The sequence below is a fragment of the Prinia subflava genome, assembly GCF_021018805.1.
Source record: "Prinia subflava isolate CZ2003 ecotype Zambia chromosome W unlocalized genomic scaffold, Cam_Psub_1.2 scaffold_37_NEW, whole genome shotgun sequence".
Taxonomy (NCBI): domain Eukaryota; kingdom Metazoa; phylum Chordata; class Aves; order Passeriformes; family Cisticolidae; genus Prinia; species Prinia subflava.
In genome coordinates this window covers 1,618,103-1,762,281 of record NW_026960612.1, presented here as the reverse complement: position 1 = coordinate 1,762,281, position 144,179 = coordinate 1,618,103, and the positions used below count along the sequence as shown (strand labels likewise).

The 144,179-nt window shown below is 44.9% G+C and overlaps 4 protein-coding genes across 8 annotated transcripts; all 4 read right to left on the bottom strand.

Annotated features, from left to right (window-relative positions):
* Positions 1-46,884: 46,884 nt before the first annotated feature.
* Positions 46,885-68,667, bottom strand: LOC134565189 (basic proline-rich protein-like). 5 transcript variants are annotated; one of them, XM_063424663.1, is made up of 3 exons: positions 67,632-68,667; positions 66,738-66,920; positions 46,885-50,226 (listed from the first exon to the last, which is right to left on the bottom strand). In XM_063424663.1, exon 3 carries the CDS (start codon positions 48,247-48,249, stop codon positions 46,885-46,887), a length of 1,365 nt encoding a protein of 454 aa, XP_063280733.1. In that variant the 5' UTR covers positions 48,250-50,226; positions 66,738-66,920; positions 67,632-68,667. The 5 variants fall into 5 exon arrangements, with proteins under 5 accessions (XP_063280733.1, XP_063280730.1, XP_063280732.1 ...); XM_063424660.1 differs by having other exon boundaries at positions 66,738-68,667; XM_063424662.1 differs by having other exon boundaries at positions 46,885-48,339; positions 66,738-68,667.
* Positions 68,668-68,820: 153 nt separating this feature from the next.
* LOC134565190 (oligosaccharyltransferase complex subunit OSTC) lies at positions 68,821-72,890 on the bottom strand. Its single transcript, XM_063424666.1, has 4 exons — positions 72,626-72,890; positions 72,316-72,409; positions 70,586-70,783; positions 68,821-69,479 (listed from the first exon to the last, which is right to left on the bottom strand). Exons 1-4 carry the CDS (start codon positions 72,762-72,764, stop codon positions 69,461-69,463), a joined length of 450 nt encoding a protein of 149 aa, XP_063280736.1. The 5' UTR covers positions 72,765-72,890; the 3' UTR covers positions 68,821-69,460.
* A 6,990-nt stretch (positions 72,891-79,880) lies between these two features.
* Positions 79,881-83,351, bottom strand: LOC134565160 (large ribosomal subunit protein eL34). The gene is made up of 5 exons (XM_063424620.1): positions 83,274-83,351; positions 82,623-82,696; positions 82,427-82,526; positions 81,608-81,711; positions 79,881-80,007 (listed from the first exon to the last, which is right to left on the bottom strand). Exons 2-5 carry the CDS (start codon positions 82,685-82,687, stop codon positions 79,923-79,925), a joined length of 354 nt encoding a protein of 117 aa, XP_063280690.1. The 5' UTR covers positions 82,688-82,696; positions 83,274-83,351; the 3' UTR covers positions 79,881-79,922.
* Positions 83,352-89,385: 6,034 nt separating this feature from the next.
* Positions 89,386-94,826, bottom strand: LOC134565180 (uncharacterized). The gene is made up of 2 exons (XM_063424642.1): positions 94,391-94,826; positions 89,386-91,047 (listed from the first exon to the last, which is right to left on the bottom strand). The coding sequence occupies exons 1-2, from the start codon at positions 94,455-94,457 to the stop codon at positions 89,678-89,680; spliced, it is 1,437 nt and encodes a 478-aa protein (XP_063280712.1). The 5' UTR covers positions 94,458-94,826; the 3' UTR covers positions 89,386-89,677.
* Between the last annotated feature and the right edge of the window lie 49,353 nt (positions 94,827-144,179).

The window sequence follows — 144,179 nt, the reverse complement described above, 5'->3', positions numbered from 1 at the left end:
AATCCATGGTCACCTTGACACAGATATATAATGGAAAAATAAACTAAGGGCAGGGTCTTCTGCCCTGCTGCTGTTGTTGCACCCAGATCTCTGTCCCCAGTCTGTGTTCCTGGTTGGGCCTCCACGGTGATATATGCCTTTATTAATATTCAGCTCTTTATTAAAGTGATCAGCTCATTATTAAAGTCATCAGCAGGATTGCAGAGTCCGATCGGAGTTTTCCACGCTGCTGCAGCCATCCGAAGGAGCAGGTGCTGTCCCAGTTCATCATTCCACTGCAAACAGTAGATGCCGAGTCCTTGTTCCCATAGGAACAGCTGGGAGTTCTCTCTGGTCAACCATCAGAAGGCAGAGCGGCAGCACTCTGTCACTAGTGTGCAGAGTCAGCTCTTTGCCCTCAGGGAAAAACCTTGAGAGTTTCCCCTTGTCTGAGTCACTTCAGCTGGCCAGTTCCCATTCTATCTAAACTCCTCATAGGTCATGGTGAATCTTCAAACCAGGCCAGGGGGTGCATCCACTTCGTGCTCGCCCAGGGCACTATCTAATTCTCCTCTGATGCCTCTAGCTTCTTGTTTTGGGGTCAGTTTTCCTAAAAAAACCCTCCCAGGATCCACCGGGGCGGTTTTATTTGCATAATCACATGTATATGCATTTGTCCTGGTCGCAGCAGAGGTATTCCTGCTGCAGGAGGTAGTTACAAAGGACAATAGGGCTATCTAGGCATGGGCAGCTTCTTTTCACATTTCAATTAGGTAGGGAAAAGTTGCCAGGTGGCTTTCCTTCAGGGCAGCTTCCCTCAGTCTTCAAACTTGCTAGGGTGTGGGGGTTTCCTCTAGCCGGGAGGGGGTCAGCTTCTTTCGAGGCGCAGCAGCCTCCCCCAGTTATGGGGATTCTCTGCAAGACAGAAAAACCCCATTTTTCTAAAAGGCTGGGTGACGGCACAAATTGGGAGGAGGGGGGTTGCATTCTCAGAGCTCTTTTAATATGCTAATGCGTGCTCTGTGTTTTCCTCTGGGGGGATGGTGTGACTGTTTTGCTATGGGGCTAGGACAGGGGTAGCCAAGCTTTTTCTGACTGGGAAATTTGTTCATAACAAATCCCTCCTCTATTTCTTTGATCGGGCTGAAGCCCGCATCCATTTACAGTGTCTTACTGGGCATTCTCTTAGTAGATACTGCTTTGGCTTTTCCTTGACAGTTAATTTTGGGTCTCTTGGTCCCTCAATTGCTGTCTACATAGAAGAGGTGGCAGGTGGTCCTGTTGGGTCTAGTCCGGCATCAGGGGGCGGTACTGGTCCTGTAACTCCGGTAACGTGGGTCCGACTTCTCTCTGGAGTTCACACTGCGGTATGTGTGGTGAGCAACACCTGGAAGGGACTTTCATAATTTTTTCTTTAAAGTTTCAGAATTACAGAATTACAGAATCACTAGGCTGGAAGAGACCTCTAGGATCAAGTCTAACTAAATGATGTCACTAAGTGCTACATCCAGTCCCTTCTTACACACATCTAGGGATGGTGACTTTACTACTTCTCAAAGCAGAAATATTTTTTTTTTTTTTTTTTTTTTTTTTTGGCACCGCTTAAGACTGTCTTCTCGTTCTATCAGTTGCTGCTTGAAGAACAAGACTAACTCTCACCTCACCATAACTACCTTTCAGGGAGCTGTAGAGTGATAAGGTTACTTCTGAATCTCTTTTTCTCTAGGCCAAACAACTTCAGCTCTTCCAGCTAGTATTTACAGGACTAGTGTTCTAAGCTTCTCACTAGCTTTGTTGCTTTCTTTTGACATGCTCAAGCATCTTAATGTCTTTCTTAAACTGAGGGGCTCAGAATTGGACACAATACTCAAGGCGCGGCCTCACCAATGCTATGCGCAAGGAAAGGATGACCTTTCTGCTTCTGCTGGCCACACTATTCCCGATAGAGCCCACGATACTGTTGGCTTTGGCCATCAGGGCATACCGCTGGCTCATATTTAGTTGGTTATCAACTAGCACTTTCAGGTCTCTTTCTGCTTGGGTACTGTCCAGCCACACTACCTTCAGCTTGTAATGTTGCAGGGGGTTATTGTGGCTAAAATGCAACACCTGGGATTTAGACTTATTAAACATTATCTTATTGGATTTTGCTTATCTATCTAATAATTTTAGGTTTCTCTACAGAGTCCTCTTGCTCTCTAACAGATGGACACGTGCTCTCAGCTTAGTGTCATCTGTAAATTTACTAATGAAGGACTCAATACTTTCATCTATGTTATTAATAAATATATTAAATAGAACTGGCTTCAGCACAGACTTTTCAGGGACACCACTGGTGGCTGGTTGCCTGCTGGATGCAGCACCATTCATTACTACTCTCTGGGCTCGGGTATCTAGCCAGTTCTTAACTTAGCAAAGAGTGTTCTTGTATAAGCTGTGGGAAACAGTGTCAAAGACTTTGCTGAAGTCTAAATGGACAACAAATACAACTTTTCTTGTATCTACCAGGCGAGTCACCTGTTCATAAAAGGAGGCTAGTGGGGGTCGAACACAACTTACTTCTCTTAAGCTCATGCTGGCTGGGTCTGATACTCTGTCTATCTTGTCAGTGCTGCACAATAGCTCTCAGTATAAACTGCTTTATTATCTTACTCGGTACTTTGGTCAGGCTAACTAGCATATAATTACTAGGCTCTTCTCTACTTTTTATGAATGGGAATTACACTGGCTAGCTCTCAGTCATCTAGAACTTCACTAGTGAGTTGAGACTGTTGGTAGATGATGGAGAGTGGTTTTGCAAACTTATCTGTCAGCTCTCTTATCTCTTTGGGATGGATTTCATGTGAGTGGGCATTCAAGCAAATTACTACTTCTCTGACTATTTTGTTTTTGATTACAGGAGGACTATTCTGTTCTTTAACACGATCTGACTCAGTATGACAACTGTCTTGAAGACAAGCTGTCTTCTCACTAGACAGCAGCAAAACAAATCATGAAGCACTTCTGCTTTCTCTCCATCTGCAGTTACTAAATTTCTTACTTTGAATCGTGTTCTAGATTGGCTAAGGGTTCTCTAGTGAGAAACTGCATAGGGTGATGAATTCTAAGTCACTTGTGTTCATTATTTTAGCGTCAGTCAACTACTGTTAAGTCTTCTGGCTTAGCAATTTTTCTTTTGCAGGATCAACCTTTAGACTTCTTTTATTAGGGTAGCTGTTACTGCAACTGTTTGCAGGCAAGTTGGCCATCTCAACTACTGGGTCTAGTAGGTTTGAGAGGTAGACCATAGACCTTGATTCTCACTATCAGGGATCTATAGTCTCATGCTTTGCTTTCTTTCTTCTTGGTTTGGATTTTAGTTGGTGTCTACTAAGGGCATCTTATGGTCTTTTGGGGGCCACAGTCTATTTTTTAAATTTATTTATTTATTTTCCTTATATCTTTATCTTCGCCATCTGGACCATCTGGACTTCTTCTGGAGTGAACAGAATTATTAGAATAGAGTTCAGCTCTCTCTAGGAATAACTATTTGGCCTCAGAAGCTGGTCTAGCTGGTTAGATATTCCAACAGGGTCTTCTACTAAATCCTCTATCTCTTTCTTAGAGTCCTGGACTTCAGGGGCTGTCAAAGGTGCATTTATAAACTTAATCTTTTTAATTAATTTCTAGGAACTTTTCTAAGGGGAAAGACCTTCTCTGTTCTTAGTGCTTTGGATCGGGTGTTGTAATCTGGCTCTTCTAAAACACCAGGTAGAGGGAGCAGTAGTGGAGACAGAAGCTAAGAGAAACACTGGGCAGGGGTGTTTTCCACTCCCAAGTGGGGGAAGTGAGGGTCTCAGGGTTGTAGTTTTCCTGAGATTCTCCTTGGGGTTGGTGTTCCCCAAGGTAATAAGGGTCTCCCAAGGTTGCTGTTCCCTAGGAGTTTCCCCTGGGTTGCTGTTCCCAGAGGTAATAAGGTTTTCAGTCTTCTCTTTGCCCTAAGTGTTACACATCAGAGGTAGAGACGACAAACTGAGTCCACCGGTGCACATTTCCAAGGTTGTTTATTCTTCATTATCTCAGTCCTTTTTCAACTCTGCCAGGCCTCCCTGGCAGGGTACCTTATCTTAGTTCTTTCTCAGCTCTGCAAGGTGTCTCCGCAGAGCAGGACACGCGGCAGACTGGGCGGATCAGAGAGCCCCGTACCTTATGTACGGTCCCCTTGACCCAACCACTGTCCGAGACGTATTTTTTATTTACAAAATTTTACCAATACCTATTACCTATACTAACATGTCAGTTCTACTCTAAGCCAATCTCTAAAACCCAACTCAGCACAAGATGGGGGACAAGAACAAGAACAAGGAAGACAGGGGCCACTCCCCAATTCCTCCATCTTGTCTCTTCAGCCCCATATGCTAAGAATCCTAATTTCTATATTTATATTCTATAATAAACCATCCACTACTTATTTCAAATTCTTAGGATTTGTGATTCTTCCTGCATGTGAGTGTTCACTCCCATGGACAGGAATCAGAGTCAGTGTCCTCCTGGGACCCGTGTGGGTCTGACTGACCCCCCTGTACAGATCCCAGACCCCCCTGTCCGGTCTCCAAACCCTCCAGGGTGGCCAGGGGGATGTTCTAGACTCCGACATGAGGGTACCACAATTGGTGAAGGGGAACTGTTGGAGAGGTTAAGGAAGAGACTGGAGGTACAGCTGGAGTAGGAGGGAGAGTTTGCATATTTTCACATTTTCATTACTTATAGTTTTCTAGCTAGCAGGCTGCATAAGATAGTTGTCTTACATTAGGGTCTTCTTGGGCTTAGAGATGTTGGTTTAACTGGTTACACATTTACTGAATTCGGGTCTTACACTATGGCTACTCTCTTTGTAATTTTAATCTCGGCTATATTCTTTCTATAATCTATCATCTTAACTTTATCTGGGCTCTTTGTGGTCTTTTAAGGATCTTATTAGTCTGACAATTGTTCCAGGGGGATGTTAGGGAGAATCTACTGTCCTTTTGGAAGGGTCTGCTTGTTTACTATAACATCATCTCAATGTTTAGGCCTTAAAATAAAAGGAAAAACCAAGTACCTTAACAGTGCCTCAATCTGAACTGGAATATTCTGATGGGCAATCTAAACTTTAAGATAACTAAAGCTTGTCTGATCTCTCACAACTAAACATTCTGAATTTCTTCGCTGAACTTTAAAGGGTCAGAATTTAATTTCTTGCCACCCCACTCGACACTTTTTCTTCTGTCTCTTGTAAAACTCTCTCTCGGCTATGACACTGCTATGACTCACACCCGTTGTTTCCTGCTTAGGGTATCTCTCTCTTACTTTTCGACTTAAGTCTCAACTTCTTGCTAGGCTTTCTAGGCTTGGACCCCTGCTGAGTCTTGTTTGAACTCTCTAACTTCACTAGGCTTAGGAGACTCGAACTCCCTGCCGGGGTAAAGTCGAATGTCCTGCCGACCTCTCCCCTGCCCTGCTGGGGATCTCTTCTCATCTGCTTTCTGAGGCAGCCCTGCCAGGGACCTCTCACCTGCTCTGCTGAGGATCTCCTCTCATCTGCCTTCTGGGGCAGCCTGTTGCAGCGTGCGTTTCCCAGGACGCACAAGGCAGCATTGGGGTGCGACACATTTTCCCCCGGGGAGACTTTTCCTCCCTGCTCTGGACTTCGGTGGTCTCGGCAGTTGCTTTTGGGGCGCAGAGATGTATCAGAGGCGAGACGGGTCATGGGGTAAACTAAGGAGATTTATTACAGGTATAACTGAAGCATAACAACTAAAAGCTGGACCCCAAAGACAGGGAGCACATGTCTCGCCGTGGGTTTTATAGACAGGGCGATACAAAGCAAACAACCAATGAGAATGCACTCAGGGAGGAGTCTAGGGCAGGGAATACAGAACTAAATCCAATGAGAATAGCAGAAGCAGTGGAATGATATAAAACAGCAAATGATATATCGAGTGAGGGAAGATTGGCAAGGAAGGTTCTAGAAACAGAGGCAGGGATACAGAGAATTGACACATAATGGCATGTATAATTTAAATCATAACACACAAATGAAATAGAAAGCTAGCCTGAAGACTCAAAGCAAAAATCCACACCACAACAGCAGCCCTGCCAGGGACCTCTCACCTGCCCTGCTGGGGATCTTCTCTCACCTGCCTACTGGAGCATCTTGTCTTGCTATGTCAGGGACATTACCTTGCACCTGCTCTGCCGGGGATCTTCCCTCGCCTGCCTGATGGGGCATCCTGCTGTGCCAGGGATCTTCTTTCACTTGCCTTCTGGAGCAGCCCTGCCAGGGACCTCTCACTTGCCCTGCTGGAGATTTCCTCTCACCTGCCCAGCTAGGGATCTCTTCTCACCTGCTTTTTGGGGCGTTACCCTGCCGAGGATCTTACCTCACATCTCAAGAGCCTTTGCTCGCTCGATGGGGCCCTCCCCCAAGGAGGCACCTCAGTCACTCTTCTATGCCATTTGCTTTCCTCCATTCTTGGCCGAGACCCTCTCGGGAGACTGAAAATGAGATACTAGGGGGTCCACTTTTGCTCTGGGGGTCCGAGCTGCAGGCCCCCATCTCACTCAAGCACTCATTCACTCACCTCCCATTTCTGCCACGGATTTATCTCACCCATCCGGCGTTCTGCGTTGCTTGGTCTCACGCAGATCCCAGGGCCGATCCAGCGTTCTTCTGCGTTGTTTCGTCCCACGCTGATCCCAGAGTCCAGGGGTAGCCAGCAATTTTCAAGGATCCCTCGAAGCAGATGATTGTCTTCTTCGGGGGTGGTCCTTTGTGGGCGTGGCCATCCCGGATGAGTCCCCAATTGAAAAGAACAGGGCATATGCCTTTATTAATATTCAGCTCTTTATTAAAGTGATCAGCTCATTATTAAAGTCATCAGCAGGATTGCAGAGTCCGATCGGAGTTTTCCACGCTGCTGCAGCCATCCGAAGGAGCAGGTGCTGTCCCAGTTCATCATTCCACTGCAAACAGTAGATGCCGAGTCCTTGTTCCCATAGGAACAGCTGGGAGTTCTCTCTGGTCAACCATCAGAAGGCAGAGCGGCAGCACTCTGTCACTAGTGTGCAGAGTCAGCTCTTTGCCCTCAGGGAAAAACCTTGAGAGTTTCCCCTTGTCTGACTCAGTCACTTCAGCTGGCCAGTTCCCATTCTATCTAAACTCCTCATAGGTCATGGTGAATCTTCAAACCAGGCCAGGGGGTGCATCCACTATCTAATTCTCCTCTGACACATCTAGCTTCTTGTTTTGGGGTCAGTTTCCCTAAAAAAACCCTCCCAGGATCCACCGGGGCGGTTTTATTTGCAGATACACATGCATATGCATTTGTCCTGGTCGGAGCCTGTCACAGTGGACACGGAAAGAACCACACGAGGACACGCTGGTGAGCGAAGCAGGAAAAAAGGGCGAGTTTATTTACAAAACTCAGTTTTATACATTTCCCATGGTGCCTGTGGATTGGAGGATGGAATTCCACCTCTCAATCCACGTTGGTCAAGCTGTCAATCACATTTCTCCTCCCACCTAGAAATATGTAAACAATAAAAGACAGTTAGCAAAACATGGCCAGTGTTTATAGTAGAAAATGTGATAAGGTGAAATTTCTGACTCCAATATGAAGAACATTACAGAAGGCTTAGAAAAGTCTTCAAAACCAGGGTGACAGGAGCCACTCCTTTTCACATTTTAATGAGGTAGGAGAATGCCACCTTTCCCTTCAGGGCAGCTTCCCTCAGTCTTCAAACTTGCTAGGGTGTGGGGGTTACCTCTAGCCGGGAGGGGGTCAGCCGCTTTCGAGGGACAGCAGCCTCACCCCAGCTATGGGGTTCTCTGCAAACAGGAAAAACCCCCATTTTTCTAAAAGGCTGGGTGACGGCACAAATTGGGAGGAGGGGGGTTGCATTCTCAGAGCTCTTTTAATATGCTAATGTGTGCTCTGTGTTTTCCTCTGGGGGGATGGTGTAACTGTTTTGCTATGGAGCTAGGACAGGGGTAGCCTAGCTTTTTTTGACTGGGAAATTTGTTCATAACCAGAAGACCTAGGATCTTCAAAATTGCCTAGATGAAAATCACCTTTCTGCTTGCTTTTCCTGTGACTTTCCCACCACCTCCCAAAAAAACTGTGTCTGGAAAGAAACAAGCACAGCTAACATTCCTCATCTCCTTTCTCTAAGGCCATTCATAGACTGCCCTCCCTCCTGCCTTCTTTCAAGGCAGGCTTCTAGGCCAATGGCTAGGGAGCTGAAAGTCAAAGATGGCAGCTTTGGCATGTCCAGTAACAATTCCCTGTGCTTGCTGAATGATGAATTGCCTCCAGATAGTCCGTTCTTTCTTTCCTGTTTTTCCAGACTGATTTCTATTTAATTAACTGCTTTATACTTACACAATAAACAGCTCCACGGCTTGCCGAAATACAATGTTCACTTCTGCAATAACATTTGTCAGTTGCACCTGCATTTTCTACCACTGTGTTTTTTGCCTTCTCTACATGAAAAGTACTTCATTTGCAACCTTTCCTTGCAGAGCAGACATGGCTTTTGGCTCGTTTTGGCTGATCATGATTTGCAGCAGGCTGCTCAAGGGAGAAGGTTTGTGGCAACTGAACCATAGGCATAAAGAGCAGATCACAGAAAGTGGTGACACATTCCAGCCCATGGGTAACAGGTTGTCTTAAACAAGAGGCAAACAAGAAATAACAACAAGGAAGCAGAAGAGTCATATGACTAAGCACCTTCTAAGTGCACAACAGAAGGACAGATGGGAGAAATCTCTGCCAGCCCACGGAGCCTGTAGCAGTGCCAGTGTATTTCCATACCATGCAAATGTCTGTGTGGCAATTGATACAATGCAGCTCCTAGTATGGACTTGCTGAGGGCCTTAGAGCAGCAATATTGCCTCATCTCACACCCAAGAATCTCTCCCAATGAGGATGCAATGATGGCTTTTTTGAACTGGTTTAAGTTTTTTGATAGTACACAAGTGTTGCCTCCATAAAGCCTATGCAGCTCTTAATGGTGCATCATGTCTGCCTCACCCCTACTGTTACTGAACAAAAAACATGCAGCAACCCTTCAGCACTTGAGTTTTCCAAAAGATGAGCAGTAGACCATGGGAAGAAGTGCACTAGTTACTTAACAAGACCTAATTCTACTGGTCTGGAAAAAACTCTTGTTTCTCACAGCAGCAGGAAATTTAATTTTGCTCTGCCTGTCTTCCAAAATTGTTTAAGGCTCATAATTTGTACAATAGCAGTGGAAAAAATAGTCTTGTGACTCTGTTATCAGACCATTTTATGTAACATATTTGCAGTGAATGTTTAAACAAAAAGATTATTGCTTAGTAAGTTTTGAGTAGTTGCCCAGAAATCATGCATGCAGAGCCAAATACTACCATTGATGTTGCAGCACTTCTAAAAGGATTAACTCAAGCAGACAGTGCCAAAATTCATCCTTTGAATAGGGAGGTGAGCTTGCCATTGAAATGTCAACTGCAAAGTCAACACTGATTTGAAACTTGACACAAAATGCACCAGGAACATCATTCTCCTGTTGCTTTAGAGATCAGTGCTAGTGTACCCTGAAGGACAAATATGTGGTAATGAAGTTGGTGATGGCCACGGTTTGGGCAAATGGGGATGTGCAAGTTCATTCCTTTGACAGTTCTCTTTGTGTTCCCTTTATGAAAATTGTAAACATTCATGTGACCCACTAGGCTGTTCTGGAATGTTATAAATGCCAGGACAATTTATTACCAAATTCAATAATTTGGTTTATTAAAAATTCAAATCACAAAATTTGGAATAAAATTACAGAATTTTAAGTAATAAAAAAAACAAAACCCCACAAACAGCGACACTTACTTGACAGAATTTCTCCCGGGAAAAAATGAGTCAAGGGTGACCCAGAGACATGGACCCTGGCAGTCTGAGTCTCTAGCTGGGTTCACGCCTTGCCCACCTAGAGGCTTAACTTAAATACCCTTAATTTCACCCTCGGCAGCCCTTCTCCCATTGTTTCCACTAAGCACCGGCCATTAAGTTTGTTTATACTAAATCCTGAAAGGGTCCCCCGGCCCATTCAAATGCTAATGTCCAGAGTTAGTCCTTGCTTTGAGTAATTTAACCATCGTAAAAGTGTGTGATGATTCCTCTGCACGTAGCACCCGATCAGTCTAAGTCCCTGCTTTGAGCCGTAGAAGCGTGTGATGACCCTTCTGCACGTAGCATCCGACTGGTGTAAGTCCTGGCTGTTGAGGTAATTTTCGCTGCACGTATGCTTGATCGGTACTCATTGTCTCATCAGTGCCTCGTGTTCTCACCTTCTATTTTTGGACCAGGGAGATCAGGAGAGGTGCTTTACAGAAGTCCGTGAAACATGTGGGTTGAGCAGACACATACTTTTATACAATATATTACAGTTTCCAGTCTATAATTATTTATAGAACATGAATTAAATAACCCTATTTTCCACATGGAATAATTTACATCTGTAATGCTATGAGTGCAGTTAACAGAGATTTCATTATTTAAGTTTCAAATGGTCCCTGAGCTGCGGATTCCTTAACAATTTTCAGATCAAAAGTTTTGTTATAAATACTTGGGCATACACTATCACAGAAAAACTCACAAGGTTCTCCATTATTTAAAAAATATAGGGGAGTTAGCGCCAGCCCACAAAATGTTGTGAAAAGCAAAACCAAAATGAACTATAAATGGTACTGCAGATTTTACAACTAATTATCTTTATTAAATATTTTTGCAATTCACTCAAGTCTAATGGAATTACTTGTTTCTCCTTGTAAGTTAATTCTGACCAGGACAGAGTAAACGTACATTGCAATAACTGTTGCAGAATAACTCATGTGTGAAAACCTGTTCTGGAATCAGTCTGCCTCATTCCATTTTAGATTAATTCACTCACTCTGAAAGGAAGAGTTTGGGATCTGACATATATCAGAATTGAGATTTCTTTTTTCAGATGCACTTGAGTCTGATATTTTCTCTCATTGTTCTTCCCTTTTCAGTAGGCTTTTTTGGCCTACATTTAATTTAGCTCTGCAGTGAGGATAAAGGGAATAATAAAAAATAATGGAGTTCTGGAGAACCTCTTATTGATTAATTCCCACTGACATTCTTGAATTCTACAGCAGATATGGTAACTAATGTTCTTAGGGTATCTGTACCTTCAGGTTCAGAACTTCAGGACCACAGTACCCAAGACCCTTCTGTGTTTTGCATTGCAGACTCTGTCTCAGTAACTCTGAAAGGAGTAGGGAGAAGACCAGATTGGACACTACAGCTGCACAATGAATGACCACAGCATCCAAAAACAATATTTTTAGAGATATCCATAGTTTTGCTCAAGATTTTAGTTGCCATAGTCTTCTAGAGACTCTGAACACAGCAATGATGACACAAGGAATCAGAACCAGTGGCTTTTTAGACAGTGTTTTACTCCTTTTGCCTGCAACAGAGATTAGAAATAGCTCATTTCCAGCATCTAGCAGGCCAGAACTGCTTACACAATAACTTTTAACTCTTGTAGAATGGGATGATCAACCTCCTCCAACGGGGCTCATAAAGTCAAAAAGGAAATATTCCTATGTGTATGCAGCCACTCTTTCTATTGGGAATGTTTGAACAAAAAACATATATAAAAAGGAAACAATAAAAATTCAAAGTGGTGTCAACAGATGTCTCCAGATCATTCAAGGTGTTATGAACAAGCTTCCTGGATGGGAGGGGCTGGGCTGCCCCTGTCCTGGCCCCGTGGTGGGACGATTGCCCAGTCCACCCCGGGGAAAGCGCAGAGCACGCATTGGCATGTTAAAAGAGCTCTGGGAGTGCAGCCCCCCTCCTCCCAATTTGTGCTTTCACCCAGCCTTTTGGAGGAATGGGTGTTTTTCCTGGTTGTAACCCCCACACCCTAGCAAGTTTGAAGACAGAGGGAAGCTGCCCCGAAGGGAAAGGCAGCATTCTTCTACCTCATTAAAATGTGAAAAGGAGCGGCTCCGGCCTTGATGGCCCAGCCATTGTTTGCTGTAACTATCTCTTCAGCCAGGATACCTCTGCTTCGACCAGGACCAATGCATATGCATTTTTATATGCAAATAAAACTGCCCCTGTGAATCCTGGGAGAGTTTTTTTTGAGAAACTGCACCCCAAGACAAGAAGCTAGATGTGTCAGAGGAGAATTAGATAGTGCCCTAGCCAAGCAAGAAGTAGATGCACCCCCTAGCCTGGTTTGAAGGTTCACCATAACCTATGAGGAGCTTAGATACAATGGGAACTGGCTAGCTGAATTGACTTAGGCAGAGAATGGGAAACTTGAAACTTTTCCCTGAGGGCAAAGAGCTGACTGCCACTGCTCTGCCTTCTGAGGGTTGACCAGAGAGAACTGCCAGCTGTTTCTATGGGAACAAGGACTCAGCATCCACTGGGACATCACCTGCTCCTTTGGATGGCTGCAGCAGCGTGGAAAACTCCGATCGGACTCTGCAATCTTGCTGATGACTTTAATTATGAGCTGATCACTTTAATAAAGAGCTGAATATTAATAAAGGCATATGCCCTGTTCTTTTCAAAGGCAAAGTGTATTTCTTTTCTGTATTTCTATTCCTTGGCTCTAGTTCTGACAATCCTAAAAGCTGGTGCTCTGAACAAAATGGGTGTTTGTATCCTAGCCCTGGGTTAGCCAGGCAGGAAGCCCATTTTTCAGTACTGTGCTCTTGACCACAAAGCATACACATGGGGCCAGGGTTTGATGTGACAAATTTAGGCTGGCTACTACCAGATCAAAACCACCATGGTCACAAGCTATACTGAGCTTATTCAGTTCCCACACAGCTCATTAAATTTGGGGAACAGAGAGAGTAGAAATTTATTTTGACAAATGTGAAAAATATGGGATGTTAATTCGTGTTTTTATGAGTTATGGTATGTTAAAAATCATAAAAACCACTGTATATATGTTATCTGAGAATGTAACCTTAGTTTTAGCCCGCCTTGGAATTCCCTGATACTGTGGCAGGCACCACCCTGGAATTTCCATTTAGAAAGAGACAAAGAATTTACAGGAAACCCTGGCCTTCTCATTGGCATCAGAAAGGACACATTAGGATAAGCAATCAGTCCTTCCCCCCATGGGCCATCAGAGCGCCATCATCGTCAAAATCTCCAGAGAAGAACTCTCTTCCATTCATAAACTTCAGTGTCCATTCACCCATGGGAAGCCAGAAATTGACACCTTGCAACATAGGGGGAAACTCTTTTCAGCTGGCTGGAGACGACTATGAATTCGAATAACCAACCCTGGAAACAAAGACTGTGGGGAAATCTTGTGCCAGGGGCGAAATAAAGTGTATAAAATCTGAGCCCCGAACAAGGCAAATTTGTGAACTTTGGGGGAACGGCAGTGTGCCAGATACTGCGTTCCAGTTCACCCTTGACGATTCCCTGGGTCAATCATCAATGTAACTTTGCTGGGGGGGATTGCCAAAATTCTGTAATTCGATTATTTTTAATAAACCAAAATTATATTTCTAATTGGAATACTGGATTGGCATTTATAACAACAAATATTATGCTGGATGAGGCTTATACTGTTCTGGTGTAGATAGCATAGAATCTATAAACTCTATATGATGTGCTTTGGTGAATCTCAGAGATTCAGTCATCAAGTGTTTTCATCTCATCTGTGTGGAATCATGGCTCCAGAATGCTTCAGAAGTGAACAGAGCCAGTATCTGCTCCTGAATGATGTGCCCTGAGGCCAGGAAGTTAGATACCAGTCTGTTACAGATGCCCAAAAAAGGCATCCAGTACTCTGGAAAAACTGCAAGTATAAATCACCACACCAGAATTTACGTGATCCTCAGATTGTGCTGATGAAGAATGCTGCTGCAGATGATACCCAAAGCATGTTCACTACTTTGAACATGGCAAGGTTGATGATTTTCAGTGAAGACAATAAAATGAGAAAAAGAAGAAGTACAGCATCTCTGGGAGTGTCTCTACACTTCAGCAGCAGTACTGGATGTAAAATGGCCAGCAGCAAACAGTGCATTTTAAGACACAAAATCTCAGTGTGTGACAAGAGTTACGTTACTTACCTAGGTGTGTTAGCACTTGAAACCCTGCATGGCTTGGGAACCACTGTAAGGAATTTCAAATAACCTGTATGTGTTATCCTTTATTTCACATGGAAATATCCAGCCAGAGCATGATACTGACTGAATTCAGGGACATGGAATAGCAGCAGGTCATCTTCACTGGTGTTTCACTAATTTGTAATAGTCACTAATTTGTAATATATAGTAGGATCAATCTAAAAGAGACAAGGTGTTTCAGATTATGAGAAACTATCTACATTGCTTATGACTTCTGCAGAGAAATCTCTTGATACCTGTCCTGTCTCAGGGTTGTAGTTTTCCTGAGATTCTCCTTGGGGTTGGTGTTCCCCAAGGTAATAAGGGTCTCCCAAGGTTGCTGTTCCCTAGGAGTTTCCCCTGGGTTGCTGTTCCCAGAGGTAATAAGGTTTTCAGTCTTCTCTTTGCCCTAAGTGTTACACACCAGAGGTAGAGACGACAAACTGAGTCCGCCGGTGCACATTTCCAAGGTTGTTTATTCTTCATTATCTCAGTCCTTTTTCAACTCTGCCAGGCCTCCCTGGCAGGGTACCTTATCTTAGTTCTTTCTCAGCTCTGCAAGGTGTCTCCGCAGAGCAGGACACGCGGCAGACTGGGCGGATCAGAGAGCCCCGTACCTTATGTACGGTCCCCTTGACCCAACCACTGTCCGAGACGTATTTTTTATTTATAAAATTTTACCAATACCTATTACCTATACTAACATGTCAGTTCTACTCTAAACCAATCTCTAAAACCCAACTCAGCACAAGATGGGGGACAAGAACAAGAACAAGGAAGACAGGGGCCACTCCCCAATTCCTCCATCTTGTCTCTTCAGCCCCATATGCTAAGAATCCTAATTTCTATATTTATATTCTATAATAAACCATCCACTACTTATTTCAAATTCTTAGGATTTGTGATTCTTCCTGCATGTGAGTGTTCACTCCCATGGACAGGAATCAGAGTCAGTGTCCTCCTGGGACCCGTGTGGGTCTGACTGACCCCCCTGTACAGATCCCAGACCCCCCTGTCCGGTCTCCAAACCCTCCAGGGTGGCCAGGGGGATGTTCTAGACTCCGACATCTCCCCCTCCTCTTTGCAGTAAAAATGTTTCTCTGACAACTCTGTTCCTGGTCCGCCGTATGCATTGAAGCAAACACGGCACATACATCAGAAGAATCACAAACTTCAACAGGAAATACACACATACTCTCAAAAGTTCCCTCTACCATGATAAAAGGTTAAACACATTGAACACTCCATCCATTCAAGGCTCAGTTCTTATAAGTTGGTTCACAGCCTTTTTCCAGTTGTCTTATGTTCTCATGATATTCCTTCAAACTTATTTACTTGTGTCTCAGCATCAGCAATGAATAATCAATTGCTGTTCTGTTTTCGTCTTACACTGTCAATATCAGTTAACAAATCATTCAGTGTAAGAGAAGTGGCATGGGCATACTTGTTCTGACAACAGCCCTTTTGATCCAATAGTATTAAAATCATCCCTGATACTGTCTGCATTACCATCACAACTTGGATCATATTGTTCAACAGATCTTTCCTCTCTTGCTCTTTTATCAATGTCACTCTGGGTGTTAACATGTGTTAACAAAGAACATTTCTTGTTGCTGCATGGACCATCCTTGACATCTGCAAGGAACACAAACTGAATCCTGTCTTCACAAATGAAAAGGATTTCTTTCGGGAATAACATTGAAACCTGACTTGCTAGTTTATCTGACATCTCAGTGTAGTTACACCAAGCTGATGCACTTTTACAAATCATATGATTTGGAGTGACGTCTACGATATCTTTTTTTGTGTCACTCCAGGAAAGACCAAATTTTCTGCAAAAATTCTCTTTTGCTGAACCAAAGGTTTTCATTTTCGAGGTTCACAAAGAACCATAGAAAAGAATTTCATTTGAACATCCCATTTGCCCACCAGGTTGAAAATGAACTGTGAAATTGCTGGAGAGATGTTCTCTGGGATCGACTACTTGTTCAATCACCTGCCTACTAACAAACTCATAAAACATGATGAAAAGAATTTCCCTGATCTTGAGTATGTCAAATGAAAGATGCTCAGCTCTGATACATTGGCCAGAGTTTCCCAACCATTCTTCCTTGACTGAATCATGGGCGAAACCACCCCACTGCCCAAGACAATCGGTGAGAACACAATGCACAAGTATAACACTTGATTAAACTGCTTGTTCAAAGGCCTCACTCTCTGTGGGAATCTCTGAAATGCAACACCACTCAAGTCCCAGAGAAATCCCAAGTCCCAAAATCTTTTGCATTCCGAACGAAGAAATGTCCGCAGTCTTGACAGCCACGTCTGTGTGCCTGCTTTTCCATTTCTGGACCAACGCCTGATGTTGTTGACTTTGGCAGAGGTTCTCATGCGTTGCTGATGCTCATTTTCGGCTCCTGTGAAAACACAAGCACAATCCCTGCCCCAAACCTTAAATTTAAATGATTTTCCAATCCATCCTGTCTCTGGGTTTCTGCTCAAGACTAAAGGATTCTCTTCACGTTTCTCTTCCCGTTCCACTTGCTGCTCGGTGAAGTGGACTCTACAAAAAAACTTATCAAAAGTTTAAAACATACTATTTTTTCCTCAACATTCTGCTTAAATTTACACTCAGCATTCCTCCCCTCTCCTTTTGCATCATGGAGGTTATTTCAATTTTTTTGAGATATAAAACATAACATGAGTACTATAAAGCATGACAAAAGAATTCTATAAAGAAATGCTCAACACAAAGGAAAAATTCGGCATACCAATGAAAATGAAATGTGATTATCAAATCATTTGTGCCATCACCTCAGAGACTGCAAACTGCTGAAACACTTTCCTTCAGTGGAGATCCCAATGTTCTTTCCTGGGCAAGACATCAGGTCTCACGACAAAGTTGATTCAGCTGTTATATTAATAAGATCAAATTGCCAAGTCAAAATAACTTGCATATTATTTTTTGGAGCAGAAATCTCTGGGCTTTGTTGGCAAACAGCATCCGTCCAAGTTAAAATCGGAGTTTGGCCAGAACTCAAACTTCAAGTTGGAGTGATGCTCTTTAGCACATTCTCCAAATAAATCCTCTAACAACAATGAGCATCAAATGTCCCAAATACAACAAACTGTCATAACGTTTTTACATAAAAGAAACATTTAAAATTTAAGATGAAAAATTGATCAGATCACTCAGGAGCTCGTCTTTTCTGGAACTTTTCTTGAAAACAGTTGAATACCAATTGGAACAATCACAGGATCAACAGCTGATGGAAAAATCATCAATGATGCTTCAGGTATCTCTCTCCAAGATCTTCTGAAAAACACTTAAAGATTTAACAAACTGAAATGCAATGTCTCTACTCACACAAGAGGTACCAAAGCAAGCCCAAAATCTCATTTCAAGTGAAATGGATAACACAGTTAAAAATTCAAATGAAACTTCAAAAGGACATGCTAAAACATTGCATAAAACATACAAGATTGATTATAAAAGAGAGAAATTATATACTTAAAATGAAACTTAGGAAAAAACTCTGACTTGCACTTAATAATACAACTACATTTTTCAACAACAGCATTTACGAAATACTTAAATGGTTAAAAAACAAATAGAAAAGATTCAAAATTACAAATGCCTTTTGAAAAATCCTATAAATAAATGACAAAGCATAAAAGCTTAACGGTAATATTAACTTACAAGTACTATCAATTTTTATATATGTTTCCATACTATGTAATCAATGTATCAATACTTAACATGTTAAATTGCATTTCAAAACTCTCATACACTTATTAATTTAAAATGAAACACAAAAGACTGAAACAATTCATAACCAACAATAAAATCAGGGATCTAACAAATTGTATCTTCTCCTCAAACCTTATTTATCAATGTTCCATCATCATCATTTCAGTTGAAGCTGTTTCTTTGTTGAAGAAAAATAACTAAACTTTGCAAATTAAACAAACATACCTTCTATAAATTGTAAATCACCTTTTAAATCAACAAAGACTTGAATTCAACATAAATAAAGCTTGATAAAAAATCTACAACTTGCAGTAACCTTATAAAATCCACATATAATAAATCAATAAAATATAAATTAATTACTAATTAAACTTCATGAAACTCAAATACAAACTTAATTTAAACTCTTCAGGGCCCAAACTTGAAATAAATTTTAGAATTATATATTTAACAATATGTAACTTAAACTCGAACCAAACCACACAAAAATTTCAACAACAGTAAAATGTGGAAACATAACTCAGATTAACAAATAATGATTAACTCTGGCTAAAAGCTCATCTTCATTTCATTTTCTATTTTTCTTCTTTATGATAGGATGTCCCTTTCTCACATTTTGTGTTTCTCACACAATGATGGATTGCTCCACAACAAAGGGACAAATGATTGTATTTTCTTCTTCTGATCTTTTCTTACAATGTTCACATGCTGTTCTGTTGAATCACTTGTTGAAGTGCTGTGGGAATTCCTTCATCCCGGGCTTGGAGGATCCTTTCAAGCTGGTTTCTTCAGATGCCTGCCTGCACTGATGTGCCGTGCTGAGGTGTGTCCACTGTTGCCTTCGATATGAGGCAATGGCGACCTGGTTTCAAAGAGTCAGCACGGCAACTCGACTCCTCGAGTCACTCGGTCCATTGGCACGCTTACACCAATTTGGTGGACGGCAAATGGCGGTTTATTGTATTACACATGGGGTTAAATAGTCTAAAGGGTCTTCTACTATGTCAGTGGGAGGGCAAAGGATCTAAAGGTCAGTGGTTGGTGGGAAGCTAATGGGGCTAGGAGGGGCCACCACCGAAGGGACGGGGGGAGGGTCCTTATCTTCCCGTGACATCACGTGATCTTCCGAGCGCCTGTCCCTAGCTATCACCCACACATCTCCCCCCACCTTTTCACAAAAAAAATGAGGTAGTTAGAGGCATTGGAGAAAAGGGGTACAAGGTAGTAACTTGATAAAAAAAAAAGAAGGGGTTTGGAAAACTTGAGTAAATTCTGCGAAGCTGACTAGGCAGAACTTTGCAACTGGCAGTGTTCACAGTTTGGTTTACAACAATTGTTGCTGTCCTACAAATAGAATGTTGGCCCGTTCTAGGCGTGTTTGAATAAATGTGACCAGCTTGTTTAACAGGCATGGTCCAATGGCGAGAGCTAAGAGTAACATTGCCAGTGGACCTATCAATGTGGAAATTAGGGTGGTGAGCCATGGCGATTGATTGAACCAGGACTCGAACCAGCCCTGTTGGGCTTCCCTGTCTTTCTTTCTCTGAGCCAGTCTATCTCGGAGTTCTGCCATGGAGTCTCTAACGACTCCTGTATGATCAGCATAAAAGCAACATTCTTCTTTCAAGGCGGCACACAGGCCTCCTTGTTGCATGAACAGGAGGTCCAGTCCCCGCCTGTTCTGCAGGACGACTTCTGAAAGTGAGGAAACCGATTTCTCCAGGAAGGAGATGGATTTCTCGATCCTCTGCAAGTCCTCGTCGATAGTCACTTGTAATTGAGAAAGTCCTTGGTGTTGGGTCACGAGGGCTGAGACACCTGTGGCTGTACCGGCTGCTCCCAGGCCGAGCAGCATCGCGATGGTTACCCCTGTTATTATCTCTCGCTTGTGGAGCTGGCCCGGTTCCTCGGAAAGTTGACACACCTCCTCGTCTGAGCAGTACAAGACCCTAGGAACAATCAGAACTTGGATACAAAAATCATCAGAGTCATTGAATTTGGCCAGGGACACACAAGGACTCACCCCAGACCGTTGACAAACCCACATTCCGGATGCAGCTGGGATCACCCACTTATTGATCTTCTTGTCAGGTTTGACAACTTCGGTGCAAACATTTCCCTTCTGCTTGGCTAAAGTTGCACTGCCAAAGCATTTTCCCTGACCCGTGACTTGAGGAAGTATAGAACAGTCCGACCCTATGTCTCCCCAAAACTGAAGCCCTATGACGTGGGGGTCCCGACAGCCATAGAGGTGGCATGTCCCCCAAATCATTAGAGGCTCCTTCCCTATTTTCATGGCCAGGGCCACCCAGGGGTTCCGCTCTGGGGCGTCCCCTGCTGGCCCTGTTGCACAGGCGTGGCTTGCTGTGGTGGTGGGCACGAGGGCACCGCTGGCGGTGTTGTGAAGCTTTGCCATTGTGTTGCTGTGGGGGGTGCAAAACCGGCTGTCCCCTGTGGGGGCATGGGGTATGAGGGTTCTCCACCCCACTGGGGGTTGGCATAGATGGGCCGCCTTGCATTCACAGCGGGAGGAGGCTGGGTGCGGCCCGCACGCCCCCTCCCTCTCCCGTTTCCCTGAGGCCGGGACCTGCAGTCTTTGGCAAGGTGCCCTCTCTTCCCACAGCCCCAGCAGGGCCCTCTCGCACGGGCTTGGTGCGGGGGCATCGCCGGGGATGGCTGTGCTGGCTGGGGACAGCTCATTGCAATGTGGCCTGCTTGGCCACACTTGAAACATGCCATGGCACTGGTTAGGGTGCGGACGGCTGCTTGGATAGGTGTCAATTGCTCCTCCTTTACTACATGTTTAATCATGTCGGCCAGGCTGGCTCCGGCCGGCAAGGAGCGCAGAATGTCTTTAGTAACAGAGTTACATTGTTGCCGCAGGCAATCGGCTACTACCGGACCCTTCGCCTCTGAGGGCAGGGCAGATTCGTCTATGGCTGCTTGGAGGCGGTCTACAAACTGTGTGAAGCTCTCACTCTCGCCCTGTTTTATGGTGGCCCATGGGGGGGGCTTGGACACTACTCGAGAGGCAGCACGAATGGCCTCTCTGGCTGCCTGAGTGGTGGCTCTGACCTCCTCAGCCCGCATGCCTGTGGCTTGCTGCTGAGGGGTTATCAGGTCATCATGTTTACCTAATAACCTCGATAAACTGGAATTGTGCAGTGGCTGCCCTTCTCCAGAGGACTGAGCTAGGAAGTTTGCACAATTGTCCTTCCATTCTTGTTTGAAAACTATCAATCCCGCCCCATCAAATATCATGCGTCCTATCTGCTTGATATCGAAAGGCAGTAAATCATAATTACCAAAAAGGCCATCCAGCAGAGTGGAGACCATGGCAGAGTGCATCCCTTTCTCTGAAATCGCTTTTACAATTGTTTGTATGTCTTTGGGATTTACTGGCGTGTGTATTTTTTGTTGGTTGTCTCCTATTCCAGTAACCCTCACTGGGAAGGCTTTCACTGTGGAAGCCGGTGTCCACTCAGCACAGGCTATTTTTATTTTTCCCCAGTCAGTGACCTGGGCTGGCTCATGTTGTAAACTCTTTTTGGAGTGGCTGAAAGCTTTATTAGGTTTCATTTTAAATCGTGTTGGTTCTGCTCTCTTTGTTTCTGAATCCCAATCACTGTCTGTCTGCTCTCCGGAGCTGCTGCCGCCGGTACTGTCTGACAAGGAGTCAGAGGCACACTGCCAGCTCACTTCTGGGTTTGAGTGTCGTTCAGTGCGGCTCCGGCCCCGCCCCTCCTCTCGGGGGTGGCTCCACTCCCGCCCCCCCTCTCGGGGGTGGCTCCGCTCCCGCCCCCTGGGCTTGCCCTGCCTCCTGCGGGGCGAGGTCTCTCCCCTAAATGCTGGCAGTGCTGAACGCAGCTCCCGACGGGACACGTGCTCCTCGCGCCCCTCCCGCACGTGCGTGCCTGCGGGAAACCGCAGCCCCGAGGCGCGCACGCGCTCCTCGCCGCTGTCCCGTGCATGCGGGTCCGCGGAAAACCACGGCTCCGAACCACGCGGGCGCTCTCCGCTGCTTTCCCGCGTGTGCACGTCCGCGGGGAACGGCGGCGCCTCCCCGAACGCGCCCTCCCCACCGCCTCCCGGCGCGCACGCGCCCGCGGAAGCCCACGGCGCCGGGCGGGGCGCGCTTTCCCCGCCGCTCTCCCGTGTGCACGCGCCCGCGGGGACTCGCGGCGCCGCTCTGAACATGCACCCCCTCCCCTCCTGCTGCGCGCACGCGCCAGCAGAAGCCCGCGGCTCCTGTCCGAGCACGCATTCCACTCCCTCTTCCCCGGCTTTCCCCTGCGCATGCGCACTGGCGCACACCCATGGCTCCGGGCTCTCCCCACCACAAACGTTCAGACCCCGCCCCTCCCCGCTGCCGCCGGCGCCATTTTCAAACCCGTACGGTGGCGGTGCCGGCCGCGTGCTCTCCTGAGCCACGTGCTCGGCGTCTCTGGCCTCCTCGGCCAGTCCTTGCCAGAAAAATCGTACGCGCTGCCGCGCCTTGGGTACCGAACCACCGATCGACGGCAAGGGGACTGAGGAGGGACCTCCGGATGCCCGGGAAGGCTCCGCGGGCGGGGGGGAAGCCGACGGGCTCGGGGTGGGGGTCGGGGGGTTCCCTGAGGGCACCGGGGGCTTTGGGCTCGGGCCCTGGGAGGGGGGAAGCGTGCTTGGCTCCCGCGGCTTCTCGCACTCGGATAAATCATTTTCAAATGCCGTTTGCGTGGTGGCCCCCACTCCCAGCTTAGGAGTGGCCAGCAAACACACACGGGCGGCACTCCAGGTCTCTTGTTCTTCCAGCGCTTTCCGTAAACTTTGCTTGACCCTCCCCCATGCTTTAAGGTGTTTCCCGCTCCCTGTGGATTCCGTATCTTCGGCCAGCGCGAGTGTACACCTCCCCCATACCTCCGAATGGAGGATTTCTACTGGGCGCTCTATCACCCCAAGCTCCAGTAATCTTGCCAAAGCAAGTTGTAAATCTCTGGGCTTGCACTCAATCTCCCACTGTCTGTGAATTACACTTACGACCTTCGCGATTGCCTCCATGAGTCTCGCTGGTCCGGGGACGTCTCCCCCGCCGAGGGTCAGTTCCTTTGGCCTGCCCCGGCCGCTGCTCCTGTCCAGGCGAAAAATCCCGACTCCCGAGCGTTTTTCTTGTTTCCGGGCTTTCGGCACCAGAATGTTGCCTTCGATATGAGGCAATGGCGACCTGGTTTCAAAGAGTCAGCACGGCAACTCGACTCCTCGAGTCACTCGGTCCATTGGCACGCTTACACCAATTTGGTGGACGGCAAATGGCGGTTTATTGTATTACACATGGGGTTAAATAGTCTAAAGGGTCTTCTACTATGTCAGTGGGAGGGCAAAGGATCTAAAGGTCAGTGGTTGGTGGGAAGCTAATGGGGCTAGGAGGGGCCACCACCGAAGGGACGGGGGGAGGGTCCTTATCTTCCCGTGACATCACGTGATCTTCCGAGCGCCTGTCCCTAGCTATCACCCACACAGTCCACTTCACTGCATGCCTCTACCGTCTCTGCCTTCACCGTCTCTGCCTTCACCATCTCTGCCTGAGACGGTCGACCAGGCATTGCATTGACGATGCATCTGCATTCTGCGTTGGCATTTCCCAAACGCAAGGAATTGAAGCAGGTGTAGCTTTGCTATTTCATTGTTTACTTGCCTGTTCATTGTCTTGGTGAGGCAACCAGGGAATGACATGAAAGACTTTGAAGGTCCTTGCTGGATTATTATATATGTATATGTATATATTATATATGTACAAATGTTTTCAGGTGTTTCAATCGATGGAACTTACAAAATTGTTTTTTGTGGTGTATTTCTGATGTCTGCCTGCACCTGTTGTGGCAAATCCCTGGCTTGAATTTTGGCTCTGTCATGTGGTATGTCCCCTGCCACCTGCAACATGGTGAGGGTTGCATTCACTCTCTGCTATTTGTTCCTTAGTTCATCAAGGGCTTTCCTCCATTTAGCATTCCTTCAAAAACTGTTTGAAGTACAGAAATTTCAAACCCTTTTCTCGCATGACTTTCTTTCAGTCTCTGAGCACATCGTGATACAATTGCCCCTATCTTGAGTTTGAATCCTGTAGATCATAAGTCATTGGTAACACAATACTTTCCATGCTTCACTATATCACAGTTTTTCTCTTTCAATGTTTTCTTTTTGATTTCTTTGCAGTCTGTTATAACTCTTTCATCCTGTGGATTTGCAGGAATGTGATTCAATTGCTATTACCATGATGCTCTTTCTTCTATTTTGGAGCTTGCTAACATTTCTAACTTTTCTCCCTCTCCTGGATGAGGAGTGGATATTGTAAATCATTTTCCCCCTCCTCTATGAGGACTGGGGTATTACTTTTTCTCTGTGCTGCACATAATACCTATGTGGCACGGTGAAGGGAAATCACGGCTGAACTTGCCGTTGACCCAGCAGGTAGCCTTGATATAAATGTGTAGGAATTATTTGCAGAGGATTCAGAAAGGGTGTGACTACCTTATGCTGGAAGGGGTGATTGAGGGAAATGCATTGCTAAATTCGGATAAAATTCCAGAGCACAGTCTTTCAACTGAAGAAATAATTGCTTTTTTTTTATAAAAAGAAATCTTTTGAAAATAAAGATGATTGTGATTGAGTGGCAAAAGAAGCTTGGGCTACAGTCCAAAAATCATGTGGAGTTTGAACTGACTTACTGTCACCAACGGTGAATATTTGCTGCTGCTCTTGAGCTAGCATATCTTGAACTTTGTTGTCTTCAGGAGTTAATGAAAGCTTCCTTTGTTACTATTTTTGTTGTTGAAGCTGTGCAATCTGCTTAGAAATTGTTGCAATGCTGCTGTTCCACCATGCATGGTGGTGATGCTGAACCGGCTGGGTTCAGTTTCAGCTTGTCCGGCTAGCCAGGCTGTTCTGACTGAGCTGAGGGATTTGGGCTTGATAAAAAACATCGAGGGGTCCCTGGCACGGCCAATCCGTGCCAATGTTGTGATACACCGGGCATATTTGTGAAAAATTCTTTGCCCTGATGTGGGTGATAGCTAGGGACAGGCGCTCGGAAGATCACGTGATGTCACGGGAAGATAAGGACCCTCCCCCCGTCCCTTCGGTGATGGCCCTTCCTAGCCTCATTAGCTTCCCACCAACTACTGACTTTTAGATCCTTTGCCCTCCCACTGACATAGTAAAAAACCCTTTAGACTATTTAACCCCATGTGTAATACAATAAACCGCCATTTGCCGTCCACCACATTGGTGTAAGCGTGCCAATGGACCGAGTGACTCGAGGAGTCGAGTTGCCGTGCTGACTCTTTGAAACCAGGTCGCCATTGCCTCATATCGAAGGCAACATTCTGGTGCCGAAAGCCCGGGAACAAGAAAAACGCTCGGGAGTCGGGATTTTTCACCTGGACAGGAGCAGCGGCCGGGGCAGGCCAAAGGAACTGACCCTCGGCGGGGGAGACGTCCCCGGACCAGCGAGACTCATGGAAGCAATCGCGAAGGTCGTAAGTGTAATTCACAGACAGTGGGAGATTGAGTGCAAGCCCAGAGATTTACAACTTGCTTTGGCAAGATTACTGGAGCTTGGGGTGATAGAGCGCCCAGTAGAAATCCTCCATTCGGAGGTATGGGGGAGGTGTACACTCGCGCTGGCCGAAGATACGGAATCCACAGGGAGCGGGAAACACCTTAAAGCATGGGGGAGGGTCAAGCAAAGTTTACGGAAAGCGCTGGAAGAACAAGAGACCTGGAGTGCCGCCCGTGTGTGTTTGCTGGCCACTCCTAAGCTGGGAGTGGGGGCCACCACGCAAACGGCGTTTGAAAATGATTTATCCGAGTGCGAGAAGCCGCGGGAGCCAAGCACGCTTCCCCCCTCCCGGAGCCCGAGCCCAAAGCCCCCGGTGCCCTCAGGGAACCCCCCGACCCCCACCCCGAGCCCGTCGGCTTCCCCCCCGCCCGCGGAGCCTTCCCGGGCATCCAGAGGTCCCTCCTCAGTCCCCTTGCCGTCGATCTGTGGTTCGGTACCCGAGGCGCGGCAGCGCGTGCGATTTTTCTGGCAAGGACTGGCCGAGGAGGCCAGAGACGCCGAGCACGTGGCTCAGGAGAGCACGCGGCCGGCACCGCCACCGTACGGGTTTGAAAATGGCGCCAGCGGCAGCGGGGAGGGGCGGGGTCTGAACGTTTGTGGTGGGGAGAGCCCGGAGCCGTGGGTGTGCGCCAGTGCGCATGCGCAGGGGAAAGCCAGGGAAGAGAGCGAGGAATGCGTGCTCAGACAAGAGCCGCGGGCTTCTGCTGGCGCGTGCGCGCAGCAGGAGGGGAGGGGGTGCATGTTCGGAGCGGCGCCGCGAGTCCCCGCGGGCGCGTGCACAAGGGAGAGCGGCGGGGAAAGCGCGCCCGGCCCGGCGCCGTGGGCTTCCGCGGGCGCGTGCGCGCTGGGAGGCGGTGGGGAGGGCGCGTTCGGGGAGGCGCCGCCGTTCCCCGCGGACGTGCACACGCGGGAAAGCCGCGGAGAGCGCCCGCGTGGTTCGGAGCCGTGGTTTTCCGCGGACCCGCATGCACGGGACAGCGGCAAGGAGCACGTGCGCGCCTCGGGGCCGCGGTTTCCCGCAAGCACGCACGTGCGGGAGGGGCGCGAGGAGCACGTGTCCCGTCGGGAGCTGCGTTCAGCACTGCCAGCATTTAGGGGAGAGACCTCGCCCCGCAGGAGGCAGGGCAAGCTCGGGGGGCGGGAGCGGAGCCACCCCCGAGAGGGGGGGCGGGAGTGGAGCCACCCCCGAGAGGAGGGGCGGGGCCGGAGCCTCACTGAACGACACTCAAACCCAGAAGTGAGCTGGCAGTGTGCCTCTGACTCCTTGTCAGACAGTACCGGCGGCAGCAGCTCCGGAGAGCAGACAGACAGTGATTGGGATTCAGAAACAAAGAGAGCAGAACCAACACGATTTAAAATGAAACCTAATAAAGCTTTCAGCCACTCCAAAAAGAGTTTACAACATGAGCCAGCCCAGGTCACTGACTGGGGAAAAATAAAAATAGCCTGTGCTGAGTGGACACCGGCTTCCACAGTGAAAGCCTTCCCAGTGAGGGTTACTGGAATAGGAGACAACCAACAAAAAATACACACGCCAGTAAATCCCAAAGACATACAAACAATTGTAAAAGCGATTTCAGAGAAAGGGATGCACTCTGCCATGGTCTCCACTCTGCTGGATGGCCTTTTTGGTAATTATGATTTACTGCCTTTCGATATCAAGCAGATAGGACGCATGATATTTGATAGGGCGGGATTGATAGTTTTCAAACAAGACTGGAAGGGCCACCATAAAACAGGGCGAGAGTGAGAGCTTCACACAGTTTGTGGACCGCCTTCAAGCAGCCATAGAGCAATCTGCCCTGCCCTCAGAGGCGAAGGGTCCGGTAGTAGCCGATTGCCTGCGGCAACAATGTAACTCTGTTACTAAAGACATTCTGCGCTCCTTGCCGGCCGGAGCCAGCCTGGCCGACATGATTAAACATGTAGTAAAGGAGGAGCAATTGACACCTATCCAAGCAGCCGTCCGCACCCTAACCAGTGCCATGGCATGTTTCAAGTGTGGCCAAGCAGGCCACATTGCAATGAGCTGTCCCCAGCCAGCACAGCCATCCCCGGCGATGCCCCCGCACCAAGCCCGTGCGAGAGGGCCCTGCTGGGGCTGTGGGAAGAGAGGGCACCTTGCCAAAGACTGCAGGTCCCGGCCTCAGGGAAACGGGAGAGGGAGGGGGCGTGCGGGCCGCACCCAGCCTCCTCCCGCTGTGAATGCAAGGCGGCCCATCTATGCCAACCCCCAGTGGGGTGGAGAACCCTCATACCCCATGCCCCCACAGGGGACAGCCGGTTTTGCACCCCCCACAGCAACACAATGGCAAAGCTTCACAACACCGCCAGCGGCGCCCTCGTGCCCACCACCACAGCAAGCCACGCCTGTGCAACAGGGCCAGCAGGGGACGCCCCAGAGCGGAACCCCTGGGTGGCCCTGGCCATGAAAATAGGGAAGGAGCCTCTAATGATTTGGGGGACATTCCGCCTCTATGGCAGTCGGGACCCCCACGTCATAGGGCTTCAGTTTTGGGGAGACACAGGGTCAGACTGTTCTATACTTCCTCAAGCATATTGGCCCTGACATTGGCAATTTAAAGAAGTACCCCCCGTGAACGGAGTGGGAGGGCAGACCCGGGCATGGAGAAGCACTCAGTTGGTAGCTATAACACTCCACACAGAACAAGGACCAGAACAGACAGTGGCAATCTACCCCTACATCCTGCAAAATTCACCACCCTTGATAGGAAAGGACATCCTCTCTATGCTAAGAGTCAGGATCACAAATTTATCCTAAGGGCCACTGCCGTGCACCCACCGCTGCCAATCAAACTGACCTAGAAATCGTCAGAACCTGTATAGATTGAGCAGTGGCCCTTGTCAAAGCCTCGAATAGCAGCCTTGCTAGAACTAGTTGACCGTGAGCTGCAAAAAGGTCACATAGAACCCTCGACCAGTCCATAGAATACCCCCGTGTTCGTAATCCCCAAAAGGTCTAGAGAAGGCTATCGCCTCGTCCACGACCTTAGAAAAGTAAACAAGACAACAAAACCTATGGGTCCTGTTCAGACACTGCTGCCCATGAACTCAGCCATTCCCCAAGGGCAGCCATGTGCAGTGCTGGACATCAAAGACTGTTTCTTTTCAATACCTCTGCACCCTGGGGACAAAGAACGGTTTGCCTTTTCTGTTGTGTTCCCGAATAGCGAGCGACCCAGCCTCCGTTTCCAATGGCGCATGCTACCACAGGGTTTTGTGGACAGCCCCACGGTATGCCAGATCACCGTGGACAGAGCACTGATGCCAGTCCGACATTCCCACCCTGCTGCAACCATCATTCCGCACATGGACGACGTCCTCATCGCCGCACCATCAGCCAGCCAGGTAGATCAGTTAGTGTCCACAATCACAGAGACTCTCCAGGCAAACGGCTTTGAGATTGCGAGCGCAAAGATCAAGAGAAGACCCTGCGTGACCTTCCTAGAAGTAGAGATTACAAACTCCTATGTGACCCCTCCCAAAGTGAAGGTCTGCCAAGACATCAAGACGCTCCATGACATGCAGCGACTCGTAGGATCTCTTCAGTGGCTTCGCAACATCATCCTAATCCCTCCCGAGGTCATAGACCCCCTGTATGACCTCCTGAAAAGAAAGCACCCCTAGGAACCAAAAGAGCTGACGCCACAAGCAGCGAGCTCCCTCGACTTCATCGAACATCAGATGTCTACTGGCACACTCGCCAAGTGGAACCCAGGCGTGCCCCTTGATCTATACGTCCACTTTACACAGAAGGGAAGAGTGAGAGCACTGGCCCAAGGACCCTCTGAGAAGGCCCAGCCGATCCAGTGGGTAGTCCTCGGAAGACCAGCTCGCGCATTTTCCCCGGGAGTCGAATGTGTTGCCAACATCATCATGAAAGGCAAGAAACTCGCCCTGAAGCACCTAGGAACCGAACCGACAAAAATCCACCTTCCCTTCCGCAAGCAACTGACCACAGAATCAACCACCACGTCGGAGCACCTGGCCCTTGCCCTCACTGGCTTCAGAAGAGAAATCTGCTACGCCTCCAGACCACCTTAGACTCAGCTACTGACCATTGTCAACATAGACCTGCCACCAAAGGTCATGGACCGACCGCTGCCAAGACCGACGGTCTTCACAGACGCCTCTTCCACGACTTCCACGGCAGCGGCAGTGTGGCAGACAGGAGAACAATGGCATTGTGTCAAAGCATGCGACCCCACACTGTCAGTGCAACAACTGGAAGCAGCAGCTGTGGTCTTGGCGTGCGGACTCTTCCAAGACGAACACCTTAACATCGTGACAGACTCTATATTTGTGGCAAGGCTCTGCCTGGCCATGTCAGGACCAGGTGTGTCAACATCTGCAGCAGCCTCAATGCTTGAAGAAGCGCTCTCCTCACGACAGGGCACCGTGTCTGTCATTCATGTCAACAGCCACAACCCAGTCAAGGGCCTCTTCCAGACCGGCAACGACAAAGCAGACGCCGCAGCAAAGGGAGTGTGGACACTGCAGGAAGCTCGTCATCTGCATGAGTCGCTCCACATCGGAGCCAAAGCGTTGGCAAAGAGATGCAGGATCTCGACAGCGGACGCAAAACATGTAGTGGCCACCTGCCCTCATTGTCAGAAGTCACCCCTGTGGACCAGTGGGGTCAACCCAAGAGGTCTCAAGGCCTCTGAAATCTGGCAGTCGGACTTCACCTTATGTCAACTGCTGAAGCCTCGAGCATGGCTGGCAGTGACAGTGGACACTTACAGCGGAATGATTGTAGCCACACAACACCCCAAAACGAACTCTAAGGCCACAATTCAGCACCGGCTGACCGCCATGGCATGGCTTGGTATCCCCAAGCAAATTAAAACCGACAATGGTTCAAATTTTACCTCCAAACCTGCGCAAGAATTCGCCTCAAAGTGGGGCATCACTCTAGTGCAGGGCATCCCATACAATTCTACAGGTCAGGCCATAGTGGAGCGAGCAAACCAAACCCTCAAAACCAGAATAGAGGTGCTGGCGAAGTCAGAGGGTTTCACCAATGCCATTCCCCCAGGGGACCAGGCACGGCTGCTAGCAACTGCCCTGCTAGCGCTGAATCAATTCCCCAGGGGAGATGAAGCAAACAGTCCTGCTCAAAAACACTGGGCCACCCAAGCATTAGAAGAGGGCCCGCAAGTTGTGATCAGAAATGAGCTAGGTGAATGGGAACGGGGCTGGAAGTTGGTACTCACGGGGAGAGGGTATGCGGCTGTCAAAAGAGAGGGAAGAATCAGGTGGTGTCCACTTAAGTCAATCAAGCCTGATCTTCAGGATGAGACTAATGAAAACTGTGAGTTTCTGTTTACAGGACATGCTTGCGAGGCACCCCCGTAAAGTGTGCATTCCAGCTCCAGAGAAAAGGAACGAACCGAGAGCACCCAAGTGTCCCACGCCGGTGAGACCCAGGCAACAACGATGCTTTTGTATGATTTTGCTATTGGGGCTGGTTGCCAGAATGCAAGCCAGCCCAGACTATTATCCTCATCAACCATTCAGGTGGGTCATGAAACACCTTTCGAATGACAAGGTGCTCAAAGAAATCACCACACCAGGCACCCCATCCTTTGTGTTCCACATCACCGATCTGTTCCCGGGGCGACCAAAGATAGACCGCCACGCCCCATATCTCATGCACATGTACATGGCCTACTGGTGCCCAGCCTCCAACCCAGGGAAAAGGTACTGCAACTACCCGGGGTGGGGCCACTGTGGCTACTGGGGATGTGAAACCATTGTTACAGATAGCAGACCATCAGGATATGGGTAGGACCCACAGGAACCCGATAAATTCTTACAGTTCTCCTGGGCACCCACCGGCTGTAACAAACCCTTCTTCAGGTCAGGGTTCTATCGAAACTATTATCAAGACCCTACACGCCGGACATGCACTGATTATAACATGACTGTTTTACAACCAGATCACCCTAGCTAGGCCACAGGCAGGACGTGGACAGTAGTCCTCCAGTTACCAAAAGAATGGGTAAATGTACAAATTATCAGGCTCCAGCCGCCAGTGCCCCGAGCGGTCGGACCCAAGGAAGTTATTAGAGACTCACAAAAAAGGAAAAGCACAATCCACCCCAAATCTTTGCCCACAAAAGTCACCAATACCCCGACCAGCTATGCAGACACCTTTCAGATAGACCGCTTAGCCGTGTCTGACCCGAATCCCATTTTCCGCATGCTAGAAGCTACCTTTTCATCTCTGAATGAATCCAACCCAAACCTAACCAATCCATGCTGGCTCTGTTACGATGTTAAACCTCCTTTCTATGAAGGAGTTGCTCTAAACATCCCATTCAGTTATTCCACAGCTGATGTCCCCCACCAGTGCAGGTGGGACACTCCCCGCAGAGGAATCACCTTGAGTCAAGTCACGGGTCAGGGAAAATGCTTTGGCAGTGCAACTTTAGCCAAGCAAAAGGGAAATGTTTGCACCGAAGTTGTCAAACCTGACAAGAAGATCAATAAGTGGGTGATCCCAGCTGCATCCGGAATGTGGGTTTGTCAACGGTCTGGGGTGAGTCCTTGTGTGTCCCTGGCCAAATTCAATGACTCTGATGATTTTTGTATCCAAGTTCTGATTGTTCCTAGGGTCTTGTACCGCTCAGACGAGGAGGTGTGTCAACTTTCCGAAGAACCGGGCCAGCTCCACAAGCGAGAGATAATAACAGGGGTAACCATCGCGATGCTGCTCGGCCTGGGAGCAGCCGGTACAGCCACAGGTGTCTCAGCCCTCGTGACCCAACACCAAGGACTTTCTCAATTACAAGTGACTATCGACGAAGACTTGCAGAAGATCGAGAAATCCATCTCCTTCCTGGAGAAATCGGTTTCTTCACTTTCAGAAGTCGTCCTGCAGAATAGGCGGGGACTGGACCTCCTGTTCATGCAACAAGGAGGCCTGTGTGCCGCCTTGAAAGAAGAATGTTGCTTTTATGCTGATCATACAGGAGTCGTTAGAGACTCCATGGCAGAACTCCGAGATAGACTGGCTCAGAGAAAGAAAGACAGGGAAGCCCAACAGGGCTGGTTCGAGTCCTGGTTCAATCAATCGCCATGGCTCACCACCCTAATTTCCACATTGATAGGCCCACTGGCAATGTTACTCTTAGCTCTCGCCATTGGACCATGCCTGTTAAACAAGCTAGTCACATTTATTCAAACACGCCTAGAACGGGCCAATATTCTATTTGTAAGACAGCAACAATTGTTGTAAACCAAACTGTGAACACTGCCAGTTGCAAAGTTCTGCCTAGTCAGCTTCGCAGAATTTACTCAAGTTTTCCAAACCCCTTCTTTTTTTTTATCAAGTTACTACCTTGTACCCCTTTTCTCCAATGCCTCTAACTACCTCATTTTTTTGGTGAAAAGGTGGGGGGAGATGTGTGGGTGATAGCTAGGGACAGGCGCTCGGAAGATCACGTGATGTCACGGGAAGATAAGGACCCTCCCCCCGTCCCTTCGGTGATGGCCCCTCCTAGCCCCATTAGCTTCCCACCAACCACTGACCTTTAGATCCTTTGCCCTCCCACTGACATAGTAAAAAACCCTTTAGACTATTTAACCCCATGTGTAATACAATAAACCGCCATTTGCCGTCCACCACATTGGTGTAAGCGTGCCGATAGACTGAGTGACTCGAGGAGTCGAGTTGCTGTGCTGACTCTTTGAAACCAGGTCGCCATTGCCTCATATCGAAAGCAACACCCTGATCACTGCAGCTTTTGGGTGTTGCTGCGTGTTTCTTATAAATCTTAAATGTCATGTGTTGCCATCATGCAATCATCATCTTCCCCTCTCCTTTCTGAGGATGGGGACTTATAATCTTTGTGATGCTTGCTTTAAAAAGCTGCACTTTCACAATTTTGTCACTCGCGTAGCTCCGGCTGGGTGCTGCGAGCATATTTGCTGCTTAGTTTTCATTATTTCTATGCCTTGGCATTGCTGCATAATTGCTCTTAATTTTGGTTGTGCATCGGTGAAAAGAACAGGGCCTATGCCTTTATTAATATTCAGCTCTTTATTAAAGTGATCAGCTCATTATTAAAATCATCAGCAGGATTGCAAAGTCCGATCGGAGTTTTCCACACTACTGTAGCCATCTGAAGGAGCAGGTGCTGTCCCAGTGGATGCTGAGTTCTTGTTCCCATAGAAACAGCTGGCAGTTCTCTCTGGTCAATCATCAGAAGGCAGAGCACTGGCAGTCAGCTCTTTGCCCTCAGGGAAAAGTTTCAAGAGTTTCCCATTCTCTACAACAGCCAGCTCAGCTGGCCAGTTCCCATTCTATTCAGGCTCCTCACAGGTCATGGCCAATCTTCAAACTAGGCCAGGAGGTGCATCCACTCCCCGCTCAGCCAGGGCACTATCCCATTCTCTTCTGACGAATCCAGCTTCCTGTCCCGGGGTGCAGTATCCCCAAAAAAACCTCCCAGGATCCACGGGGGCGGCCCTGCCCTATCTGCATATCCAAATGCATATGCATTTGTCTTGGTCATAGCCGAAGTTACTCTTGCTAAATGAGGTAGTTACAAAGGACAATAGGGCTATCTAGGTGTGGGCAGCTTCTTTTCACATTTCAATTAGGTAGGGAAAAGTTGCCAGGCAACTTTCCTTCAGGGCAGCTCTCCCTGCTCAGATTGTCTGGGGTGTGGGGGGTGTTACTCTAGCCAGGAGAGGGTCAGTTGTGGGGTGGGTTTTTTTTTTTTGTTGTTTTTTTTTTTGTTGTTGTTGTTGTTCATAACATCGGGGTTACTGGGGGACCTCCCGCCGCCTGAGCACTGCTGCTATGAGGGAATAGATAGAACGGCCGTTGCGAGGGGGTGGGACAGGGGACGCTGCCCAGAGGGAAATCCCACTCTGGCCCCACCTTGCCCCTGTCTGCGCCGGCATGGGGGCGTGGAACGAAACGCCGCCGGTGTGGCCATGCCCCTCCTCTGCCTGACTTGGCGTGGCAAAGCCCGAAAAGACGCACTCTGTCTGCTCTCTCCCGGGGTCCGCCCCGCCCTAATCTGCGCTGGCGGTCCTTACAAATGCCGCCGGCGCCCGTGCTTCCTGCATCCCCGCAGCTTGTGCTAGAGTGGTGCGCCCAGTCCCTGCCTCGGTTTTCACCGTCCGCGACATCAGCGTGTGCCCTGCCCACGCTTCCGCGTTCCCGCGCTTCTGCATTCCAGCGCTTGGTGACCGCTGCCTGTGATCCTTGTATTCTTTTCCCCTTCGTCTCTCCCTGTCCCGCTGGGGGGGCGGGGGGGGGGGGCAGTGCTTTGTCCTTCCGTGTTCGATGTTTGGAGGGGGGGAGCTTTGGGCACATGGAGGCGGGGTCTGTGTTGGACTCCCCGCGCCTCCTTTCCGGGGAACGCGTATCATGGCGGAGGGGGAAGGGGGGGGGGGAACGGGGCGGGGGGGGGGAGGAGGGAACAAGCTTCCTTTTGCTCGCGCTGTGCCGCGGCACTGCCCCGTCTCCGCCTCCCTGCTGGGGGGGCAGCAGCCTCTGCCACCGGGCGCACGTCGAGTGCAGCGGGGTCCGCAAAAGCTCGCGTGGTGGACCCAATCCCGGCTTCCCCGCCTCGCGATGCACGGCGACACCGCCAGCCGCTTTCGCTCCAGCTCCAGCTCCAGCTCTGAGCTGTCCGAGCACGCACAGCCACTAAACCTGCTCTGTATTCTTGGTGCAAACGGCATTTCATAAAAATCACTCAGAAACAATTCATTCTCCTCACTTTCTTGCTCTGACCGATTCAAAAGCGACTGTGAAAGCTTGCCTTCTCCTTAATGTATTTCTTCACCCTGTTTCCAAACTCTCTTCCTGGCTGTTTCCTTCCCAGTGCAGGGCGTCTGCGGGCCGCCCTCCCCCGCGCCGTGTGTCCTCCCCCCACCCTGGCGGCACGGCTGGTGCTCCGTCTGCCCTTTCCCCTCTTTCCCTTGCTGTTTTGCTGTGGGGGATGGGGGGAGCTGCGCCGCACGGCCGCGGGCCGCCCGCTTCAGTGTTCTTTTCGGGATGCGGGGTAAGGTGCAGAGTGGGGGATGTCCGAGGAACTGTTAGAGACTGCTTTTGAGCATCCCCTCCCTTTTCTGGCGTTGCGGTCGACATGTGGGCTCGCTTCTCAGAGGGCTGGGAATCTAATTCCTCTTTGCCTCTCTGCTGTCGTGGGAGTTTTAATTCTTCCCTGGAATTCTGTAATGTTATTTGCAGCAGTGCACTTGCCAATGCCATTAATTTGCGAGCTTTTTTTATCTCTCCTTATTGCATTTTGATATAGTGTTTTTTTGTTCACCTCTTTCCAAAATTCTATCTGGAACTTTAGTTCCGATTTTTATTGTAGGATTTCGAGGCAAACCCATTATTAGAGAGCTGCTGGCTCTTTCAATTGAAGCCGCAAATTATGCAGCAGTAATGCTTTGCCAAGTTAATAAGATACGTAGCTATTTCTGGAATGCATTCCCCCCGTGTTCTGGGTTTTTGACCGGTCTCACCTAGGTGCAGTCTTTCCTGGCTGTGGAACTGGAACCGGTGTTGTCCCTGCTGTCCGGCAGCTGTGGGATGACGCAGCCCTGGGCCCTGGGTCCACGTCGGTTCGGCTGAAGTTCCAAGGTCGGCGACTTGCTGAATCTGTTCTTATCTTGTAATGATGGAGTTTTTATCTTCTTCTGAGGGTCCGTGGCTGTTGGATAAGTTCGGGCGCCATTTCTCAGGGTTGTAGTTTTCCTGAGATTCTCCTTGGGGTTGCTGTTCCCCAAGGTAATAAGGGTTCCCCCAAGGTTGCTGTTCCCTGAGGGTTTCCTCTGGGTTGCTGTTCCCAGAGGTAATAAGGTTTTCAGTCTTCTCTTTGCCCTAAGTGTTACACACCAGAGGTAGAGACGACAAACTGAGTCCGCCGGTGCACATTTCCAAGGTTGTTTATTCTTCATTATCTCAGTCCTTTTTCAACCCTGCCAGGCCTCCCTGGCAGGGTACCTTATCTTAGTTCTTTCTCAGCTCTGCGAGGCATCCCCAGCAGAGCAGGACACGCGGCAGACTGGGCGGATCAGAGAGCCCCGTACCTTATGTACGGTCCCCTTGACCCAACCACTGTCCGAGATGTATTTTTTATTTATAAAATTTTACCAATACCTATTACCTATACTAACATGTCAGTTCTACTCTAAACCAATCTCTAAAACCCAACTCAGCACAAGATGGGGGATGCGAACAAGAACAAGGAAGACAGGGGCCACTCCCCAGTTCCTCCATCTTGTCTCTTCAGCCCCATATGCTAAGAATCCTAATTTCTATATTTATATTCTATAATAAACTATCCACTACTTATTTCAAATTCTTAGGATTTGTGATTCTTCCTGCATGTGAGTGTTCACTCCCATGGACAGGAATCAGAGTCAGTGTCCTCCTGGGACCTGTGTGGGTCTGACTGACCCCCCTGTACAGATCCCAGACCCCCCTGTCCGGTCTCCAAACCCTCCAGGGTGGCCAGGGGGATGTTCTAGACTCCGACAGTCCTGCATTAATTCCCTGCCTCTGTGGACTGTTCATTTTTAAAATACTGGGAAGCACTTTTCCTCAGGAATCTAAGCATTTCAAAGGTCTGGAGAAATCTTGCAGAATAAGAGAGACAGAGAAGAGTGTGCATGTCCATCCTGAAACATGCATGTAAATATTTGAACCACACAGAGCTTTCCATCTGAAAGGATGTATCAAGCTTCTGCTTGCTCATCAGCTCAATTGAGCAAGTCTCAAATTTGTTAGGATGCATCATATTCCCAGATGGTATAAATTACTGTGGCATTTCTGGCCTCAGTGAAGTCATGAAAGTCACAACAGCCTTGGATAAGTATCTTCATTCACAGTCCTGCATCCCCTGTCCCATGCATTCAAACAACTGTATGAAATGTGTAGTGTTTTGCACCCAAAGTACACAGATAGCCTGAAGTACAAACCCTCAGTCCACCTGTTTGTAGCAGCTCACACACTCTGAGGTTATGCTATCTTGCACTAACCTAATATGAAAATGAAGTATCAACACAATTTTAAAAAATGGTTGAAGGAGTTATCGGTTTGGCTTGCAAACAGGCACCATGCTGAATCCACTTCATTCCTAGCATTCATTTCCTTTGGTGCTCAAAACCTTTAAAGAATTCATTTTTCCCCTCCAGTTTCCACACTGTCAATGTAATACAAGAGAACTATTCTGTAAAATCTACTTGATTCATTCTTTGCTAGACACAAATTATCAAAAATTATGAGTTGAGATCTCCAATAATCACCATATTTAAAAAAAAATTGTAATGCACTAGAATATTTGTCTTTTACTTTCAGGGTGTGTTCAAAAGCTTTATGTGAAGTCACTTCAGAAATCTTTTTTCAGAAAAAATCATCTGGTTCCATGGACATGATCAAAGCAACACTTTCTGGTGAAGCACACTTTCAAAGAACACATCTAAACCTGTACATTTTAAAATCTGGGTAAAGAACTTCTCCAATATGCACTGCTTCATCTATTAAACTTAGAACTGCTATTGCACATACCTATGATCAACTTGGAAAGCAAAAAAACACCCTTGAGATCCATAGCATTAGGCTAAGCCTCACTTCCTAAATCCCCCACACCCCTTGTCAAGCCCACACAGAATCTGCTGTAGTTAGGTGTCTGCTGCACTCTGTGACTTTACTCCCTCCCAGTGCTGTTCAACGTGATCAAATATTTCTCTGCCCTCGCAGGCATCCAGCCCTCCTTGCATCACCCTACTGACAAATTATCACAATGCCTCACATGCTCTGGAGCACGTGGTTTTTCAGGGAAATTCATACCTGCTCAGGGCTGAAAGCTCTTCGGTCACACTCACAGAAACCAAGGAGCCACCAGGAGAAACTCCTAAGCACCTATGAAGCCCCCAGGCCAGAGAGGCTGTCAGGATGACAAGGTATCGAGTTTTCTCTCAATACCTCCGAGGGTCCAGCCAGCGGAGAATAGGCTTAATAAAATAGCGAGACGGCTTCCCAGGATATGCTTTGTAAAATAAAGGTTTTAATAACAGCAAAAATAACAAACATTACAAAATGAAAAGAGATAAGCCGAGCACAGTGTACCAAACACAGTTACACTGGCTAAGGCATTCCCAAAAAGCCCACGTGTGTCGGAGTCTAGAACATCCCTCTGGCCACCCTGGAGGGTTTGGAGACTGGACAGGGGGGTCTGGGATCTGTACAGGGGGGTCAGTTAGACCCACACAGGTCCCAGGAGGACACTGACTCTGATTCCTGTCCATGGGAGTGAACACTCACATGCAGGAAGAATCACAAATCCTAAGAATTTGAAATAAGTAGTGGATGGTTTATTATAGAATATAAATATAGAAATTAGGATTCTTAGCATATGGGGCTGAAGAGACAAGATGGAGGAATTGGGGAGTGGCCCCTGTCTTCCTTGTTCTTGTTCTCATCCCCCATCTTGTGCTGAGTTGGGTTTTAGAGATTGGCTTAGAGTAGAACTGACATGTTAGTATAGGTAATAGGTATTGGTAAAATTTTGTAAATAAAAAATACGTCTCAGACAGTGGTTGGGTCAAGGGGACCGTACATAAGGTACGGGGCTCTCTGATCCGCCCAGTCTGCCGCGTGTCCTGCTCTGCGGAGATGCCTTGCAGAGCTGAGAAAGAACTAAGATAAGGTACCCTGCCAGGGAAGTGCCTGGCAGAGTTGAAAAAGGACTGAGATAATGAAGAATAAACAACCTTGGAAATGTGCACCGGCGGACTCAGTTTCTCGTCTCTACCTCTGGTGTGTAACACTTAGGGCAAAGAGAAGACTGAAAACCTTATTACCCCTGGGAACAGCAACCCAGGGGAAACTCCCAGGGAACAGCAACCTTGGGGAAACCTTATTACCTTGGGGAACAGCAACCCCAAGGAGAATCTCAGGGAAACAATAACCTTGAGACACGTGCACCTCTTGTGCTGGCTCTTTAATACTCGATGGTCTAGGTGGGCTTATTTGGCTCTTTGCCCAATGAGATGGACACTAGGCAACGAGCAGGCTATAGAAAATTCTAGTTTAACTTCCTTATATAGAAACACCTGCTCGGGTACAGAAATGCACAACTACAACAAGGGTTACCTGGAAAAACACAACTGGCTCTGCTCTACATAAAGCAGAAAATGGTTCACTGAAGCAACTGCTTCCTCCAAAACACCACAGCCTTGCAGGTAGCCATGGGGCCACCAGGCCTGGAGGAGGCCAGGGCACAGATTCTTCCCAACCATAGCCCCAGGACGCAGGATATTGTTTCAGGAGTTCTGCTTTTTGCTCTGGTGTACCCCAAGTTCCCACCTGGAAGGTTGTTTCTGTTTTGATTAGGCTGGTAAGGAGAAGAAACTTCTTCAATGTGAACAACTACATTCACTATCAACAGTGCAGGAACAACCTGGTTCTTTTCAGCTGGAAATAAAAGTCAGATAACTTTTGGCTCTGTCTATTGTTAGCAGTGCCTGCAAACATTTCTGGATAAAACAACTCAGCTGTCTGTCCTATTAAGCTCTCATGGTGTGTTGCATGCATGATGATGCCCCACAGCTTTTTTCCCAAACTTTCCTGGATAAAATTAGGGAGTTGCTGCAAGTAGAGAATCCCAAGTAACAGATTTGATGCACTCATCCTGCTCTTGGAGGCTAACAATAATGTGAGCCATTCTGGGTCACAGGAAAAGGTGACAAATGATTAGGACTTTTTATATTTTAGTACAAAACTACTAGGTCATTTGCACCCTTACATCTTTTACTAGTCTTAGGTCTGCTGCTTTTAAAATTGAAAACATAAGCCTTAAGTCCTCCTGTTGGTCTAATTTTACATGGAAATTTACAAGCTAGAACAGAAACAATTTTTTTTTTTAATTACTTAAGTTTTCCTGAGTCTCAGAAAAATGTGGATCTCAGAGCAACCTTGGCTGGTTGAGACTATGTCTAATTTTACTATAAAGCAAATTATGCAACAGGATAACCTGTTTACTGTGTTGGTTGAGTCACCTTCACCACAGGCTTTCACAGGAAGTGGTATAACATCCTTGTAGGCTTACAGAATTAGTGACTGTGCTTTGATTGTGTGACAGGAACAATGTTAGACTGGAACACAGAGAGGATGTCACCTAAGCTCTGGGTATGTGATTTCTGTTTTCATACTGCAAAGCCCCCAGGCATAGGGAAAACAAACATAAAATGATGTGCAAGAAACCTACACATCATTTGTATTCCCCAAAATTTTGCAGTAATCGGGTTTTTTGGAGCACATATTAGACAGCTAGTAACACCTGAAACAACCAATCTAAAATGACTGACATTGCTTATTATCCTCTCCCCAGTTCATGTTTTTGAGCCATCTTGGTACTACAAAAATTCAGTGATGCCTGTGCTCTTCAGAAGCAGCAAGTTTTGACCTTATTCATGCAAGAATTTAATGGAATCACAAAAGCTGGCTCTTTTCCTGGGCTGTGTGTGATTCAGACTAACCAGAGGGCAGAGGGAGCAGTGGCCAGCAGATACACCCTGCAGAGGTGGTGAGAGCATGACTCAAACACTATACCCATAAGCTATCATTCAGCTGTTTTGCTGCATTTAGCTGTTGCAAGTTCTTTTGCTTGATGTTTAATTTCTTACTGAACCTTGAGCAACCCAGTAGAACAAATTACATCAACCATGAGTAATCATTTGTTTGTAGCTAGTTACTATTAACACTGTGAGGTAGCTTAGTCAATAATAACAAAAAGGGCAAAAAAATCAGTAAATACTCTTTACCTGAATTTAAAGACTATCCTTTTTTGTGTCTTTGATGATTTAGGAAATTAATAAGAAGTGTGGAAAACGTGGACATTATTGTGGAGCAGAGCTATAAATATAAAAATTACCATATATGTGGATTTCTATCAATTATGGTTTGTACCAGTTGCTGGTCTTGCTGCTTGACCCTGTTTTGTCAGTCTTACTCCCGAGCTGTCCTGCTGCAAGTTTTGTCTCTGATCACTCTCTCTTCCTCCTTTCTTGTTTTAAAACAAGTATCTGAATGCAGCACTTTTTTATTGTGGGTCCTGAGGTACAGAATTACCTTCTGCTGACATACAGCTCATTTTTCCAATCCCAGTTTCCAAACAATACCAACATCATCTATCTATCCATCTATATGTCTGTCTACTCAAAGCTGTATTACTGTGACCCATGGTAACTCCAATTCCTTTCTCTATTGTTTCTTCAACTTAATTTTATTTATTTTCTATCCCTTTCAAATAAATGCTCCAGTTTAGCTGGAGGTTTCAGGCATGAGGTAGAATTAAATGTATTAATAAATCAAATAAGGTAACCCTAACTGTGTTTTCTGGTCTTTTACTCCTATGAATTTCCTTAGGGTTTATCAGGATAATATTAAGTGGCTGCATCCCACTTGAATTGCTTCACTAAGTTTCCTTGAAAATTTCTGGGGAACTGCCATTTTTGTGTTTAGTTGTGTAGTACCTGGAACATCAAAATCCTAATCCAGACTTACAACTGCTACTAAAATAAACAGAGCAATCACTGGTAAGTATCAGTCTCTGCAGTACACTGGCAAAACCCAATTTGGTTTTGGATACCAAAAAAAAAGTAGAAATTGTGGGTTTAGACAAATACCATGATTTTCTGGATTATATGATAGCATTTCTGCATGTCACTGGGAAGCCCAATTCAGTACTGTTTGTAGTACATTCAATTAGATGTAAATTATAAAGAGATAATCAAACTTCAAAGCATTTATAGGAGAATTACTCTAATTTGGTTCATGTTATCTAAAACGGTTTGCCTGATTTTAAGACAGGGTAGCTACATTCAGTCTTTATTCAGAATCATAGCAAGTCTCCCACAAAAATACCCAGGAATTTTCCCAGATACATGGAAACATTGGCAGCACCAGGACACCAGGAACGTAATTACCAGGAGAGTAAAACCCATGTCTTGTCTGAAAAGAGTTAAAGAATAGTTCCATAAAGTGCAGACCAGAGGTACATCAACAGCCCTTATGGAGGAATGACCTGCCAATACAAAACAGTTTCAAAATCATGCAACCAGTTACAGGCCCACAGAGGCATGTCGGACTGAGATGTGATGAGAAGGAGTCACTACAAACAATTCCTGTTCTGTGCAGGAGTCTTTAAATGAGAGTCATCCCTCTTAGCTGCCTTATTATTATGTTGGAACTATGACAGGTCTGTTTAAAGAATAGATTTTTCTTCAGAAACTGCTTTGTCAAACCAAACACATTTGTTTAAATTATCAGTTTCAACGTTTTTTGCTAGATTTTGCAAGTCCAGTGTACATAAAAGAGAAAGACTGAAATAGAGAGACTGCCCTTTTCACTCTGCAAGCAGAGATTTCAACAGTCATACCTGATTACAAGTTTCAGAAGATTTCAAAAGTTTTGAAAGACTCAGAGGTATTTGTGAAACAGAACTTACATTTTTATGGCTTGTTCCAATGTTGACATGTACCGAGAGGCAAAGCAGGATCTGGTGCTCCGGCTAATTCAGCAAGCTGACTCAAGCATAGCTGGAGACTAATAGGGCTCTGGCTTACACAGACTAACAGCTGATAGAGTCTTTTGGTCAATTTCCTTATTCTGGTGTCTTCTATTTTCTTTTCAAATGTAAAGTGAGGCTTTCTAACTAACATTATTACTGCTGCATTAAGTATCTATGCCTGCATCATTTATTTCCAGTACAATCTGCAATAGCAGTGTAAATATCCCAGTTACAGTCTCTCCTCTATGCTTGTATCAGACAACATTAAATAAGTTGTTGCCTTACACAGAATTTTGCAGATGATGTTGAAGAGGAGATACCCATGACTCAAAGATGGCACCAAAGATATTTCACTTTCAATGAACCATGTTCCACTTCGAGGTTTCCTAAAATAAAAAGAAACAAGATGAAAGACCCTCAAAGACCCACTCTCTGGCATGCAGCAAATGAAAAGGAAATGTGCAGCAATTTAACCAAACAGCTGTTCAAATGAATTAAGACTGTAGCAGAACAAGAGCTTGGTCATTTCTATACACAGTTTTACCAGAATGTAAACTGCTGGAACAATATTGATTCAACATGAGAAACCATGAAATAGTGCTGTCTAAAGTGAAGCATTTCCAAAATGATCGTGAAAGTTCCAGAGTCTCTCCTGCTGCCAAGGTAAATTAAATTTACTGCATTAACTTTATTTAAAAATATCTCTTCAGTTGGGGGAGAAATTTGGAGCCAGCTGCCCTACCTCTCAGCACATGTAAGTGATAATGACAGGTGAACATGCACTGTACAGTAGCTTCATATTTCTACTCCTAGAATCCAAGTCACTTTCTATTTTTAAGAGCTGACTGTTTACTACGCTACACTTCATCCCCCTCCGTCCTCTGTACCATAACCTTGTAACCCAAGATGCTGGTGGCAGTGTTGAGTTTGCAGTGCTCTGACTTTGTGTTCCTCTGCTTGGAATTGCCTGGGTTTATCCCACAAGGATGCTGGTTTGGTTACCCCGATAACCTTTCATGACATGCCTGCTGAACTTCCCAACAGAAACAGGAAAGGACCATGGCTTACCTCGATTCACAGACCAGCAAAGTTGGGTCCCTGTTAGGCTAGGATGGTGTTAAATGTTTCTGAAATTACCCTGGATACACATGGAGCTGTGAAGGGAATTACCATTAGCCTTTGGGTGACTGATCCACAGGTGGTGTGGGGACTGAATTCACTGTCTGGGCACCTTTCTCCAGTCTTTATTCAGGCAGAATACTTAGTGAACTTTTTACCTAGTAAAGACAGATCAAGCCACTTATGGAACCATCACATGTATTTAACAAGAAAAAGGCTGCCGCAGCTGATCCTGACGATAAGAGAGGGACTCAGGAGACATTTTCTGGGTTGCGAGCAGATCCGAGCAGGAGGCAGGAACTCCTCAAGTTTATTTACAAAGTAACTTATATACATCTCCTATAATGTCCATCCATTGGAGGATTAAATTCCCACCTTTCAATCCCACTGGTCAAACTAACTGTCCATCACCTTTTCTCCTCCCAACTAGAAATATGTAAACAAAGAAAGACAGTTAGCAAAACATGGCCAGTGTTTACATTAACAGGCGTGAGAGAAGCTGCACATTCTCTTTCAGTATGAGCACTTGACATACAGGAAAAAACCTCATGGCAACATCTCACCCTTTTAAGTATATTAAAAAAGAAAACAGAAAAAGAAAAATGAACAATTATGTTACAGGAAAAAAGAGAAAGAAAAAAAAACCTGTATAAAGTTCACCGACCTTCATTTAGGTAACGGTGTGAGGGCTACACATTGGTCTGATTCTGCCTTTGCTATGCAGGGTTTCACCCTGAACCCCTTGCAATAACCTGCTCAAAATATCTTGAGCATAGTCTAACATAATTTAACCAACAACCCTCAATTTTCAAATTTTTATAAGATACAAGGGAATATACGGTGCAAAAGGCAGGAGCATTCCAAGAAAAATTAACCACTCAATTCAAAATTCTGAACCCCAAAAGTTCTGTCCCAAAAACCACAACCCCAAACAACATGCACTTTCCCCACAGAGGTCACCATGGCTACAGTACATAAAACTGAACCATAGCAAAAAATTCCTCTGAGTCCATGATTAACAGTCCGCTGGCTCAAACAGCATCACACTGCTCCAATCAGTCCTTGTCCAGCAGCTCCACAGGATCCAAAGTCTCTATGGAGGCCATATAGGAAAAGAGAGGATTGCCAGTCCGTGTCCATGTTAATCAGATCTCGAAGAGGCTTCTGTGATGGGTGGCACTAGGGTGGCACAGGGTGCACAAGGTTTCAGGATCAAACAGGATCAGTCCAATGCACCTGAGGCAGCTCAGCAGACTTTCAGCGGCCTTCATGGCAAAGATCCCAGAACCTGAGGATAGAGAACTTAGAAAACACAAATTGAGCAATTGAATTTCTCTCAAAGAATGCATGCAACATAGGATGTGGACGTAGAAACCACTGCAGAGGTCCAAGGAAAATTTGACCATACTATGTGGCAACATCAACACTTCCTACACTTGAGATGATGGCTGTACACCAGCCAGAGAATTTTGCTCTTGTTCTAGAGCTTGGGAAACTGTTTTGTTCCCCTGATGTCTTCGGGTTTTTCTTCTTCTCCGAGTTTTCAGGCTTGGCATGGGCTCAGCATGACCCACTGCCTTGCATGTTTCTGTAGTATGGTCTGGGCATCCACACCGTGCGCAGAAAAACAAGGGAGTCACTTTCTGTGCCTCCTTTTCCTGTTCTCCACTAGCCTGAATATTTGCCTGTGTCTTACGTTCCTTATTCAGCCCCTTATCAGCTGGCTGTGGAGCAGCCATTGGGGTAATCACCATAGAATCACAGGTGTTTAGAACTGCACAGGTCTGGATCATTTCCAGGACATTAGAAGTCTCTGGAATGGTTTCCAGGAGCCTCTGGCAAGCAGAATTAGCATGGCTTCTTGCTAATTGCTCTACCAGTATCATTTTTAAAGTGTTATCTTTGACTCTCGTCTTTAAAAAATTCATCAGACGCGATATAAATTTATGAAAAGCTTCACCTGGCTCCTGTGCTATGTCTGAGAAGTCCTGCTTTGGGGAGAAGGATAACTTGGTTTTTATCAATGCAGATATCCCTATGTATCTGCACGAATCTAAGACAGTGCGAGAAAGGCCAGTTTGCACATCAGGGCAAGCATATTGACTCCTCCTCGTAAGTAGATCAGCCCCGACCCCAAACAAGGGATCGTCTCGAGGCAAGTGGCTATTTTTGACAGCCATTTCTCCAGCTAGGAATTTCCAACTTTTCTCAAAGGTAAAAACCTGTTGAGGTTCAAACATCACTGCTGCCAAGCCTCTTATTTCATAAGGAAATATGAGATTCTCAAATTCTGCAGTTATCCATTGAATTGCCTCAGTGAAGCTTGTATTATTTTTTGCCACGTCCCTTGATAAGGGAAACGGAACTGCCCACGACGGAGCATCGTGGCTATGATGCTGCGGAACCATGCCCACAGCTCCCTGAACTGGCTCGGGCAAAGCTGCATCTTCAGGCAGCAGCTCCGCTAGCTCAGCGGCCTGATTCGGCAGGGATACCGGACTAGAAACCGCATCCGATTTCATGACAGGAAAAGCGCGCATATCAGACAACACTTTCGCCCCGTTATCATCCCCCACAGCCGACTCGACCCCACTGGGAGGGTGGGCGGGGGTTACTAACACACTCACCCTCCACTCTGAGCGGGGGGGGGGGTGTTGGGCATGGGGGCGTGGCCGATCCGCCACAGCTCTCGGCTCCTGCTCGGTCAGCTGATGGGTCGGTGGGCGGGGCCACGCGAGCCGGCAGCAGCTCTGCGGCGGCTCCAGTGCTCTGCGCCCCCCCTCTGAACGGGGGGGGGGCGCGCGGTGGGGCCGCGCGGCGGGGCTGCCCGGCGCGGGGGGAGCCGCCGCAGCACATGCGGCTCCGTGCAGGGCGGCCCGGGCCGGGGTGGCGGGAGGAGAGGACCCGCGCGCAACAACCGGTGGGGGGCAGGGAAAGGCGGGGCAGACCCGCCCCCGCTGGGCTGCTCTGACTGAGCCCACGCGGCGCCGGGCGAGGGCGGCCCGCCCTCCGCCGGCCGCACGGGAGGCAGGGAGGGCGGAGGCACGGCGGGGACCGCGGCCGCGGCGGCCGGCAGGGGTTGAGCGCCAGGGGCGGTGCGGGCGGCGCGCACAGCGCGGGGGCTTCGGCCGGCGGCCCCCCCCCGCGGGGAGCGGGGGGGGCCGTAGCTGCGCGGCTCCGCGTGGCAGCACAGCAGGCCCCGCGGCCGCGGCGGGCGGGGGCCAGGGCGGCGCAGGAGCCGCCTCTGCCGGGCTCCTCCGCTGGAGCGCGCGGGGGGCGGCGGGGCGGGGCCGGGCGGCGCGGCGGCACGGCGGCCCGGGGCAGCGGTCCCCCGCGCTTGGTGCGGGGCCCGATGCCGAGCGCTCCGCCCCCTCGGCTCCCCGGCTCCCGAGCGCGCGGGGAGCGGACTGAAAAAAGCTTCCCAGCCCTTCCAAAAGCCACGCTGGCCACGCCCAACCCCCGATATAGGGGTGGGGGCCTCCTGCTCGTCCCCTGCCTCAAAGCATTCATCGTCGAAAGCGACAGAGCTTGCAGGGGAAGTCCTGCTCTCTGTCGAAAACCCAGAATCAACTTCAAAATCTTCTCCAGCCTCTTTTAGAAGCAAGAAAACTTTCGCCCATGCTCCCAAAAGAGCGCTTGCTCTCATATCTCTGTCCAGGATGGATGAAAAAAGGCTTTTCCCCAGGGTTTTCCATGGCCCAATATAGAGTGCATTTCCAGCACTACAAAAAACTCCATGGGTTTCTCCCCAGGCATATAGTTCTCTTACGTGAGTCCTCGTCAGGTCAGCGTCACGGGACATCAGAAGGGACTGGAACAGTTCCAACAGGAGTTTCTTCTCTGAGAACATCGTGGGTTTCTTCTTTTTGCAGCTGTGGAAGACAGATTTTTTTTTTTCTTCTTTTTTCCTTGTCTCACTAGCTTGCCACCTAACCACGGTGAGGCGCCAGATGCCGCAGCTGATCCTGATGATAAGAGAGGGACTCAGGAGACATTTTCTGGGTTGCGAGCAGATCCGAGCAGGAGGCAGGAACTCCTCAAGTTTATTTACAAAGTAACTTATATACATCTCCTATAATGTCCATCCATTGGAGGATTAAATTCCCACCTTTCAATCCCACTGGTCAAACTAACTGTCCATCACCTTTTCTCCTCCCAACTAGAAATATGTAAACAAAGAAAGACAGTTAGCAAAACATGGCCAGTGTTTACATTAACAGGCGTGAGAGAAGCTGCACATTCTCTTTCAATATGAGCACTTGACATACAGGAAAAAATCTCATAGCAACAAAAGGCAATTTCTTAATTACTGTGCCACTGTACATCACTCCACACACACCTGACCCCAAAAAGATATCCAAAGAAGGAATGATATGATAAATGGGAGGATGTCTGAGTTATTTTGTCATTCCCATCTGGAGGGTCACCACCAAAACTCCCTGGGAGTTTTAGCTGTGTGCCAACTAAAAGATAAATCTGGAACTAAAGCACTGACCACCAGTATTTGGTGGTCTGGTTCAAAGAATAAAAAAAATGTTGGCAGAAACTGAACAACTGGCTGCTACTTTTCAGTAAAACTCTGGCTTTTTTATTGATTTAAAATCTTTCAGTCTATCTAAAAGTAAAACAATAGATTTGCACTCTTTCTCCTGATTTCTGATGTGCATCTGAATTAATGTTTCCATATCCCCCTCATTTCACTTCAAAAATGTTTTATTTTCTATTTCAATTATCCATGACTATCCTAATGTGAAATATAAAATACTGTGTTCTTTTCTATATGCTACAACTCACAGAGGTGAGCACAATTCTCAGAAAAAGATCAGGAATGTTCCTATCAACTAGATTGTTATAAACGTTCAGCTAATTCCAAATTAATATTTTTATTAATTAAAGAATTAACAAAACAAAAGTTTTGGACAAGCCAGCAATCGGAAGTTCAGTGTCAAGTCCCGGGATCCGCAATGGGTGAACCTTAACTACGGCCTCTAGCGCGCTGTATTTTCCCTTGTTCACAAATTCAGTTCTTTTAGGGGTCTCCTTATATACAGTTTATTTTGCCGGTGGCAGAGTATTTATCTATAGTTCTTTGTCTTCTTTCTTTTCCTTCAAATTCATATGAGTCTCTTTCTGCCATCCAGTCTTGCTGAATGGTGCTTCCGAGGAAAAATGTAATTTAGTTTCTCGGAAAGCATGAATGGGGAGATGAAATTGTGAATGGAGAGGCATTTTCCTGATACTGCTGCTAGATCTCTATCACTCTTGTTTTCGGGACATTTCACAGCTCCATTGCCCAGGAGGGTCGATCTGTTCTTGGCCCACCTTCTTTTCTGTTGTTAATGTTGTGCTTCATGAGTTCCAGGCAAGGGTATTGTCCCTCTTGGATTCCTGGCAGTGGGTGGTGTTCATCCTAAATTCACTGGTTTCACTCCCAGCCTGCTTGTGCATTTTATTTTACAGAACATATCACATTTTATATACACTGTAACACGAATTATTCTATGCTATTTATTACATAGATAAACCTCATTATTTTGAACCTCGTCTTTGCACAGTGTTTGAGTTAATTTTGGCTTTGCCATACTGTAAAACTGCCTTACTGAATGATTAGTTGCTGCTCAAAACAATGATTCCTCCTCCTCAGACCCCTGGCTGTGTCTTCCCACCTTGCTGCCCTTGGCCAGCAGGGGCACCCATCTGATGCAATGGAGAACCAAGTCAGGAAGCTTAGCTGGCAGAAAATTAATCACTCCTTTCTCATGGTTTAGTTTTCTGCTCTTATGGTTTGAACAACTCACCGAGGATTCAGAAAACTGCAGAATCACACTAAAAAAGCAGCACACTTTTAGACTGGTTCAATCATTTACTGAAACTTTACTTATATTATTTGCCAAGAGTAGGACTTTTTCTGGTATGACTAGAAATACTTCTATGTTGCCACTTTTTCAGGTCTCGTACATCATCCCCAGATTTTGACAGTTCTGGAAAGCTCAGTGGACAAGACTCAGATTCCTTCTAGCACATATCTCCATAATTTGCTTTCCCTCTGTGAAAAATGTGAAATGATTAATTCATGTTCTTATAGTTAATGAAATATTATTGAAAACTATAAAACTGTATATATGTGTGTGTTGTATGAAAACGTAAGTTTCGGGACACCTTGTAACATTTTGTTAAACCAAAATGTTGAAAAGGCAGGCAACACCCCAGAAACTCACATTCAGAAATAGACAAAAGGTTTACGGGAAACCGGCAGTCTCCTCGAGCACCGGGAGGAGACCCATCAAGATAAGGCGGCAGAAACATCAACGGTTCCCGACTACTCCTTCTCCGATCATCAAGCATCATCATCCATATCTCGACCATTCATCAGCCATAAGGATCTATAGAAACTGGACATTAACATATGAACTGAGAGAAAGAACTCTTTCCAGCCTAGTCAGAGACACCCTTGGATTTGAATAGCTAGCCGGGAAACAAAGGGAAATATGGGGAAATATTGCCTAGGGCAGAATAAAGTGTATAAAAACTAAGCCCCAAACCGAGCAAATTTGTGAACCGAAGGGGAGGTAGCAGACAGCCAAGTTCTGTGTCTCACGGTTCACCCTTGACATTTTCCCAGGAAAAAGAGTGTCAAGTATCTCTGCTGTTAGTGGGTTTACCGAAATTCTGTAATTCGATCTTTGTTAATAAACCAAATTATTATTTTAATTGGAATATCATATTGGCATTTATAACACCTCCACCTCCAAAACACATTTAATTATACTCAAGGCAATGCTAAATTTGAAAACTCTTACACATAACTTACTAAAAAGCAAAGGTATTTCAGGTATTTTAATGAATTGCCAATAGTTTTCCCAAGCAAAATTCTTTATATTTAATCATTACCCTCTTTTTAAATTCATCCCTTCTCCAAGGATTCAAAGTTCTTTTTCATAAAGCCATGACCTGTCAGTGGTCATTTGAAATACAACTGACTGCTATTTTCTATACATTTCATATTCATATTTTATAGCAAATGGGGTTCCTTTTATATGGATACACATCAAAGAGTTTATTCATAGAGAAGACTTATTGGCTATTGTGGTAAATATAGCATGTTAATTCATGTTTTTATGGATTATAGTATGTTAAAATCATGTTTTGGTAAATGCAAACTATAAATATGTTCTGTAGAATGTAACCTTAGTTTCAGTCAGCCACGGAATTGACAAATTCCGAGGCAGGCAACACCCAGAAACCACCATTCAGAGGAAGACAATGAACTGCCAGGAATTGGAGACGCTGCCATCGGCATCAGAAAGGAGGACACATTAAGATAAGCAATCAGTTCTCCTCCTGAAAGCAGCAGAGCCATCAGAGCTCCACCATCACGCTGATCATCGGAGGAGAACGTCTGTCCCTCTGTCCATTCAAAATTTCGCCTTCCATTCACCCACGGAGAAAAGAAATTGACATTTCTCCCTCCCAGAGGAAATCCCATTCAGTAGACCAACAATGGTGATGCATTCAAATAACTACCCCAAGAAAACAAAGAACTGTGGGGAAATCTTATGCCAGGGGCAAAATAAACTGTATAAAACCTGAACCCCAAACGGGGCCAATTCATGAACTTTGGAGGATTGCAGTGCGATAGAGGCTGCTTTCCATTCACCCTCTGACGATCCCGGGTTATCACCGTAACTCCACTTGCTGGTTTTACCAAAATTCTGTAATTTTATTTTTTTTAATAAAACCAAATTATATTTAATTGGCAAAGTGGATTGGCATTTTTAACAGCTATGATTAGGTATTCCTGAGAGTAACTGCTGATCATTCTAGTATTTCCAGTGACCAAATGTTGGTCTTTTCCAAATCACTACAAAGTAGATGGCAGCAGGGGAAGCACAGTGGCAAGGTCTTGTTGAATTGTGCCAGCTTCCCAGCTGAGCTGTCATTCCTAGGGTTTCTGTAAGAGGTAACAGACCTTTACATTTGGTTTGTCTGCCTGACCTGCCAGTTAACTGGTGGTTAACAGTTAATGCATTTCCCAACAGTGTTCTGTGATAAAAGAACATGCTCATGGTTTCATAATGCATATTTCATTGCCATTGCTGTCTTCCTCAGTTAAAAGTCTGTCTTTTACTATTTACAATATGGTTATAAAGCTTCACTGATTTTCATGCTCTGAAAAACAGTAGCTAATAAATAGTACAAATTACAAGTCTTTTACCTACGTATGTGGCTGCTTTAGAGCTCAAAGTATCATCCTTGATATAGATGAGAAATGCTGGCCTGGCTCTTACATGTCTGCTAAGTGTGCACAAAACAGCTGAGTGAATTAACAAACCAGGGCCAAAAGGCAAAGATCATGCATAGGATTAAGGTAGACAATGATCCTCCCTGAAACATGGTATTTGATAATTTCATTTTGAAAAGGCAATATGATTTTGAAGCTCTAACAGTATTTTCCATAGGGCTGAAAAGTAAAGATGACAGATGTCCTGCTTGCTCACTGTCTACTGTCACAGCAAATACATTTTTCTTGTCGCCACCTACAAATCCCAGGATACAGCTGCCTTTCCTCCCTCCCTCCCATTTATCCCTCCCTAACTCATTTCCTCACCACACATGTTCTGCCAGAGCTCTCATCAGCTTCCCTCACAATCACTGCCCCCAGTGACTGATAAGCAGCATGAGTTTCCTGGGTTCATCTCCAAAGTCCCGATCTTTCTTTTAATGGCTTATTACTGTCATGCTGCTAACTGCAAGCAACTGAACACACATTTTTATACAATAAAAGAAGGAAAGAATGAATTTCTTGGATAAATCTGGAAATGAATGGTGTTGCAGGGAAAACTTGTATTTGGTCAGGATTTCACTAACGTGCTGTTGATTTTTATTGGTATCAATGGGAATCTGCATAAGGATCTAAGTTCTCTTGTAAAGCTTAAAATAGGGCAAGGAGATAACAACAACTAAATGATGCTCATAAAAAAACTACAAGAAAATTACTACATCACGGGCAGAGATCATTCTGTGAATAGTTGACATATTTTGATATTAGACCTCAATTTTGTTTCCTACTGCTCTGGCTGGGAAGACTTTTCATTCAGGGATGCTACATCTGGTCTTAAACTATTCTCCAGACTCCAGTAATGATGCTCTTTCTTTCCCTCTCAACTTTCCCCCTCTTTCCTTAAGGCACAACTTTCCAGGACTCCACCACAGTCCATAGATGTTCTTGCTAAACTCTACCTTCCTACTCCCTTACAGTTGATTTGTCAGAAGGAAATTCTCAACCTCAGCTGCTTTACTCACAGATTAAATGAAACAGACAGGCTATGCTACACAGGACAACTAAGATCTAGGTATCACCAAGTGACTCATTTTCAGGTCTTGAAGCAGCACAGTACAGTGAACATTAGCATCTAAATACTAAACAAGCTTTTATATCTCTATGGCATGAAGCTGATGCAGCTGTGCTGCTTCCAGCACTCCTGCAAGCATCCCTGCATGGCCCTGTCTTGTGGAATGTGGATAATTCATGTCAGCATCCACCTTGTAGCTCTGCACCACCTGAGACATACCTACCCTTGCTGCTCTGTGCATCTGAAACACGAGCACAGGATTCCAGCTCAGCTGCCTAAAAACTCCTCAGCGTCTCTTGCATCTTCCCCAGCAATGCAAGGTGCACTTCTCTTCAAGCATCACCTCCAGTCATGGAGTTCCCTTGCTGCAAAGGACTTCCTTTTTAAGGAGTAGGAGGTAAATATCTGTGTCTCCTCCTGCCCTTCCCCTGAGGTTTTATCATTTTCCCCTCTTCTCACTTAGTTACAGCAGATAGGACTGATTCAGCCAGTCAGCAGACTCTGCTGCTCAGGAAGCTGTATAGTTCTGCTTTTGCCCTGTGCTGGACGTCCTCTTTTCAACTCAGGAAAAAAATATGTTTTAGTGTCAGAACTGGCTGACTAAACATTTCAGTAATAAGGTTAAGTGTAGTTTGCCTTCTTGCACATCTCTAATCCTATTGGGGCTACATTAACCCTTTATACTTACAATATCAGCAGTCACTTAAACATATGACATACAGCAGCTATTCAAAACAGCCCACATCCTCCGCTATCCTGGTGGTCACTCTATGGTGAATTGAAATCATATGACAGATCTTTGACCAAGATAGTACATTTCCCATGTTTTTCTTTTCATCATGAAAAAATTTACTGCATTAATAAGAAAAGCCAAAAGTCATCAAATAATATAATGCAATTATATTTCTCAGACTGTTTGGCTTTAAAAGAAGTCTGTGTTCACAGGCTGCAAAACATCCAGCTTTCACAGACATAAATACCCACAGTCCACCCAGAAGCAATTCCCACCAGGGAATTTTTCCACATGCCCCTAGAGGACAATGTATCCAAGTAAAATGTGGAGCGATGAGGTTCCATCTGAAAATCAGCAAATGAGAAGTCCTCCCAAAATGCAAAGCCAGGTAAGAGTTAAATCTTAGCAGATATTTTTCAAGGATATAAGAAAACATGTCAAATGTATGGTGAAAGTACTTCTTGGAATGTGTCAGAAACAATCTTCTGGCAGGTACTAAAAAGATTCAGTTCCATGGTGTATGCAAGTCCTTCAGGTTGGAGGGATGGAGTAGGTAGTACCTCTAGAGGAACAGTTCTCTAATCACCAGACTCCTCTTGCCTCTCTACCCATAGAGATATAAAAACTTGCCTCCTGTGAACTCAGCAGTGCCATCCCTGGGTTTGCATAACGAAAGCAGTGAAATCCAACGGGAGCTTGCTCCTCTAAGCATTGCCACAGAACAAGCAATGACCATGTATTTTTAATAATGGTAACCTCAAAAAGAATACTCGGTAATCAATAAGAAAGTACACATGTGAAATGGGAATCGTCAAAGGCCACTGCTGTCAGAGGTTGTGTGGAGGGCAATTAGCATGGGGCTTAAAGCTCGTGTGGGAACCCAGTGTGCTCCATAGGACCCAAGGATGTTTCCTGCAGTGCAGACATATCACAAAGCTGCCTAGAATAAGTCCCATCAAAGTCCCCAGTACAAAACAGGTAAATATGTACATGGCAAGGGAGTGTCAGTTACAAAAAGTCTTTAATAAAATCTTTTAAAGTCATGTTATGGCAAAGTACATACAGCAACCTCCTTTTGTCCACTGGTACTTCATTTATGTGGAAGTCCATTTCATAAATGAACACAAGAGAATACAGGAGACATTTCAGGCAGATATAGTTTGTTCTGAATTTATTAGGGCTACACAGCAACTCAAAGATCACCACCTAAAATTCAGAGCACAAATGTGGTTCCACTGTGTGCTCTGGGGAAGTCTATTGACAATTGTCCATGCAAGAGAAAAGCCCTAAATGACATCTCCAAACATGATGCCCCTGTGATATATTTCTGGATGCCAGTCACAGCTGGGCCATGAATGTCCAAACCAAACCCCTGAAACTGTGTGCATCCACACCATAAAGAAGTTTCTGTCTCAGTCAGGAACAAAGCTTTGGACTGTATTCCAAGTTTATCCTCAATGGATGACTGGTCTTTCTAACCCTGTGGGACATTCTTTATTTAAGAATATTTTCCTCAGCCTAGGAAGTAAAAAAATCAACAATAACTGAATATCCTGCCTCCCTTGCAGTTAAGTACTAAATCATTAAATTATTACAATTTTTCCTTTTCCTCACCATTTCTGATGGGACAGTCACTCAGAATACGCATGTGGCCAGCTGCACTGGAGCTGCTGTAGCTTCACTACCATGTGGCTGTTTGTCCTACTCTGTGCAGTGTGGCAGTGTGTTAATTTAATCAGTTATGCTTTGTATAATTTTGTACTCGTTGGGTTCTCTGTACCCCACCCCCGATTGTTCCTTTGTTTAACTCACGTGACTCCTGCACCTGTTATGCAGCACACGGTTAGCTGCCTGTTATTTCTCCCGCCTTTGTAAAATCCCGCCCACTCTCTCCTGATTAGCCCAAAATATGTTCCATTGCCCCCAGATCCCCTGGCAACCTGCTCTGGTTGGCTAGCAGCGGCTGACCACCCCCTTTTCCCCCCCCTCCAACTCCCTCGGACAAAAACCCCCTGCACCCCCCTCCACCCGAACAGTTCTGGGCTGGAGAGGTGTTTGTAATAAACCCTCTGTTCGTCTGGAATTTGTTTCCTCCTTTCCTTCCACTGCCTGTCGAATCTCCATCGCTCACACGGCCTCTGCTAGGCAAAGAACTCACAGGAGTCAGTACTGCCTGCGTTGCTCGCAGACTGACGCCCCCTACGGCGCCTGTCGCTGCTCTGGGCTAGCCGTGACAGAGCCCGTCGGCTCTCAGTGAGCACATCGACAGTGCAGAACTTGCCTCTGCCCTTGGTGTCAGCTTGAAGTACAATAAAAACTAACATGCCTTGTCTTCCAGATGATCTACCCACGGTCTGCACGTTATTGCAGTAAGATCTGTCCAGCTGAGGAGAGAACTCTCTTCCTCAGGGAGAGGATGTGACTATGTGGGGATAGTGGATAAGGTTATCTCAGGACAGGCAGCAGACCAAAAAAACAAATTGTGTCAGCATGGAAAAGGCTTGGGCAGGAGTGGAGGGTGTGTCAGGGCACGCTCCCAGGCACAGAAAAGCTCAGAATAAACAGGGAGAAAGTTGCTGGCCCGAGGTTTGAATAAATACCTTGGAAATGCAAAGAAACGGGCCATACTAATGAGGGCACCAGCATTTCGCTGCAAGCAGAAAGCTGGGGAGGAGAGTGGAGGAAAAGGAAAGTAAGCCTGATGTTGAAAACTGTGGAAAAGTGTCAGACAGCTTTAGAAAGAAAGTAATCTGAAACCTCAGTCAGACAGAAATAAACAGTTCAGTTGGTCAGGAATTTGATGATAAGGTTTTGCATGATAAAATTTATTTAATGCAAAATCTACTACGAGTATAACCAAAATGCTGAGGAGTTCCTAACTTGGACAAGTTAAGAACAAGGTATGGCAGAAACAGAGGCTGTCCTTTGTGGAATTGCATTTTATTGAAATGGTATGCTCTGGCTCACCCCTGGAAAGTGTATGGTTTATTCTAAGTCTGTAACCTCCCCTGCAGTATTGTTTATCTGTAACCTCATAGGCCTGAAGATCTATCCACGCCCACTTTGAATCTGCCTGCTAATGGTGCAGAAGAAGCGGGCTCACTCTTTTTGCCCTGGAGGCCTCTGGAGGTTCTGCTCCTCTCCCCTTCCCTCTCCCCTCTCTCCCCCTCCTTCCCCCTCTCCCTCAGTGACCATGCTGCCTTCCTGGGGTCGAACTCCAAATAAATCCTCATCTCATCAGCACCTCACCAGCTATCTAGAGTCTCCTTGCCTGCCTGCATGCAAATACCAGCGAACCTAAAGCCCAGGGGGCTCCCGGGGAACCCTCCCCGGGGACCCCCCCAAATCCAAATTGCAACAGTCCTTGTCCCAAGGAACTTACAAATCGCCCTTGGGCGATTTGCATACAGATGGGCAACAGGGGGTGATGGAGGGGCACCATCGAGCTGGTCTCAGCACCGGAGCTGGACTCCAGTCCTCTAATTTTGAAGGTACCACAGGATAAGAGGCAGTTTTAAAGGAAGGTGTGCGTGGAAAAGAATAACATGATATTGCAGCAGAAGTATATGGGGCATGAGCAAAAAGGCTAACAGAAGTGAACATCTGACAGAACTCCTTTGAAAGTTTATGAAGGGAGAAAGTTTAGCACAATGAACTAATCAGAGAGAGCTGGGAGTAACCATTTCAATAATATATGAGTTGTGAAGGAGGGCGAAGGAATGATCTTGCAGTCTACGTTTCGGGAAACAGAAGAGATGGAGCTTGCCAACAAACCAGTAATCTGGACATGCTGTGCTTAAACTCAATAAAACATTGTTGCAAATTTTTTTTCTACAGAAAGTGCCCTTTGACAAAAACATTTAAAAAGCCATTGTTACCCTAAAATTATCTAGAATTAAAAAAAAAAAAAAGTAAAAATTTTGGTGAATGCTTGCTGCTGACAGTCCCCAGCACTGTTAGTTCGATGCAGAACTGACAATTAGATCTTAATTTTATTCCTAGCATGGTGATTAAGCTGCTACACAACTTTAGGCTAGTCACTTTACCACCTCAACATGACATCTCTAAAAGGTGCACAAAACCAGCCGCCTATGTGACAGCAGTGCTTTGAAATGCTCAGACATAGGCATCTGTAAAGGGTGCTAAAAGAGGTCTTTTCTACTGGCACTGATAAGCAAACATTCTTCTTATTATTTTCACTTATCTCCCTTTCACTTTTGAACAGACCTCTAGAGGACTTATTTGCAATAAGCTGTTATATAAATTTCTATCTAAGTTAAACAGTAGACTCTTATTGCCTTAAAACATACTAGGGTGAAACCCTTTCCACCTTAGAGAAATGCATGATAGAGATTAAAGTATTTTATGGAGGCTGTACCAACACCTTTTCACCTTTTGCTTCCAGGCAGATGCCAGCACATAGAGTCCCAGGTTTTGGCAGGAATTTTTCTAAAACCATATACACAAATCCTGGCAAAGTCCACATGGTTTTCTCTACCTCTGCAGTCTATGCTTTGACTTCCAATTTAAAAACATCAGTCATAATTTCAGTACTATGTGGTTCTGATCTGTGTACCTACTGTATTTTAAATTATCTGTTCCTTTTACCTATTGAATTCCATCCCCACCATCAGATGTACAGTGGATGTGGATGTTCAATTAAAACACTGAAGCCTTATTTTTTTATCTTTTTAGGTAAGCACTTGTAGTTCTGTATAATTCATATGACTTTGTAAAACTCCAGATTTTTTTCCCTTTTATGAGCTATGTATAAAGGTCCACATGTACACACACACAGACATTGACTTTTTAATTGACCTAGTCTGTGTAAAATGCTTTGAAATTTTTGGTTGGATTGATCCACAATGTTACCCTCTTGCATGGTTTTAAGCCCTGAAGTTTCAATTGGAAAATTAATTTGAGTGAAAAACACATACAGAAAAATCCTTTGCACACTTATACTGTAACAAGAAAAAAGAATGTAAATATACTCACAGCTGTAACATTTTGTCTACATATTCATCTACAAAGCAGCTTGAGATTTCAGTTTGCTACTTTAAAGCTGGACTTTCCTTCCCAGAACAAATAACATTGCAGGGACTGCCATCCAGTGGGGAACCAACAGCTTAACAGGGGGTTGGAACTGCAGAAAGGTAAAATTTAAAGATGTCAAGATTGAAAAAGATTGAGTAGTAGCTAATGACAATGTTGGAAGTACTAATAGTGGAAGGAATTTCCTTAGTCACCTTCAGATATTATTGACAGTGTTTAAATAAAAGGCATTTATTTTCCAAATGTAGGTGCACAAAGGCAGTACCTTGTACTGCCCATGCAAAGCAGGTAAAATTAGGCTTGTTCAGTCAGTCTAGTAAACAAGCTGTGGTTAAACACAACCCTTAGACACATCCAAAATACTACAAGCATTATTTCCCATTTTGCATGGGTCTGTCTCCATTGATTTCAGTGAAGTGTAGCCTGGGTTTACCTAGGTGTTAGATGAGACCAAAAAATACTTAAGGTAACTGTGTGTCTGCTGCCTTTTAAAACACTAGAGGAAAAAAACTTCCTCATACATCTGAAATTATTCCTCCTTACTCTATGAAACCAAACTATGATTTAAATATTGATTGTTAATAGTTAGTTATTTAGCAGTGGTTTTAAGCATTATGTGCCTTGTGTACCTTTAAAGAAAGCCTGATGGAATGTTCCATTTCCCTGGTTTTATGACCTTTCATATTTATTGCCTTGTCTACTATGTATATGAATCTTGATATTTGTGACAGATTTTTCTTAGTTTGTTCTATTGTGTACAGACCATATGTTGTCTATGCTCATAAAACACTCATTAACTGTATGCAGAAAAAATTTTTTCATGTTACTTGCTAAGAAACTTAAGAACCCACAGGTCATCCCTGCAGAGGTGTTTTTAAATCCAGCCCTAGGAAACAATTGCCTCCTTTCCTTAAAACTGTGATGAAGCCTTGGCAGGATTCTCAGATATATTTGGCAGCTAACAAATATTGATTTAAACAAAAATTATGTACCTTAATTCCATGAGGACCCTGGCTTGACTGCTGTTGATGTAGATTTTGGCATGCCTTCATCGGCTCCCTAGTGTAATGATTGGGAATGCAGTAGGATTTTTATTGTTTTCAGGATGAGTCATGCAGGCAGCAGCACAACAGATGGTGTAGTGTGTAGAACAATAAAGACAAAGATACAAGACAGCTGAGAGAAAACTGGAACAGACAAAGAAACAACCAGAGGATGAGAGAGGCTGAAAGCAGGAGAGAAGCCAGGAGGTTAAGTTTTGCCACAGATAGCAGGAGGTAATGAAGTGTGGAGTCTGCAGCTCAAGCAATGGCCAGCAGGGAAAATTGAAGGACCTGTAGTTAGAGTAGAAGGAACAGAGGTAGGAATACCAAGAGGAGCAAGGCTCCTAGACAGCCAAGTGACTGGTGGGGCTAAGTGATGGATTTCAGTGTGATAAAAGAGCAAGTACCAGTGAGGAGGAATAAGGAAGTGGAAGAGCTGAGGAGACTGATAAATAATACCCTTTGAAGGCAGAAATACTGCAGCAGTTAGAAAGACAGCAATCAAAAACAACAGTGGTATCCTGAAACTCATAAGTCTGGAATGACAGCAAAGAAACAAGGGATGGCAGCTGCTGAAAGACAATAGGATAAAGACCTTGAATAAGCTCAGATCAGCATCAGACAAGCAAAAGGAGATGAAACACAGCATTCAGAGCTGGTTTGACAACCAGCTGTAGCAGGGAGAGGTAGACACACTTGGGAAAAACACAAAAGAAGTTAAATTCCACAGGTCAGTGAAGCACAGTTGCTGAAAGGAGCTGTCTGGAGAAGTCTGTGTAATTGAGAAACATATCAATGTCTTACTGCTGCTCCAGCTCAAACGGGAAAAACAGAGAAAAAGCTCCATCAACAAAATACTTCCTAGAAATATCACAGGCTCCTTTCTCCCACTCATCACCCTGTTCTAATACAACAGCTATACTGACAGCTGTCTAATTATAGCACATTTTAGGGGGAGGACTAAGATGAAAATTTGAAAAGAAAAAGGCCTTAAACTTTCCTCCATACACTTCTATTTTCCTTACCCCACTGGCTAATTCCTTTTTCTGTTCTGGCAGTAGGCAGCTGAAGGAGCTACTTTCTGCTGTCATGTCTAGCTCATATAACCACTTGATTTTTCAGACTGAGCCAAGGCCAGCAGGATTCTGTCCTACAACTGCACTGCAGGGATATTTTTAAAGGACAGATTCAGCTATTTACAAAGACCCTTCAATAACTATTTTTAAAGACACAGAGCCTTGGTATTTGGAAGGTCAAAGGTTTTGTTCTTAGCCATAGAATAATAAAGAAGGGCAGTCTCTGGAAGACACCTCAAGAAACCAGTCACTCACCCCAAAACAAGCCAAAGGTACCTGCAAATTTTAACAGGCATTTGCCAAGCCTGTTCTTAAAGCTGCACAAAGCAGAAATTCTATCACTGGCACAGACTATCTAGTCCAGTAGTAAACTATTTTACCCTTATAAAGATTTTTCTAGTATTACTCCAACTTCTCCTTGCTGCTATTGAGGCTGTATCTACTTACTACTGATGCAGAAACAAAATTGCTTCATTCTTTTCCATGCTTAATTTTATGCTTCTTGTACTTGTAAGTTAAAAATTTTGCTGGTATCTCCATGTGATGTTGCATTGCTGCACAAAAGGCAATCTGCTCTCCTCTTCAGCTTGTGGTGCAGCAGAACCCAAGGACTTACTCTGAGGCATCCCACATTTTGTCAGCTATTTTCCTGGAGTAGCATTGATAATTTGGACTTGTTCCCAGAAAGAATAAACCAGCCTAGGTTTTTTTAGACCACTCATTGATTTGTTAGGATCATTATGCATCCAATTCTACCCTCCCAGCAGTCTGAATTTTACAATTTCTGCTTATTTAGTCAGATCACCCTACGCAGTACAGGTCAGTGGGTGTTGAAAAATCTAGCCACAGGACAGACCTAAAAAGTAAGATATTTTTCCACTTTGATGTAAGGACATCAACTAATCAGTAAACGCTCTCTGATAATGCTTCTCAAAGTAATTTGGAATTCAGCTTATAGCTGTTTTAGCTAAGCCAAATTTCCAAAACATGCAAGACAGTACCAAAATCTACAGCCCAAACATCTGATTTGCTTCTATCCATGGGGCTCATAACCCTCATATAATCCTTTTTCTTCATATGACTTATTCTTTAAAAATCCAAGTTGGCTACTCATCTTTTTGCCATTTTCTTCCAGGTGCTTAAAATGCTTCCCCCACACCCCAAAACCTCTTTATCCAACTGCAAGTATGCTTATTTTTATTATTCCCCATTCCTCACAGTCTCCATCTGCATTTAAAGACAGATGATACATGGGAAAGCTGAACGTAGTAAACGTATTATCTATTATCTAGGATCTGTCAGAAATACCTAAAAGTTCTGAAATTATTTAAGCTGTCTACTAAGTAGTGGAGAAGTTTAACTTCCACAGTGTGGTGGTGGGTTTTTGTTAAGCTGTTTTGAGTTCTTTGTCTCAATGTTTCTTCCCTGTTTTCCCCGCCCGATGGGTCAGGTGCTGTCCAGGCATGTCTCTTTCTTTGTCTCTTTGTCTACCTCTCCTACCCCTGCCCTGTCCCTGGAAGCTTCAGTCAGCTGTCCATCTTTCCCCTGACCCTGCCCTATGTTAAGGAAAAACCCCTGTCCATCTGTCCTGGGACCAATCACCTGCTTGTTCCACACCCCCCACCCCTCGGTTTTAAAAGTGGGCGTGTGCTTTGTCTCGCGCTCTTTTTCGTCCCCCGTCTTGAAGAATAAACATCTCTGAGATTAATACGAAAGAGAGCCTTCTCTAGTCCTTGCTCTGAAGTCTAGACACTGCAACACCTGTGTCATGGGTTGGCACTGGCCAGATGTTAATGCACCCATGAATATATGTTTTTTCTCTAACAACTCCTGTGGGATGTGATCAGGAACAGAGCAGAGCAGGCTTAAATCTTGAAAACAAAAAAACACCAAAACTTTATTACATTACATAAGAACAGCGACAGAAAAAACTCTTAAACACACACAGAGACAGAAATAAAAACTTCCCAGGACATTTTTTCTCTTCTCCCAGTTTCCATCCCCCACACATTACTCTTCACAGACCAAACCTTTGGGTTTTAGATCAAACAATCACCACTCAAAAAAACCACAAACCAATCTTCAGTTCAGCAAGGGAGAGAGGAGTCTCTCTCGCACCACAGACTGTTCTCCAGAACACACAGGTCTACTCCTTATGTGTTCCCATGTCACCCGTGGCACCGCCCGGAGAAGTCTGCCAGGGTGACTCTCTCTTTTTCCTATGTCCAGCGCTCTCACCGCTGTCTCATAGGCCAAAACTACATACAGGGCTTTTTAAGGATGCTGCATGCTGAGCTCTCCCCCTTTTTACCCAGGGGCCGGGGTTCCAGGAGCAGGTCTCCCCTGAGGGCAGAGGGCACCACCTCACCCTCCCCCTCTCTTCTCTGCTCACTCTACTCTTCAAGTGCCAGTCACTGTAGCAAAAGCAGGGCAGCTGCATCCACCCAAAATGCAGTTTATGTTCAAAAGAGACTTAAGTTCAGTCTATGGCTGACATTATGCAAGAGAAGTCCAGCTCCGAAGGCTACTCCTCTCATTCTTCCATCGGGTTCCTTCTAATCATGCTTTATCATCTCGGTCTCAGGCTGCTTCCCTCTCTCCGAAACCACCAGTCATGAGAATCAATGTCTAAGAAAAGTTTCTTTCTGCTACACAAGGGTTAACAGTTTTTTCTCGGCAGGGTGCTGCAGGCTCAGGCACTCCTAGGCTCCGCAACCCCCACGTGGCTGGGCACCTTCTCCCGGAGTTTGGGGGGGGGAGGGGGGTGAGTACACACAGAAGGCACTTCCACAGTTTTCCACCCCTCCATCCTGGATGGGGCAGTTCAATTCCAGTCCTGTCCCCTCTCTTCTCCCCCCCGGGGCTCCGGCTTACCTGAGCCGACCACGTGTTTCCCCTCCCCCACCCAGTCTCGTGGCTGGGCAGGGGAAGGAGGCCTGACATGTCTCTCTGCTGAAACCAGGATCTCAAAAAAGAGGCCGAACCCCCTTGGGGTCCTGCTTTTAACTCTTTGTGTCCTCAGAGGCGTGTCCAAACCTCCGAGTGACCAATCCAGGTGCCAGCAGAAAAGCTGATTACTGATTGGACTGCCCACATCCCCCTGGAAAAATTCACCTCCCCCGCAACCACGACAACCTGTTTACCATAGAAGAACAGCCTTGATCTGCACCATTACCTGAATCTGCTGGCAGATTTGGGAATGGCCCCTGGCACAGCCGGGAATCAGAGCTAGCTGGGGTTCTACTGGCTCATGTCATCACAGTTTATTTTAGAATTACACAACCTGTCTGAGTTCCTTCAAACTTTTTCTATCCATTTCCAGCTAAAAGCATAACATTTCCACCACCAAAAAAGGGATACCAGTCCCCTCATCCACACTGATCTCTGTAGTGAAAACCGATACCAAAACGAGAAGGAAATCACAAATATCAGTCTTTCACAATCATTAGGCAGCAGATGATACCATATTGATTTGATTTACTCAGAGATAAATACTATTTCTTCCAGCCTGCAGGTAGAATGGTCTAAGAGCTTTGACATTTATAGAACCCATATGAGATAGCTACGTGATGAAGTCTAACTCCATCTTATGCCTGAAGAACATTAGTAACTAGACTGATATCATCAAACATGAGCTTGGCAAATTGCCTTATTGGCTCAAGATACTGGACAGCAGAATGCAGTGCCCTGCATCTGCATCTCTACTTAAAACATGGTGGAAGTCACACATGCTTTGACTCCCATTACAGTGCCACAGCTGTTGCTCCAAAATGAGCTCATGGTCTCAGTCCAGTTCTTGGCTGATAGGTATCCATGTCAAACAAAAAGGACACCAGCACAATTAGTTTTTACCAAAGAAACCAAATCACCTAGAAACTCCCATATTCCTAATAGCCACTTCCCATGAAACACTACCCTTTGAAAAGAGTTTGATGCATTAATTATGTTTTGTTGTCACAAAAATCCAGATGTCTCCGGAGTTCTCCAAACATTAGTATAGCTGAAAGACCTTAATGTGATTGCAAAGTATTACAAAACATTCTTCTGAGATTTCTACAACTGTTTCAATTAATTTCTTCTAATTGTTCCAATCCTCTTTTACCATGTTCTGGAAGAAAAATATTCTAAAGAAACTGCAGTGTTGAGAAGTAGCAATTAGAAATTCTGAAAATAGGCCAGTTATTGCTGCAACCCTTTTTGGGAAAAATCATAGCGTTGTAGGAAAAATACAATAATCACATTCACAAATGTGCAATACCAAGTACACTATCACAGATGGTGCTATGCTGTAGGAAAACAGTTTCCATTGCATGCAGGATTTCCACATGTCAGGAAAATAAATGAGAATTGCTGTCTTTCCCATAAGCACATTGGCTCCCTGTATTGAAGGCGGCAGAAGAAATTTAGAGTTGTCTTAGGTTATAAGACTGTAACTCTTAAGAAGTCAAACACATAGTGCTTCCTAATTAATATATTAAGAACATTTATTTATGCATATTTCTTCAAAATGGTTGAATCATCCTCCTTCCCCCAAAAATTGTTTCAGTGACACAAATCTTCCAAATATGTGTCAGTTCTTGGAGAAGTAAGGAGTGGGGTCAGTGGAACTGCTACGTTGGACTCCCAGAGGGCAGACTTTGCCCTGCTTACGGCCCAGATTGGCAGAATCCCATGGGTCATAAAGGAGTCCAGGAAGGCCTGACATTCCTCAAGAAGGAAATCTTAAAGGTACAGAAGCAGGCAATCCCAATATGCCTAAAGACAAGACAAGCGGGAAGCAGGCTGAACAGAGAGCTTTGATTGAAGATCACAACAAAAAGGAGAGTTTATGACCTTAGCAAGAAGTGGTGGCAACTCAGGAGGAGTATAAAAATGTCAAGAGGACATGCAGGGAGAAAATTAGAAGGGTCAAAGCTCACATAGTACCTAATCTGGCTACTGATATAAAAGAGAACTAAAAATTACAACTAAACATACATTAGCAACAAAAGAGAGTCTAAGGAGAATCTCCATCCTTTACTGAATCTGAAGTGAAACATAGTGACAAAGGATGAGAAGACTGAGGTGTCTTCATGCCTTCTTCACCTCGGTCTCTAATAACAAGAGTTGTTCTGTGAGAACCCAGCCCTCAGAGCTGGAAGACAGGGATGGGGGGCAGAATGAAGCCCCCAAAATCTAAGAGAAAGTGGTCAGTGACCTGCTATAGCGCTTGGGCACACACAAATCTCTGGGGCTCGATGGGATCTATCCAAGGATCCTCAGTAGAGGTAATTGATAGAATTGCTCACTGAGCCACTTACCATCAGTTACCGGCACCTCTGTGTCTGGAGGTATTTAAAAGACATGGAGATGTGGCACTCAGGACCATGGTTTGGTGGTGGGCTTGGCATTGCTGGGCTGATAGTTGGATTTGATGATCTTATAGGTCTTTCCCAACCTAAATGAGTCTATGATTCTGTTACTGTTCCACAACATGCAGGAGTCTGGAAAATGCATTGAGGGGAAAAAAAAAAAAAGTCAGAATGTCTGTTCTTTTTCATCTAGAGGTATTTTTCAGCTTAACTCAATTAAGTATAAGATCATTTAGGGGTTCATATATGTATATACTAACTTTCAAAAGCTACACAAGTTATATATGTCTTCCTGACTATACTGACTAGGCATCATCTCTCAGAGATTATACTGAAGCCATGCATTCAGTATTTTCTCCATCAAGACAGCCAGAAAATCAAGACCTCTACACTTCAGCCTGACTCTCTGTTGCACTTGGAACTAGGTCAAATTTCTGGTTTTAATCAGGAAAGATGTGTTCCTGCAAGCCCTGCTTTACCTTTACCTTGTTTTTAACCTTTCACCCATGATCTAGTTCAGTTGAACCTTGAACATATGAACATAAAACACAGATGGATATTGTCACTAGTTACAGGAAGTTTTCTTTCTGTCACTGAAACATTCCTATTACTATTCTAAGCCCCTACTTGAGAGGCTACCTGCTGTTACCTATAAAGAACAGCAGACAATTAGAGAAAATGCCAGCCTTTCTTTACTGCAAAGGGGATTCCTCTAACACTGCAATACTTGTTTGCAGTTTATTTGACTCAGTAGAAACTTTACCTTGGTTGACAAAAAAGCCTCCAAACCACATTCAAAATTAACCAATCTCCAGTAGTGCATTCTGCCATCTTCCAACCTACCATGTGCCTCATTTCTGGGTAGTCCATCTTCTGCTCTGCATTTGTTTTCCTGGTTCTCTCTGTGCCACAGACTTTGACAGATGATCATACCAGACCTAGCTGGGAGTCTGTGACCAAAAAATCCGTGATGTTCCTTCAGCCTTATTTATTGCAGGAGTCACCTAGTTTTACTCTCCCAAAACTATCTTCTACCTTGCAATTACATCTGCTTCAATTGTTTCAAGTTACGTCACCTGGCATGCAATTAGAGTGAAAGGCACTTCACAGAGCACAGGCACTGAACTATGCCTTTCAAATCACTGTTCAAGAGCCTGCTCATTTAGAACCAGCTGCAAACTTGGGAGGCTGAAGCTCAACTGCACTACAATAAGCACTGAGCCAGTTGAGTCTTGATTATAGTCAGTGAACTGACTTTCTGGTTTAACTTGCCTCTCAGAGTGTTTAAAAAGATGACTTAAGATCCAGGTACTTACACATCATCAATACTCCCCCCGAAGGTAAGCATGTGTCTCACCAAAACCAGAGTGACCAAAACATAACTGCATCAAAAAGACTGGAAATTTTGCAGTTCTGAACCTCATAAAACAGCTTAAACTACCTGAAATCTTAATGACAAACATGTAAGATGAACAGATGCAAGTGTCACATCATATGTAAGAATGAGACAGAGGAAGTGAAACATCCTGAGGGATGATTAACAACTAGCTCAGAAATTTGATAAAGTATGTGAACAGTAATGCTTACTTCACAATTACAGGAATAAATAACTTTTCTACTTTATATTATACTGATTAAAATAGTGCTTCAAACACATATAGATTGCAAAAAAAGGCATTTATGGTGATTCAGAGGGATCTCTCCTTCCTGCAAAATGCAGTACATGAATGAAACATTTCAGCAACATTCAATCTTTTAAAATTAAGACAAATTAAACTGGAACTTTGCCTCACACAAAAAAGCAGCAGCTTCAGAAGTAAATTTTCTTGGCTACTGATAACAGCATGTTGTTTGCATACAGTACAAATTCATGGAAAATGAGGCTTCTTGTCCCTAATACTAAAAAAGAAAATAAAATCATTATCCAACAGTGAAAAATAAAGCTGAAATTCTGTGGTCATGGTATGGCACCTCACGTCTGAATGTAGAACAGCCCGTGCAAACAAGAAAAAGCTTTACAAGTTGCACAAAATTAAGTTTTTAGAAAATAAGTTTTATTTGGCTCCTTTGGTACACTTTTTCTTAAAAAAAATGCACATTCATACAGTTTGCCCTTCCCAGTGCATGTCTGGATTTGCTCAAATAGAGCATTAATATCATTAATATCAAAGCCAAAGATGCCTCCACAGTAATTTCAGACACATTGTATTCTGGCTGTAAAGCATCCAAAGTTACTAAGTTTCTGATTACAACTTGGAAATCAATGTTTTGAGTGTTTCTTCTCTGATTCACATACATAATTGTCCCACACAGGGAAGATGAGACAGACCTGCAACAAAGAACCATCACTGGCAAATACACATTTCAGGTAGAGCTAAGGGTAGGTTGTCTACTTCATACTGAGATGGAATACAAAAGAAATACTCATCTATATAAATTTCTCTTTTTCAAAAGCTCTACATCAGAAATGATAAAACATTGCTTGAAAACTACAGATCAGCCACTGGTAGTGAGAGTTCGTTTGCAGAGAAAGCACTCTTTCCCTAGTTGTTTCTCATAGCCAGGTCTCTTTGCTGTTGATGGTGACTATGGAACTTGTTTGTTGTTTCTTCTTAAAACACTTCATGAATAGGAGTAAATTCAGCTCTAACTTTCACACAGCATAAGAGGTACTACCCCATCAAGTAGCCCCTACAGAAAAAAAAGTTAATTTAGAGGAAAAGTTAGCAAACATAGGCAGCACTCCTCAAAAATCAAGACAATCTTAAACCAAAACTTTTGCAAAAGCCTCTGCTGATCAAGGCTATTTGGCCATCTTAACTACACACTCCTTCCTCAGCTGATCTTTTTCAATGAACACTGAAAATGCATTAGACTATTCTCAGTCCAAATTTGGTAATTGTTTGGAATTTTTCAAGGCCACATTATACCCTAAGAAATGTTCTTTATTTGTGCCCTTTACACAAACTACAAGTGCTAAGATATTCAATACAACCAGATCTTTTCTGGCACTTCACACAAATCTGTTCTCTCTTCCATTTCTCTGAAGCCCTGTTCTTTTCATGAATTTCAGAATGAGAACTGTTGTACAAACACACATGTACTCAGTGAAGCAAAAAAACCACATAGCATCAAGGAAGCAAGAAAATATAGGGTAGGTCCCTATCCAGATACCTGCTGCCAGGGAACCCATCACTTCTGTTATGAAACAAAATTTTTGAAGTACGCTGCAGAGGCCAAAGAAAGTATTTAAGAATAGAAGAATGACTGTCACTATTAATTTAACACTTCATGGAGCTACTCCAAAAATTATCTACCAGTACCTCTAAACATCAAGTTTCAGCTATTCTAAATTAAATAGATAGACTGAAAAATACAGAGGAGGAAAAATTGGAAAACCTGCATTTGGATTTTGCAGTCACAAAGCTACAGATCTCTTCCTCCTCTGCCTTTCTTCAAGTACTCTAACAGTTCCATTTTCCTCAAAGCCCTACTTTGTAGCTACTTATCTGACCAGTATATACAATGAATTTTAAGGTACACTGAGCAAGTCAGACTCACCAATCATATTTTCTAACATACCAGGAACTGTCACCCTTTTTTAATTACAGCACAATCTTAGAGTAGCTGGCTTCCAAAGCATCCCATTTCATTCAAGGCAGCATGTTCCAAAAAAAAGCAGTGAAGAAAGCAACTTATATTTAAGCTGAATATAAGTTTATGTTACTCTTAAATTTAACATGACACACATGAGCCACAAAAGAGAATAAAGGCTGAAGGATAATTAAATCACTTACGGTAATTTCATCCTCATGAAAACTCTGGCCATGAAGAAGCTCAAAAGCACACTAACAAATCCAATAAAGAGCAAAAGAAACCTATTCAACTTCGGGATATTTGGTGCATTGGATCGATCCAGAATTATGAATCCTAGACCCCCCATTGTGAAGAGGAAGCTGGATGCAAGGCCTTCCATAATATACTGTCCATTTACTCTAAAGGAGAAAAAAAAGGTGAAGAGAATCAGAAAAAAATTAAAGAAATTATTTACATTTCAAACCCCATCTACTCAACATGTTTTATCTGTACAAACACACAGGATGTTTAACTTTGATGGCTGACTTCTAACTACAGCAAGTAAGAAACTGATGTTAAACAATTACAAGACTTTAATACACAATTTATCCCAGAACTGAGAGTCGGCAAGGTGCCCAGTCCAGCACACAAGAGGATTTATACATATTTGTGCATACTAACAGCTACCACTCAGGCTCATTGGTTTGCAAAACCACCTAGTCCAAGGAAGTTCCTGGTTATACAGATGGGCCCAAGGCAGGGCACCATGACCTCCTTATTTCCATCCAAATTTTAGGTAGGACTGCCTGAATCCTCCTCTCAGGACAAATTCCACTCAAAGCACTATGGCAGCACATGAAACACATCAGCTGGTTCTAGCACACATCCCGCAGGATGTTTTGCTGCCTGCTTGCTGAGCCTGCATGGATCCATTGCAGGGATCAGCTGAGGGTGCCCGATGGGGCTCTCTGACACCCCAGACAGCTGGACTTCCTTCTTACAAATAGAAATGGAGAGTGAGGAAGCTGAGATGCAGAAAGAATATTGTACCTGGATCATGAGTCTCCTGCTTCCCACAGGCATGGAGCAATTTTCCTATCCTCCTAATTAGCAACCTCATAAAACTGGCATTGATGAAACTACGGTGGATGCCCATACAGAAATAAAGATTATCATTACTGTCTCATATTCTGAAAACAAACAAGTTGGTCTTCTCTCATCTTGTTTACACTGACAAATGACAGTGCTAGCAACTCCCTGCAGTAACTTGATTCATCGACATTGCAACAATCCAACCCAGTCTGAAACACACATCTAGTCCAAGCCAAAATCTGTCACCAAATCAACCATATCACAGACCTCACAGATTCAACAAACTTTTTTGGTATTTAACAAAAATCATTGTTTGTTTCCACACATACAGACCCACCCCACCCCCCCCCCGTTACAAAAGTAGATTTAACTCTCTTCAGACCAGTTTGTTAGTAGGAGTCTCAAGCTCATTTTCAGTAATAGAAGCCAAAGGCACTAAGAAGACCCTGATGTTACACATTTGTAACAATGTTCCCCACCAGAGTCCCACAAACACTAGAGTTTAAAAATTAAGAAGCGAAAGTTTCCCAAACATTACATATTCTGCAACAAAAAATGATCAAATGTATCTCCATTCAGTATAAAGCTCAACTTGAACAGCAAGAAATACTGCCAGCCCAAAACAATTTCTTTTTACCAGACCTTTCATTTTTAAAATTTTCAGGACTAAGTTTTTTGATTTATGTTGGTTTGGTGAGGTTTTTTTTGAAGTATTGGCAAACCAAGAACCGATATAAAACAACTCCTGCCTCGTAGAAACAGCAAAGCAAAGGATGCACAGCTCGGCAAGACGGCGTTTATTCCCTTGAGCTTAAGCATTTCCAGCACGTCGCTAGCAGGGACAGGGCCCTACTCTTACCTGTATGCCAAGAAAGCCACCGGCCTCTGATGCCCGTGTTCGTCTGTCATCGACCCCACGCTCGGAGGTTCCACGATCACGTCATAGATAATTCCTGCAGGGAGGAAAGCAAGCACCGACTTTGACTCGCAGCAGCGAGAACTGCCCTAACACGGCGGGCACGCTCGGGGTGCCCGAGGCTCGTGTTTTACGGGCGGTTCGGACCCGGACACGGGGTCAGCTCAGCAGCGGCTCTGCCACCCGGGACAGACCGAGGGAGAGCTGCTCCGTGAGCGGGGCCTCCCCTTCATCCCGCCCGCCCCGGCCTCACCTCCGGTGATGAGGAAGTAGGACACGACCACCAGCGCGTACACGGTCATGGCCGAGGGCATGTGTACCCAGCTCGGCCGCTTCAGCTTGATGTTGGGGCACTCGAGCACGGCGAAGGGCAGGCGGTACAGCGTCTCCATGGCCGCGGTACGACCGCGGTGCGGTCCCAGGGCGACCGCGACACCACTGCTCCCTCACAGCGCTAACCGCTCCCTACCACCGCAGCCGCGCTCCGCCACCGACACGAAGGCGGAAACGGAAATGGGCTGCCGTGTCCTGACAGGGGGAAATGATCCTTTTTAAAAAAACTAATTAAACAAAGCACTAAAAATTTGTGACCAAGCTTAAATGAGATTGTCAGAAAGATATTTTTTTTCCTGCATAAAAACATGGAAACGCCGGTAGGCCGCCGTCGAAGGGTCTAGTTTCTTATTGACCTGCCAGGACCCGGCAGCCCTGACGTGTCGGCGCTCGGTAGCGACTGCGTGGCGGGGGCGTGGCCTGGCGCAGGCCCCCGCCCCTGGGCTGGGCAGCTACGTGGCCGCCCCGGGCCCCGCGTGTAACCCCGTGTACCCCGGTGCCACCGGCCCTCCTGGCAGGTCACTCGCGGGACGCTGCCTGCAGCAGGGGCAACGCCGGCGCCTCAGCCCCTGCCACTGGGTATGGGCACCCTTTGGGCACCCCTGTGCTGATGCAGTTTCCGGCGGGGGGAAGGAAAGGCCACGTCCCGCGTGTGAGTTTACACAGTCAGGCTGCGGAGATTCAGACCCGGCGAGCAAAGTTCTATAGCAGGCCTTACCCCAGTCCCTGTGTTTGTAGTTTGTCGGGGAGCATGGGGCTGGGATGCCCCTTGCTCACACCATGGGATGTGGTGCCCATCCTGACTGTTATAATTGCCAATTTTATTCCAATTAATAAAATTTTATTAATTATAGAATTACAAGGCAGAAATTTAGGCAAAACCAACAATCGGAAGTACAGCGCCGATACCTGGGATAGTTGCTGGGTGAACCAGTTACAGCCTCTAGTGCACTGTAACCCCCTCGTTCACAAATTGGTCTGATTTGGGGTCCTTGTTTTATACAGTTTATTTGCCCCCTGGTGTTATGAACAAATTTCCCAGTCCTGGAGGGGGCTGGGCTATCCCTGTCCTAGCCCCATAGTGAGACAGTCTCACCATCCCCCCAGATGAAAACACAGAGCATCCATTAGCATATTAAAAGAGCTCTGAGCTCTCAGAATGCAACCCCTCCCTCGTCCCAATTTGTGCCATCACCCAGCCTTTTAGAAAAATGGGAGTTTTTCCTTTTTGCAGAGAACCCCATAGCTGGGGTGAGGCTGCTGTCCCTCGAAAGCGGCTGAACCCCTCCTGGCTAGAGGTAACCCCCACACCCCAGCAAGTTTGAGGACGGAGAGAAGCTGCCCTGAAGGAAAGCCGCCTGGCAGCATTCTCCTACCTCATTAAAATGTGAAAAGGAGCAGCTTATGCCTAGATAGCCCTGTCATTGTTCTCTGTAACTACTCTGTCAGGAGCCAAAGGATGGTCGTGATGGTTCATTTTGATTTCAGAGTGCAAAAAGAGGCAATGAGAACTTAGTTCAAGTAAAATCAATTGTATCTTTATTGATACACACAGTTATGTGACAGAAAAGAAGGGAAAGAAAGAGAGAGAGAGAAAAGAGAAAAAGGGTGGTATAGCTACCGACTGAACAGGCGTGAGTCCTCGTGACGCTGGTACCAATAGACCACCTTTGCAGTCCTCGTGGTGTGTGTCAATAGATCCGTCGTCCGCCGGAGAGGCCTCAGAGTGTGAGTCGCAGGGGGAAGCTTTTATAGTTATTTCAGAAGCAGGGGGCACCCGGCCAACATGGGGGGAGCACCCAAGAGTCATTGTGAAGAGGCTCGTTGCTCTGGGCAGGCAGGTTTGGGACAAGCAGGTCTGGGACAGCACAGTCAGTCAGAGCAAACACGGCCTCTGCAAACACGGCCCAGGAACCGTGACAGTGTCCATTGTTCCTGCACGGGTTTCTGAGGCGTCTCGGTCCAATGGAGGCACCTGCAGGGAGAAACCTGGATCCCACCTCGGTCAGGCCAGAACTCTTGTGCTGCGGCCCAGGGTCCTTGGGGGTCTCGGCTTCTGACAGTCGTGAGGCAGATGAGAGATTTTCAGACCAACTCTTACACTCCTTCAGCAGGAATACCTCTGCTGCGACCAGGACCAATGCATATGCATTTGTATATGCAAATAAAACTGCCCCTGTGAATCCTGGGAGGGTTTTTTAGAGAAACTGCACCCCAAGACAAGAAGCTAGATGTGTCAGAGGAGAATTAGATAGTGCCCTAGCCGAGCAAGAAGTGGATGCACCCCCGGGCCTGGTTTGAAGATTCACCATGACCTATGAGGAGTCTGAATGGAATGGGAACCGGCCAGCTGAAGTGACTGAGACACACAATGGGAAACTCGTTTTTCCCTGTGGGAAAAGAGCTGATATCTGCCATGCTGGACTCCAGTGACAGACTCCTCACCGCTCTGCCCTCTGATGGTTGACCAGAGAGAGCTTCTAGCTGTTCCCGTGGAGACAAGGACTTGGCACCTACTGCGGGCAGCTGAGTGGAGAACTGCAACAGCACCTGCTCCTTCGGATTACCACAGCAGCGTGAAGAACTCTGGTCGGACTCTGCAATCCTGCTGATGACTTTAATAAAGAGCTGATCACTTTAATAAAGAGCTGAATATTAATAAAGGCATATGCCCTGTGCTTTTCACCGGCAGATGATTTCCCCACAGTTCTTTGTTTTCGAGGTGGCGTTTCACATTCATCTCGTCCCCCTGATAGCATCTCTGGTGATGGCTGGGCATTTCACAGTTCTGTTGCCCCTGGAGGACTGATTTCGATCTTGATTTGCCTTTCATTCTGATGTCAATAGCGGAGTCCAGGTTCCTGGCAAGGCATCGTCCTTCCCTGAATGGTAGTTCCTGGGTGTTGCACGACTTGAGATTAGCTGGTTTCGTGTCTGACCTGCTTGCAGTTTTATTTTACAGAACATATTTATATTCTACATACACCAAAACACGAATTAATGTACCATATTTATTACACTGACCCACAGCCAGAGGACACCCTGTGAGATATCACGCTGTGATTCATGTCAAAAATATAGAAATCATACAATGAAAGCCTGGGATGATTATAAAAATTAGTTTTAAAAGATCAGCCAAGTAAAGCATGGAAGTAAACCTTTAATTTGTTACCTTAAAGAATGAAATTATAATTGTTTGTAAGAAATTGATGTAAGCCTTAAAATGTTTAATAAGCAAAACTGGTAGAAGAGGAGGAGCTATAAATTATATTCTGAGGGCATATTAGCTTTAAACCTTATAATAGCTAAGAATAGGACTGTTAAATAGTAGTAAAATACTAACAAACAGTTTAACAGTTTTTAAGACTTATAACAAAGTATAAAAGTTTAAAATAAACTTTAAAGTTTTAAGTTTGGGGAACTTGTAACAGCTATAGACAGAAAAAAGGGAAGTAGAGCAGATGGAGAGATGTGGGCTCACCACAGAAATATACATATATTCTGTTGTGAACGAATTCTCAGTGAGTGTGGATGCTCCAAAGGCTGCCCCTGTGTAGCTGCCATAGCCCGAGATGTGGTGGAGTTATGTCTCCAGAACTCCTGAGATGGCTGCTGCCGCCCCCAGCCCTGACAGATCCGCTGCCGGACCCCCACCGCTATAGGCGGGGCCCTGCCCTGGGGAGATACCTTGGCGGCCACCCGGAGCCACTACAGCTCCTGGTGTCGTGGCCCCTGCCCCCAGGAAGTGGGGGAGTGCCAAGCGTGGTTCTGTGGAGCTCTGGAGGGGGCAATGGGAGGCGCTTGTGCCCCAGCACCTCAGAGACAGGTGACAGGCTGGGCAGCCATCCTGCCGGTCCTGCATTTCTGCATTAGCATGTTAATTGTCCTAGCTGTGCCTGCTGTAATCAGAGCTTACCTAGTTCCCTCCCCTAGGCTGCCTACTTGAGGAGGGCATATGCAAATAAGACGAACACACAGCACGCTGGGAGAGAGTTCTTTGGGAATGAAAGGCACCCCAAAATGGAAGACTGGACACAGTGAAAGATCCAGGTGATGCTCTCGCCGAGGAGGAGGTGGACGCACCCCCTGACCTGGTTTGAGAACTCACCATGACCTATTAAGAGTCTGATGGGCATGCAGACTAGGCCAACTCAAGGGACAGAGACAGAGAGCAGGAAACTCTCGAGGTTTTTCCATGAGGGTAAAGAGATAGCCCCTGCTGCTTTGCACTTCATTGACAGACCTCCACCGCTCTGCCTCCTGATGATTGACCAGAGAGAGCTTCTAACTGTTCCCATGGGAACAAGGATTTGGCACCTACTGCGGGCAGCTGAGTGGAGAACTGCAACAGCACCTGCTCCTTCGGATTACCACAGCAGCGTGAAGAACTCCTGTCAGACCCTACCATCCAGCTGATAACATTAATAAAGAGCTGATCACTTTAATAAAGAGCTGAATATTAATAAAGGCATAAGCCCTGTTCCTTTCACATTCCAAGAGATGTGGGCTTTAAGGATTACACAAGAGAAAAGGAAACACTTTGTAACACACTTGCTAAATATTTTTACTTACTTAAGCAAAATGTATAACCAGAAATAATATCAGTAGACTGCAAAGAGAGAATGGGAGACAAGAAGACCACCTTGGACCACCTCCCCCACGGATCTTCAGAAAACCACAACTGCTGACTTGTGCCAGATCATGAAGAAAATAATTGTAACTTTGCAAAATTATTTATGGACATGAAGCACTTAGGACGGTATAAGAACACGGACATTCTAGAGGATCATTTGTGCATGTTGGTGGGGCGGTGACTCCCCACGCACCCAGCGCTGTTTACTCACTCTTATCGAACCAATTAATAAATTGCCTATGGTGCTTGATATATTGGCGAGTCAAGCTTTTCATTTATAACAACCCTGACAGCTGCACACAGACCAGGGAGGAAAAGGCACATGACACCAGTCACTGCTGGGAGCAAGCAGGGTACCGTGTTACAGCCCATCTCACATGCTCCTGTAAATGTGCTAACACCTCATCCGCCCAGCCCAGCCAGGCCCCTCCTGCCTCTGTCCTCAGCTCGCTTTGGAGAGCAGCAGCCAGGCAGCACGTCAGAAAAACTCCCCCTTTCAAGTGCATGCCTCTCTAATTCCTCTTGCTTCAAGAAAGGGGCGGAGAAGAACTCTTCATTCTAGGTTACGGGAGCACATTTCAAAGCAGCTCCAGCGCCAGCTGAACTCGCCCACAACGCCACACTACCCAGCCTACTTCCCACTGCATAGCCCTTCCCTAAATGTCTGCCCCATTCCTACACTGCAGCCAACTGCTCAGACAGTTTTAAAATAATTACAGGCCTTATTATCATTTCAGTGACACACTGCCTCTAATGACTGCTTTGATTTCTGTCTGTAATGGCAATACCACTTCTCCTAACTCGTAACTCTTGCCTTCTGGTGCAATCATGTCATTTATGGCTAGCTGTTTCCAGTCTTACCCTTCCTGTTTGGAATAATCTCCCTCTCAGTGCCTGTCAACAGATGTTTATGACATTTATCCTCATTATTCCAAAATTATTCTCCCTCCATCTCTACTCCTTTCCAAAAGCCTGAGGGAAAACCCCAATCTCTCAGCCTTTGATGCAAAACAGGGGCAGGTTACACACACCTGCCCTTGTTGCTGCTTCTTTTTTTTTTCCCAGCATGCTAAAGTACTTAAGTTTGTACTAGAACAGTAAGACAACTAAGGAAATGTTAACCTTGTAAAGTAACTATAGTAACAGCACCCAAAAATGTTAGTAATGTTAGTCTCAAACCTTTAACGAGCTACAGCCTTTGCACCTGAGCTGAGGAAAAATGCTTCGCATACTTCAAGCTACAACATTTATCCATTTTGAGAATACTGAGAATCATTTTAACTCCTTGGGACACTGTGAAGAAATCCTTGGAGAGGTACAACTCCTTTCACCATGCACAGTATTGTCACTTATCCTGGACCAGAGCCACCTCCTCCTGTCACACCCAGGAGGCAGCTGAGAGCTGCCAGGCATCTCACCCTAACACCAGCTCACTGCCACCAGGGCTTTTCAACTCATCCTTCTGTCCTGTCCCTTTGCTGACTGTACAGCTGACAGAGCTGCACTCAGCATGCACTCAGGAGCAACCTGCATGCATCTCTGAGCCACAACCTGAGCAGACTCCACAAGTGACCTTAGAAACCCCTTCAAGTGGCACTCTCAAAACTCGCAGTTAGCCTGTATGCTCAGTAATTACTTCTCCTCCATTCTTACTCTCATGGTGGAGCTCAGTACTTTTTGAAAAAATAGTTATTGGTTAAAAACAGGTAAAAATAGGTGCCCGTCATACTAAAAGCACTTTGAAATTCAGAGTTGGGGCTGAGGAATACCATTGCACATACATGCAAAGCAAGAATCATATCGACTGTGCTATAACACTCCTGAACAGCATTAAGAGATTGAATTCTCTACAAAACAGAATGAAGCAAAGCCATTTTCACTTTTTACATTACAATTACATCCTTGATAAGAAACCAACAAACTTTGGTTCAGATTTCAATACCAGAGGCCCAAATTGCTACTCTAAATCAGGAAGCCTTTAAAGGTCTGTCCTAGCTGCACCCTGGAGCTCTGTTGGTATTGTACCTGTAACTGCTGACCCAGCAAGACTAAACAGGATACAACTGCTGGAGCTTTCTTCCAGGAGAACTAAATGTAGCAGTATGCAACCATCTGGTGGATACAGCACTGGCTTTGAGAAGTTAAGACTATTCTCTCCACCATCACTTGAGTAATACCACATACAATTAAAAGTCTACCTTAGGCTTATACTAGCTGTCCTCTTTTGTTTGCTCTTCTTTTTTTGAAGGCCTAACTTTCTTCTGAGCCGAGTCCACCAATGACTTCATAAACAGCTGCTGAAAGAAAACCTGCACTGCTGAAAGTTATTCCAATCCCTCTACATGACTGAGCCTGAGCTGGGAGTCCTGTTTAACCAGACTTCCTTCCAGCTGCTTGATTTCCCTGTCAGCAGGCAGCACTGAACAGAACATCCTGATTTACAGGTTTTGTTGCAGCAAAACCCAGCTCTGCACTGTATAACCTGCGAGAAGCAGCAGCTCCTACCAGCTTTGAGTTGCACATGGAATGACAGGACACAAGAGAAGTGGAGATTTCATTTATTGGGCTGAAACTGCAAATAGATTCACTTTGACTTCTGGCTCTGTGCTTGTGCCTTCAACACTTTCACAACGATCTTCTGCTCCTCAATAAGAAAAGCTCGTTTGATCCTGGAAAAGAAAAACTACTTTAGGATATGCGTCTATCTACTAAAGTATAAACACAAAAATAAGACAAATTAAAATTAATTTTGCCATCTTCCACATTCAGTGCATGTGTGGTGTTAGTTCCACAGTAACATAAAAAGGGAAACCGCTGCTGTTCTTGCCAGCAGCAAAAGACAGAGACAGTGGCACCGTACGAATGTTGCAGTTTGGGGATGGCAGCCTACGGTGCCTGCAAATTTAGGGTAAGTGGCTTGGAGGCAAGCAAGGTAATACTTGATGGCTGAACATGGGAAAACTTACCATCCTCACAAACTTCAAAGGCAAAAAGCAGAACTCCTAACTTGAGAATTAATTTAATTCTATTGAAGTCAGAATTGGTGTGACGAGTCATGGTTAGCTCTCTTCCTCAGAACTACAGGAAATTATGTGCATCCAGTTATCAAAGACAGGAATATTTTCCCTGTCAGGATTAAAGCTCCTTGCATATAAACAGGGAAAAGCCAAGCAGGTCAAGTCATGCCCAAATACCACTATTTCTGGAAGATGTGCAGGGCCACCAAGTAGGTGGAACAGATCTATGCACCAGCACTCACATACTAACAGACTATTTGATGGTCAATAGCATGGTTAACAGCACAAGTCTATCACACACTCTTCTACCCTTACACATTTAAATGCCTTCTGTAACTATCTGGTATGTATGGCTACTTCTGCAGTACAGAAACCAGTCAAAGATGACTAAGCAGGTGCAGGAGAAAACTTGATCATTACAGGAAAGGAGATGGTTGTTATTTCTGGTTTAGGCACAGTAAGAATAAAACATAGTCATATACTAAAAAGTACCTATCAAGCTCATTAACTGTTTGGGAAAACACTCAGAAAAAAACCAACACAATTAAGTTACACTATGGCTCTGCAGTTGTAACAGCTCATCTTCAGTGGTGCCTAATGTAATTTATCTTAGAACTTACACACGCCAAAAAGAAAAAAAATGCTGGCACTACAGATGAAAAAACCTGTCATTAGACTGCTGACCCCATTCACAGAGATGACACACTCATGGTCACGTTTTTCTGCAAACTTGCCAAGGAAGCATAGGATATGCAATTGCTACACAATAAACTGAATTCAGTGAGGCCCAGCAAAGGCCATTTTAACTCTTAACCCCATAAAGCTGCTTAACATCCAACCGAGTAATATCTCTGAATCTCAAACCACTACAAAGAAGTGAAAAATTCAATTGAATTTGCAAAAGGCAAAACAGGACAACAGAACAGAATAATCTTTACTATGGGCAGCCAATACAAAAGATAAAAATCCAGCCTGAGCAGACTATTTAGCATCAATGCAACAGTGCAGTAAGAAATCCTGAAGAACACAAAGCCTCCACAAAGGAGCTCCACATGCAGAAACTCCCGCAAATCCAAGGGACAAAATCACACACACCATTGCTTGACGTGTCCCACACACACACTCTCCATCTCCCTACACTAGTGTCAGATAAAAGCATTCAAAGTTTGGGTCCACATTACGAGAACAGAGAGAGATGTAAAAATTTCGTAAGAAGCAACCTCAGGAATAAAGCTGGCTTTCTGTAAATTACCTGTCACGGACACATTTGGCACACATGGAACCACCATAGGCTCTGCTAACGTGCTTCTTCGTTTTTGACAGCCTCATCAGAACTTTAGGGCGCACAGCACGGACCTACAGACAGGAAAAAAAAAAAAAAAAAGAAGCAATGTGTCATAAGACAGCAATTTTGTGTATATGCCATATAAAAACCAGTATCACTTTCATAGTTAAAAAAAAAGTGACCGAGGTCACAAGTCATTGCATGTGCCATCTTCAGCACTCCTAATATGATCTTTTCATTCCACCACAGGGGCTCACCAAGAGGTTAGTTATAAAATTGGTTATAAAAAAGACTGTTTTTTTCAAAGATATGAACTGCTCAAAGACCAACATTACTCAAGCATTCCCATAACTCTTAAAAGCAATGGTGTTACTTCAAGAAAACATTCTGAAGAAAAATACGTTAAGAACATTAATTCCTTTTTTCTAAATATGAGACTTTTCTAAACTTGGCTTAACCTTTTTTTCTGCAAGTCTAACAGGTCTAATCTACATTTTAAAATCTGCTATAGAATTGCCCTGTCTACCTTTAAAATTTTCGGATTTTCTAGAACAAGAGTTTATATTTAATAATAATGCATACCAAGAGCATTAAAAAAGGTTTGAGCTTCCAAAACTTATTTTGCCAGTAAACCTTACAACATTTGATTTGAATATTTTAAAGAAAAAAATTATTTCAATAGGAACTGGTCAATAAACAGGGCCATTGGATACTTGGAAAAGCTCTTTGAACAGAAAAAAATGCTGCTGCAGAGAAACACCCTTAGGTGTTTATCATCATACTTACACCACGAAGTCTTCCTGGGCAAATACCACATGCTGACTTGGGGGCCTTTCCCACTTTCTTGGTGTAAAGGTAAACAATCCTGTTCCCGGGTGTTCGGGACCTAAGCACAGCAGAAAAATACTCAGTTAACACAAAAATCAAAACTGAAACACCACCTATTTACAACAGAAGTTTTCTTACAAACTGTCTTACTTACAGTCTGGTCTTGTTGGAAGCTGTGTTGTAGGACAACCTACGGCGGTATGTCAGGCGCTGCACCATTTTTCACCCCTAAATATGTCAAAACCAAAGCGGCACTAGTGAAGAGCTCGATGTCCACACGGAAGCTCACATCTCCCAGGATCACCCGTACTGAGAGCCAGATGTGAATCAGCAGCTGCCGATTCGATATTAATAAAACTAAAGCCTTTCCTGAACAACGACAGCCAATACAACTACATCAGAGAACAACAAAACGCCGTGACAGCGGACACGACGCGATCCCAATGAAGATTCACCCGAACTAACTTGAACACTGTTCAAACATCCTGGTCTTGCCTGGATTATGCCACGCTCTCCTGAGGAACAGCTTAACGCTTTAGCAGCTACATATTTTGTAGTGAACATAAGCTTCATTCGCAGCCCCGGGAGACGCGGGCCCTGCTCGGGAGCCCCACCGCAGAGGCCTGGGGAGGCCCGGCCTCTCTGCCGGGCAGCTCTGCCCCCCCCTCCAGCCCACGCGCGGGCAGCAGCAGCACTGCCGGTCCCTCCCCACAGCCCCTCGGGGCCTCGGATCGCGCTCGCCGCCCGCCGGGTCGCGGATGGAGGCAGATGGGCGCCCACAGCCCTCGGTCGCCCGCCACCATACCTGGCGCCGCCGGACCCGGAGGAGGAAGGGGAAATGCGCGGGTCAACATTGAAATAGCGGCGCGCTGGAGCCCGGAAGAAATAGTGGCGCCTGCGCGCTGGAGTCCGTCTACCGGACAGGGTGGCGAGTGGGCACCGCCATGTTGTACGTAACGGAGGTGCAAGGTGGCGTCATGTTGTACGGCTAAAGCGGGGCGGGGCGCCCCTCGGCGGCGGGAGAGGGAGCAATGGGCGCGGTTTATTTATTGCGTGTTTTACCCCAAAACTATTTAACTAAAATATCGGCTTCTATCCTCGGAAAGAAGGGTTTGTGCTTCATTATGGTAATTACGTAGATGTGGGCCCAGAAGCCATTCCCCATCCTGTTCTAAGCTCTGAATTAGAAGTCACTCATACACGCTTTTCCATGACAAACTGGCACGTGACACACCTGGGAACCGTGTGTCTTACACAAAACTTCCACGAGGAAAGGCTGGTCCCCCAGAATCCCTCAAAAGCCTTGCCTGGAACACCGCAGGGCTGTCCTTGCCATTCTCTGTTCCCCTCAAGATGCCCTCGCTCCTGACCAGCACTGGCCTTCCCGGGCACTGGAACAGGCAGACAGGCTAATCCCAAAACTGGGCCCTCTGAAGAGCTACACAATACCCACATTTGCCTGACACCTCCTTGCTGTACTCACTGTGTTACGTGCTCCGGGCCAGGTGCTCACGCAGGAGCATGAAGTTATAAACCTTTCTCTGCTGGTCAGGCCTGAAATAAAAGAGGAGCATGACTCAGTGTGATAAACGCCAATCACTCGCTTTTTGAAATTTATGAAAATTTAATAAAGAATAAAAATTGGTTACAAAAATTTTAATACAATAATAAAAGTTTAAAAAGTTTTCAGAGACAGGACAAATAATGAGACAATAAAAGCAAAGAAGGTAGCCCGGGCCACCCAAGACCCAGCCCCCCTTCCAGACAAAGGCTAGAGGGAGAAGGGCTCAGAACAAAGAGAAGTCTTCTTTTTTAAGCCTTCAGTTGATGACTATTCATATCTTACGTAAAACGAGTAATTTTCAGCTGTTTCTTGTCACAAAAGCTTTCTGTTAATTAAAAGAACACATGAGAGCATACGTCCTTGAGAAAGTTAGGTTCTGTGGATAAGAGGCCATAAATTCTTCTTCACTAGAAGGTTTAGGGGCCTCTGTGAATGTTATCTCTGTGCTGAGGAATTTTTCTTCTTGAGCAAAAAAATATAACACACATACACAGCTTCTATTGTACTATGACATTGTTAATTACAAAACTACATTTACTACATTATTCTAATGTTAACATAGTATAACTTTTCTATCTATCAAATTACATATAGTAAATATCTGCGTAGAGCCACACATACAATAAGCCTTTTTCACACTCAGCCAATATATCGAGCAACGATCAATTTATTAATTCATTAGTTCAAATGATAAAGTGTGAGCAAAGCAGCGTGGTGCTGGGTACAGTGGAGTGGGGTCTCCCCTCCAGCTGCACACTGACTGTTAATTCTTGCTGGTATTTACTGAGCATGTTCATAAGCATTTCTCAGCAGGTTTTTTTTCTGTGGTTTCCTCCTAGTTTCTATTTGTGAAGTCAGATTTCTATACCTTAGGATTGAAATAAGTCTTATTTCTATACTCCATTGTGATCAGTTCCTATTTGTGACGTTGAATTTCTATACCCCGGGGTTGTGAATCAGTGATGGTCATGTTCATCTTCCCTTCTCAGAATCATACACCTGCAATGGTGATGTCCAGCTCCTTTTCCAGGATCATAAATCAGTGATGGTGATGTCTAGTGTAATAAATGCTGAGCGAATTCCAAATTAATAAATGATTTTGTTAATTTTAGAAAAAATAATTGGACAGAATTTCGGGTAAGTCAGCAATCAAAGAATCAGTGTTGAATCCCAGTATCGGCACTGGGTGAACCTTAGCTACGGCCTCTATCACACCGCAGCTCCCCCTGTTCACGCTTTCGGTTCCCTGAGCCCAGTTTTTATACAGTTCGTTTAGCGGGACCAAGCATTACTCCATGCTTTCTTTGTCCCTTCAGTTCTCCTTCATATTCATGGTGGTCCATCCTTGCCCGCTCGGTCGGTTGAATCAGCTTTCCTTCATATTCGTGGGGATTCATCTTTGCCGTTTGGCCCATTGAATAGTCCTTCTGCGAGGAGATGAAGATTAGGTATGACTTCTGGGACTCACGTATTGAAATGCGTGCCCCTGGTGACGGAGCACGGCCCATCTCGGTGGTAATGGTTGCGTCATTCACAATCCCATCTCTGGCGAGGACCCATCTTCCTCGGACCCCTTGTTAGCGTAGGAAAACATATAACCACACGAAGGCGATCATATGCGGTTCTTTATTTGTGCGCGGGGACACAGGGGCATACAGTGCCCAAATCTTGTGCCCCAAAAATACAGAGTCGATTTGTGATTTTTATAGTTTAAATTATACACATGTTAACTAACCTCCACCCCTAGATACTGATTATCCTATTCCTTAGTTACTATCTTAAATCATACCTACGCTTCTACCCTGATCCACACTTGGTTTGGTTAAAACAATGCTTCTCAATTATCTCCTGGGCTACAGTCACACTTGATTCGGTCATTACAATGGCATGGAGCTGGTTGCAGAAGCTGACGCTTGTTCCAAAGCCGAGCTGCGTCAAGTTCCAGTTGTACGTTCTCTACCTTCCTCCCCCCATACATACCTCAACTTAACCCCGTGGTTAACTTATACAGAAATTATATTTTTTTAACTCTCCACCAACATTCCCCTCTTCTTTTTCTCTTGTAAATTTGGTGGTTCCCCGGTTCCCGGCAAGGGTCATTCCTGAATCTGTCTACCCCCCTCCCAGCCTTGTATGATTTTACCGTTTATTTCAAAGGCCATGACTTGCTTTATATTATACATACATTATAAACATGAATTATCCAACATCATTTATCACAATCCCCCCCCTTATAATTTCAACATATAATTCCTGTTTTCTTGTCCCTTTACCATTCCTAATTGTTCAAATCCAGGCTGAATGTTATCCCTATGGCTACTTCTTTTTGTTCTTACCCATGCATCAAAGTTAGCCTGTAGCAAGAGCAGGATGTCTTATGGAATGAAGGTTGAGCTATCCCAAACTGGGCCTCAGATTTGGGCCTGCAAGGCCTCAGATTTGGGCCCGTGTAGTAGTAGATAAACCTGTGGCGCAGTTAGAAATTCACTTAAGGTGTGTGCATACTTTAGCTAGGACGGAAATACGGTCACTGCCTTAAACTGAAATAGTTTACATATTTGCTCACGCTGAATACCAATAGAAATGCACCTGCAACTGTAAACTATTTTGCACTGTATAAAACCAGCCATTTCGAGAATAAAGAGGAGAACGTGTTATTTACCATATTGGTAGGAACTGCGTTTGTTCTGTCTCCAATCCCAATTAGAGTTCCTGATTTCATTAGCCAATGCAGTTGCCACCCTGCTTTCCTTTTTTCCCCTTAAGTTCATTATCCTTAGTACCTGTATTCCTTGTACTATCAGATATATTGAACAGATGAGGCCAGGTGCTATGCAAGGTAAAACTATTATTCCAGTAAGGGGGCATAGTATAATAAGCCCTATCTTCTCCTGCGAGATTCTTTCCCTGAGAAGTTGTTCCCACCATGAGGTCTGCAGCCTCGTCACCCTTTTAATTCCCACAGCTTGGTCCCTTACAATTTTCCCGTAACCGTTAATCCCTGACTGGTATGTAACCCCTTTTAATTTCCTAGAGGCTCCTTCTTCAGCCAACCAGGAGTTTAATGCTGCCCAGTGTTGATGTATAGAAACTTTCAGTTTAGGATGTTGTTGGGCCAGTAATTCCAGGGCATCCCAAGTAAGATTTGAAAGCATTTCTATTGTGTTATAAATGCCAATACAATATTCCAATTAAAATAATAATTTGGTTTATTAATAAAGATCGAATCACAGAATTTTGATAAACCCACTAACAGCGGAGATACTTGACAGAGTTTTTCCCGGGAAAATGCCAAGGGTGAACCGTGAGATACAGAGCCTGGCAGTCTGCTATCTCCCCCAACGGTTCACAAATTTGCCTGGTTTGGGGCTTGGTTTTTATACACTTTATTCTGCCCTCGGCAATATTTCCCCATATATCCCATTGTTTCCCGACTAGCTATACAAATTCAGGAGTTTCCCCGACCAGGCAGAAAAGAGTTCTTTTCTCAGTTCATATGTTAATGTCCAATTTCTATAGATCCTTATGGTTGATGAATGATCGAGATATGGATGATGTTGCTTGATAGTCTGTGAAAGTGGCAACCAAGGTGTGAGTTGCTGGACCACCTTATCTTGATGGGTCTCCTTCCGGTACTTGAGAAGGCTGCAGGCTTTCCCGAAAATCCTTTGTTCCTTTCTGAATGGAGGCGCCTGCTTTTTCAGGGTTGTTAGTTTCACCATCTGCTACAAGGTCTCCTAAAACATAGACTTTTACCCAATACAAATTTATACAATTTTATAGTTTTCCAATTTACCATAAGAACATGAATTAATCATTTCACATTTTTCACAATTGCAATTTGTAACCTTAAGAGCCTGTCTCGCAGATGGATTGGGATATCATGTTTCTTGTTTCCATCTCGGGCCCAAGTTACAGGTAACGTTTTTTCTATTAGCCAATCTTTGCTTCCCAAATGTTGAATTTTATCCATTTGTTCGGACCCCTTTTTTAATTCCTTGCTAACTGATAAGCTAAAAGTTTCTTTCAGACACATTCCTTCGCTGTTAGCCCCCAAATGGTTTGCATTGTTCCTTTGTTTTAGTAGCAAGTCTGACCGCTTATCCTTAGGCATTGCCTTTGGGCCATGATTCACCATTTGCTTGCCTAGTGTGAGCATTCTGTGCCAGGTGCCACTAAAGGCATAGTACCTATACCCCTCGTCCTTCTGGCAGCTATCCAGGGCTTGGTATGCTGTGGTTTCCGCAGACTTTTGCTCCTTCTTGGTGCTAAGCTGAACTCGCCGAGGCTGACCAGCCATAGGGCACACAGCTAGGTTCAGGACTATTAGGATACCCCATAGGTGTACTCCTCTGCCTGCATCTCTACCCACTGGGTTGCCACCAGCGGCAAGGTAATCTGTCTTCTCGGCTGCAGGGGAACTCTTCCCAGGATCTGTAGTTTTGTTGAGCTGCGTACCTCCTCTTAAAGGCACCCCACCTGGATATCTTTACCGTTTCTGCATTGCAAGGTACTTTATTGGTCCTTTGACACTCGATTGCTAGGACCTGGGCTCTTGAAACCAATTTTCCCCTTATTCCCCTTTGAAATATACAGAACCACTCAATCGAATCTAATTCCAGTACCCCCAAGTCCGTGGCAAGCCTTAAGATTAAGCTGGTCAGTTCTTGCTCTATTTCATAACACTTGTCACACAATCCCCTAGGTCTATATCCCCAGTTACAATGCACCACCCAAATCTCCTCACAGTAACCACATTTAAAATGAATACATGGAAAACATGGACACCCCGGTTGTGAACACCTTATCCAATTCTCCTCAGTCATTTAGCGCATTTGTGCAGCTTTATCTTTAGATCCCTGGGGGAGGAGGTGATTTTCCACTCAGGCGTCTCTTGTTGTCTCTCAGTTCTCTTTACCCGAGAGGCATGGGTCCACCCTTTCTCAGCTGTCCTCACAGCTGTATCTGTGGTCAAAAGAACAAGATATGGGCCCTCCCACTGTGGTGCTAGGGAAACTCCCTTCCAGGCTTTTATTAACACTTCATCCCCCGGTTTTATCTTGTGGATTGCAAACCCTAGGGGGGTGCTTTGCATAACTACTTCCTTCTTCCTCAGCACCTGTAGGTTCCTGTGTATTGCTATCAAATAAGGCTGGACTTGCCCATCTGACAGGCATTCCGTGTTCGTACGGCATTCCATACAACATCTCGAAAGGGGATAAACCGGTCTCGGAGTGGGGCAGTCCTCACATTTAGCAAGGCTAAAGGTGATATAAAACCTCTATTCCCCTCAAAGGGTCTCAGCTAGCTCAGCCCTTCTCAGGCCTTGGAGGATTATATCAAGAAAGACAGGACAAGGATTCAAAAGAGGCTCTCTTACCCTTTTAGCTGCAAGTCCTTTATTCCAGGTTGATGTCCCGGGAGAGAGAGAGCTCCCGGGGGACAGGGGACCCTTTATCTTAGGGTCTCTGAGGGAGGGGCTAGCTGGCACACAGCCAATGGGGTCAGAAGGGGAAGGAAGGGTCAGACTACATGACAGGAGTTCCAGGGGTCCCTGAGGGAGAAGAAACCATTTCCCCAGGGGAATGTAACATCTCCTCCTTTTTTTGTTTAAAAAGATACAGAGAGAAATTCTCAAATTCTGTTTAACACGGAGTGCGGGTTTCCCACCACTTATGGTTGGTAGGGAGACCGGACCGCTTTAGATTTGCCAACTCTATATGGTTGACTTCTGAGGTAGAAGATATGAGGCCATTAATAGCCTTGAAAATCAAACAGCGTAGGATTCCGAATGCTATGGTTACAAGGAAAAGGATAACAAAAAGTAACATAATTGTTTTGACTACAGAAGTCCACCACCCAGTGAGTCCCCAGCCCTTGAACAGTTCCTTGATCCAATCTTCTGATTCTTGCTTCACTTGTCCGATCATGTTGTTCATGCTTCGGAGGGCAGCATGGATGTTTGGAGCCTTTGAGGACAAATTCATGCAACAGAGTCCTTCAAATTCCTGGCATTCATGTCCATGCAATAGCAAGAGATAATCGATAGCAGCACGGTTCTGGATCGTGGCCTGTCTGGTAATCTCCTCGTCTTCTAGGAGGGAGCTGATGGCGATGGATGTTAAATTAGCCTGCTTGACCACCCAGCACTCTAGTTGGCCCAATTCACCTAGAGCTTTGGCTGCTGCTACCCACGGAAGAAACAGGGATACAGCAACTCTTTTTGACTTTGCCCAATGAAAAATGTCTGAATTACAATTTGGGTCCAAATTGTCAGCACTCCTTTTTTGAATTTTGTCAGCCGATTTGTTTTTGTGTGTCCATTCACGAATTAAAGTTTGGTTGGGTGTCAACACGGACAATCGCCCTATGGTACATGGCCCTCCGAAAAGCCGGGATGGAATTCCTGCCCATGCCCGATCCCCACAAACCAAGAACAATCCTCTAGGGAGGCTTCTGGGTTTGGAGTGGGATGGGTTGTCTGATGCAATGTGGCTTATATTATGACACCACCTCTTTGCAGTAAATTCTCCCCGGAACTGCTTTATAAGGTGGTACTCGTCAGTGCTAGAGGGTTTTGGGATGACAGAGAAATGGATGCAGTATGTGGCAGGGGAGGAACCCAATAGTTCTAACTCCTGGGGTTCATGAGCTACCCTGGGCAAACCCTGCACCCATTCCGCTAAGGGGTTCATGGCAAACACGTCTTGCTTCTGATGATCTTTGTGTGGTTGTGGGGTGTGTGCCTCTGGAATTTCGTTGGACCTGTATTTGTCCAAGCCTGCTGGAAATTCTCCAGCCTGCAAAGGAATTCCTACCAGACAGGTAGACATAGGATTCTTAGCTGCTGCAGTGGACAAACATATGTTTTCTTGCTGAAGTGTCTGTGCCAGGGTTACCCAGACGTTCTGACGTGGCTGAGGGATGATCCATGCAGCTGCCAGACTGTTCAGCATTAGCAGGATGACAACTTGGATGGGGTTCATCATAGGGTTGAGTGGGAGGTAGGTTTTCTCTGGAAGGGAAAAATAAACATTTTTAAAACATGTTAAAAGTTCCTGTTTCTGCCAGAAGGAATCCACCTCTAAGGAGGATCTTTCTCTTCCATCCGGCGGCGTCTTCTCTTCGAAGCATCGGTCACTTGCTTCTCGTCCCCTTCTGCTGGAGCTGGATTTTTGGGGACAAAAGGTTTCACCCACTTCTGGGGAATCCACCGAGGGCCTGAGGGAGTAGCCACACATGCATAGCCACGACCCCAGGTCACAAGCTCATAGGGACCTCTGGTTTCCCAAGTTTCAGGATCCCTAATCAAAACCGGTGGACGCTGAGACAATTTAAACTGATCACCACTGTTAAAATGACGTACCACAGGTGGACTCATGTTTTCAAATGAACAGTTTAGAAAATTGATGGTGAACATGGCTTTGCAGAGCTTCTGCTGTGGTGTCATCCACGAAGCCGAGCAGTTCTGCCTAGCCAGAACCTGTTTGAGCGTTTGGTGTGCACGCTCGATCACAGCTTGACCTGTGGGGGAGTGAGGGATGCCAGTTTTATGCTCCACTCCCCACTGCTGGACAAATTCTAGGAACTCCTTGGACACATACCCTGGGCCGTTATCAGTTTTGATTGTTTTTGGAATTCCCAACACTGCAAAGGCTTGCACTAGGTGCTGCTTGGCATGTATGGATTTTTCTCCTGCGTGGGCAGAGGCATACACTGCACCTGAATATGTGTCAATGCTCACATGAACATATTTGAGGCGACCAAAACTAGGAATGTGTGTGATGTCTGTTTGCCATACCTCACAGCTGCCCAGGCCCCTGGGGTTAACCCCCATGCCCATCGATGGCATGACCTGGAGCTGGCAGTTCAGACAGGTACCTACAATGGCTCGAGCCTGGCTCCGTGTTAGTTGGAATTGTCGGATCAGGGCTGGCACATTTTGATGGTAATGTTGGTGACTCAGTTTTGCCTGCTGGAAGACATCAGGGAGATGTGCCTTTTCAACTGGTGCAGCAAGGGAGTCTGCCTGGCGATTCCCCTCTGCGATCTCACCTGGCAAATCAGTGTGTGACCTCACATGCATCACGTAAAACGGGTGCTGTCGATGAGAAACCAAATAGATTAGCTTTGAAAGCAACCTGAAGAGATGTTCATTCTCTATTTCCTTGAGCACAGCCTGCTCCGCTCTGGACACTACTCCCGCCACATAGGCAGAGTCGGTTACCAAATTGATTGGTTCTGAGAACTTCTCAAAAGCTCTTACCACTGCGGCCAGTTCAGCCACTTGGGGGGATCCCTCCACAAACTCAACATCAGCTTCCCAATGCTGAGTCCGTGGGTTTCTCCAAGTCACCACGGACTTGTTTGAAGCCCCCGATGCGTCTGTGAAGACTGTGAGAGCTTTGAGTGGTCTCCGACTCCTTTTCTCATGAGGAATAAGGTGGAATTCCTCATTGAACAACTTGTGGGACGGGGCATGGACTGATATTTGTCCCCTGTAGCTGTCCAGAGATAGTTGGAGACTGGCATTGCTCTGCAGCAAATGCTCAAACATCTCTTTGGTCAATCTCTCAGGAGAGTTCTTTCCCTCCTCTGAAAGTCTGACCGGGAGGTGAATGCATGCAAAGTCACAACCTGCCAATTCACACAATCTTACCCTGGCCTTCCGAATCAGCTGTGCTATCAGCTCCTGTGGCTCTGTGATGGTCTTGGATCTTTGGTGGGAGAGGAAAACCCACTCTATTATCAACAGTGAATCTCTCTCTTCCTCGATCCACTGAAAGATCAAGCCATGCAGGTGTGGCAGTTTTCCTAGAACAATAAACTGGAAAGGCACCTTTGGCTCACACCGGTGAGCCTGTCTCTCTGACAAGGCTTTTTGTACCTTTTCGATTGCTGTCTTCGCCTCTGGGGTCAGCTCCCTGGGAGACGTCAGCTCCTTCTCCCCCTTCAATAAATTGAAGAGGGGTTCTAGATCTTGATTTGTGAGGCCTAGCCAGGGTCTTACCCAATTCAAGGACCCACACAGGGAGTGGAGATCTGCTAGAGTTTTTGGATTGCAACCAATTTCTAAGCTCTGTGGAACAACAGTCCTTGCACTGATTTGCAAGCCCAGGTATTTCCAAGGTGGCATCCTTTGAACCTTGTCCTCCTGTAACTGAAATCCAGCAGAGGTTAAAACTTTAACCACTAGGTCAAGCGTGTGTTGGAGTATAGAGTCATTGGGGCCACACACTAGCACATCATCCATGTAGTGAAGGATGATGGCTTCTTTTCTCTGTGCGCGTATTGGAGACAGTAATGAGGCTACATATTGTTGGCATATAAAAGGACTCGATTTGAGACCCTGGGGAAGGACCCTCCAGTGATAACGCTTCATTGGGGCCTGTCTATTGACAGTGGGAACTGAGAAGGCAAACCTAGGGGCATCTTCAGGGTGCAATGGAATTTGGAAAAAACAGTCCTTGATGTCTAAGACAGCCAATTTCCAATCTCGGGGGAGCATAGTTGGAGTGGGCATCCCTGGTTGGAGGGGTCCCATGTCTTCTACTATTTTGTTAATTTCTCTTAGATCATGGAGCAACCTCCACTTATCCTTTCCCGGTTTCTTTATCACAAAGATCGGGAAATTCCAGGGGCTAGTTGTCTCCACAATGTGTCCCTGAGCCAATTGCTCTTCCACGAGTTTTTCCAGCGCCTTGAGCTTTTCTTTACTCAAAGGCCACTGTGCTACCCATCTGGGGGTGTTTTCCAACCACTTTAACTTCTGGGTAGGGCGCTCCACAGTGGCTACTTGCAAAAATCCTGGGGTGTTTTAGGAATGACCAATCGGACTCCCCACTGAGACATGGTGTCCCTCCCCCACAGTGGGGCGTTATAATCTGCTACGAAAGGACGGACATTCGCCACCTTTCCATCAGGTCCCTCAATTTGCACCACGTTTTTCGAAATCCTTGCCATTGAGATTCCTCCTATGCCCTGAAGTTTGCCTGCCACCGGCTCTAATTCCCAGTTTGAAGGCCACATGCTTTGTGGCAATACGGTGACCTGAGCTCCGGTGTCGAGTACTCCCGCCACTTGGAGGCGCTCTGACCCACAAATAATGTTGCACATCATAGAGGGTTTAGGTTCCCCCACCACCTCTGTCCAGTAGACCTCTGGTGATTTACCGTCTGCTGTGATCTCTGCTGGAACCGGAATGGCTTGGGCAAGAATCTGCCCCGCTATCAGATAAAAGGGTGGGTGCAAACAACGAGCCAACAACATGAGGCCTATTATTTTTCCCTTTATGGTCATGGGAGCTATCTCAATTTCCAAGGGTGTGTGTGCTGTGTCCCCAATAACAAAATACTCACTGTCCAATCCCACGTGGTAAACCGTCAGGTCCTGTGAGATGTTAGACAGGTCAACTGTTATAACCATCCACTCAGTAGATCTGAAATGGAAACCTTTGGTAGTTACAAGTCTAAAACGGCCAAGTGGCTGCCAAACCTTGTTAGTTGAGCATTTAACATTTACATTTTTCTGCACCCCCACACCCCGTGACCTGCCCTCCCCCCCCTTTTTCTTTAAGAGAGAAGCTTTTGCCAATGTGAGTCCCGCTACATTTATATCTTTGCGCGTTGTAGTATCAACCGCGGGCACGCGCTGTAAATTCAGTTTTTTTGTTTGTTGGATTTCTTCTGCTTCTGCGTCTGGGGGCAGGATCTGGCGAAGTGTCCTGGTTTCTTGCAGCGGAGGCAGATGATGCGCTGCAGCTGGTCTGGTGGCATCTGTGGCCTGCTGGGGTGTGGTCTAGCAGGGGCTGTATGCTGTGGGTGTGTTGTTCCAGGGTGTCTTTCAGAAGTGCAAAACAGTTCTGCCCGTCTGGAACAAGCTTCTATCATCTGGGACAGAGTAGGTGGTGGGTCCAAGGGGAGAGTGAGGATAATTCTACGACAGGTCTCATTAGCATTTCTTTGAGCCATCTCTTTGATCAGCTCTGCCTGCACCACGGGATCTGGTATTTGGTGTTCCACCTGTGTCCTCAGACGATCAACAAACTGTAAGAAATTCTCCGTAGGAAATTGTTTAACATTGACATAACTTCCTTTCCCTTCCCTTGATGGTAGCTGATAAAACATTTTCTCTGCAACATTGCTAATCCTAAGTAAAATTTGTTTGGATAATACTCGGGTTTGTTTTTCAGGGCAAGCCCATGCACCCTCACCACACAGATGTTCAAATGTAATATCATTATTCTCAGTGTCTTTAGCCATATTAGGGTTTTGCTGAATCTCCTGTAAAAGTGTTCTTAAAGCTCTTTTCCACATATTGTCCCACAGATCATACTCTGAGGGAGATAACAGACATCTGAATAAGTCCTTAATATCATTAGGAACCATTTCATTAGAATCAAATGTGGCTCTAAACATCCCTTTAAAGATGGGGGTGTCCCTGCCAAACTCACGTTGTACTTTGCATAGTTCTTTCTTGTCTTGGTAGGAGAGGGGCTGGTATTGCCGAGTACCCTGCCTCCTGCCTACATATGCTACTGGAGCTACAGAGAAAATGGGTTCATCTGCATTTGCCAAGGGTCTGGAAGCTGCTGCCGGACCCCCCGTGTCTGGGGATACCGGGGTTACAGTGTTATCAGTCCCTTGTGGGTGGGGAAGGAAAAGCGTGCTCTGTGCGTGCTGGCTGGGCAGCCCAGGCTGTCCCCCTCCCCCCGCCGTGTGGCAATCATACCCCCCGCTGTGGCCGTGCAGGGTGTGGGGGGCGGCCCTCTCCCTGCTGCCGGGGAGGCAGGAGGAGGAGGAGCCGGCCCCCCCTGAGCCGCCGCAGCAGCCGGGAAGGAGGCAGGGGGAGGAGGGGTGGGGTGGGGCTGCCGGAGGCCAGCAGGGGTTGGCACAGGGGTATGGGATGGGGGCGGGGGCAGAGGGAGGGGGTTGGGAGGGGAAGGGGTCGTGGGGGGAGGGTCGGGGCACATGGCAGCCGCCATTGTTATCAGCCACGTGGAGGGGGTCCCTAAGGGACCCTGCCGCCTCACAGAAGTCCCGGGCCGCCCCTGCCCCCCCGCCGTGATCCTGAGGAGAGAAACTGGCTTTGTTAAAAGGATCCCGGGACAAAGGTAAACCCGGGTATAAAGGTGGATCAGAGGGGGGATTACATGGGGTAAGTTTTTGCTCCTGGCTGGGTTTGTTTAACTCTAACAGATGGTTACGAGCTTGCAAAAATATTGGGATAAATACAGAAGCGGCGTGATCATTATTTTGGACTTTATCCGTGATCACCGTACCCACGTAATCCCAAAAAGAAACAGTATCTATCTGTAGCAATTCAGCTTCAGTAAATTCATGTTCTAACCAGCGAACAAAACGTTTTTGCAGCCTTTTGGAAATTTTAACGTTAATTAAAAGGTCCTGGAGTTGTTTTAATATACTCTTTTGAGGAGCTGATAGCTGCATGCCCATGATTCGATATTATTGAAAGCTATTAGCTCAAAATCCAGCCTCCAGCTGTTAAAGTCAGCTGTATGTAACTCCTGTGTCTCCTATAACCAGAGAGAACAGGCAGGGAAAACTCCGGGGCTGCGGTCACGCGTCCGCGCCGTTTCTCCAGCCCCGGTGGCACCGGGGGGGTCCCCGCCGCCTTGCTTGGCCGATGGGATACGTGCCCGGGCCGGGGTTTCCCCAAAAAGCAGGGCTCCTTGTGCGGAGCCGCCCCACGGGTCCGCGGGCTGCGGCAATCAGAAACGAAAGAAAAAAAAAAAAAAAAGAAAAAAAATTCCCCGCCGCAGGGTCCTAAAAACCACCCGCTGCTACTGGCAAGGTAAAATGACGCCCTCCCAGTTTGCGGTACCGATCAAACGGAGGACTTTACCTGGTCCGTGGTATCATCTGCTGAGTCAGAAGCAACTGAAGGTCCTGTCTCTAGCTCACTCGTGGGTGGGCAACCACAAGCTACGAGCTTATCCCTACTCACCTATAGCTACAACATGTGGCCAAAGTGCCTAGGGTAATTGAACTTCCCAAAAAGCTTTTAAGACCATGAAAGGTCTCCAGCTCCGCATGGGTTTCTATATTAATACCCACTTGGGCGTCAAATGATATAAAACCTCTATTCCCCTCAAAGGGTCTCAGCTAGCTCAGCCCTTCTCAGGCCTTGGAGGATTATATCAAGAAAGACAGGACAAGGATTCAAAAGAGGCTCTCTTACCCTTTTAGCTGCAAGTCCTTTATTCCAGGTTGATGTCCCGGGAGAGAGAGAGCTCCCGGGGGACAGGGGACCCTTTATCTTAGGGTCTCTGAGGGAGGGGCTAGCTGGCACACAGCCAATGGGGTCAGAAGGGGAAGGAAGGGTCAGACTACATGACAGGAGTTCCAGGGGTCCCTGAGGGAGAAGAAACCATTTCCCCAGGGGAATGTAACATAAAGGGAGACATTTAACCCAGGACATCTTTGTCTCCAACATCAGCTTTGACAATTGTGCTTTCAGTGTTTGGTTCATTCTTTCTACCCAGCCTGAGCTCTGAGGGTGCCAAGGGGTGTGGTAGTCCCATCTAATTGCCCAATAATCTTTGAGGTGAAATGGGTCCCTTGGTCAGAGTCAATGGCTATCCCATAGCGAGGGAAAATTTCTTCTAATAAGATTTTAGCTACTGTCCGAGCTGTTGCCCTAGTACTTGGGAAGGCTTCTACCCAGTGTGTTAACTGATCTACCATTACTAGTAGAAACCTATATCTCCCTACCTTGGGCAATTCGGTAAAATCTGTCTGAATTCTCCCAAAAGGTTGATATGCCAGGGGCCGACTCCCGAAAGGAGTCTGCCGTGATCTAGTTTGGTTTATTTTCTGGCATATCATACAACCCAGCACTTCCTGTTTTGCTAACTCATAAATCCCCTTGCATCCAAAGAACTTCAAGAACTGTTCTGCCAGTGCCTGCGCTCCCCAGTGTGTCTGCCGATGAAGCCGGTTCAAAACCTTTCTCGTGTATTCCCTGGATAACTCTCTCCCATCTGGCAATTTCCATTTTCCCTCCTCCCACTGGCTTCCTAATTTCTTGTATTCCTAAATCTCCTTTGGAGACAAATGGGAGGGGTATTCTTGTGTATTTTCCTCCCTGATTTCTGGGGTGCTTACCACCAGGAGGGCTGCCCTTTTTGCTTCCTTATCTGCCAAGTTGTTTCCCTGAGTTCTGAATTGTATACCCACTTGGTGCCCCTTTACATGCACAACGGCGATGGCCTCAGGCCCCCTTATTGCTTCCAAGATTTGTCTTATTAATTCCTCGTGAACCAACCATTTCCCTCGGGTGCTTACCAGCCCTCGCTCTTCCCAGATTTTTCCGAATGTGTGGACCACCCCAAAGGCATATCTAGAGTCAGTATAAATTGTTTCTCAATTCCCTTTTAGCCACCTGAGCGCTTGCAACACGGCATACAATTCACAAGCCTTCGACGACCAGCTAGCGCTTAAGGGTCCTGACTCTATAACCGCCCCCGATCTTCCATCCACTGCTGCATACTCTGACTTTCTTTTCCCTTCTATGACCCTCGCAGACCCGTCTACAAACCATTTCTCGCCATCCCTCTATTCCTCCTCTTTCAAGTCTGGTCTTATTTTTGTCTGTAATTCTACCACCTCAGCACAATCATGATTACATTCCTGTGATGTTTCGCTAAACAAGAATTGAGCTGGATTTCTGGCAGCAGCTGTCCGCAGCTCCAACTTGGGTAAGTGGATCAGTATTGCTTCGTATTTTAGCAACCTTGCATCAGTGAGCCACTTATCCGCCTTCTGCTGCAAGATAGTTCTAACATTGTGTGGGGTATATACCACCAATGGTGCCCCAAAAGTGACCTTTTTAGCTTCTTCCACCATTAGTGCCACTGCAACTATAGCTTGCAAGCAAGTGGGCCAGCCCTAGCTCACAGGGTCCAGGAGATTTGACACATACCCCACTGGCTTCCTGATCCCTGCTCAGTCTTGTGTTAACATTCCATATGCCGTATGGTTGCTGACATCTACAAATAACTGAAACTGCTTCCTTACATCGGGAAGACTCAGTACCGGGGCTGTCACCAAAGCTCCTTTTAATCCTTCATATTGAGCCTCGTCCTGCTCGGTCCACTTCACTCTGTCTGTAATCAATTTCTCATATAGGAATTTCACCTTCTCACTATATCCCTCAATCCATTGCCTGCAGTACCCTAGGAGCCCCAGCAGCTGCCTCACTTCCCTCTTTGTTCGCAGGGAAGCTAAGGCAACAATTCCTGCAATTTTGTCAGGGTCCAATTTCTTTTTTCCTTTAGTTAGCCAATGTCCCAAGTATTTTACCTCTTGCTCTGTGAACTGAAATTTTGATTTTGACACCTTTAACCCCTTCCCTCCTTGGAAATTTGACAGTGCTATGGTGCATTCCCTCATGTCCTCCTCCCTGGGACCCGCGATCAATAGATCGTCCACATACTGTAACAGCTTTGTTCCCTTTGCCGGGGCAAACTGACTCAGCAATCACCCTAAGCCTTGTCCAAATAGATTGGAGGAATTGGTGAACCCCTGGGGCAGGGATGTCCATTGGAACTGCTGTTTTCTATTTGTCTCTGGATCCTCCCACTGAAAAGCAAAATAGTCCCGGCTATCCTCTGCTAAGGGGCAAGTCCAGAAGGCATCTTTGAGGTCTATCACACTATACCAAGTGTCCTCAGAAGAGATCTGATTCAGGAGGGTGTAGGGATTAGCAATTACGGGGAAGCTGTTTTTTGTCCTTTGATTCACCGCCCGCAAATCCTGAACCAACCTAAAACTTCTGTCGGCCTTTTTTACTGCCAAGATTGAGGTGTTATGTCCAGACAGCCATGGTTCTAAAATACCCCGTTTCACTAGGTCATCAATTACGGGTTTCACTCCTTTCCTTCCCTCCATGGAAATAGGGTACTGTTTTATCCTGATGGGTTCCTCCCGTCTCTGGATTTAGATAGAGATAGGCTCCATTTCTATCCTCCTCCCTTCTCCTTGGGTATGCCAAACTCTTGGGTCTACCTTATTTTCATCCTCCTCTGTTAGCCGATAGAGGCTTACCACTAAGTTTGGTCCCTGAGCGGTTAAGTTTATCCTGAGGACCACAATCAAATCCCTTCCCAACAAATTTTAATCTGCCTCTTCCACCAGTAGCAAGTTCCCCAAGCAAATCTTAGTTTCTGATTCTATTTCTTGGTTTTTAATAATTGGAACTTTGAAGGGTTCCCCTTTAGCCCCTAACATCATCATGGTATCCCGGCTTTTTGTACATCCTTTTGGTAATTTCTGGACGGTGGAGCATTTGGCTCCTGTGTCCACCAGGAAGGATATTTCCTCCCTGTGGGGTCCGATTTTTAACTTTATCAAGGGCTCTGTAGATGTTCTCTACCCCAAAATAAAGAGCCCCAGACATCTCTATGCCTCGTTGTGGAATATCTTTTCATCTTTAATCCTCCTGGGACAGTCCCTTTTTATGCGCCCCTTGTTCCCACAGTAATAACACAGGATTTTCCCTCAACTTTTCCGAGTCCCTTCTCAGCGGAGGCGACTGCCCCCTTCTGGCACCGCCCCTTCCCGTCCTCCCAAGCTCATGAGGCTGCTCCCGCTTCTGCATCTCCCTGACAGCCGCTCTTAACACCCTTCCTTGTACTTTCTGCTGTGCCTCCTCCCTCCTCATATAGACTTTCTGAGCCTCCCTGAGCAGCTCCTGCAACCCTTTTCCTTGCCAGTCTTCTATATTTTCCAATTTTCTCCATATGTCCTCCCATGATTTAGCCACAAATTGCATTTTCAACAATACTTCTCCCACGGGAGAATTAGGATCTGTCCCTGAGTACGTCTGCAGGCTCTTCCTTAACTGATCCAGCCATTCTGAAGGTGTTTCATCACTCGCTGAATGCCTTGCTAATATTTTGTCCCCTTGGTACAGCCTCCCGTATACCTTGTATCACTATGTTCCTCAGATCCCTCATATTCTGCCACCCATCGTCAGTTTGGGCATCCCACCCCAGGTTTTGGCTTGGCCATTTCAAGCTTCCTGGAGAAGCTTGGGGGTTTCAGTGTTCCCATTCCCGCATCCCTGCTTGCCTAATCATCTCCCTCTCTTCATGATTAAATAATGACCATAATATTGCCATTATATCATCATACAAGTAGATGCTTGTGCCTAGGAATTCGTCTAATCTCTCAGAAACTCCCAGGGGGTCATCCATCAATCTTCCCATCTCTCTCTTAAATGCTCTTACATCCGCGGTATTAATAGGAACATTCACATATCCAATAATACCAGGGGCCATTGGTACCTCCCTTAGGGGAAGTAAATTATGCCTATCTTCCTCATTTTCACTGTCTCCCTCGCTTACTTTTTTTCCTTTCCTCTGTGTCCTCCTAACTGGGGTTAAGGCAAGTCAGTGCATGTGCGGGAACTAGGACCGGGGAGGGATACTGAATCCCTCCTGGGAAGTGGTTTTTCTGAGGGCAGGGGATCTCTGGGCAGAGGAGGGGGCATGAGTGGGGGTTGGAAACCCGTCTGCAGAGGCTGGTGCTCAAGCGGCAGCACCGAGGCTACTACCGGGGAAATTTGAGCTGCCTGCAAGGGTCGAGGTGGGTCTCCTGAAGATATCTGGGGTGGGGCCGGGACTGGTGCAGGCTGGGGCATAAGTATTGAATATGGTGGAGGGAGGTTATCTAGGGGATCCCATTCATCCCTCCGAGTTTCTACGGGATTGTCAATTCTTATTGGGTACAGTCTGATATTCGCTCTCTCCCATATCTGAGCATACTCATATTCCTCATACTCCCATGTCTCTTTGTCTGCCACATAAGCGCACAAAGCCTAACACGTCCACTGCTCAAATGTGCCAAATATAGGCCAAATCACATGCTTCCTTATTTCCTTTCCCCCCAAACCTCCATGCAAAAATGGACCATCCTTTTCCTTAGACTTTCTCCTCCTTGTGGGACACTCCTCCCTCTGTTCCAACAACCAACCCAGGGGGCTTTTCCATGGAATCTCAGGAATGCCTCCCTCCGTGGTTTCTTCTGCAGCTTTTCCCTGCACCTTACTCAGGTACCACCCTATTCTCCCAAACTATCGAGGAATGGCTTGCCCTTATCCTAGATAACTCTGAGTTTAGTCATCACTCTATTTTTCAAGTTGTTATTTTAGTATTGCCAGATTACTAGCCCATCAGGGGACTGACCAGTGGGGTTTCGTCTGGTGTTGGGTTCTCAATTTCCTTGTTTTTCCTGGATCTTACCTGGTCGCAGGCTAAAAAGTTTACCAGTCTTGAACTCCTAAGGACGTACCCTCCCTTTTAGCCTCCCGGTGAGCAATTCCCCAACCTTCCAAGGTTCAGTGTTCCACGCAAAAATATGACAATCGCTTCCCCGTCGACCGACCACCTCTCTCGCAGGCTAGTGGAACTGCGATCTCAGGGTACTCACTTCCTTCGTGATAATATCACGTCTCATTCACACCCGGTCACAACCACTCAACCACACAGTACTTACGGTGCCATTTTCCTGCATGGATTCTCCGTGCACATCAAGTTTTATGAGTGAAAATTTACTGTGGTTCCTGGAGATCCCTTACCTGGGTCTTCCCTTGAAACCAGGGTCTCTATATGGTGTTGGAATCGGAGCAACACAGATACCACCAGTGTGGTTAAAACATAAGTTCTCCTCTTTATTCTCGAAATGGCTGGTTTTATACAGTGTCAGATAGTTTACAGTTGCAGGTGCATTTCTATTGGCATTCAGCATGAGAAAGAATGCAAACAATCTTAGCTTAAGGCAGCGACTGTGTTTCTACCCTAACTGTCCTAGCTAAAGCATGCATACACCTTAACTTAATTTCTAACTGCGCCACAGGTTTATCTACTACTACACGGGCCCAAATCTGAGGCCTTGCAGGCCCAAATCTGAGGCCCAGTTTGGGATAGCTCAACCTTCATTCCATAACACATCCTGCTCTTGCTACATTCCCTGAGTTCCCGAGAACCCCCCAAGCTAGCTTTTCCTGACCCCTTTGATTGTGGCTTGCATTTAATTTAGTTCATTGGCCAGCTGGTCATACAAAATCTCCCAGTTCCACTGAGCCGCTGAATTCAGCGGGGCGCCTCCCAGACAGAAAAAGGGGGGACCGCAGACCCCAAAACTGGCCGCATGTTGAGCACCAAATTGTAATAAATGCCAGGCCAATTCCAAATTAATAAATGATTTTGTTAATTTTAGAAAAAATAATTGGACAGAATTTCGGGTAAGCCAACAATTAAAGAATCGGTGTTGAGTCCCAGGATCGGCACTGGGTGAACCTTAGCTACGGCCTCTATCGCACCGCAGCTCCCCCTGTTCACGCTTTCGGTTCCCTGAGCCCAGTTTTTATACAGTTCGTTTAGCGGGACCAAGCATTACTCCATGCTTTCTTTGTCCCTTCAGTTCTCCTTCATATTCATGGTGGTCCATCCTTGCCCGCTCGGTCGGTTGAATCAGCTTTCCTTCATATTCGTGGGGATTCATCTTTGCCGTTTGGCCCATTGAATAGTCCTTCTGCGAGGAGATGAAGATTAGGTATGACTTCTGGGACTCGCGTATTGAAATGCGTGCCCCTGGTGACGGAGCACGGCCCATCTCGGTGGTAATGGTTGCATCATTCACAATCCCATCTCTGGCGAGGACCCATCTTCCTCGGACCCCCTCTCCTTTTCTCTTGTAAATTTGGTCATTCCCGGTGCCCGGCAAGGGTCATTCCTGAATCTATCCACCCCCCTCCCAGCCTTGTATGATTTTACTGTTTATTTCAAAGGGCATAACTTGCTTTATATTATACATACATTATAAGAACGAATTATCCAACATCATTTCTCACATCTAGCTTCCCTTTCCAGGATTGTAGCTTGGGATAAGCTTATTTCCCTCCTTTGTTTAGGTGATTACAAATCCTTCTATATTTTCTAAAGCTATAGTACAAAACCTCTTATTACAAAGCAGCTTAAAGCTTATAATAATTTTATTTTCAAAAGCAAATAATAATAATACTTCCGCATTTTTCTATCCTACATGTTAAAGGCCTATAAAACTCATATTAACTAACCCCCTAAAACTTATATTGTGAAAACTTTAAAGCTTACATTGTTCACCTATAAGCAAGCAAAAATATTTGTTCAAAAGCCTCTTTCCATGTCTCATCTGGTTGTTTATTAAAGCTCATTTTTATAACTGTCCCAAGGCCATGTTGCACACATTTCACAATTGCAACTACACAGGCCACCTTTATCTACCTGACATGAAACACAACCCCACATTTCACAGGTCAAAGGTCCATCTGACTCAACCTCCCATTTCCAGGCCACAGGTACCCAGGAAAAGCATAGGCAATAAAGCACACAGCTAGTGGAACTCTCCCTTAGCACATCCTCCCCCTGTTCATCCATCAGCATAGTCCAAGTGTCCTGAGCTGGGTCACATTTTCTGACTTTTGAGATTATCTCAGTTGGTGTGAGCATGTGTGGATGCATGGCTGGAAAAGCAGGGACATATGCACAATCCTGCTTTTAGCCTAAAGGATGAGTAAAAACTGAAACATCCTTGAACTGTTCTCTAGATGTGATAAGAATGAAGTATAGCCATAACAGGATGTTAGACAGGATGCGCTGACCATAAGTTGGAGAAGGCTCACAGCCTCCAGCCGTGTGGACAGAGCTTCTAAGCCAATCATGTATACTGCAAGGACGCGTGAACACTGTGGTTTAACCAATGATGTTCAGAGTTAGGTGCATGATATGCTTAGCACAGTATAAATGTAAGCCAAATAGCTGAATAAACAAGCAAGATTTTTAACTCATATTGAGTGCTGTCTTGACTCTGGCTGATCTCCGGCAACAAGCATGGTGCTAATAACACCAAGGTTGTGGGTTCAATCCCTGTATGGGCCATTCTCTTAAGAGTTGGACTCAATGATCCTTGTGGGTCCCTTCGAACTCAGAATGTTCTGTGAAATCTATTTAATAGGCTGTGGTAGACCCCTGAGAAAAGAAAAAAAAGGAAATAGCAAGAGCTAAGGGACTACAGGATGGCTTGTCAGTAGCCAGAAACAGCATTCTAGTGGTGCCAGATTTGCCATATTAAAATCTAAATGCACAGGAGGTACCTCTGGCAGCCCCTTGCCTTTTCATTAAACACTGTGTTGATAGAAAGGGAAGGAGAAACACTCCCTGGACTATACTTCTCCCAGATGTTTGCTTCAGCTCCCATCCCAAACCCCCAGGTCCCTGCCAAGCTGAGGAGCATGTTGACAAGTAGAGCTGCCTCTGTGTTCTGAAATCAGCATCTGGCCTCTGCTATCCATATGTGACCTTACTAATGGACCTGGATCCCACCCCATCGCCTGGCTCTGAAACATGAATGACCAAAAGATTTTAAAGCACGTTTCCATCATTTCTGCTCCCCAGCCTCTGGCAGTGGTGGTGTTCCCACTGCCACACCAAGTCCATCCCCTCCTTCTCACGGTGTATGTGAATGCCTTGTGGCTGCTGCCATAATTGATGCTAACTCGCACAGTCAAAATCTTCATACAGCATCAATGGGAAATCACCATCTGCAAAGAGGATGGAGTTGGGCCCACTGTCTGTGAGCCCTCAAATGCTCTTTTGCTCCATTGACCTGAGCACTGTTCCACAATGATACTCAGGGACCCACACATTAAGTATGTAGGGTGCTGCTGCTGCCATCGTTAGTGGCTTCAGCTCTGCTTTTGGAGATTAGCAGGTGCTCAAAAAGCTTTGATGTGTGCCCTTGGCCTTATTTATGTATTTGTAACTCAGTTTGTTGTACTGCATCCTCCCTGTTTTCAATCTATAATTATTATTTTGGTTAATTATTGACTCTTTTTAAGTGCAAGTCATGGACACCAGAATTATTTTTTAATTCATGAAAGAAGAGAAAATATGTATGAACTAGATTTTAGGGTATATTTAAAATAGGAGCATATTTTAGAAGACAAGTACATTTCAGAGCAATTAGAGTATTTAACAAACTTTCTAGGCCCAGAACCCTGAGGAGAATAAGAAAGCTAATTAAATTAGATTAAATAATCATGCCTAAATATAAAAGTGTAACAGAATCCAATTGTTAAAGAACAACACTAAAATTATGATAGAATGGTTTAGATGTTGTCAGTGCAACAGGTAACTATTTTATTATTGACAATAGTATTGATACGTTTTTGAACTTACCCCATTTAGGCTCTAAACTCAACCGGTGTAAGTTTTAGAAACTGTCAAATAAATTCCAGCCATTTGCTTCTGCTGATGTACTGGCCTAGTTTTTCAGGCATTTTCAGTTCTTTTTGTAAGAGAAACAGGACTATCAGGCAAACGGCTCACCAGAGCATCTAGAAATGTTAGCTTAATGACAACTGGTTTAATACTATCTAATGTGGGGATAAGATTTGAAGCAGAAGTTCACTAAGCCCATTTTGTACAGATTAGTCAAGTGATTCATGTTCTCTGCTACTCCTACCTCTTCACAGGACCAAAATGTCTCTTCTGGAAGCAGTCATTTTCCACATCCAACATGTCTCATTAATCTTTATGCATTTTCTTCTTTCCCTGAATGCAACAAAGGGGATGGATTAGCAAATTCTCAGTCCAACAATGTGGAAGAGTGGCATCCTAAAAAATCAATTTTTTTTCTCTTCTAGGATGTCACTGGAAGCATAGCATCTGAGGCTGTGGGCCTTTTTCATTGAGAAAACTGGAGCCTGGCTTCCAGGGTGTACTTGCTTATTGGCAGTGCAAAACTGTAAACCTCTTTTCCACCAGATCCAATTGGAAAGATAATCATCTCTGATGGCAGTTTAGTAATGAAATGTATTTTGCATCAGCCATCAGGTTGTCACCATATTCTGTTTAAAGCATCAGAAGAACACTTTGTGCACAGTTTGAGACCAATTCTTGCTATGTTAACCATCCTTTCTTTCTTTTCCACATGGTCCTCTCTTGATCTCTCTTTTTACTGAAAGCCTCTATGTGCATGACCATTTGCTCGGTCACATGGAAAGTTCCAACAGAGTAAGAGTGAGAGTTCCCAAAGGCATAAGGCTTGATAAGCCTGGCTGGATCCCCTTACACTTTCCTCACACTTCTGTACCACTTCCAGGAATCTACCAGGCCCCAGAAGGATTCCTCTGTCGCATTAACTTCTCTTCATGGATCCCTCTAGGGCTTTTCTCCACAATAAGCTTCAACTAAAAAATGTGAAATGCTTTCACTCATATTCACTTGCTGTTGTACCAGTCTAGACTGGCAGATTCTAAGAGGCATGGGAAGGAAAGCGAGCCTGGGGGCAAGCACGTACTGGGTGCTGCAGAGAGGAAAAGATATGATGGCTGAGGGCGTGTGCTGCTCCTGTTAAGCCACAGGCACAATACCATTTCCATGAACAGTGTATGAATATGCATTTTAGAAATGTCTCATTGAAGTCAGAATCCAACCTCAGGTGCTGCTTGGATACAACTGACAGGCTTAGGTCCATAAATGTGGAAAGGAAACAAGAAATCTTGGAAAAGTATTAGCGACTGTTGAAAAGGGGAGAAAGAAGAGATCCTCGGCTCCACTGTCTCTCCAGAGCTGATTTTTTTCTTACAAATCTCATTCTCTTTCCTTGTTAACTAGTGGCATGTGTCACAATCTGATTATACAAATTTCTATCAACAAAACCTTCCACAACACAGACCTGTGCAAATTATGTTATGAGAAGCAGTAGTTCATTTCCATTTCAGTGGAGCTTGTTAAACAAGCAAAATTATTTTGTAGCAAAGGGAAAAACAATTTAGTGGAATGCAGTCCTAGCATAGGAAGTACATAATATCATATTTGGGTTGAAACTTTTTCTGTCAAAAATGTCATAACCCTGTAAGAAAGAGAATTAAAATCCTGTTATTTTAATTTACATCTAGCCACGAGATAAGTAAAGTTATCATTGAAATTCTAATTAAATAAGATGATTGACTAAGGTAGGACATCAAAGAAGAGAAGTGAATATGAAAAGTCAAAGTCTTATTAATTAGTCCACATGGAAGAAATTCCAGGGACGTCAAACTGAGGCTGCTGCAAGGAGAAAAAAAACAGACAAGAAAATGTGTGTTTCTTTGAAGTTAGGAACTGAGATAGTGATGGAGGGAATTGTGTCTGACTGGATCCAGTAATGAAAAGCCATAAGTCAGACCTAGGAATCGGAGGAAAGATTCTAGTAACGAATGTGGCTGCCCCCCTGCTGTGAAGAAACAGAATGCAGAGCTGACTAATTGACCCAGTCTATCTCCCAGTAGCTGTTATTATTTATTAATTTTTAATTTCTGAATTATTTACATTCTTGGAAATTTTTTTTTGACAGCCTGTTAGGCATGCCAAAGTTAATGGAGGATGAAAGGACTGGTACTAGAATTAGCAGGGATGTAGTCACAGGCTACTGAATTTAATGATTTTGGAAGGGAAAATTGATTTCACACAGCGTGTCACTTTATACTACTTCAGGGATACACCAGCTATTTGACTAATTGAAGAATAACCAACTCAAAGTATATTTGAAGTGTAAATGAATCACAATGCTCAGCTGTTTATTTTTCCCCTTTTCTGATGAGAACACTGAGTTTGCTTAAAGTTGCCAATTAAAACCAATACAGGTAGGCCCCATACTCACACCTGCTTATTTTCTCCCGCCATAAAGAAAAAAACTACTTTCACCCTAAAATATTTACATTCAACAAATGCAACTTATTTTGAAGAAGATGATTTAGCGTACTCTGCTGTTCTATAGTGGAATGAATACATCCTAGAACTGACTTCTCCCTGTTTCCATATTAAAACAAAAGGGATATGATGGCAGTGCAGCACCCTGGGAATTCAGCTCAGAAGTCCAATTAACAACAACTAATTCCCCATACTGCCTATTTGCCCCTAAGATTTGGCTAGATATAATAAGTCATGCATTTTGCATTTAAGCTTTTAATGCCCAGAGGATAACAAAAATCTATCTTGATCACTTTTTAGTTTCATCATATGAAGAGAGAAGAAAGCATCATTCCTTCCCTCTTCAGTTAAGTGTATCCGTATCTTTGCGCTAAGTCTATGGCTAAGTCTATACAGCTGCCTCCTGTCTTCTCCCTGTGTCTCCTTACCCTACTGTAACAGTTGATCCAAAGGTGCCTCATCTGCCTCATGACTGTCAGAGGCTGAGACCCCCACAGACCCTGGGCCACAGCACAGGAGTTCTGGCCTGATTAAGGTGGGATCCAGGGCCTCTCCCTGCAGGTGCACCCTTTAGACCGAAACGCCCTTCTCAGAGATGAAGAATGGACACTGTTATGGTTCCTGAGCCATGTTTGCGGAGGCTGTGTTTGCTGTTTTGTACTGACCGTACCTGCTGTGAAGGCTCGGGCACACCGCTCCTCCATTGTGAGAGAACACCTGCAGTGCCCACAAGATCTCTCCCCCTTCCCGGCATGTTGCCCTTGGCCTCGAAAAAGAACTATAATAATCACCCCCAGAGAGGAGACTCTCTGAGATCTCCCCGACGGACAAGGCAGGTCTATTGGCACGCCACAAGGACTGCGAAGGTGGTCTACTGGTTTCCAGCGTCACGAGGACTCACGTCCGTCAGTCGGTAGCTATGACCCCCCTTTTCCTTTTTTCTCTCTCTCTCTTTCTTTCCCTTCTCTTCTATCTCGTAATTGTGTGTATCAATAAAGATACAATTGATTTTACTTGAACTAAGTTCTCCTTGCCTCTTTTTGCACTTTGAAATCAAAACGAACCATCACGACCATCCTTTGGTTCGTGACACCTACTTCTCCATAAATGCCTTCATTCTTCAAGAAGACATAAAAGTAATAATCCCTTTGGATGTGTGTTCTGTATAGCTAGCTACATGTAAAATTATTTACCTTCAAATGATGATCTACTGCAGATTCACTGGACCAAGTCTCCTGCCCTTTAGACTGTCAATGTATTTATTGTATGCAGCATACACTTCCCTCACACCAGATTTCACTGCAGGAGCTATCAAGGTACTGCCCAGCTGTGAACATATTTTAAAAGCTAAAACTGCAACATGCTGTAAATGGTAATGACCAGGCTATCATGTGCTAAAGATTAGGCTAATACTTCCAATAATTAGAATGATCTTCTGCAACTCAATTTTGCTTACAGTCTAGGTCAGATTGAACCAAATTCTCCAAAGGTAAAAGCCCAGCACAATCCTACACACTTTAGATTCAAAAGGGAGAGAAGCAGAGAGAAAGCGAGCAAGCAAATATGTGCACATGGGGCTTTGGATATTCCTTGCTAGGTACAACCTAAACTGTACATTAATAATTAGGGACACACTAAAATATCTATCTGTCCAGATACATTTTTATTGGTATTCAACAGGAAACAATTAAGGCCTAGAGGCACCTATATGCCTGTGTATTTATGAAGTTTTGTGACAAAGAAATAATGCGAATTCACCTTGTTTGAAGAAAAATTAAGTGGTTTGAGAAACAAACAACGGAGCGTATTAAATCATAAAGCATCACACTGATAGAACACATGTGACACTGTGCTGAAAGAAATGGCTGGATCAATGTGAGGTAGTCGTGCCTGCAGAGCAGCAGGTTACTGTACAGAAAGCTGCCTACAAAATATTTCTGCAACACTGTACTTTGCTATGCATTGCAAAAATCCCAGAAGGTGTTATTTTTTCATGAAGCTGTGATGAACTTGGTTTATGCTTGGCATCAGACTGGCTGCTCCTTACAGGGGTTTCTAAATTGCATATTTGCAGATTTAAGGCCAGACTTTCAGAGGGGCTCACAGCCAGCTTTCCAAGCACTCAGCTGCCAAGCTGCAAACCTGGCTTCTCACAAGTCCAGGAACCAGAATGACTCAATGGGAACCAATCTCCTATGAACATCCCAGACTAACTGTCTGATCAGCAGATATGCCTGTGACAGAACTGAGACAGCTGAGTGCAGTATTTGACATAGCCAGATGTGAATTTTAGTACCTGTCTCCACACAGATGGCAGGTGCAAAGAAGGGCCTGCTCCAAACTTCTAAAGGAAAGTGTTGGGTTCATCTTATTCTTGAGCAGATTTTCCGATTGCTTGGCACCCTCTTCCCTGTGAGCAGCAAAAAGAGCAGAAGTCAGACAGGCTGATCCCAAATAGGGCTCTGTGGAGGGCAACACAACACCCCCACTTTTGTAACAGCCCGTGGTCAAACCTTCTGCTTGCTGGGAAGTGGAGGACAGCAGCACTAATGATTCTCTCCCTTCTAAAGCCGCTAGATTTTAAGTGCTTTGAGGAGATTGAAGACAAGCATTAAACTTTGATTAAAGGGACACTGCCAATTTACACTAATCTTAGAATTTAGGGTTTGTAACAGGCAGGCAAAGGTGGATGAGAGCTTGCATGTTGGATGTAAATATTTCTTTGCAGCAGGATGAAGACCTTTGCTGAGAGCAGAGGGCATCAAAATTAACTTGAATAGAAAACTATCAAGGTCCACTTTAGTTTTGCTGCTGAGGGAGAAAGAATGCAGATAGGGAGATACCATGTAGCTTCCCAAATGTAACAGCGCACCAGTTAAACCTTGTGTGTGAAAAGCTTGCTTGTTTGTTGCTTAATGTGGTTTTCACAGTGATAAAAAGCCACAGTAAAATCTTATTTTAAAGAGTTGACAAGAGTAGAGTGACAGGAAAGGTTAGTACAGGTGAGCTGGCACATGGACTAAATGCCTTTCACCTGCTTTTCCTTTATAGTGAATACTTAGAGATGGTGAAGCTACCTAGTGTTAAATGTATGGTTTACTGCAGCTGATGAGAGTAGCTAATTACTTTCAACGGAGATATTTTCTCCAAATCATTTTGCCTATAATGAGATCCAAATCTGAACCAAGATTTTCAGGGGAAGAGTCTAAAGGACAGCAACTCACTGCAACTTTAATGTACACTAGCCTTATAGAAAGAATATTACCCAGAAATGCTCATTCTCAGAGAAACTATGGAAATGTGAATCCAGATCTTCATCTGATAAAAACCAGCTCCCTGAACAGAGATATGTTGATTTATAATAGCCACAGGTCTGACCCCACATCCCAATGAGAATTAGCTGCAGCCACAGAAATCTTCAGCAGTAAAGATCAGTTTGGTCTTGTCTCAACCAAAAGCTGGGTTTTTGCTGCAGAGTTCTCTGCTATCTTGGCAATATTCATTTGAACAAGCCTTTCAAAGAAACAGGCAAAATAAATCTAAGTGAAAGGTAACAATGCCCCTGATTTTCTTTTAGTTCTTCATAAAGTACAAAAAACAAAAAAAACCAAAAAAACCCACAACCAAACAAACAAAAAAAAACCCCACACAAAAAAACCCCTCCACAAACCTGAAGCAGACCTCAGATAACAAGACTTGTGGCTTCAAATGCATTTGGAGTGCAATGACACTGCCTCCTCCCAGGGTCCATGCAGCAGATGAGAGGTGCTTCCCAAAGTTGTAACATTAAGTGTATAGGATGTGTAACAGGAAGGATGAAATAAGGCCATGCTACTGCTCTGGAGATGGTAGACTGCGGAAGCGTGCTGGAACACAAATTGAAAACTACTTGTTAAACAAGGTTAATTTGTTCTCCTTCCAGAGTATAAAATGGCTTAAAACACTTCTAAACTAGGTCATTTGACTGCTCAAGAAATACATGGTGCTAGGCAGCTGTCTTTAGCAACAAGTTTACTGGAGAGTTTGATTGCATCCCAAAATCATGCTAGATATTTCTGACCATATCAAAGAAAACTGTTATCAAGGCACACTAATGAGGTGGTTTGTTTAATTGAAATACTTTGTTTCCATGTAGTACAGCATGAAAAAAATCATTATTTTCATTAGATGAGCTACTCGTTAGCTGAAAATCTAAGTTACAAAATATCACACTATGAGATAATAAATATGTTGTAAAACACATTTAAATTCAGGTTATTAAAAGGAAATTATTTTTAAAATATAGAGCCATGTAACTTGGGCATGCTTCCTTGCATTAGGAATCAGGTTTAGTTCTTTGAAAAATATAGCCAAACCCAAAGGACCTCATCATGCTTTCACTGAAATCATTGTCAAAACTCTGACCCATTTTAGCCTGGATAAATTACTTCACTCTTCTGTGCCACAATTCAGTAGTAATGGGGTTTGTGTGCAAAGAGCTGGAAGTTCTAAGGCTCACTGAAAGACCCCCTGTTTTAGCCTTGAATTCATCGCTGCTCTGTTTGATGCAGTCATTAACAGCAAGTCAGGAAGCACTTTATAGATTAAACTTTAGGGGCAAATGTTTACCTAAAAGTATAAGACAAAGACATGGAAGATTTATGAACTTTGTGTAAAAACAGGCATCTCCATGTGTCTTGGTTTGAAAGACAGATATCTGCTAGGAAGGGGCAGGACTTTTCTAGAGATGGAGAATTTAAATCTCTTCTTTCTAAATTATTCTAATTAAAAAAATTAAAGGAGCTTTTAGACAGAGGTATGGGGGTAGGAATAACAGTTCTTTACTAGTATATATGACAAAACGACAAACAAACAACAACTACAGCATCAATAATAAACAGAACTAAGAACCTTGAGGGCTTTCTTTTACAAAAGCCCAGAGCAGTTTGATCTCGGTGCCTCTGCAGGACTCCGAGAGGCCGAACTGGAAAGGTGGAAAGTCCCGGACCGGTGGATGAGATGAGGAGCTCTGCGCTGGTAGCTGGAGCAGCAGGGGTGTCTCGGCAGGGCTGGGCAGTGCAGGGCTACAGAGTAGCAGGGGAACTTCAAAGCTCTGAAGAAGCAGCGGCGGTGGGGGGAGGCTGGAGAAAACGAGCTCAGGATTCTCAGGTACACGAGCAGATGACGACAGATTTCCCAGGACGAGACAGGCAGAGGGTAGCCTGACTGTCTTCTTTGGCGCTGAGAGCAAGAGTGCCTCCCCCTCTCCCAGATCTGTCATTTTGCTTTTCCTAAAGCTCATTATCTCTCCCCTCTGAGGGACACTCCCAGGGACTCAAAAACAATAGGTGTAGCCTTGTGCTGCTATATCTCTTAAGTACTCTTTTTGTTCTAAGTAGTTATCAAGGCTTCTTGGAAACTTATGGGAAAAAATTCTGTGAGAAGAAAAAAAAAAAAAAACCAACCAAATCTAACCCCCAACACCATGTAAAAACAGATATCTCACGTGTTTGCTGAGCAGGAGTTTAAGAACTGTACTGATCTCATCAAGAGGGTGCAATTTTAATACATTATGATATTGGATATAAAGGGAAAAAATGGCCACTTTTGACCACTTTCATAGTAAGTACATTTTATTTTAACTATAAATTTGATTTCTCGCATTTCAATACTTGTATTTCAGGTTTTGTGTTCTTTATTCTCCCTCACTCAGTATTTCTACAGATAGGTAAGATTCCCCTTGAGCCTTCTCTTCTTAATGAGCTCAGGGTCCCACTGAAAGTTCTTCCTCATCACTTGCATTTAAACACTGACTTGAGATGAGAACAAAATTGTATTTTGGTTATAAATTCACAGGTGGGCTTTGTCCATATGAAAAAAAGACTAAAGTAAGACTGGTTCAACTATTGTTTTATGTAATTCTTCAGTGGGGCCAAGTTTTATCCTTTGTCCCTGCACACTCCATGCCACCTCCTGTCTTTTCTATGTCTTAGACTAATGAGGGCATGTTGTCCTCAATTCTCATAGCAATGATTCCTCCCTAACTTATTGCTACACATTTGCCAAGGGATCTTCTCTCATCTCACTAGCACTGTTCCTCTCTCTCCTCCCCTGCTGAGGAATTAGCCCACCAGCCCTGTGAAAGTGTCCTCACAGCATTACTCTGTCACTAATCCAGCCAGCACAGGTCACCAGGGCTGTGCAGAGACAGCCACAAGATTTAAAAGCCACATCTGAATTCCTGAGGAGTCCTGGGCATGCATTCAGGTTGCCTCCACAGGTTGGCAGCCAGGGATGTTGACACATCTTCACAGCCGTTGCTCTCCCTGTCAGCTAGAGTCAAGTCAGTGACACTGAATGGTGCCACCAGGAGCACATGGACATGGAGGAGATACAGCAGGAGTGCTGAAAGATTCCCTTAGCCAGTGAGCCAGCCAGAGAGTGTACAGATTACAGATGGTACAGTAATCTCACAACTGGCCAAATTCGGAGCCTAAGCAATACTTATATGGACATGAGCATACATTAAAGGCTGCCAACGTGACAGCAGAGAGGGCAAATATTTCGGCTTGCCCAGGAATGGGCACACTGCCCTCATAGAGCCACCTGCTGGGATCAGTCATGCCAGAAATGCAAGTCATCCTGGTAAGGCAGATGCCTGGAGCGACCAAATACTCAGTCAAAACCAAAAATTAAGAAAAAAAAAAAAAAAAAAAAAAAAGGGGCAAAACCCTAGACCCCAGGCCACCTTCATACACCTGGCAAGAGCCCCTCTGCAGTCAGCCTGCAGACTGTAAACTCCAGAGGTTGGAGTGCAAAGGATGAGAGCTGCACCTCATGCTCTTGCCTCTTTACTCAGTTATGAAAACAGACTTTTTTCTCCTTCCACAGAAGCAAAGTTGCATGTTTTAGAGTTATCTCTTGCTCTTCTCATTTTCTCTGGCTTTTGTTAAACATTTTTAGAAGTGTTTCCTTTTTGCTTGGCAAAAGATGGATTATTGTTTTTATGAAATGCCATAAGAGCTCTAGGAGAAGGCTTTGTTTTTTAAGACCCCAGCTCTCCATTCAGGGTGCTCAGATTTATACTGAAGGACTAATGTTTCTGGAATGTAATCCATTTTATGGATCTGGCATGTAGAAGATAGTTAAGAAAATACAACTTGCAGTACCAAACCCAAGGAGGCAACCAATGTCACCAGACCAGCTGCAGCTCATCATCTGCCTCTGCTGCAAGAAACCGGGACACTTTGCCAGAACCTGCCCTCAGACCCAGAAGCAGAAGAAATTCAATAAAAAAACCCCTGAATTTACAGCGCGTACCCGCTGTTGATACAACGACGTGCAAAGATATAAATATAGCGGGACTCACATTGGCAAAAGCCTCACTCTTAAAGAAAAAGGGGGAGGGCGGGTCACACGGTGTGGGGGTGCAGAAAAATGTAAATGTTAAATGTTCAACTAACAAGGTTTGGCAGCCACTAGGCCGATTCAGGCTGGTGACTACTAAAAGTTTTCATTTCAGATCTACTGACTGGTCAGTCATTACAGTGGACCTGTCAAACATCTCACAGGACCTGATGGTTTACCACATGGGATTGGACAGTGAGTATTTTGTTACTGGGGACACAGCACACACACCCTTGGAGATTGAGGTAGCTCCCATGACCATTAAGGGAAAAATAATAGGCCTCATGTTGTTGGCGCACTGCATGCACACACCCTTTTATCTCGTAGAGGGGCAAATTCTTGCCCAAGCCATTCCGGTTCCAGCAGAGATCACAGCAGAAGGAAAATCACCACAAGTCTACTGGGGAGAGGTGGTGGAAGAGAATAAACCCTCTATGGCATGCAACATTGCTTGTGGGTCAGAGCGCCTCCAAGTGGCAGGTGTTTTAGACACAGGCGCACACATCACCATTTTGCTGCAGAGCATGTGGCCATCAAACTGGGAATTACAACCGGTGGCTGGCAAACTTCAGGGCATAAGAGGAATCACATTGGCAAGGATTTCAAAAAACATCCTGCAAATTGAGGGACCTGACGGAAAAGTGGCAAATGTACGTCCATTCATAGCAGGCTATAAGGCCTCCCTGTGGGGGAGAGACACCATGTCCCAGTGGGGAGTCCAATTGGTCATTCCTAAAACACCCCAGGATTTTTGAAAATAGCCACTGTGGAGCACCCTACCCAAAAGTTAAAGTGGTTGGAAAACACCCCCAGATGGGTAGCACAGTGGCCTTTGAGTAAAGAAAAATTCAAGGCGCTGGAAAAGCTAGTGGAAGAGCAATTGGCTCAGGAACACATCGTAGGGACAACAAGCCCCTGGAATTTCCCGGTCTTTGTAATAAAGAAACCATGGAAGGACAAGTGGAGGTTGTTTCATGATCTCCGAGAAATTAACAAAATTGTAGAAGACATGGGACCTCTCCAACCAAGGATGCCCACTCCAACAAGGCTCCCTCGAGACTGGCAATTGGCTGTCCTAGACATCAAGGACTGTTTCTTCCAAATTCCATAGCACCCTGAAGATGCCCCACGGTTTGCATTCTCGGTTCCCACTGTTAATAGACAAGCCCCAATGAAGCATTATCACTGGAGGGTCCTTCCCCAGGGTCTGAAATCGAGTCCTTTCATATGCCAGCAATATGTAGCCTCATTGCTGTCTCCGGTACGTGCCAAGATAAAAGAAGCCATCATCCTTCACTACATGGATGATGTGCTAGTGTGTGCCCCCAGTGACTCTATACTCCAACACACGCTTGACCTAGTGGTTAAAGTTTTAACCTCTGCTGGATTTCAGTTGCAGGAAGACAAGGTTCAAAGGATGCCACCTTGGAAGTACCTGGGTTTGGAAATCACTGCAAGGACTGTTGTTCTGCAGAGCCTAGAAATTGATTGCAATCCAAAAACCCTAGCCGATCTCCACTCCCTGTGTGGGTCTTTGAATTGGATAAGACCCTGGCTAGGCCTCACAAATCAGGATGTAGAACCCCTCTTCAAATTATAGAAGTGGGAGAGGGAGCTGGCTTCTCCCAGGGAGCTGACCCCAGAGGCAAAGACGGCCATCGAAAAGGTACAGAAGGCCTTGTCAGAGAGGCAGGCTCATCGGTGTGAACCAAAGGTGCCTTTCCATTTCATTGTTCTGGAAAAGCTACCACACCTGCATGGTTGGATTTTCCAGTGGATTGAGGAGGAGAGAGATTCACTCTTGATCATAGAGTGGGTCTTTCTTTCTCACCAAAGATCCAAGACCATCACAGAGCCACAAGAGTTGATAGCTCAGCTGATTCAGAAGGCCAGGGTGAGATTGTGTGAATTGGCGGGTTGTGACTTGGCATGTATTCACCTCCCGGTCAGACTTTCTGAGGAGGGAAAGAACTCTCCTGAGAGACTGACCAAAGAGATGTTTGAGCATTTGCTCCAGAGCAATGCCAGTCTCCAATTATCTCTGGACAGCTACAGGGGACAAATATCAGTCCATGCCCCATCCCACATGTTGTTCAATGAGGAATTCCACCTCATTCCTCGTGAGGAGTCGGAGACCACTGAAAGCTCTCACAGTTTTCACGGATGCATCTGGGGCTTCCAACAAGTCGCTGATGACTTGGAGGAACCCACGGACTCAGCATTGGGAAGCTGATGCTGAGTTTGTGGAGGGATCCCCCCAAGTGGCTGAACTGGCTGCAGTGGTAAGAGCTTTTGAGAAGTTCTCGGAACCAATTAATTTGGTAACCGACTCTGCCTATGTGGTGGGAGTAGTGTCCAGAGCGGAGCAGGCTGTGCTCAAAGAAACAGAGAATGAATATCTCTTCAGGTTGCTTTCAAGGCTAATTTATTTAGTTTCTCATAGAGAGCATCCATTTTACGTGATGCATTTGAGGTCACACACTGATTTGCCAGGTGAGATTGCAGAGGGGAATGGTCAGGCAGAATCCCTTGCTGCACCAGTTGAAAAAGCACATCTCCCTGATGTCTTCCAACAGGCAAAACTGAGTCACCAACACTACCATCAAAATGTGCTGGCTCTGATCTGACAATTCCAGATAACATGGAGTCAGGCTCGAGCCATTGTGGGCACCTGTCCTCACTGCCAGATCCAGGCCATGCCATCGATGGGCATGGGGGTTAACCCCCGGGGCCTTGGCAGCTGTGAAGTGTGGCAGACAGACATCACACACATTCCTAGTTTTGGTCTCCTCAAATATGTTCATGTGAGCATTGACACATATTCGGGTACAGTGTATGCCTCTGCCCATGCAGGAGAAAAGTCTGTATATGCCAAGCAGCACCTAGTGCAAGCTTTTTCAGTGTTTGGGATCCCAAAAATAATCAAAACTGATAACGGCCCAGCGTATGTGTCCAAGGAGTTCCTAGAATTTGTGCAGCAGTGGGGAGTGGAAGGTAAAGCTGGCATCCCCCACTCCCCCACAGGTCAAGTTGTGATTGAGCATGCACACCAGATGCTCAAGCAGGTTTTGACTAGACAGAGCACCTCAACTGCGTGGATGTCTCCACAGCAGAAGCTCTGCAAAGCCATGTTTACCATCAATTTTCTGAACTGTTCATTTGAAAACATGAGTCCACCTGTGGTACGTCATTTTAACAGTGGCAATCAGTTCAAATTGTCTCAGTGTCCACCGGTCTTGATTAGGGACCCAGAAAGTTGGGAAACCAAAGGTCTTTATGAGCTTGTGACCTGGGGTCGTGGCTATGCATGTGTGGCTACTACCTCAGGTCCTCGGTGGATTCCCCAGAAATGGGTGAAACTTTTTGTCCCCAAAAATCCAGCTCCAGCAGAAGGGGATAAGAAGCAAGTAACCGATGCTTCGAAGAGAAGACGCCGCCGGATGGAAGAAAAAGAATCTTCCTAGGTGTGGATTCCTTCCGGCAGAAACAGAAACCTTTTAACATATTTTAAAAAAATTTTGTTTTTCCCTTTTAGGGAACACCTACCTCCCACTCAACCCTGTGATGAACCCCATCCAGGTCGTCATCCTGCTAATGCTGAACAGTGTGGCAGCTGCATGGATCATCCCTCAGCCGCATCAGAATGTCTGGGTGACCCTGGCACAGACACTTCAGCAGGAAAACATATGTTTGTCCACTGCAGCAGCTAAGAACCCTATGTCCACCTGTCTGGTAGGAATTCCATTGCAGGCTGGAGAATTTCCATCATGTTTGAACAAATATAGGTCCAACGAAATTCCAGAGTCACACACTCCCCAACCACACAAGGATCATCAGAAACAGGCTGTGGTGGTCATGAACCCCTTAGAGGAATGGGTGAGGAGTTTGCCCAAGATAGCTCAGGAACCCCAAGAATTAGAACTATTGGGTTCTTCCCCTGCAACATACTGCATACATTTTTCTGTCCTCCCAAAACCTTCTAGCACTGACAAATACCACCTCATAAGGCAATATCGTGGAGAGTTTACTGCAAAAAGGTGGTGTCATAATATAAGCCACATTGCAGCAGACAACCCATCTCACTGCAGTCCCAAAAGCCTCCTTAAGGGACTGTTCTTGATTTGTGGGGATCGGGCATGGGCAGGAATTCCATCCCGGCTTTTAGGAGGGCCATGTACCATAGGGCGATTGTCCGTATTGACACCCAACCAAACTTTAATTGGTGAATGGACTCACAAAAACAAATCAGCAAAAAAAATTCAAAAGAGGAGTGCTGACAATTTAGACCCAAATTGTAATTCAGAAATTTTTCATTGGGCAAAGTCAAAAAGAGTTGGTGTATCCCTGTTCCTTCTGTGGGTAGCAGCAGCCAAAGCTCTAGGTGAATTGGGCCATCTAGAGTGTTGGGTGGTCAAACAGGAAAACCTAACATCTATCGCCATCAGCTCTCTCCTAGAAGATGAGGAAATTACCAGACAGGCAACTCTTCAAAACCACACCGCTATGGATTTTCTTTTGTTACTGCATGGACACGAATGCCAGGAATTTGAAGGACTCTGTTGCATGAACCTGACCTCAAAAGCTCCAAACATCCATGGCTGCCCTTCAAAGCATAAACAAAATGATCGGACAAGTGAAGCAAGTCTGAAGATTGGATCAAGGAACTGTTCAAGGGCTGGGGATTCACAGGGTGGTGGACTTCTATAGTTAAAACAATTTTGTTATTTCTTGTTATTCTTTTCCTTGTAACAATAGCATTCGGGCTCCTACGCTGTTTGATTTTCAAGGCTTTTAATAGCCTCATACCTTCTACCTCACAAGTCAACTACATAGAGTAGGCAAACCTAAAGCAGTCTGATTTCCCTACCAATCATAAGTGGTGGGAAAACCCACACTCCGTGTCAAAGTGAACTTGATGGGTTTTTTTCCTATTACCTTGTTAAACAAAAAAAAAGGGTGAGATGTTGCATTCCCCTGAGGAATGGTTTCTCCCCCCTCAGGGACCCCTAGAGCTTGTAACCATGTAGTTTAACCCTTTCCTCCCTTTCTGACCCTATTGACTGTGTCCAATTACCCCTCCCTGGGAGAAGCCCAGAAAAGACCCTCTCCTTCCTCACTCATCCTCTTTCCCCTCTGGTTACCACCTGGAATAAACGTCTTGAACTACAGCTGGGGGTCAGAGCCTCTTTTGGAATCCTTTGTCTTGTCCATGAAATATTCCCCCAAAGCCCTCTAAGGACTGAGCTAGTCTTGGAACATTGGAGGGGCTACAGGGGGATTTATTTCATAAGGCCTTAGGTGAAATAAAGTCTATATAAGGGGATTTTAAAGTGGGTGGGATTTGTGAACGGGGGGGTCACGGTGCAACAGAGGCTGTGACAGAGGTTCACCCAGTGCCGATCTCGGGTTTATTGGCATTGTCCTTTTGATAGCTGGTATGTTTAAATTTTGTTCTATATTTGGAAAATTGGCTGAGCATTTATAACAAAAGTATGCATGCTTAATAGCCTTGTCATCAATTAGCATACGAAGCGGACATGAGGAAGTGACAGGGGTATGAATATGCATTTGTGTTTTGTATATTCAACATTTTTCTAAATAAAAGGCTTTGCAGTTACCTGTGATCTTTGCAGTGCGCATTAGGGAGCTATGCCACGCGCTGCCTGGCGTTGCAATAAACATACACTTTCTAACTTTAACAGTTAGAGAGGTTTTTTGTCCGTCACAGCTGGATATTGATATTAGATTGATATTCATATTGTGAAAAATATGGGATGTTAATTCATGTTCTTATGGGTTATGACATATTAAAATTATGAAAGCCACGATATATATGTTATGAGAATACAAGTTTCAGTCTGCCTTGAACATTCGCTAAGACAAAAAACAGGCACCACCCTGGAATTTAACATTTAGAAAGGAGACAAAGGATTTACAGGAAAACCGGCAGTCTCCTCAGCATCAGGAGAGGACACATTAAGATAAGCTATCAGTCTTCCCCTCTCTGGATGACAGAGTCGTCAGATCATTATCTTCAGCCAACACCCTCATCTGGAGCATTGGAACACCACCATCAGAGGACCATCATCATCAACATCTCCAGAGATGAACTTTTACCATTCATAAACTTTGGTGTCCATTCACTCACGGGAAACTAGAAATTGACACCTTGCAGCAGAGGAGAGACTCTCTTCAGCTAAGCCAGAGACTACTATGAATTTGAATAACTAGCTTGGAAAAAAAAGGACTATGAGGAAATTTTTGCCAGAGGCGGAATAAAGTGTATAAAAACTAAGCCCCAAACAAGGCCAATCTGTGAACTCAGGGGGGACGGCAGTTTGCCAGATGCTGCGTCCCAGTTCACCCTTGACGATTCCCGGGTCAATCGTCAAGTATCTCCGCTGTGGGTGGTTTTGTCGAAATTCTGTAATTCGATCCTGTTTGATAAATTAAAAATTATATTTTAATTGGATTATTGTATTGGCATTTATAACAATATTTTAATAAATTAGTAGGGCCTGGACTGTGAGCGACAGGGCACTCAGGGGTGGCATGGCCAGAGTCATCCCCAAGGGAGGACAGGGATGGATTTGGGGAAGTCCGAGGGTTTGAATAACTGGGAAGCTTCATAGAAGCTGCAGGGAAAACTCATGGGGGGGGAGTCACCGAACAAAGCCCGCACCGTTCGTGCTTTGCCGTGCTTCTGCTGATGCAGTCGCTACCGAGGCCGGCAGGCAGGCGCTGCTGCTGAGCCACCATGGCGGGAGGAGGGGAGGCTCGCTGCTCGCTCCCCCGAGCCACTGCTGCTGCACGCCCTGAGCCATGCGCTGCTAGTTTAAACAAAGCACGTCACGTGCTCGCCAGGGACCTCTCACCTGCCCTGCTGAGGATCTCACCTCACACCTCAAGAACCTTTGCACGCTTGAAGGGGCCCTCCCCCAAGGAGGTGCCTCAGTCACTCTTCTATGCCATTCGCTTTCCTCCGTTCTCGGCCAGCACCCTCTCGGGAGACCGGAAACGCGATACTAGGGGGTCCACTATCGCTCTGGGGGTCCGAGCTGCTGGCCCCCATCTCACTCAAGCACTCATTCACTCGCCTCCAATTTCTGCCACGGATTTATCTCACCCATCCGGCGTTCTTCTGCGTTGCTTGGTCCCACACTGATCGCAGGATCCGGGGGTAGCCAGCAATTCCTAAGGATCCCTCGAAGCAGATGATCGTCCTCTTTGGGGGTGGTCCTTTGTGGGCGTGGCTATCCTGGACGAATCCCCAATTGAAAAGAACAGGGCATATGCCTTTATTAATATTCAGCTCTTTATTAAAGTGATCAGCTCATTATTGAAGTCATCAGCAGGATTGCAGAGTCCGATCGGAGTTTTCCACGCTGCTGCAGCCATCCGAAGGAGCAGGTGCTGTCCCAGTTCATCATTCCACTGCAAACAGTAGAAGCCTAGTCCTTGTTCCCATAGGAACAGCTGGGAGTTCTCTCTGGTCAACTATCAGAAGGCAGAGCGGCGGCACTCTGTCACTAGTGTGCAGAGTCAGCTCTTTGCCCTCAGGGAAAAACCTTGAGAGTTTCCCCTTGTCTGACTCAGTCACTTCAGCTGGCCAGTTCCCATTCCATTCAGGCTCCTCATAGGTCATGGTGAATCTTCAAACCAGGCCAGGGGGTGCATCCACTTCATGCTCGCCCAGGGCACTATCTAATTCTCCTCTGACGCATCTAGCTTCTTGTCTTGGGGTGCAGTTTCCCTAAAAAACCCTCCCAGGATCCACTGGGGCGGTTTTATTTGCATATACAAATGCATATGCATTTGTCCTGGTCGCAGCAGGGGTATTCCTGCTGAAGGAGGTAGTTACCAAGAACAATGACAGGGCTATCTAGGCATGGGCAGCTTCTTTTCACATTTTAATGAGGTAGGAAAGTGTTGCCAGGCAACTTTTCTTCAGGGCAGCTTCTCTCCCTACTCAAACTTGCTGGGATGTAGGGGTTACCTCTAGCTGGGAGGAGGGTCAGCCGCTTTTGAGGGACAGCAGCCCCATCCCAGCTATGGAGTTCTCTGCAAAACAGAAAAAACCCCATTTTTCTCAAAGGCTGGGTGATGGCAGAAATTGGGAGGAGGAGGGTTGCATTCTTAGAGCTCTTTAAAATATGCTAATGCGTGCTTTGTGTTTTCCTCTGGGGTGGGGATGGAGCTGTCTCGCTAAGGGGCTAGGACAGGGATAGCTTAGCTGGTTTTTCTTTTTTTTGACCGGGAAACTTGTTCATAACATGCCGGGGGTCCTCGCCCACCATTCAGCCCTTACCCTTGGTCGCGGGCTTCTGGCTATGACTGCCACTTGCACCTCCGGCTCCGTGGTCCAGCTTCCTCTCCTGCCTAGGTTCGCCGATTCCGACGTGTCTCTGCAGCCAGGAGATCAGGTACACACTTTCTGAGATGGGGTTTCAATACACTGGGTGCTTTTTCTTCCAACACCTGTCTCCTCCAGGGACCTGGGTGTTCCCAGTGTCTCGAGGCTCTTCCCCAAATCCTCGAACGTGGCCACTATCAGTCCCTAGTGTGTTCACTCCAGCCTAACACTTGCCCTGAGAAATCTGTCTCTTGCTCTCTTCCAGGGCACCTGACCAAGTCCGTCTGGTCCCGACAGGTTTTCTTCCTTCATCCTGGGGTAAGTTCACCCCACGGTGAAGAGCCAAAAGCGAGGGCAAAAGGAAGTCCAGGAGCCTTAATTTCCGCTTGGCCCCTCTTAAAGTCAAGCTGAGCTCAAAATGTCACCGATGTTCTTTTTTTTCCCTATTTTTTCTCCAGTGAGGCGGGAGCCTCCGATAATTTTTCCAGCAAATCTGCCTGTTTGTTTTTCGAGAAGAAGCAGGGATGCCCCACGATGCGGTGCCATTTGAAGCATTTCCCCGGGGTACCTCTGTACCCCAGGGGTGCTTCAGGTGAGGCGGCACTGAACGGGGTGCAACATACCCCCTTTACGAGCTCTGCAGTCCCAGTTATCGATGCTTTCCGCACAGGGACAGATGGAAACAGCAGCACGGGTCTTGGGGGTTGAACAGAGGTGGTTTATTCAACGCATGGTGGAATCCAAGACACTATTGCCCACGTGTGGAGGGCTTTTATGCACACAGAAAGTGGAAAGGGTAGGGGTCAGGGTGATCACCCAATGAGGGCAAAGCATGAGAGGGGAATTAGGGGAAACAATGCCGGTATATGCTAATGAATTGGGCAAGGGAAGGATTGCAACACCTGTGTTGGACCAAAAACTGGGGAAAGAAACAGGGGTGTGCTGGGTTAAACCATAAAATGAAAATATGGATAAATAGGACCTAAAAAGCACGCTGCAGCAGTGGAGCAATAGCAGGGCAGAGTTCAGAGCAGAGTTTGGATGTATTGAAGTCTAGACTAAATACCATCATGGAGACTCTGCCTTTTGCCTGAATCCACAAGCACCTCTTGTGGGGTGTCCTTGGCAGAAATTAGGCTGTCTTTGATACATGGCTAGGACTTATACATATTCTTGGTTGATTTATGATGCATATCAATAGCCTAATCCAGTTCCAAGGGTTTAAAATAGCACACTCCTTTCCACAACATTTTCCTGTTGTTATAAATGCCAATCCACTTTGCCAATTGAAATATAATTTGGTTTATTAAAAAAATCAAATTACAGAATTTTGGTAAAACCAACAAGCGGAGTTACCGTGACGATAACCCGGGATCGTCAGAGGGTGAACCGGAAAGCAGCCTCTATTGCACTGCAGTCCCCCATTGTTCACGAATTGGCCCCTTTTGGGGTCCAGGTTTTATACAGTTTATTTTGCCCCTGACACAAGATTCCCACACAGTTCTTTGTTTTCTTAGAATAGTTATTCGAATGCATCGCCATTGTAGGACTGCTGAATGAGGTTTCCTACGGGAGGGAGAAGACAAAATTTTTGAATGGACTAGCGTTCTCCTCCGGTGATCAGTGTGATGATGAAGCTCTGATGGCTCTGCTGCTTTTGGAAGGAGAACTGATTGCTTATCTTAATGTGTCCTCCTTTCTCATGCCAATGTCAGCGTCTCCAGTCCCTGACATTGCATTGTATCCTCCTAAATGGTGGTTTCTGGGTGTTGCCTGCCTTGGAATTCTTCACTTCTGTGGCTAGCTGGAATTGAGGTTATATTCCAGTTTGCATTTACCAAAACATGATTTTAACATATTATAATCCATAAAAACACGAATTAACCCACTATATTTATCACACTGTGAAAAGGAATGAGTCTACCTTTTTGCACCTGCCAATCATAGCTATGTTTGCCATCCCAATTCCCTCTTCTCCATTTCACAGCTTGTTCCCTCATATTCATACCTGCCTTGCAGGGTCCTTCCCATCACTGCTGTCTCATCTGCTGCTTCTCTTAGTTCTGACATGTGCAGATCCAGTGCTGACAGCACATTATCCTCTCTGTACTATCATCATGTCATGCCTGATCTATCATCCCTGACCATCCACCACTGCTAGATCCCCACCATTCATACTTAGCCTCCTCAGGTCTTTTTAATCAGCAGTGGTAATTAAAGCTTGTCAGAGACCAGGTAAGTCATTACATATTATAGCTCTCTGACTATTCTTCTTGTTCTGGTGCAGAACAGCAGACAGTGTGTGAGGTAGCCCATGGTGAGACCTCAGTAAAGTCTGTGTATTTAGGGTTATACTTCTCAGTATTTACTGAGGAATGCAGCAAGTCTACTCCAGCTGACAACAAAAAGCAAGAGAAGGACAGGAAAGAAGAGACTGTTGTGAATTTGGATGGGGAAGTTCAATGAATTTGAGGTTTTGAGGGAAAGGTCTTTTTGGTTCAGAACATGTTACAAAGAAGTCACAAATGTTGGATCCGGACTCAGTTTACAGGCAGATTGTGAAAGGCCCTTGGAAGATACATAAGAAAGAGAGGGAAAGAGTTGCCTCAAAAGGATGAAGAAGAGGATGTCCGTGTAGATTTTCCAGTGGAATCTGACAGCTATATAATGTGCGATAGAGAGCAAGTCCTAATGCTCCAAATCTCTCACAGCAGTAACCAGAGTTGGGTGTCTTTCCATAAAAGGCAAGCAAACACATAAACAGAAAGGCAAAGCCACCACTCAGTGAATAATTTTTGGACAGGTATTTGCTTGCATCAGCCAGAATTCTACTGGTGCTCCTTTTCCATTATATCCTATGTACCAAGCTTAAATGGGCTGCACTTTGAAAAAAGAAAAATTACAATCTTTTCCTAAATGGCTCACTTTTCTGTAAATGCCAATATGAAGATGGCCAGAAGGTTCACTAGGGAGGAAAGCAAGATGCTGCTGTCTTCCCAGTCCCTGGTGGCTGAGCTCCTCTGCCTTATAGCTACCCTGCTGCAGGAGTTCTGTTCAAAGCTGAAGAAGTCCCACTGGTGATGCTGGTACACTTGGGTCCCAGTGATGAGAGCTGCCTGCTGTGGATGCATCAGTGCAGCCGGCTCAATAGCACATTTTTCCGGGAGGTGCTAAGACCAGTTGGGACAGTAAATAATTAGCTTTTTTGCCTTTGGCTATAGAAATGATTATGAATTTTTAAGCAATGAGAGTGATTTAAGAAATTTCTGTTTGCTTTCTCTTAGTTGTGTTGCAAAGTTTAGCTTCAAGAAGGAAAATACCCTCAGAGGAAGTTGACAGACAAGGTGGGAAAATATAAAGATGTTAAGAGATCAGAAGAAATTCAGTGAGTATTAAAAGCTGGGGGAGAACATCCTGATAAAGGGGGATGACTTTCATAACAAAGGAATTCTCTTTCTTATTCAGTCCTTCCTTTATCTGATAACAGGCTATTCCCTGAGAAAGTTGGCTCCTGGGAAGATAGTTTCAAGCAGAAGCTGAACATGAAAGCATGAAGGTTCATTTTTTTGGCAGAAGTTACTTTCTCTTTAATTTATTTATTTTTGTAAATTTAGCCTAGTCCTCTTTTTTTTTTTTTTTTTTTAATTAACAGAATGCTGAAAGATACTGTAGAGAGAAGTTGTCTCTATTACGACACATAGGATTTAATCTCAGAAGTATACTACCTCCCCCATGGCCTGTTCAAGGCTGCCTACTTAAGCCTCCTCTGTTGATGGCAGTTCTGCCTCCAGGACTCTTGTCCTCTCTGACAGACTGTCAGTAAGGGGTCCCCTGATGCTACATTTTGCAAGCTTGGCTCTTGATCAACCTACTTGGCACGGCAATGAACCTGGAGGTACTTCATGTTTTGCACACAATGCCTCACACTTGTTAACTTTATGTCTTGCCTTGTCAAGTGAAATCAATATTGATAATAATAAATCCATTAGAAATTAATTTTAAATGAATTTTCATTTCCTGAAAAATACTTTGAAGGTAAAAAACACAGTAAGACATTTTCTAAAGGTTCCTTGTTTACCTTCTCTGTTGCATAAATGTTTTCTAATGATTTTAAAACCCTTACTAAAACATTCAGTTTTTTCAGCTGTTCCTCCACTTTGCCCTTGACCCAGCAGCTGGCTGGGTCAGAAAACACCTTTCCCCAGATGATTTTAATCCCACTGTTATTCGGGCACAGCAAACACCACACTCCTGTTCCTGTGAACAGGGCTACAAATCTGACTACACAATGGTGGTTGGTACACACTGACAAGCCGGATACCATAACATCCCATGAATGTGCATTGAGAACTTCCTCAGGGTGGCAATGAGGGCCCAGAACAATTTGCCTGAGGTGTGAAAACTAAAACGTGCAACTGTATTATCCCACCATGGCACCATGAACCATTTTCCATACAGGAAAGACTGGATTGGTTGTGATTGCAGATTGGGGATTTTTTTCAAACCAGTGGGAGAAGCTGAATGAGGGTCTTCCAAGCCCTTCAAGCAGGAAACCAAAGAGTATTTTACATCTTATGGAGGAAAGTTAAGAGGATGAAAAAAGAGGAGAGAATAGGAACTTCTGCTAAACAGAGTAGCTGTATGGCTTTAAAAACTCTTCCCAGAAAAGCTGACACAGGAAAGACTTAATTTCTTACTGCTGAAGTGTGAAGTTGACAGCAATTGACAAAGGAGACGTGGACTCCATGGGTTGCACACATGAAGCCGTTTATTGATACACCTAGCTGAGTTTATATACCTTTTCATTATATAACAAGTAACATTGCCAAGTAGTATTGCTTAATTCATACCTCACACTAACCGTTACAGGTACTTTCCGTCTTACACAAGTTCTGCTAGCTAAGCACGTATCGTACCAGGCACGCCGTTATCTTCTGCATTCCTTTCACAAAGTTCTGCTTTCTGCTGCCAAGGCTTGTGGCCTACTAATGCTAACATATCCACTTCTGTCATGAGTTGAGCAGTACTCCCAGCTCGGCTCTCTAGCTGTATTCCTACATGAAATCACCAGGGTGACTGGAGTTACCAGTTAGAAAAAGCAACTACATGTCTACCCAGCTCAAATCTTTTCCCTTCAAAGTCCTTCTTCATAAATTTATAAAGCTGGAAGTCTTGGAAAGAATCTCCTGCAGTCATTTTGTCCTATACCTTCCTATGAGTCAGAATAAGGTTTAGCCACCTCCTCCCTATAAGGTGTTGGTCTAACCTGTTCTCGAATCTGCCAATTAAAGGGCTTGATATCCAGACAAAACCTAGTTCCCAAAGCATAGCTTAACTTTTTTCTTGCAAATGACGTTGATTTATTTTTATCCTTCTTACAGTGGCCATGGAGAACAATAGATGGCTGTCCTCTCTAAAGCAATTGTTTACATATTGAAAAACTCATACGTTTTCCCCCATAGTCTTTTTCCTCTAGACTAAACAAACTCAGTTCCTTTAACATTTCCTCATCACTCATGTTTTATAAAGCTTTTATCATTCCTGTTGCTTTCTTCTGGACAGTCTCCAATTCATCTACATCCTCAACTCTGCTGGGCCCTGCCTGAAAATCTATTGCTAAGAAAATGCCACACTTCTGAGTGAGATGCTAGAGATCTGTTTCCAGATTTAACATTTTTCCATGGTAGATGTAAGCATTTTAGTTTCTGTTAGTACTGATAAATATATATATATATACACACACACATATAATAAAACAAAACAACACAAAGTCTCACATTCTTGAGGGTGATTTATCAGTTTTGCACTTTAGTGGCTACTGTCTTTATAAAACACTTACATGTGTTCCGTGGCACTTTCTCCACCCAGCAGCATGGCTACTGAGGCAGAGGCCTTGAAGTCAGCAGCCCTTGTAGAAGAGCCTCTTACAAGGCAATGTAATTAAAGTCAGCATTCAAAGCACTTCAAATAATCAGAAAACCTACCCACCCCCAAACAGAGGCAAAATCAAAGATCCTGTTGTGGAATAAACCCAGCAACCCTGAAGGCATGAGCAACCAACCTAAAGAAACTACATGCCAACAGAGGGAAATAGAGGAGGAACTAATGGCATCAACAGTTGAAAACCAAACAAATTCAGGAGACTTCAAAAAGGGAGTAACTGGGCTACCAAATTATATGTTTTGTGTTTGGGATAAGGAGGAACATGTGTGGTTAGAGTGTCCAGGCTTGGTTTAATCCTGACCATGGAAAGCATTGGGTGTTTCCTCCTTGGTATCAGTCATGGCTACCAGCAAACACTTGTGTAGTTTAAAGTGGTCCCATACTCACAGTCAAATCAGAAACACGCTATTGTCTTCTTGCTAAGCTTAGAAAAGGAATGGTGCACTCAAAAGCCCATCTGCTTTCTAGATAGGTATCAGCTACAAACCTCATTACATCAATATCCTTAAGATGTTGTAGCTGCTATCATGAAGCTTGCAACTTTTGCTGGTAGCTTGTTTACTCAAGAGGAGCACACAACTCGAGCAGTCTCATTTCCAAAGATTTCTTTTTCTTCTGTGGGCTGACTGAAGTTGCACAAAATTCTCAACAAAATACAGAGTAGGCAACTCATATCTGCTTTGAACTCTTTGTCAAAAACACATCCTTGTCTTCCTCTTCCAGGAAAATTCATGGATCTCTCCACATAAATTCAGGGATCTATTCACTAAGCTAAGCAACAGCTTTATCACCCATACTATGGCTCCTTCAGTATTTCTAATAACTTTAGAAGAGAAACACAAATTCCACATTGTCTACATAATGAAGTTCTTTTAAATGGTAAAACTGGGACCAACTTATCCTAAGGGTGAAACCAGCAAAATATAATTTGGTGTAATTAATTTAGCAAGCTTTCAGCCTGATCATGCTTATTTAACCAATGTGGATGAAAGCAAAATTTCCCCACAGCCCTTTCTAAACACCTCAACTAAGAAAATAAGCATAAGTGTGGTAGAGCATGTTGATACCCCAAGGGACCAGAGAAAGTGCAACAACAGAGTGCCTTATACAGAACAGGGAGTGTTAAGCATGTTTAAACCAAACATTTCTTTCCCTTTCCTTTGGGATAAAACTATTTCCCACAGAAATTAAGGCTGTGTCCCTACATGTGTAGCCCAGGAAGAGATGCTTTGATGTGAAAGAGAATCCTGGTAAAGTACCGGATGCAGAAGCCAATGTGGAAATAGGAGGTACTTCCAGAAGCAGGAAAAAGCATTGTCCCGGAGGGGCTTCCATCACCCCCCCAGGTCATCACTCAGACTGTCTGGCTAGTTTCCTCCTGACGGTCACTTCGCCGTAAGGAAAGTCTTGTCTCAGACATGGGGCAAAAGTTGATAACTTTTCCTTTACTTTAGACAGCTAAATGAATGTGAGATTTTATGGCATAATCTAGATATAAAAAACTAAAGTGAAAACTTGGAGAAACCATGAGAATTTCAGAAAAGTAGAAGTGCTGCAAATTTGATTTAGTCTAGGGAAAAGGGTGAGTGATTAATTCTGTGAAATTTTAGGAATAATACAAAGAAATTAATATGAGAATTAGCAAAAAAGTCTTACAAGTGTGTACACTCATGCTTTTGGAGCTATATGGTCTATATGAAGGGAAAATGCTCATAGTGTGCAGATGGTTTGCTTTAGGTTATTAATCTCCAAGGCAGATTGTGTGTGGGATCTACATGTAAGCATTTGCTTGGTATTGCAGGACTCACAGCCCAAGAGGAGCCTGTTCTAGAGATAAAAAGTTCTATGCTGATTGTCCCATGTAGCTCTTTAAAAGAGCCAAACATTATTCTCTGCTTTCTTCACTTGTCACTGAAATGAGTGCTGGTCATGGCCAAAACTCCACCAATGAGCTTAAACAGCGAGCTCTGCTAGTGCTACCACATGACATAGAAGGAGCAGAAATCCTCCTGCATGCCCAGGAGCAGATTAAAGTCACACATGGAATCTGTTCAGCAGCAGCAAAAAAGAGAATGAACCGTGGTAACTTGTTATTGTACAGTAAGTCCCTCTTAACCCTCCAAGTTTTCACCATTGTCTAGGTTCTTGTGGGTGCTGGTTGTGAAACAGCTGATAGGAAACTGAAGTATCATTTGATCAGACCTTATCTAGGTACATGGGCCACATCTAAGCAAATGGCCCTATGATGGCAGTGGTCAAGGTTTATTCCTGTAAGTATTTCAGCACTCACAGGCAATAAACTACGTCATCATTTCTTTGTATGCTGTGGCACACACTGACACATCCAGTGTGATTTCTGTGACAAAGACTTTGTCAGTGCTCCCCCCCAGAGTAAAGTCTGTCATCTTGTTTTGCATTCAGATCAATGTATTTGTTTTACCTACTTAAATGAATTTGTTGAATTATTTCTTTGGCGACTTGAGAGGACTTCATATTGGTGTCCTTTGAGGCTAACAAATTAGGTATATTTACCACTAAGTTTGCACTCGGTGCCTACCTCACATAAATTAAGTATATCTTCAACATCATTTACATTGACTGTCTACTAAATAGATTATTGCTTTACCGCATATTCTTAAAGACAAATAGAATATTGGCATATGGATTTCTAAGCAGCATCTCTGCCTGAAGATATGGGAAGCTGAAAGAGGTCTGAGTTCCTGAAAATTGAGCCACAGGATCAATGTCACAACTAAATCTTTGTGGTCACAGCTAAATCTGATGTCCAGTTGACCACTCAAAGTCCTTTGAAATAAGACCCAGAGCCAGAAGAAATTCCAAGCCCTCCTGTGCAAGGACTGGTTTCCTCTCTCTCTGTAGTGGGAGTATTTTACTCTTACATAGGGAGCCCTGAGGTATATTTAATTAATGCTCATTATGAACTCTGAGAGGAGGTTGAGACATAAACAGTATTATAGCTTCAAAGCCTGTGGGGATCACTCAGGTTTTACTCAGCTCTCTTATGCTGGCAGAGTTCTTACTGACCTCTGGACAATCCAAATATGTGGAACAAAGGGTTTAGAATTTGGCCCATAATGTACCTGTCTCTCTCCTGGGCTGGACTTGGCTCTAATCCATCCTACATTCTTTGAGTCTTATCTATTCATTGACTAAAGCACCAAGAGTGTCGCTGTTTGCCACACTGAAATGACCACACGGACACTTGGAACTTGGGAGAAAGACGAGCAGGGGCAAAAAGCCCTGATTTGTTTATTTCATCCTATTATATACTTTCAGAAAGATTACCATGGATTGGAGGGTGGAATTCCCACCTCTCAACCACATTGGTCAAAAGGACTGTCAATCAACACCCTCTTCTCATGGAGAAGAACGCAAAAACAATGAAAGTATTTACAAAAACAATCTCTTGTTTACATAAACAGAGTGTGAGAAGTGAGAACTTCTACTTTAATATGAACGCTCAGAAAACTAGGAAAACTCATAGTAACACCAAGAGCCTTCTGAGGTGTTGCTCCACAAGCAATGGTTCTCATTCAAACATTGCTCACTATCAAACAGTCTAACCCTATTAATAACAACTTTAAAGAGAACAGAGAAAGAGAAGACAAGAAGTCGATTCAGTTTAATAAGAATTTTCTTTCACCCAAGTTTTATGTTCCTTTATTTTATCTTTTTATCAAAGCAACTGTATTCTGAAAAGCCTGAGGGTACAATAAACAACAGAAGGTGATGCAATGGCTGCTCATTATTGCTTGATGGGTGAATCATCCTACTGGCTGTTAGCTGCATTATTGGAACAGATCACTCGAGGGCTGCACTGAACATGGGCCACAAAATGTAACACTGCACTAATATCATGATGTGACACGTCAGTCTCTATTTCTAGATGAGTTTACTTTCAATTGCACATAGATAAAATCATAAGAAAGGGTGCCCATGGGATATATTAAAGATTATACCTGGGCCTTATTTTTAACAAAGCTCAGTTGGTACTGACTGGCCAAATCCAGCAACCTCTGCTTACACCAGTGAGCAGCTGTTCATGCAAAAAATTCCACTGTTTTATCAGGGCATCTCAAGCAAGCGACTGCTCCCTTTTCAGAATTAGTACTGAGGTTTTTTCCTACCCCACCCTGCTGTTTTACACAAAAGGCCACATCCTACTTAGTTTTTATGGTATATGAGGGTACTTTTTCCCCCCCCCCGGGTTTTATGTACATTGTACTACTGGGACTAAACTGAGAATGAAATGTTTCCCCAAGCAATACATGAGCATTAAAAAATGCCAATATAAACATATTTTACCAGAACAAAAATTACTTCTTTTATCTTTCTCCCACATGATGCCTAATCAACATGAAGACCTCCATAATTAAGATCCTAAAACCTGCCTTGGCTGGCAGAAGAGGCTGTTCTTGTGTTTGTACCTGAGGTCCTCTAACCAAGTGACACTTTTGATGTAAAAATACTAACTTTTGGTGTTAACTACATAATTTAGCAGCTGTGGTATGCTTTTGGTTTGGGTATTTAATTATATGACCTATTGTCTTACATCTGGAGTCCATGAAAACAGTTGAGGTCCTTCAGGAAACAGGCACAGAGGCAGCAAAGAAAATTTGTGACTTTAGGAAATGCCTCTGCCAAGCTGTCTCTAGTCAGCCTCTGCAAACCAGATCTTGTTTACTCCACAGTATTTTGTGGTATTTTTTCCCTTTGTTTCTTGCAAGTCTTTGTGCAGCTTTTTCCAAACCAAAGCTTTCTGGGTTTGAACTAACAACTGCAGTCCCATCAGCTGTCCCCTGGGAGAGGGTTGTGGTACTGCATGGCTGTAATCAGACCACAGAGTGCCTAGAGCAGAAAGTGAGGCTTACACTTCATGCTGAGCTATCTGTGAAGAATGAGAAATCAGGACAGCATGGACTTAATGAACTTATACTATTGCTTAGAGACAAGACCCACTGCACTGTCCAGTATTCACATAAGGACATTTTCCCTCTGCACCAGGGAAGAAATTTGTAACAGCAAAGGTGTCTAAAAGGCTTTGTTAGTCATGTCACCAGTGAAGGAAATTAAGATGATACAGTTGCCTGGCCCAAACCAGCCATGCAGCGGTAGAGCAAGGCAGGGCCACAGCACTGGGGCTGCAGCTACCTAAGGCAGTCCAGCAGCTCACAGGTAAATGGCATGGCTGTCCCAGCTCTGCCAGGTCTCCCCATGCAGGGGCTAGCAGCTGCAGAAAACCCCAGGATGGGGTTAGGACTGGTTTCCTGAAGCTCTGTTGGCCAGCCTTTCCCTCCCTGTGAATAACATATCCCTAAAGGAGCAGCACAAAGTCATGGAATCATACAATCATTTAGTTTGGAAGAGACCTTTAAGATCATCAGGTCCAAGCATTAACCCAGCACTGCCAAATACACCACTAAACCATGATCCCATGTCCATAAAATCCCTCCAGGAATGATGACTCCACCACTTCTCTGGGCAGCCTGTTCCAATGTTTCCTTACTTTGACTACAAGAAATATGCAAGTTAACATCAACACTAATGATTCCCCTATTTCTGTTGCTAAACTCAGTACCACTGCTTGGATTTTGCTGCGTAAAGCTTTGTCCATCAGCTCCCCAGCCTCCTTTCTGCACCCCTTCTTGCATCACTAAGAGCTCAGAACCACGGCCAACAGGACCAATACATATTTCACTTGCTGCCAAAGGCAACTTGGGCTCCCTTCCAGCTTCCTTTTACCAGATTAAATAAAGTCAAGCTCCTGCAATGAACACAAAGTGGTGGGGCTGAACACACAGCTCAAATCATCCAGGAGAAATTCACCACTCCAGAAATCACACTCTCTTAAGCTGACCCCACCACAAGAAATAAAATGTCCCTAACACATTCCTCTTGTGCCTTGGCCCAGCCCAAGGCAGAGCTGGGGAGCCAGGCAGGGCCCTGCCCATCCCCGCAGAACTCTGGTCCCACCACACCATGCACACAGACAGGCCCAATGGCCCCCTCAACCAAAGGACAGCAACAAGGCCAGAGCGAAGCTCTGCTGTAATACAGTGACCATCTTCATCTGGATGGTACAACATAAACTATATTTGGAGGCCAGAATGTGGCTGTGTGTGTACCTGCCTACTGCCTGAGCGCCTTTCGGCTGCATGATTTGAAGATCAATTTGCCTTTTACATTTTGTTTTGACGTCCAATGGAGAAAGAAACTTCTCAAAGATAAGCCCTTTCTCCGCTTTGTCATTGACATTTCTCACTCTCTTTTGCTTTGAAAGATTTACAATGATGGCAGTGAATGCTTATGCATTAGAAACATTAGAGGCAAGCCACTAATTTTTTACCAAAAAACCCAGAGAGATACATTGTGATTTTTTTAAGCTATGTTTTCTCTGTGAAGAAGTGTATCCAAGATGAAAGAAGTAACTGTTATTGTAAGGTATTCTCCATTTTGAATCCAGAAAGTACAGGAGGCTGAGCAGTCTCTTTGTTCATCCAGCTACTGCTGCTGATGGAGACAAAGCAAGCTGTTGTTGTTTAATTTTGGTGGGCTCCCGGGGGGGGGGTCCCCCGGGAGACCCCCGGGTCCTAGGGTCGTGGGTGTTCCCGTGCTGGCAGGCAAAGAGACTCAGACGCTGGTGGGGTGCTGATGAGGTGAGGGTTTATTCAGAGTCCCACTCCAGGCAGGGAGCATGGTCCTGCGGGAGTGGGGGAAGGGAAGGGGAGAGGGGGAAGGGAGAAGAGGGAAGGGGAGCGTCCGGAGGCTTCCAGGGGAAGAGGGGCAAAAAGAGGGAGACCCCTTGCCTTAGCATTCTTATCACAGAGGTTCAAAGGGGCGTGGTAACATTCTCCAGCCAATGAGGTTACACATAACTTGATACTGCAGGGAGGTTACAGACTTGGGATAAACCATACATTTTCTAGGGGTGAGCTAGAGCAAACCATTTCCATAAAATGCATTTCCACAGCAAGTCATCCGCCTAGTCTTCAAACTAGACAAACATAGTCTTATGTTGATTTTGCTTTTCTTAGACAAAAGCTTTTCTAATGGGTGGGGTCAGTCAACAAGGACGGAAGAAGAGGGATTTGTGGTTGCAGCTGAATTGCCTTCTGTGTGCTCTTGGTCAGCTTTTATCTACTTCATTGCTGTGTACATTTGTCTATGGCAAAATCAGTCCAGAGAGAGAGAGAGAGGGGGAAGGAAATCCCAGAATAATATCAACATCCTAGGAGAAACCTTGCCCATGAAGACAGGGAGTAGCAAACCCCTGACCTGATACACCATCCAGCCTCTCCAGCTGCAGGGTGCTTGATGTTAGTTAAATACAAAAGAGATATTGATGGTTGTTCCCTTTTGTTCTCCATTTTTATGCAATTTCATTTGGAAATTCCAAAACCGTTGACCAGCTCTATAACTGGGAAAAATATTTTTGTACATGGGCCAAAGCTTTTTCCTTTGTTAATTCTCAAGAGTTCAACAATTAATCAAGATTTTAACCTATGAAAATTTTCAATCAATTCTAAGGAATCACAGGTTGAAAAACTTCTGGAAGAAAATCTGAGAAAGAACATTTGGTGGCAATTTGAGAAAATTAGTGGATTTCACTTACTCAGAACAGTCATATGCTATAGAGGTTTCTTCCTACATTTCAGCGTTTTTTACATCTACTTGAAAAATACAGTAGAATGAATTGTACAAATTACATTATATTTACATTAAATAGATGTTGTGTGGCAGGCAAAAATAATAATAATAATAAAGCCAAAATAGGAATAAGGCAAGTTAATTGCAGGACAAGAAAAGACAGGAAAGTCCCATGAAAACAGAAAGAATGCAATGCTGTCCCTGCACTTTCTGACCTGAGTCCGGAGTCCCGTTAACAGCACACACCCCAGTCTGAGGCAGAAAAATGTGATGTGGTTGACAAAACTGTGGCATAACTAAAGACAGAGCATGTGAATTGTATTTATGTACTAGTCTCTGAAGTGGAGAGCATATTGTCAAGCAGCCTGAGGGAGCTGTATCATATGTAGCTCTGTGTGCAGCATGGTATAGCTGTATCTCATTAAGATGCTAGTAATGGAATATATTAAATATCCTCTTGAAGGCTAAGGGTCCAATCCTCCTGCACTGAAATCAATACAATTTTTGCAATTTATTTTTAATGGGAAGAGAATCAAACCCTTTCAGCTGCTACTTTTCTGGAGGATTCACACGCATACACATCAAGCAGTAAAACCAACTATGTGTTAGACAGCTATGTATTTTGAACTCCCAAAAATGCCCATCCATGGTCATATCACAATGATTAAGGGCAGGCTTGTCTGGTGACAGATCTGCAACTTCTCTGCCTGGATTCCACTGAAACTCAAGAGACCCATTCACAGAGCAAAAGCTGTTGAATGCTCTCTTTCAGAGCAAGTAGACCAGCCCAAAGCACAGAAATCTGTTTTCTGATTGTAATATACACCTAGATGTATCCTAAAAAATAGTAGTATTTTATAGTCTGCTGTTACAAAACCCATCATGTGCCATCTCCATTCACTCCCTCCACTGTTGCAAGAGCAGGATGTGTTATGGAATGAAGGTTGAGCTATCCCAAACTAGGCATCAGATTTGGGCCTGCAAGGCCTCAGATTTGGGCCCATGTAGTAGTAAATAAACCTGTGGCGCAGTTAGAATTTCAATTAAGGTGTGTGCATGCTTTAGCTAGGACAGTTAGGATGGAAATACGGTCACTGCTTTCAACTGAAATAGTTTACATACTTGTTCACGCTGAATGCCAATAAAAATGCACCTGCAACTGTAAACTATCTGACACTGTATAAAACCAGCCATTTCAAGAATAAAGAGGAGAACGTATGATATAACCACATTGGTCGGACCTGCGTTTTGTTCTGTCTCCAATCCCAATTAGAGTCCCTGATTTCACTCCACAACATTTTTTCTTTTTTTTTTTTTTTTTTGTCATCTTCATAGCTCACCTCCAGCTAAGTAACTTGTGTGTATGATTCTGTTTCAAGATCTCTCAGGAAATACACAGATCCAGAGAAATAACCAGAGTTTAGTATGCTGGCTTCCTGTTCTGTTTCTTGAGGAGAACAGGCTGGATCCTGTTCTGCCTTCCCCTGGGGAAACAGAGAGGACTGCTGATGGTGGTGAAGCTAAATGAAGGTGAAACATCAAAACCCAAGAAAAAGTGATTCAAAGGGGATTCTGGGCTAAAACTATGGGGCACAATTTTTAAAAGCCAGATGTTGGCTTACAGAAATTTTCCTTTAAGCGCAATACACAGTTAAGTTTTCCATTTGAAATTAATTTGAAAATAAAACTCAATGCATCCTGAAGGCTCGGAAGTCCTGTAGGCACATTAGAAAAAATGCCATTAAGATAAAAAAATCCCACAATATGTGTATATGTGGTGGCTCGTAGCCAAGTGCTGGAGGTGGACAACATTGTTCCTCTTCACTGATGGTGGTGGCCAACATCATAGGTTCCAAAAGAGAGGCTGAGGAAGGAGTCAGCTCTGGGTCCTGCAGGATTTAGATGTCAGTGTCATCCTAGGAGAGTGCTGCAGCAGAGCGCACTGCTTCTGGCAGCAGCACAGCAGGCAGGGCTGTGCTGCTCGATAAATGATCTTACTGCAGTGCTTCATGAACATCACTAGCTCTGTACGGGTAAAGCAGGATGAATTTCTCTTAAAGGTCACAGTAACAGATTTTAGTTGACTTGTTAATCTCGTTCCCTTAACTAACCTAAGAGTAGCCCATACAGGTGAGGCCACTTTAAGATTTCCATTGCACAAGCAGGCCTCTTCATCTCCTTGGAAAGAGGCAATCTGAGTTTTATATGAAGTTCTGCACAGCAGCATTGGGTTCAGCTTATTACCAATCTGTTACTTCATAGTGGCTCTGATGTTTCTGGCTCCAACCATTTAACTGAAGCAGAGAAGTAAACCAAAGTACCAAATCTCCTACTGTTTTTCACTCACCTGTGTTGTAAAAAACTTATGGCATTTTTTTTCATAGCTGAAGATGCTGCATTCTCAAGAGCTTTATGAACAGGGGCAGGAAAATACAGTACAGTTTGTACAGTCTCTTAAAATGGAGGAAGCTTATTTTTGTTCCTGCAGATTCAAAGGACAATTTGTACAATTCCAGTGATGAACTTCCCCTTTTTAATTTGCTAATTAAATTGCATATACCAAGCACAGACCCAGTGTGCAACAGGGCATGTGGAATTAAAGAACTGGACAGTACGTGAGCTGAACACTATGTGTGTGTATATCTATATCTATATCTATATCTATATCTATATCTATATCTATATCTATATCTATATCTATATCTATATCTATATCTATATCTATATCTATATCTATATCTATATCTATATCTATATCTATATCTATATCTATATCTATATCTATATCTATATCTATATCGTAGTGTTGCTTTCTCTGTACCTCTAGGATTCTCAGCTAGGCCTGGAGCAAAAGAGCAGGTTGCAGACAAGACTTTCTCCTTGGTGTGGAAGAAGCTTCTATGCAATAGAGTTACAGGCAAAGTGCATCTATCTGAAAATACCTGCCATAATAGCATTCATGTATGTTTTGTATAGGACTAGGATGCACAAGATCAACTGAAGGCTTGATGGACTTATTCCATCACCTTTCATACCTCTGCTTCTGGGAAGAGCAGGGAGGACTGGTAGAGCTTAGAACCTGGCTCAGGAGAGCTGAGTCAGAGCAGACCCAAGCTGGGCACAGTTGAAATACTACAGTTCCTTAGAGCTGACCTCTAGACCTGCTCAGAGCTGTTGCTGTTGTTGGCAAGAAGCATTTCCTGAATATTCATGGCCTGGCTCTTCAGTCTTTATAAAGAACAACAGACTGCTCCATTTTTGCTATGCAGGGATGGTGAACGACCTCATTCTTCCACAACCAGCTCCACAGACTTGGAGCTCCACTGCAAGATCTCAGAAAACGTACTTCTGTGACCTGGATGTCTTGGTCTTACTGACATCCACACTTTTGGGATACTTTCTGAGAGGTAGATATATATATTCTCTGTAATTCAAGCAGACACCAAACCTGTAGCATGACACAGATTACAGGAAGAAATGCAGCATAGAAGGGTTTCAGGGTTTTGAACTTCCTGCTGTGAAGCATCGAAGGGCAAAATCTAGAACCTGAAATCAGAAATAGTGTGGATTTACCAAGAAAGTAAACCACTGAGGCAAAGAGAATGGCTGACCTGAGAGCCTGCAGTGTCATGGGAAGTCCTCAAATAGTCCAAACATCAGGAAGGGATCACATTTATCAAAAGGTGACCAATGGCATTACAGAACATGGAGAGATGCCCTACAGTCACCAAAAGAGCAGGGTGACCAAACCTGCAGACTGAAAATGCCCACATTCAGACTTCCTGCTTGGAGTGAAAAGTGTTTCACCCTCAGCTGGTGACATAATTTGGATCTTCCCAACACTGAAGTGAAATATTGTCTGAACATTCCCATATGAAAGTAAAATAATTTCTAAGCATTTTCATTTTTTCTGTATTATTAAAAATACTTTTCAATATATCCACAATAAGTTGATTCCAAAGAGATAAAATCATTCCTGAGTTATTTCTACCAGAAATGTTTATTCTAGAAACAGTCCCTTTTCACCTGGAATTCTTAAATTTCTAGCTTTTAAGTTATACAGATTGCTCTGAACTTCCTTAATTTAGTTGTTTTGGGTTTTTTAATCCATGTCTCAAAAATTTTTTCATTTTCTATTTTGTTTGAGTAATTTTACTTGCAGGTATTTTCTTTAGAAAAACAGGAGAATCCTCTTTTCTAAATGTGAAGTTCTGACTTTTGGCCATCTGAGAAAATGTCTCAGATGTCAATTACATTTTTTAATTCCTTTTAAAATTTCTTTCCTCCAACTGATTTGGCCCATAACTTTTTGAGAGAGGCATCATCTGTCTTCTCTCAGCACTACCACCAGGGCTGGAAATACCCATGGGAAGCTTGGATTTGTCATGCTGCACTAAAATAAGCAGTGTTCTCTAGACCACCAGGGTCAGTTGGGTCCCCAACCAGCTGGAGTTTCAACACATCTTTGAATAGTGACAGAGAGGCCACCATCTGAAGAACATTTCAAGTGGCTTCCTATACATATCACCTTTATCAGTGTAGGAAGAGAACAGATAACTCCATCAGGCTACAAATATTTAATAAACAACATTTTTTGTCCACTACAGTTGTGGCACTAAAAAAAAATCAGCATGCATTCCTCATTTTTGCCTCAAAACACTGACTGTGATCTTCATGTTTGACTTTGTGGAAAGCTGTTTGAGCTAGGACTGAGCACAGGGGGCAGGTTTCAGTTAGTTAAGCCCACATCAGATCTCTGGCAGCAGAGACTGTATCATACATCTAAGTGAGGGAACAGAAGGTGAGTTTGACTTGGCTTCTACAAATGGAGCTGTGCAGATGGCACAGTGCTTGCAAAGAGGCAGGAATATTGTCATTTGATCTCAGTAGGAGGGTGGGGACAAGGAGAGGGAAATCTGTTATTACTCATAAGCTGGGGAAAGTTTCAAATCTCTCGCTCAAACAGGCAAAGTATTTGCTGCTGGGTGTCTGCTTTTATCCTTCTCATTACCAATATTAGCTTCCAATGCCCCCTTGGTTTTATTCCTCAATGAATTTGCAGTAATCTACAAAACAAGGTTTAAGATACATTGGAAATGAATGAACTCTGTTCTTAAGCTATAAACTCTGTTAGAAAAATAACTTCTAAAAGCATTAGTTACTAAAACATTTTACTAATATTAATTGTTCCTTTTCATAAATAATGATTTTAAAAATCCTAGAGTGGAGCAACATTTCTGATAGGATAAGTGGAAGATTTGTTTGGGCTTGGCCAAAAATTTATAAATCAGCAAAGTTGATTTAATTAGTGAAAGCAATAGATTTAAGATATGAATTTGATAAAGCATCTGTTGCAAGAAGGATATGCCTTCTCCTTTCAGTTTAACCACAATAGCAAATGCTGTGCTCAAATCAGTAATATTGCACAGAAAATTATTTCAAGAATGATAGGGATCATTCTATGCAGTTTTGTAATCTGTTGAAAGGAACATCCTGAAACAGTCAGATTGACAAGTAAAGAAAATAAACAAGCAAACAAAATATGTCTCAATGTGGACAGATGCTTTTTAATGAAAAATACTGCTTCTATACATTTTTTATGTTTTTTGAAAACCTGAACACAATTTTAAGTGCAAAATACCATTATTCTTACGGGTTTTAAAAACCTTGAAATTCTCCAAAGAATTATTGGGAATTTTTTCTTTCAGTTCTTGTCAAATACTATATAGAAAATACCTTCTAAAATAAATCCTAGTAATGTAAAAGACAGGTTTGTTTACACGTGTGTGTGTATCTCAGAGAAAGAAGGAAGAGCCTTCTGAGAGCAATGCCAATTACCCAGCAGATGAGCAATTACCACTAACATAACAGCAAACTAAGAGGACTTGTGCTTGGCCCCAGAGCAAGGTAGACAGGTGTTACACTCTTTTTTTATTACGTATCTCCAATCCTACCAGTTGTATCTTAATTGTCATGGAAGATAATACAATATATTTTTTCTTAACTTATACTGCAAAAGATGACAAAAGCAACCTTGCTT

What these genes read in the sequence shown, in the direction of transcription:
- LOC134565189 (XM_063424660.1), bottom strand. Translation starts at nt 48,249, where the DNA reads ATGTATATAAGTTACTTTGTAAATAAACTTGAGGAGTTCCTGCCTCCT.
- LOC134565190 (XM_063424666.1), bottom strand. Translation starts at nt 72,764, where the DNA reads ATGGAGACGCTGTACCGCCTGCCCTTCGCCGTGCTCGAGTGCCCCAAC. An exon ending in CTACTTCCTCATCACCGGAG is followed by an intron (nt 72,410 to 72,625) that starts GTGAGGCCGGGG and finishes TCCTCCCTGCAG; the next exon opens with GAATTATCTATGACGTGATC. An exon ending in GTGGCTTTCTTGGCATACAG is followed by an intron (nt 70,784 to 72,315) that starts GTAAGAGTAGGG and finishes TTTCTCCTTTAG; the next exon opens with AGTAAATGGACAGTATATTA.
- LOC134565160 (XM_063424620.1), bottom strand. Translation starts at nt 82,687, where the DNA reads ATGGTGCAGCGCCTGACATACCGCCGTAGGTTGTCCTACAACACAGCT. An exon ending in GCTTCCAACAAGACCAGACT is followed by an intron (nt 82,527 to 82,622) that starts GTAAGTAAGACA and finishes TGCTGTGCTTAG; the next exon opens with GTCCCGAACACCCGGGAACA. An exon ending in GCCAAATGTGTCCGTGACAG is followed by an intron (nt 80,008 to 81,607) that starts GTAATTTACAGA and finishes TTTCTTTTCCAG; the next exon opens with GATCAAACGAGCTTTTCTTA.
- LOC134565180 (XM_063424642.1), bottom strand. Translation starts at nt 94,457, where the DNA reads ATGGTTATAACAGTTGACCTGTCTAACATCTCACAGGACCTGACGGTT. An exon ending in TTACCACGTGGGATTGGACA is followed by an intron (nt 91,048 to 94,390) that starts GTGAGTATTTTG and finishes TTTCCCTTCCAG; the next exon opens with AGAAAACCTACCTCCCACTC.